Source organism: Corvus kubaryi, unplaced genomic scaffold, assembly GCF_017639235.1.
Source record: "Corvus kubaryi isolate FWS band 111438036 unplaced genomic scaffold, C.kubaryi_AGA036_p1.0 37334, whole genome shotgun sequence".
NCBI lineage: Eukaryota > Metazoa > Chordata > Aves > Passeriformes > Corvidae > Corvus > Corvus kubaryi.
Genome location: NW_024581108.1, coordinates 16,750,606 through 16,872,187, shown reverse-complemented (window position 1 = coordinate 16,872,187; position 121,582 = coordinate 16,750,606). Strand labels below are relative to the sequence as shown.

The following is a 121,582-nucleotide window of genomic DNA, read 5'->3' as shown; positions in this document are numbered from 1 at the left end:
TGGCTTTTTCTCCTCTGGTGAAGGAGTCTATCATCCAGAAATTGCTTGCAGTTGTAAACAAAGTCCTTCCCTTCACAAGTTTCTTTTGAAATGTGTATTCCCAGATCTGCCAAGGAAGGTTGTTGCTAATAGGGATGTAGGACCAGGGAGGAGTATGTGCTGCCATCTCCTGCTTTGTGGTGAATGGAGAGAGCACAGGGTGAATGGGGAAGCTGTTTATGGCAGCCCTTGCCTGCAGCAGGGCCTTCCATGCTCAGCTGGGTGGGTGGGAAGTCCTGTCTGCTGGAGGAGGTCTTTTGTAAATCCTAGAGTTGTCTCAGAATTGATCTCTGTGGCTTTGTGGCTGATTCCAACCACCAGTGTGGACAGGAACAGGAGCAGAGCCAGTGTGATACTTTTCCGTGCTGGTGGCTGAGTCACTTCCTAGGGTGTCTGTTTTACATGGGCATGAGTAAGCTGGTGAAAGGACTTTGATCTGCTGGTTTGTCCTCAGTCAGGAGTGTTGAGGAAGAAGGCTGCAGCAGCAAGCTAGGATTTAAAATGAGCCATCTGAAAAGGGACTGACATTGGGATGGAATTCAAACTGCTTTTTCCAACCTTGCCCACTTGCCTCTACAGGAGATCAGCAGGAGATCACATTATTTACTGAGCAGAATTAGAAGCAGCAATAAGATAGACTCCTCTATTGCTGGGCAGGGGTTGGCTGGCAAGTGGTTCAGGGTGGGATGGATATGATGGCCCTAGTCTTTGGTGGAGGGTGAGCTGATGTCACCAGTGGGAATGGGCAGGTTAGGAGCCATCTAGGGCTGCTTGGGTTGATCAGCTGTGGGGGAGCAAACAACTCTGGCTCCCCTGCCCTTGGAAGCAACTGCAGCTGACGGAGGGTAACAGGTGTGTATACAGGGGTGTATACCTAGAACAGCTCAGGTTTCTCACTGAAATGTATTTAGACAGCTCTGTTCTCTCTCATTATCCACGTACACAGCCCCAGCCTTCAATGATGAGGAGAGAGTTGCTGTGCAAGGCAATGCTGAGATCAGAACCTGGCTGAAATGGTGGGATCCTTCCCTAGAAGCATCATGGCACCTCTGTCTTTGGAGATGCTCAAGACTTGGTGTACAGCCCTGGGACCTGTGATCAAACTTCCAGTCTCATTCTGCTGGCTTGAGATCCAGGTCCTCCCTAACCTGAAGCAGTTGATGACTGTGGAATTATCAACTAGTTTTTCCCATATTTCCCACATTTCTCTGTTCTTTTTCCAGCAAGGCCTTTTAGCACCTGAGGTCTTATTTCCTGCCACTGAGTGCTGCCCAGGGGCTTGCTGGAACTCTGGGGAAAGGATCTAGCTGGTGACAGGGATTTTTGTTTAAAAAATACTTGTAGTAACAGGACCCTGGCCCTAGCAGAAGGGATCACCCAGGACGGTCTGGATTTAACTCCTACAAGCATACTGAGAAAAACATTTTTTTACCATATAAACCATTGTTTTACTGTCTTATTTTGTGTTATCACCATATATATGTTGGAGAATTGCACTAGTTGCTGCTGTGGTGGTATACTGGGGTGGAGAGACCTGTGAAAGCCCTTCCAGTAGGAGGAGAAGCCCATTGCAGCAGTGAGATTGTTTGGTGCATGGTCAGAGGGTCTGGAAAAACATGGCTGCTATGGAATGATGCCAGGATAATGCACAGATTGTGCTGTTAAGTTTGCTGTGCAAAGGTAAGCTGGGAGGGGGGAGCTGGGAGCTGGCCCGGATCTCCTCTGTGTGGTCCGCTCTCATCTGCAATGTTTTAAAGCCAATCACAAACTGAATTTCTGCTCAACTCTGGCCAATCTCAGGGGCCCAAAATAGGTGTTCTGTCAGTGCTGGGTCACGTTTCTTCTCTGATCTCTAAAGCTGTGGGTAGGAACTGTCTCCTATCATGTTTGACAAGGCACAAATCAAGTACCCCTGCCCTTGACTCCTGCTGCAGGTGGCCTGGGGTGAGAGACGTCCTGAGCATCAGGATCCAGCAGCTGTGCATCCTCACCCCAACAACCAGACTCAAGTCAGTGGGGATTGATTTTCAAGCCAGTGCCATCCTAAGGAAGGTGCTGGTGTCTCTGTGGTGCTGCGGAGCATCTCTGTGTGCCAGAGCTGCAGCTCTACAGGGTGGGTAGGGCTGAGCTGGGGGAAGGACATGGCTCCATGTAACCACCTGATCTCTCCTGCCTTCAACTTGCTGGATTGTCATAGAATAGTTTCGGGTGATTAATAACGCACACGTAGTCTAGCTGTTCTTGTTATTCCACTACTGCCCTGGAGTATGACAAACTCTAAGTAGTTTGACAGGTTCTGTCTGTCCCTACCTCATGTAGGATCTAAAATAAAATGAATGAATTTAACTGCTCCTGGCGTTTCTGATGATTTCTCTGGTCTGGCAGGGGCTCCTGTGTCCTTCTGTTGGATTAAATAGTGCATGTGACACCTGGGGACATGGTTTAGTGATAAACATGGCAGTGCTGGGTTAACACTTGGACTCCATGAACTTGGAGGTCTTTTCCAACCTAAATGCTTCTGTGATTCTAAACAGCAATGAAGACTGGTGGTGTGAGAGGCAGGCAGTGAAGCAGAAATTGGCCCTGTCGCCTTGCACACAAAGTAGTGGCACCGAGGTGACTCAGAGTATTAACTGGCTCAACCCTTTCCAGCAGCTCTGCAAACCAGTGGTACAGGGTGACGTGGCTGCAGAGGGCAGGCCCAGGACCATCCTGGCTGTGGTTACTGCAGGTAAGAGCAGGGCCAAAGTCTGCATTTCTTCTGCACCGTGGTTCACAGCAAGGCAGGTGCCCATTGCTGCGGTGAGGCACAGTCGCACCTGTTCAATAGATAACACTGCAGGGATGCACAGCTGTTGGATCTCTCTGCACCATGCCTTTGCAGGCAGGGATGGAACTGGACTCTGACCTGCCAGGAGCACAGGCAGGCACCAGAGGGGTGTGGAGACCTTTGAGCTCTGCCAGCCTGCTTGTTTCATGATCCCTCAACTCAGCCCTTTGTGCCCAACCTGAAAAAATTAAGGTAGTGTGGGGTGGAGCTGAGTTGCTCTCTGCCACCGCCTTGCTGTGGTATGCAACAAGCAGACATGACATGGGGTGACAAGCTGCCAGTGTTTGGGGGTGGGGGGAAGGGAATTGGGTGCTGCTGGGTGTCATGGCCTCACTCCTGCTGCCAGGATGCCTCTGCTGGCTGGGATAAAGCTGTGCAGGGAAGCTTGTTCCCCTCTCCAGCAAGTGCTTGGAGCACCTCCACCTGCTGCAGGCCTGCCCAGGGCAGGGATATGCCAGCCAGAAGCTGGCTCTCCCATACCAGGATTCCCACTCACCTCTTTCTCCTATCCATGCTGGAGATGTAGCCCTGTGCTCTAACGCCACAGGACTCCCTCCCTGCTTGTAGGAATGCAGGCAATGACAGAGATGTTGGAGGCCGGGAGGGAGCAGAGTCCTAAGCCACAGGGCAAGGGGATGCCTGTGACCCGGTCAGCTCCTGCCGGATACTGAAGTGAGCGTAACAGAGTCACATCTTGGCAAGGGGGGCCCGGAGCTGGAGAGCGGAGCAACTGCTGCCCGAGAGGGTTGAAGAAGCGCTGGGGCGTGCCCGGGGCACGGGCGGAGCGGCGCCTGCCAGGGGAGGAGGCGGCAGCCGGCGAGGGAGGGCTGCCCGAGGCGGGGCGCCCCGGAGGGAGGCGGGCGCGGCGGTCCCGCCGGCGGCGCCCCGGCCCGGCGGGCATTCCCGGGCGGGCACGGTCGGGACAGCCCGGGGCGCAGCGCAACGGTGCCCGGAGCGCGATGAGGGCAGGCGGGGAGGCGCCGCACCAGATGCTGGGCCGGCTGCGGTTCCTGCTGCAGTGCAGCGAGTGCTTCCGCCGCGCCCAGGCGCTGCCCGCCGCGCTCTGCTACGTGCCGCGGGAGGTGCAGTACAAGATCTGCAAGGACCCCTCGGCCGCCGCGGCCGCCGCCGCCCGCAGCCTGCTCAGCGTGTGGGACAGCCCGGGGCCGGCGCGGGGCGGCAAGCGGGCGGCGCGGGCCACGATCGAGGTGCGGAAGGGCGGCTGCCTGCGCGCCACCGGCGAGGAGTACTGCAACGGCGCCGGGCTCTGGGTCAAGCTCAGCAAGGTAACGCGGGACCGGCACCGGGAACCACCCGGGCGTGCCGGGTCTCGACGGCGGTGACAGGACGGGATGTGCCTTCAGGAGCAGCTGGAGGAGTACACGGGCACCCATGGCCTGGCGGAGGGCTGGGTGCTGGCGCAGAGGTTCGGAGAGGGAGGAGATAAGTTAGTCCCGGTTGACTCCGTGCAGCGGATCCAGTGTCAGCACCAAACGCTGGGGGTTGATTACAGACCTGCTGTCAGGTATGGCCCCGACCCGCTGCGCCCCGGGCAGGAACTGGGCTCTGGGCGCTGGAGACGCGTGTGACCGGTCCCCACAGGGGACATGCGACCCAGCCATCCCCAGTCCCTTGGACACGGCCAGTACAGCCCACTCACTCCCTCCAGCGCAGGTGGGACACACCCCCGCCGAGCACCGGTGGGCAGGTGGGTGCTCCCGCGTAGACTAATCCTGCTCGCTTGTGGCAGTGCCTGCACAGAATAAAGATGATGCTAGGGGGGTTCTGAGTCACTTGGATTTGGGCTGAGCGATGTCACAGAGGTAGTGCAGTGATCAGAGACCTCAAATTTTATTTTCATGATATAAGGTCGTGTGCAGGGTGGGATTCCCCTGCTCTGTCCCAACCTGTACCCGGGTGCAGGGACACTCATCCTTCCCACAGCTGTTCCCGGGTGTCACCCCAGTGCTCCACTACTGCTGACTACACTTCAGGCTAAGGCAGCAATGGACACACTGAGCACTGACACATCTTTTCCATTGTGCGACTCCGCTGGTGCTGCTCCAGCTGGGAACAAGTGGTGGACCTGACGTACTCCATGCGCCTTGGAGAGATGCCCAGACTCATAGAGCAGGATGAGGCTGCCGTGCAGAAGTTTCGGTATGAATGCATCTCCTAGAGCAGGACTGCAGCACCCCGAGGGGCTGCTGGCCAGGGCCTGGACATGCCTGAAGGGCCATGATTGGCTTCAGGGTCTGGAGTGGGGAGGATGGGTGCCATGAGATGCCTTTTACATTGGTACCTCTCAGCAAAGATCTCAAGCAAAGATGGCCTTTGCTCCACAGACCATTGGAGTGACTGTATGCTGCTACTCCCACTGGGCTGGAGTGGCCATAAATACCTGGTGTGCTGGTGATGAGATACAGCCATGCCATCTGCCTGCTGCAGGGACAGTGGCCTGGCACCATGCCGATTTGGTGGCCATGAGACACTGCAGCCAGTCTCAGCCGGGGTCCTGCACACTGCTGGTGGGCAGGTTTGGGGTGCAGCCTGGTGTCCTCATCCCATTAACACAGAGATTCCCTGCAGGTCCTTGCCCCCAGGCTGGAGCTATGAGCGCGACATGGAGCTGGGGCGCTTCCTGTATGATCACAGTGAGAAGAAGCTGCAGCACGCAGACTGCACCAAGGAACACATCAACAGCATCGAGGTCTCCTCACAGACGGTGTGTAGTGGGGCTCCTCTGCAGCCTAAAATCAGCGTAAGACACATGAGCATCACCACAGATGCAGGGAGGCGGGACCAGTGGTGGCTGTCCCCTCTGCAAGGGGCAGGGGATGGTGGTGGGGTTTTGCTGCTCTAGCAAAGCTGCCAGGAGTTGGGCGTTGGGAGCAAAACCCCATTGTGTCTCTGGAGCACTAGGGGTTCACAGCCATGCCCAGTTTGCTATGTCAGGGAGCCACCGTCCACCCACAGCCCAACAAACCAAGGGCCTGGCCTGTTCCTGACCTCCTTTGGACCCACAAAACCCATCTCAGAGGAGGCCATGGCGTGTGCAAGGATGCTCATCTCCCTCCCTCTGCTTGCTGCACTCTTGCAGGAGGATTGTGTTGCAGCCCATCTGACAGACAACCTGACATACACCTTCTGGGAGAGCAGCGGGCCCCCGGGACAGCACTGGGTGCGGCTCAACATGAAGAAAGGCGCCATTGTCAAGTGAGAGCTCGGGGTGTGCCCTCCATGCCAACAGCTGTGCCGGGGAAGGGCAGAGTGCGGGGCAAAGCACCATCTTCCTCTTCAACCCAGCTTTCCCCCAGCTGGGGCTGCAGCTGGGGGCATGGGGTTGAGGTGGGGGACGGCTGCTGCCAGAGGCACCCTAGGAAGACACAACTTTGCCCCAGGCCTGGGACAACTCTGGAGGCATCTCTAGGCCCAGGCAGCTCATGAGGGGAGGACAATGCTCTTCCTTGCTCTTCTCACCCCCAGGAGACTGTGGCTGATGCTGGATGGGCAGTCCAGCTCCTATGTACCCAGGCGGGTGGCTGTGTATGGGGGAACACTAAGCAGGCTGGAGCACCTGAGAACAGTCCTAATTAATGAGTGAGTAATGAATGAGGAGCAGCTTATGCCCAGCTTGTGCCTAACTCCTGAGCTGTCTCTGCATCCTGAGCAGATGTTAAGGATGGGGCTGGGGTTGGTCCTGAGTGACTTGCCAGTGACAGTGGCTCTCCAAGGGTTGGAACTCCCTGCGTGCAGACTACATCTGCTCCCACAAGTGTGGTGGTCCCTCACCTCCATGTGCCAGTCAAGTGCCTTCATCTCCTTTCCTGCTCCTCACCCATGCTGCGGCACCTGGTCTGCAGCATGCTTCCTTCTGCCTGGTGACTTTGGCAGTCTTTCTGCCTCCTCCTCCTCACCTCTGGGGACACACACCACTGCTGTCACCTTCCTGAGCATCTCTGCTGAGCTGTAGCCAAGAAGTCCTGGGGCGCTTCAGCTCTCCATCTTCACCCTGGCCCTGAGGCAGCTGGGGGTTTACATGGGAGTGCAAAGGTCTCCTTCACCTTCCCCCAAAACTTGCCCATTTGATGTTCTTTGGCTGAGCAGTGAGATCTGTCTCTGAAGAAGCACCCGTGAGACTGCAGAGGCGTCCTTTGCAGTGGCAGGAGCCAACTCCTCACTGCATCTGAATACTTGCAGTGGTTTTTCCCCATGGGCTCACAGGACTTTGATGGGACCTTGACAAAGGCATTGAAAATACACTTAGTAAATTGCTAATCTACCCAAATCCTTGTTTCCTTCAAAAACACACCACCCTTGCATGACCAACTCCACTTGAAGGATGTTTCTGCCCTTGTGAGATGTGCTGGGACCCCTCAAGAACAGTGACATGCTCTCAGCCATCTTGTCTTTCTGTACTGCTTTGAATTTGTGCTCTTTTCTGGCTTTTTGGATGCGGCTTCCACCTTCTCCAGAACGTCTCTGTGCCTCTGACAACCTCTTCTCTCTGCTTGGGCACCTCCTGCCACAGCCCTGGTGAGGTGGGGGGGCTTTTGCATGGGTAGCAGCACATCCTCAGCTGGGGAGCCAGAGTGGCCTGTGCCTCGCTGGCCGCCTTACGGTTGTCTGTGCCTCATGGCTCTGCCATCTCCCTCCATGCTGTGTGCAGGAACAGCTACCAGAATGTCTGCATCCTCCGCGACATGAAAATCCACATGCCGGTGCTGGAGATCCGCTTCCTGGAGTGCCGGGGTGAGCCTGTGCACCCAGCCTGGCCCTAAACCTGCAGCTCTTCCTGTCACACTGGCTGCTTTTTGGGATCCACTGGTGGGAAGATTGAGGAATGAACTTCATATGAGCTGCTGCAGGTGTTGGGTCACCTCGCCCCTGGTTGCAGCGTCCAAGCCGTGCTGGCCGCAGCACACGCAACATGACTGTTCTTTCTTGGCAGATCAAGGGTACAATGTCCGTCTGCAGGGGATTAAGATCATATCCTTCTGGGAGTGGGACCTGATCCTCAACGCTGACATGTTCCAGCCAGCCCGGCTGGTTCGCTACCCTCTCCTGGAAGGGGTGGATGCTGATGTGCTGTACCGGCGTGCGGTGCTCATTCAGAGGTATGGCACAGGGATGCCACCATCCCCACAGTGAGCTCAATCCCAAAAAGAATCATGCCCTGACCTGTAGGGGCAGCCTCAGGCTGGGGTCAGCACTGGCCCTACAGAGACCCTCTGCAGTGATCCAGCTGCAGTGCAGCAGCATGGGCTGGGCTGCTCTTCTTTGCGGCGTTTTCTTGGGGGAAAAGAAATAAAGGGAGTGGCCAGGGGGTGCTGGGTGGGTGTTGCCCTTGTGTCTGGTGTCCCTCCATGGGCTGGTGGGGACCCATGTGCAGGGAGCACAGTGGCCAGGGGTTGTGGTGAAATGCCACTCTCCTGCAGCCTCACATTGCTTCTCTCCTGTCTCCAGGTTTGTCCAGCTCCTGGAAAGTGTCCTGTGTTACCTGATCCCCCTCTCTGAGGACAGCATCGGCACCTTTGATGCACTCAGGGTGAGCATTTGCCAGGCTCCCCTGGCATGATGCCAGTAGGGGCATCTCACAAGTTCAAGTGGTTTTCTGGGGGCTGTAGTGTGTCCTCCTTGATCCAGTGGGGACAGACCAGCCCACGGCTGAGAGCTGCCATGCTTGGCATTGCCAGAGGGATGGAGGAGCATCCCCTGTGACACCGGGGCTGACCTGGGGAGAGGAAAAGACAGGACGTGGTGGCAGGATCAGGCCTCTAACCATCCCAGCTTGTCCCTTGTTAGAACATGAAGCCATTCCTGGTGCTGTCCAAGCAGAGCGAAGCCGTCATTGCCCACTGTCTCCAGTCCTCGGAGAGCTCTGCTCCTCACACCCTGCCAAAGCTCTACATCAACCGGCTCCTGGCCCGGGAGCACCGTGCCAACCCCGCACTGGACCCCAGCTGCAGGAACGCTGTCTTCACCCAGGTATGGCAGCGCCATGCCCTGTGCCAGGTATCTGTCACTTCAGCAGGTATCTTGCCCCCATCTCATCCCCTTTCCGCTCTGCTACTCTCCAGCTGTATGAAGGCCTCAGATCTTCCAAGAACAATCAGCCCCTGGACTACAGGTAGGTCTTCAGTGTCATATTTGTGGGGTGTCACTTCCCCAGAGCAGGGTGCAAGGGGATTCCAGGTGCTTCTGGTATGCTCGGAGGAGGGATGTGCATGGGGCTGTTGCTTCCTCACAGGTGGCCCCTGACCTACAGCCAGTGGTGGGAGTGCGATTTCATCACTGAGGGCATCATTGACAATGGTGAGAGCTCTCCCCTGGCGTCTCCTATGTTGGGGTGCAGCTCAGTGGGTGCCCACACTGTCCCAGCTGCTCTGGGAGAGGCAGCCCTGCTCTGCACACATGAGGTGGTCCCCATATCTCCTCTACCCTGCCAGTACTGCTGCTGTCCCAGGGAGGCGGGCAGCTTGGCCAGATCCTGTGACTCAGTGTCTGGCCCTGGTGTGTCAGGCCCTAACCAGCCTCTGCCCCCACTGCAGGTGGTGGCTTTCGGGACAGCCTGTCAGATGTGTCAGAGGAGCTGTGTCCCAGCTCGGGCGATGTCCCGGTGCCCCTGCCCTTCTTTGTGCGCACTTCTAATCAGGTTTGGCATCCCACTGTCTGCCTGTCCAGGCCAGGGGAGTCAGTCAGCAGAGCCTGGGATGTTAGCCCTATCTTAATGTTTGCAGAGCTATTGTCTGGGGAAGCTGTGCTTGTACCTGGGTGGTGGAGATCTCCTGGAAGGGTGTAAAGGGCTGGAGAGGCAGGTGGAGGGGTGATGGTGGGGAAGGCTGCAGGAGAGACCGTGCTGGGCTCGTCAAATCTCTGTGTGTCCTAAGCGTCTGTCCGACAGGCTAACAGCAGCAGTGACACCAGGGACATGTATGTCCCCAACCCCTCCTGCAAGGACTTCCCCAAGTATGAGTGGATCGGGCAGCTGATGGGAGCAGCCCTGAGGAGCAAGGAGTTTCTGGTGAGCACAGCAGAGTCTCCCTGGCCAGTGACGGGGCTTGGCAGGGGCTGCCCTGTCTTGGGCAGAGGGGCTGCCCATGGGTGAAGGAGGGGCACGGGGAGAATGCTTGTGTCCATTCCCTTTGGTAGATCCTGTCTTTGCCAGCGCTGGTGTGGAAGCAGCTGGCAGGGGAGGAGGTCAGCTGGAGCAAGGACTTTGCCACCGTGGACTCAGAGCTGGTGAGCAGGGCTGGGTGCTGGCAGGGCAGTGCTGTGCTCTCTTAATGGCTGCGCTGACTCCACTGGGGTGGCTATTGCTCATCTGGGTTGCAGGTGAAGCTGCTGGAGGTGCTGGAGAGGGTAGACAGGGAAGGCTTTGAGTTCATGTTTGGCAGAGAGCTGACCTACACGACAGTGCTGAGTGACCAGCGCATGGTGGAGCTGATCCCCAACGGCAGCAACACCGCTGTGCGCTACGAGGACCGCAAGGAGTTCATCCGCCTGGTGCAAAAGGCTCGGCTGGAGGAGAGCAAGGAGCAGGTAACACTGTTCCCCAGGGCTGACAGGCTGCAAGGGGACCCTGCTCCTGTGGCAAGCCATGCCGGTACCTGTGGGATTCATGGTTGCCAAAACGTGTCCCCCAGCTCCAGCTGGGTGTTCTTTGTGCATCCCATGCTCAGGATGTCCATGTGCCCTGGGGACCCCTTTTGGGGTCCTTTGGTCGCTGTCCCCAGAGCCTTAGGTGGCTGCCCAGGGTTGAGACCTCCTGTGGTGACACGGAGCCCATCCTGTGCCCCCACAGATCGCAGCCATACGTGCTGGGCTGCTGCGCGTGGTGCCCCAGCCTGTGCTGGACCTGCTCACCTGGCAGCAGATGGAGAAGAGGATCTGCGGGGACCCGGAGATCACAGTGGCTGAACTGCAGAAGTTCAGTAAGTCACAGGGCCAGCCAGAGCTGCTCCCTGCCCTCCACAAGGGCAGTGGATCCCCTTGATAATGCTTGTCCTGCACATGCATCCTGGTCATGGGATGCCTGAGAGACTGGGGGAGGATAAGCCAGAGGGTCCCTGGATGCTTCAGGTTTAGCAGCAAACCCCACTGGTCCTCACTCTGGTCTGTCTGATCCTTAGCTGCTATGGGCAGAGGCGAGTGGCCACTCTTCAAACTAGGACCTCTGTTTCTCCACCCACCATGGCACAGGGTACTGGTCCCATTCAGAGGTGCCAGGGTTTCTCATGGGCTCACCGAGGAGCAGAGGGTCTCCTCCTTTCCTTTGCTTTGCTGGGAGTTTCTAATTAAGCCACTGCACATTCTTTGTCACAGTCAAGTTTGATGACTTCCCCTCCAATGATACCCGTGTCCAGTACTTCTTGGAGGCACTCAACAACTTCACCAGCGGTGAGTGACCCCAAGCCTTTCCCTGCTCTTCACGTGCAGTAGGACAGGCCAGAGCACAGGGTACCCACTGCCCTGTGCCCCAGGGGTGCTCACCAGGTGCTTCCCTGGAAACTGGCTGGGGTCATCCTACCTGGCCCTTCCTGGGATCCTGAGAGCACCCCTTACCTTTGCCTCATGCTCCTGGGGTGATTCTGCAAGGCAGATCTTGCTGCAACAGCAGCAGCTGGGACAGTCTGTCCCTGAGCTCTGTCCTTCCCCTCAGAGGATCTCAGCCGCTTCCTCAAGTTTGTCACTGGCCGGAGCCGCCTCCCGGTTCAGATCAACGTTTACCCGGAAAGGTCAAAGTGAGTCTGTCCTGCCTGTGTTGGGGTCCCTGTGCCATGCTGGGATCCCCACATGATGTGAGGTCCCTGTGCTGTGTTGGGGTCTGATTCTTCTTTCTCCCAAGCTTGGATGCGTTTGACCTGATGCCACAGGCCTGCACATGCTCCTGCACCTTCTTCTTGCCCAGCTATTCCTCGTGAGTCAAGCTGGGCATAGGGATGCTCCCCACTCCCTGGGGCTGGTATTGGGGTTCCCATCAAGACTCTCCAGGCCTTCCCCTGGGGAGTGTCCAGACAGGTGTGGGGAGGGAAGCTTGAAGTTTTCTGTGTCCATCATGGCTGTGACCCAGCGTTCCCCCTGCCAGGGCCAAGGTCTGTGAGGAGCTGCTGCGCTACGCCGTGTACAACTGCATGTCCATCGACACTGACAAGAACCCCTGGGACGAATGAGACCCCCATGTGCCCCATGCCATGGGAGCCTCGGGGACACTGGATTCAATAAAACTGCAGGGCCAGATCCTGCTGTCCTGCCCCAGGTCCTGTTGGTGTCTGTGTTTCGCGAAGGCTGGGACTGGAGTGTGTGGCCAGTGCTGCTACTGGAGGGGTCAGCATGGCACTGTCTGCTGGGGGCTGTGCCCGCACAGGGTCCTGCGGGGTGGAGAGCGTGGCATGCGGGGGTGGGGGGCGCTGTGAGTCCTGTCCCCTCTCTGGACATGATGTGGGGAGCAGAGCTGCAAACTGACCCCGAAGTGCCCCCCAATACACCCCATAGAGAGCCCCCAGTGCCCCCAGTGCCCTCAGTGCCCCCCGGCCCCCGCCTGCAGCCCCTCCTGAGGCCGCCTGGGGGCGCTGTTCCGCCGAGCGCCCCCCGTGGCCGGGTAGGGATCCATGACTCGGCGCTCGGCAGCGCGGGGTCCTTCGCTCGGTGTTCCTCTCGCCGCCCTGGCCGGGTGGAGGCCGCCCCCAGCCCGCCGGGGAGGCGGATCGATTCTATCGGCGCTCGCCCGCGATCGACGCTCTCGGCTGTGCGCGCGCAGGCGCAGCGCGGCCGCGCCGCCATTGCTGCGCTGTCAGTGCCGGGAGCGGTGGCGGGGGGAGGAGTGAACTGGCCTTGTCTCACCTGTCCCGGTGAGAACCTGCCCTGTCTCTGTGTCACTCCGCAGCACGATGGAGTTCCAGGCCGTGGTGATGGCGGCCGGAGGCGGCTCCCGCATGACGGACCTGACCTCCAGCATCCCGAAGCCGCTGCTCCCAGTGGGAAACCGGCCCCTGCTCTGGTACCCGCTGAACCTGCTGGAGCGCGCCGGCTTCGAAGGTGAGGCATGGCGGGGTCTGGGCGTGCTGCCCCTGCTCACTGCGGGCTGTCCTCGGCCTCCTCCGCCGTTGCTCCCGTCCGTTTCTCCCCTTGTTCTAATGCCCTGCCGCAGGTGCCCTGTTGGATGGGGCAGGTCCTGTAGCGCATCTCCCCTCTGCGCTGGAGCTGTGCTGTTGACCCGTGTCACATCTCTTCCTGCCCTCTCGGCTCCCTGTGCCTGCACCCTCTACCCCTCTTCTCACCGAGGGCCGGGGATGTCTGAAAGGGGGTTGTAGTGAGGTGTGTGTCGGTCTCTTCGCCCAGGCAATGAGTGACAGAATGAGAGGAAATGGTCTCAAGTTGCACCAGGGGAGGTTTAGATTGGATATTGCGAAATTTTTTTCACTGAAGGGGTTTTAAAGCATTGGAACAGATTTCCCAGAGAAGTGGTGGAGTCATCATCCCTGGAAGTGTTCAAAAACCATGAGTATATGACACTTAAGGACGGGGTTTAGTGGTAAACATGGTGGTGGTGCTGGGTTGATGGTTGGAGTTGACGATCTTAAAGGTCTTTTCCAACATTAGTGGTTCTCTGATTCGAGGCTTTTCCCAACTTTGATGTCTTTCCCTGGGTTGCTAACCTTGAGTCTCTCATGTTTCTTTCTCAGAGTCATTAATGGCACCAGCGTGAGAAGTGTCAGCTCTCTGGGGATGGCTCATGGTTTGTTGTTTCAGCCTGGCCTGAAGTTCAGGGTTACTTGCTCTGTCTGAGGCATTCAGTCCATGTGGCAGCGCAGAGCCGAGTGCTGGGCTTTGGCCAGGACAGGGCAGGGGGAATGGCAGGCTCGTGTTGCTCACCTGTGGGCTTTGTTTCACAGTGGGGCTGGGGTGGTATTTAGTACCTGGTGAGCTTCTTCAGTATCTTCTGAGTTTAGGCTTTTGTTCACCTTTTGAGTGCTGGATGAAATCTTTCTGTGATGTCCCTCCAGCTGTTTATAAAGCTTCTTCCTGACACCTTTCAAGCCTCTGGTTTTTTTATGTTTGTGTTTGTCTTTTGCATTTCTGCTTCTCTGTTTTGTCTCTGTGATTATCCTGTACTTCATCCTGAGTCTGTGGCTTTTTTCCTGACTGCTTCTTTCTTCTGTGAAGATGCAAAGATCAGCTTATGTTATGTTAGCCTCTTAAAATTTCAGTGTGAAAGAACAAAACTAGGAGTAGACTTTGCCTTTATTCTGTTTCATTAGAAAATCCTAAAGAACTTTTGTTCTTTGGATTTGCTTTTTGCTTGTTGTTTGTTGAAATCTGCATTCTGAATGTCTGCCTTCTTTGCCCGTTCTCCTGTCTCTTTTTTTTTGCAATACTTTTATCCTGCAATGGAAATTTAAATAGCTAAAAGCTTCTGTGTAATCAGTATTGTGCTTCATGAGGCTCTTTATTTGGAAATAACGATTTTCACTTGATGCTCTTGGCCACTAGTAGCTGCCCGTCTACTCAGCCTTAGTGAGGCTGCATCTGGAGTGCTGTGTCCAGTTCTGGGCTCCTCAGGACAGGAGAGACATGGAGCTCCTGGAGCAGGTCCAGGGGAGGGCCACAAAAATAGTGAAGGGTCTGGAGCATCTCTCTTATGAGGAAACACTGAGGGAGCTGGGCCTGTTCAGCCTCGAGAAGAGACAACTGAGAGGGAACCTCATCAATGCCTATCAGTCTCTGAAGGGAGGGTATCAGGAGGATGGACCAGGCTCTGCTCAGTGGTGCCAAACAATGGTACAAGAGGAAACAGGCAAAAACTGATTCCCAGGAAGTTCCACCTGAACATGAGAAAAAACTTCTTCACTGTGCAGGCAACCGAGCACTGGAACAGACTGTCCAGAGAGGGTGTGGGATCTCTGTCACTGGAGATATTCCAGAGCTGTCTGGATGCAATCTTGTGCAACGTGCTCTGAGACGACCCTGTTTGAGCAGGGAGGTTGGACCAGATGACCCAGTGTGGTCCCTTCCAACCCGAACCGTGCTGTGACTCTGTGATACTGCTACAGCCAGATCTTTCTCCTTTCTCACACGTAGCTCTTCAGCTTGTCTGTCTACAGTGAAAATGTGGACATGCAGGGTTGTGTTCAGCACATGTATTCAGCTTCGGTAAGCAAACTGCCACCTTCCTGTTCCTTCCTTGCTTCACTCCCCTGACCAAGCTGTACATTCCTGCATTAAATGATCCAGTGGCATGAATTCTCTCCCTGGATGATTTTTATTAAGTGCTACATAAGAATTTAGTTCCTCATACTTGCTTATGTAAGTAAGTATGTGTTCCCATGGGCTGACTCACTGTGTCTCTTTTGCCCTAATTGCAAGTGCTCCATCTCTCCTAATATTTAGGAGACCTTTGCTCAGCTAACCAGGTTCATGCTGAACTGCATGAGCTTACAATTTGCACCTGACACCAGTTCCCTCTTCAGGAGTTAATTCTTTGCCTGATTCAAGGTGTGCTTTCAGTCCCTTTCTCAAGGTTCTTCATCCTCTTTTGAATCCACGTTGGCATCCAGTATGGGAATGGGAGAGCACCAATATCTCTGGCGCCAAACTGCCACACAATTCCCATGTTTACAGTTCCTTCCTCTTTTCTGTTAATAGATTCAAGATGAGTTTTGATCGATGCAGATTTATTCTTGATGTGTTTTCATCTTGCCTATACTATTATTATTATTTATCATTTCCCATACTTCTCTGTTAAAATTCCATGTGGAATACAATATTATAGTGTTGGGGTGTTTTGAGGGGTAGGATATTTTAATTGGAAAGTTTTATTGTTGCTTTTCGCTCCCCTTCTTGAGACTGGGGAAAAGGTTGCTTGTCATTTTGCTTCCTCAATCTTTTCTTCTGTTCTCACATTCTTCATTTTGGAAAATATGCTTTCATGCCACTGTTGATTTCCTTCAAATATGCATTTATCCTTTTTCTTTTGTAGATGGAATGAGTTTGTTGCTCATCTATTACTCCACGTTCTTGCCAAGCTGATGCTGAGAAATAGTTTAACCATTGTATTGTAATAGTGTGGTTGGCGGTGTTGTCCACAGAGAATTACACAGGATCGGGGCGGCAAAAGACAAAGCTCTGAAGTGTTGGTGACATGAACACGGGGTCTCATTGGTCTGTTTGAGGACATATGGTTTGAGGTTGCTGGTTAATGATAGAAGAAGCCTCTGTTCTGTCTTGCTAACTGATGCCACGCATGCGTGTGTCCCTTTCAGTAACAATCTCCACCCAGCAAAGCAGGGGAGATTGTTTTCATATTCATTAGGAGTTTAATTCTTTTCTTGAAAAGTTACTGTTGCCAAAAGAGCTTGGCTGAGTGGAGAGCCCAGTTATGTTACTCAAACCTTTTGACAGTTCCATCAGCCTTTCTAAATAAAAAAGTGGGTGTATCCTATTTGTGATAAATACTACTTAGATTTTTTTCTGCTGGTCTCATCTCACTTTCCTTTCTCCTAGAGGTCATTGTGATTACGAGGAAGGAAATCCAAAAGATGTTAAACTTGGACACAAAAATGAAGCTTGATTTTGTGTGCATCAGTGACAACATGGACATGGGTACAGCAGATTCACTGAGGCATATTCACCAGAAAATTAAGGTATTACTGTCTTTTATTAAACTTGACTAGAAGTTACTTGTTTATAATACTTTTTTTTTTTGTGTTGTAAGAAGTGTCCTGTGTAATGATATTGTGCATAACTGAATTTCCTGATCTTCAAAAGAGCTGGATTTTGTAAAGGTCACCTCACAGGGGAACTCACACAAAGACTCTGAGTGACTGGAATTGACAGCTGGGAAGGCTGGAGCCTATTGAGGCTGGGCTCTGGCTGTTTCTTAGGCAGTGTTAGCTTTCTGGCAAGGTAATTGAAAGGGTGTATTTGTTTTTACGATTTCTTGATACAATGTGTGATAGTTGTTGTCCACATAGTGCTTGGGGAAGTAGCCCTGAACAAACATTCTTTGTCTTAGGCAATGCAGTGATGCTCAAGAAAGTTTGTGTTCACTCTTGGCCCTGCCACAGGCATGGCTGCACTGTGGGGTCAGTGACTTGTGCTGGGCTTCAGTTTTCTGCTTTTCCTCTGCTTTTGCTGGCTTGGTCTTACAGTAAGCTCTTCAATAAACAGTGCCCAGATGTGATAAAGGGCTGCTGTTCGAATAGAACCAATAGTTTATAGAATTTTAATTTCCAGCTGCATAATTAAAACACTCCCATGTAAGGCAGAAATGCTGCTCAGAGCTCTTGCTGTGATCTGGGACAGAATTTTTTGTTATTGTCGTAGACTTAATCTTAGGATTTGTTCCCTCTCTGTTTAGGCCATTTTAGCCAAATTGCCTATTTAAATAAATGTTGCAACAGAACATCAATGAGTGCCTAAGTCCTGAGGTTTCTTTTTGAAGCTCTTCTTGAAACTAATAAACTTCAGTGTTACAGTCTACATACTCCCAAGAGAAAGACTTCAGTTGAGACAAGGTGAAACTTCCAAGGCAAACACATATGTGTAGGTGGCACAAGAAGACAGATCCTGCAAGGGATTAATGCACAGACTAGAATATTTAGAGGGTGAAGAGAGTACATAACAAAGAAAATCAAAATTAACAAAATCACTTTAACTGAACTGAATGTTTCTGTCATGTGGAGAATCCCGTTTTGTCATAACTCAGTTTGGCAGTATTTTCTGAATACGTGCATGCAGTAAGGAAGTATCTGCACTGCAGATAGGGACCCTGACCTTACAGTTTTATTGCCTGATCAGTGACAAGTCCATCTGTTGGGGTGTCCCTCTTTTTGGTAATCCAGGCAGGTCTGCTTAGGGGCCCTGGGAGACAACAAGTAGAGCGTCTGTGAGTTAGAAAATAGTGTGTCTTCACAGGCGGCAGTGTTGATCTTCTGTTTATTTTCCAGAAAAAAGGCTTAGAGAAGATGTGAGGTAGTCCTGAAAACCTCACAAGTTTTCCTAAGTCAGATACTGCGTATGAACGGCAGCAGCTGCTTCTGCCCTTTTTATTCCATGTCTGCTTGTCTGGGCACAGAGGACAAAGTGGTCTCTTATTTGAAAGAAGCCTGTACTAAGTTCTTGAGCAGATTGCTGCACTGTGTATTTTGGAGTCATTCCCCTAGTAAATTCATACCACTGGTGCACCTCTTACAGGGTATGCCCTCTCCTGTGTGATATAGGTGAGAGAACGCCACAGTAGAGGTAGCTGAAAAGCTGCTGTATGTTGGCTGTATTTGCGGTGCAGCGCAAGAGCGATCTCGTTGAAGAATGAGTTTCCCTGGTGAAAACAACTGCTTCTTGTGGCCATAGTTTGCTGGCAGGCTTTTTGCAGCCCATGCCAAAAGTCTGATGAGAAGTTTAAACTGGTTGCTGAAACTTAGTTGTCACAAATTGAGTTAATTGCCCACAGACAGAAGAGCAAGTATGCTCAGTGAAAGCGAGGTAACGCGGCACAGTATAGACAACTTGCTTGTGTACAGTGCAAGTGACAGGGAGTAAAGCCAAGATTATAAATGCACAGTAAGAAATATGTCTAAGGGTAGCAGAATTGCTGATCACAAATCCTGAGATGTTCATAAAGCACTCGAAATCATAACATTTCATGACTTGCTGCCTTGTCTAGCTTTGACTGAAGGGAGTCTCGCTGCTGCTTGCTGTGCCTGCAGTTTTGGGCCTTTCTGTTGTGCTGCACCTTGGTTAATGAAGTTTGATACTTTAGATGTCAAGATAAGACTTACAGAATTGCATTCAGTAGTAGCGTGAGAGCACGTACGTGCAAAACCTGTAAGGGCAAAGGAAATGTAGTTTCCATTGTTTTCTCTCTTTATGGTGCTGGTGTTTTTGGTGGCAGGTAAGACTGACTCTTCATTCACAGTAGCAAGCATCTGACTCTGCCAGTCTTACATTTTGCTGGTTGTTCAGAAGTTCATGAGAGCAAAGGAAATCCATTGAAGTTTTATTTGCTGTTTGCCCACTCTGCACACACAGTAAGGTTTTTGACATCCTTGCTTCAAAAGCTGATATACTAGATGCAAGTTGTTTTGTTTGGTTTTATTAAACATTCAGTTCTGGGATCTGAATAGCAAACACCATTAATTAGTTTGTCCTCACAGCTCAACAACGGAGAACTGAGGCATAATGAGGTGAAGTGATTTACCTGGGATTATTAAAGAAATTTGTACCAGTACTGGAAAGTGGACATCTGTCTCAAATCTCTTACAGTTTCATGCATAAGATAATCTTATGATGTTACATATTCTGTGTAATATTACATACTCTGTTTCCCCACCTTCAGAAAGCCAGCAGGACGAGATTAAACACAAGTTGAAGCTGTTTTAAATGAAAACAGTTGAGGAAATTTCATTAGAGCTGTAGTTCAGTTTCTGAATTTCCAGTGTTGTGGTTTATTCCATGTGTGCTAGATTATGGCTGTAAATAGGCCCTCAATCTGGAAATCTGTCAGTCTGAATATAAGTAACTGAAAAATAATTTTGCAGTTTATGAAGTAGAAACTTTGGGATTTTTTTGCCTGTGTTTATATTACCAAATAAAAAAATGACACTTATCAATGTTTTACACTAAGTGCAGCACTTAAAATTATGCTGTCAAAAAGTAAAAAAGTGGGTGTAGGACTTACTTATTTCTTAAATGTTTTGTTTAATACAGGGATATGAAAACAGTTTGTTAAAGAACATTGTGACAGCTGTTGTACAGATCCCTTAATTGCCCTCCTATGGACCATCCCAGCATTTCCCTGGAATGCAGTTTGTTTCAGGATCCTGCTATGGTCTGTCTTATGACCCATGCTTTCATGGGTAGCATTTTAATGTCCAGTCTTTGGGTTTTCAAACAATTTTAATATCACTGTCAGTTTTATTCTTTTGGCTCTTTAAATTCCCAGTTTTCTGCTCATCCTTTGAAGGACTGCTAATGAATGGCTTTCCAAAATACAAAAATGAAAGTAAAGCTCCAAAGATTTAATTATTTTCTTGTTTATATATAGGATTAGAAGTGGTAGAACATGGGCTGTACACTCACAGTTGATGGTATAGCAATGCTGTTGTTGAACTGCAGCTTTACCACCATAGGGGTGTTTAGAGGTCTCTGTTTCACCCATTACAGTCATGGGAGGCATGTTGCCTTTGCACACTTTTCTAGCAGCCTGGAGAATCTGTGTGGGGGAAGAAAAAGTTTGCTTTCTTAAGAATCAGGTTCTCTAAAAGCTAAATTTCCATTAGGGATGAAAGAGCAAACAATTTGAGTGTAAGGAAGGTTTAATCTAGCCCTGGGCATGAACAACTGAATACCTCCTCCATAGATGATGAGAAAACACTAATCTTGCTCTGGATTTTTTCTGAAATTTCTTCATACATACTGCTTCAAGATAGGGGTTTTTAAATGTCATCAGTGTTTGGCATTTTTAGTAAAACAGCCTGATTTTGCAGGTGGACACAGCAGGGACTAGGGTGTAATTTAGTAGGTTCCATGATCTTGTTTTTATTTATTTTTATTTAGCATCTTAAGCATGCTAATTGCCTGGAGCAGTGTGGAAGGGGGTCTGTGTAAGAGATATGGCTTTTCTTTAAAATCATGTATAATTGCTTTCTTCTCAATAACTATTACTAGTCCTTGTTTCTGGTTTTCATTGGTAAGCAGCACTGGATGGAGCATTCAGATGAGTTGAATCTGAGTAATAGGAAAATCAGTAAAAGTCGTGACAGTTTCAGTTGTGAGAGTTTCTCTAGCAAGAGAAGAGACTGAGTGTTGTCTGCTGCAGGCTGTGGTAGCAGATGATGCAGTTTTTTGTAGGCAGCTTGTCTTTCAGTGGTGATTTTTTTTCATTATTATGGGGAGTAGCCTTTTAAAAAGTGAACTTATTTTGATGTTCCTTGAATTTTTATGTAATTAAATCCCCTGGCTCACTTAGGGAGGCTTTTCCTCTGTAGCTGGTATTAATGGACGTGCTTTTTTTCAAGTCATATTGTAAAGTCTTCTGGTATGTCCTGTGTGGTTTTTTGCAGTCCAGATATAGGTCTTCATTTATTTGACTTCTGCTGCCATTCTTAGAGGTCTTCTCTTGCAGTTCAGTAGACCTCCTTTGGCTGATTCACAGGACCAGTATGCAAAATGTGTGCCATCACCTGTCATGTTACAGCACAGTTATACCACATAGAGTTTGGCTAGTAACACAGAACTTGTGATTTTGGGGAATAGTAACAAGAAATTTGTAATAGGAGCTAGAAGCCCAAGAGTAACTTTCAATGTCTCAGAATGTACTAGCTGAAATAGTGTGATGGTTAAGCAGCCACTCTGATAGAGGAAGGAAAGGTTAATGCAAGACTAGAATGTATCAGGTAAAGTATTTTTTTGTGTTAGACATGAGAAATTAATACTTTTGCTTAAGGCAATGAGAAGGGGTTGTTTGCCAGGAATACTGAGCAGGTGTGGAACTCAAATGTATCAAATGTGGACCAAACACTAGAAGAGAAGAGAAGATATTCAGAGTGGAGTATAATTTGGTTTAAATTTGCTGTGAGAAAACATAGACTGAAAATTACAGAAAGGTTTTAGTCAGAGCAGAATAGGATTGTGAGACAGTTTTCCAGCAGTAAACAAGATAAGAATCCCCTAATTTCCTCCCAGAATGAGAATCTGGTTTTTTGTTGTATTTTTGTTTTCTTTTAAATAAACTAAGTAGGTCAATAGCTGGAATGGCAGGAGGCAAAACTCTGACTCAGGAAACCCCTTTGAGAACTGTATTTCTGTGACCTTCTGCTTGTACCATTCATCAGGCTGCTAAAGCCCTTTTTGCAGATTATTGTTGATGGAAAAAAAATAAATGCAAGGGATGTCACTATAGTTTACAAATGAGTTCCTCTGAAATTTAGGCATCTCTAATATTTGACCATTTTGTTTCCTGTGCCAAATTTTACCGGACCCACACAGCTGCTGTCTGGCACCACCTCCCAGGCTGGGGCTCTCCAGGCAGCAGGTTGAAAAACCTGTTTAACTCATGAATCTGTGTTTCGGGTGGATTGGGTGTGCCTGGATCAAACATTTGTCTTCACTGAGACTATATTATTTTTGTCTTCTATTAAGCATTTCTCTCCCTTGTGTCACTCAGCTATACTCCAGGCAGTGATTAAAATGTGGTGTTCCAGCACAGTAACAGCAATGGAACAATTTCATATTTTCCTCTCTTGATGAGCCCTTAGCTATGTTAATGGAAGCCCTGAATAATATGGTGTGAATTAATCAGCTTGTCCTCTGCTGCTATCGCTGGTGAGTGCTTGTGAGAGAAATGTCTCGTCTCAGGTGGTCCACCTGGTTTTCTCAGTTTCAAAAAGTAGGATTACAAAGTAATACAGCTCTTAAAAAATAAAGCAAAACAAACCCTAAAAAGCTACCAAAAAGAAGAAGAAAAACCAACTTTCTTTGAACAAATAAACAAAGATTGAAACTCCAGATTCTCTTGGTATGTGCATCTTTGGGATCCGTGTTGTGGAAAGTGTGATGTCACAGTGGTGGTCCGTGTGCTGCTGAGGGTCACTGATCCGTGGAGTCTTGGCCAGCATGGCGAAGCGCTCCGCTTCCTCTGCTGAAAAATCTCCTTTCCAAACACATGATGTAAGTAAGCCTGCTGGAACGACTGGAAGATGGAATCTGAATCCTTTTGGTACGACTGAGCAGAGTTTGGTGAGCATGGAAAGAAAAGCTGAGGTCCCCATAATATAGAGTTATGCATTTTTTTGTACTGTCAGTGGAAATAAAAAACCCAAATTAAATTCATTTGTAAAAGACAAGGTCTCTATATATTAGCAAGACTGAACTAAATATTCTGTTAATCTGTTTTGAAGTAGTAAAAAGAATTTCATCATTTTCTTCCAGCACACTTGACAGCAAACATTGTTTACTTAAGTGTTTAAAATTGCAAATGAAAATGCTGTCTTGCTGGTTTTTCTGATTCTGCCTTTCACAATGTTAGTGGGGAAAGCAGATGTATCAGATGGCAGCTCACAGGGTATGTAGCATCTTTTTTCCCTCTCTGTCTCTTACTGAAAGCTGCCACCACTGAAGGCACTAGGCAAAATTTATTACAGCTTGCATGCCCAAGTCCCATTCCCAAAGCACAGCTGATTGTCTTAGTAGAAAGCAGTTACACAGGCAGGTGCTCAGGCTGTGTGGCTGTAGGGAACAATGCAGCACTGACTGACTCTGTGCTTGAAGAATGTGTTCAGGACTTTCAGCTGATCATTATTTTTCCTGGCAGGGTAGCCAATTCAGCAATTGTTGGCGTTGCTTCTTTGTTGTTTTATTTTATTTTTTTTAATGTTACTCAGCTTTAGAAGACTCTAGCTAATTAAATTATTTTGCTGTCCAGGTTTAGTATGGATAATGGCTAAAACACCAGAAGTTTGAGTAAGGCAACTAGCTGTGAAGGTTGGATCAAGAATGATTATTAGGGCATTTACTATTCTGCCCACTGTCAGCTAAAGAGGATGCCTTCCGTTATAGAGGCCGACAAAACCCTAGGTGTTTTGCAAGAAGAGTCATTGACAGACCTGAGATGCCTGTCAATTTCAATTGTTGCATCTCCCACTGCATGTCCTTATCCTTTTCATGCTCCTGGGAACTCCAGGCCTGTGCTCATTATGTTAACCAATACCTCTTGTTCCCATGTAGAAGTTAATGGTCAGTGCTTTTCCTGTATTACAGTGTGTGTTTTCATTTAGGTCCTCTGTGGTTTCTGATGAATTACACAAATTCAGCCTATTCTACTTGCAGACACAGCAAGCTCTTTGCACATGTATGTAGCCGAAGTAATTTATTTAAAAGCATCCTGGTAAAAATATTTTCCTGGTTTTGTCAGCCACTACTAGTTTTCATTTTTGGGGAGTAAATAGTAGTGTTCCATTTTGGTAAATCCTCTTTCATTTTCCCTATTTAAAGTATATACAGCTGCCCTATGTAAATAACTTACTGTCCTTTAACCATGACACTGTGACAGCTGTAATGCCCACAATTACCATGAAAAGCCCGAACCTTCTATGAGGGAGGAGCTGTTAAGATCCAAACATGGGGAAAATACACAAGGAGAAATCCCACAGGCTAGAAACAAAGTAAAAAAGGCTGCAGGTGGCAAGGAAGGAATGTTCTTCCAGAAAAATGTCCAAAAAAGGTATCATTGCAGGTGATATTCCTCCCCTGAAAGAGAAAATGGAATTGTTCAGACACAACTATGTGTTGGAGTCTCAGTACCTAGTTCCAGTTATTGGGGAATGTGGGAGGAAGGAGATGCTAAATGTCAGCCCATGGACTTACTGTGCTGGAGAGGGTTTTCCCATGTCTGGTTTTGCAGCTTGGTACAGTTGTGTAACATTGATAATAGGAATGTGGTGCTGTGAACAGTACAGGCTATCCCAGAGACTGTCGCTCCTCTCAGCACTGGTTTTCTGTCACTGTTTAATTTGGTGAAAGCCATGGTGAAGATCAGTGGACTTTAAGATGCCTGGAATTTAATTTTGCATTTTTATCATGCTATGTTAACTGGGAAACCCAAACAGGTTACCTCATTTTTCCTTGGTTCTGTGCTGAAAATGGAAAAGCAAATGTGCATTCATATTTTCTTGAAGCAAATTTATGTATTCTTCTGTAATATAAATTCAATTATCTTCTTTGGGAAGATGGTGAAAATTCTGGATGTAGGCTAATAGTGCTGGAAAAAGCAGTGGAGGTCTTGAAGTTTTCATAACATTTTTCTTACAACAGCAGTTGCTGCAGACCAAACACCACTGGAAAAATTGGAAAGGTGCTAGAGGAGAAAATGATACTGTGTTTCATTTATCAGAAAATGATAGTTTAGGAATCTACAGTTTATAACAGTGCTTTTATTTACCATGGCATGATTAGTGTTTCGAGGAAAAGAGCCCCAACATTTGAACAAGACTGAGGGGGTTTCATGCAGGTGGTTGTCACTCCTGTGCAGGCTGATGCACAGTAGCAGTGCCACTGAGCTGTCTCACGGAGCCTGTGCTTTGCAGAGTACCTTAGAATTTGGGTTTTCTTTTGAAGCAGAGTTGAAACTGGGCATTGTGTAATTACTTGTTTTGACCTTGGAAAGAGTTTTTTAAAATTTAAGATCGTGCTGATACTAGCTGCAGGATGGCAGAATGATTCCTGAGGACACATGCTGTATGTTTTGGTTTTTATTTACTGTCTGGTTTGAGACTGCAAGGAACCATTATGATCTTCTAGTCTGTATGGGAGTTTGCACTCACTGGTTGGGGCTGTTAGCCCTGAAACTTAGGGATGACTTAGTGAAAGTGTTTCTGAAATATAGCAAGACATTCTTCATCTACCAGAATGTATGAGTTGCCTGTTACATACTTTGATATTTTATTCCAGGTTATACTTATTCTCCCTCTTAAACCTCTTCGCATTTTATTCCTACACTGATCCCTGGTTCCTAGCCCCTGAATCTGATCGTTCCTGCTTTTTGTTGTGCTGCCGAGAGATCTGCAGTCAAGGTGATTGCTGGCTGTGGGCAGAGGCCTTCTTTCCCTTCAATAAGTTGAGCTGGTTGAGCTCCATTAGGACTACTTTTTATTATTATTGTGTGTATGACTGCAGCACCTGACTGCCTAAGGCTCTGCTTACATTAAGTGTTAAGCCTGGGCTTGAGCTCTGGGCTTTGGCAGCAATTCCTGCTGCGCTGCTGCTGTTGAGGTTGGAGCCTGACTGCTGTGTCCTCCCCTCTGTTCATGTGAGGCAGAGTCCAAGATCAGCTGCGCAGCAGGTCTGGTAGTGCTGCCGTCCAGGTAGTCCTGGAAACCTGCCTTCCAGGAATAGCAGTGACAAGGAGACTGCCATTTGTTTCTGGAGTTCTGCCTGTGGAGAAGGGATCTGTCCGTGCACTGCGTTGAGCCTGGAAAGAATTTTCCTTGCCATGCTTACCCTCCAAGAACTGGCAAATTTGGGGTCTGGGTTCTGGGGTGCTCTCCTGAGCTTTAGCAGGCATGGTGCACACTTCTGGATGCACTTAGATGGGAAAAACAGTCTCCTCTGTGGCATACTCAGGATCAGGACATAAACCCAGGAGATCACCCTGATCTCAGACAAATGAGAGAGCCTACCAAGATAGGATCAACTGTATCAGTCTGGTGCCCCAGCATACTGACAGGATGACAATTGTCAGTGTTCTGTCAGTGTAAGGGTAGCAAATTTCTTTTATTAAAAAAAAAAAGATAAAAAGCAGAGGCTAAAGCCACACCCTTTAGAAGACACAAATAGATACTAGAGCTGTCATCCTGTATTGATGTGAGGTAGATTTGCTAAGTGCATGACAAGTGGAAGGGATAGGCTATTAAAAGGAAGGTAAACAGCTTGTGCTTGATGTGATAGAAAATAGAACCAGTGAAGAAGAGTGATGTGGGTAGAGGAATAAACTGGGAAAATTACTTTTGGAGTACTGTATAAGTAGGACAAAATTGAATTAGTTGAAACCAGAGGAAAAGGTGGATTGCAAAGCTAATGTTCCAGACCAGAAGTTTTACAGTTTAATAAGTGTCATAATACCAATGTCCTGCTTTGAAAACATCCTTAATAAGTTTATGAACTTCGGTTCATCTCTAAACTTCTGGGTTTGGTTGCTGAGAACTGTAAATTACTCTTTTCCACCCCACATGTCAGTTTGAGCATTGGTAACAAGACTTCCTTCTGGGAGGAGACAGGATGCCTTCTAGGCTTGAATATCTTTCCTGTTCCTAGCTTATATGTATGTAAATTTAAAAAATACTGATTTTTAATGGTAGCTCGTGAGATGCAAAGATAACCTAAAATGGTGTTTTCATTGTATGATCTCATCTGATACAACACATAGGATGAGCCATATGATGGGACTGGGGTTAAGTCTCCTCCCCAGCTTCTGGCATCTTTCTTCCAGCTTTCTTTGAGAAGATAAACAGTGATGCTGACAGGTTACGTATGTGAAGGCATTCACATTGCCTTAAGATATCCTCACCTGATGAATTCAGGGCCATCCAAGAAATTAGAAGAGACTCCCTTGGCTCCCACATTAGACTTTTCAGTTTTCTTTTTTTTTTTTTTTTTAAGGAAAAAAGAAGCCTCTAAGAAGCTTTTTTCACACATGTCTTAAAAAAAATAAGTCTTCCATCCTTTAATGAGGAGAGGTTGCTGCTGGATTTCAGATTGAGGGACATTCTGTGCCTTCACTGTCCTCTCTCCACAGAAGAGTTATGAAGGTGCTGGTCTACAGCAAACTTCCTGGTGCAAGGTGAGAGCAGAGTAGGTAAATGCTTCATATATGTAGTAAAGTACTAAATCATGATTTTCTTCTGAATCTTGCCATCAAGGACATTACAAAATCAGAGTGGGAATTCCCAGCCAAAGGCGGCCATTTCAGCTGGTAGCTAACAAGATCTTACAGACCTCAAAAAATAAATGACGTTCTCTGCTCCAGTTACAGCAACAGCCGCAGAGCTTCAAAGAGGTAACAGGTGTGGAAACTGGAGGTCTCTTAATGGAGACTGAGATAAAAAGGGATTCTCTAAAGCCTTGGATGTAAGTTTCTGATCTGAAGAGCAGTGAGTAATGCAATTGCTGGGAGGTATCTTTGGCTTTGCCTGGAGAATGCTAACAAGCAATCAAAACGCTTGCCCACAGCCAAACTGTTTTTTCCTATTCCACTCTTTAGAATAATAAAAAGCATTACACACAAACTCCACTGTTAATGCAACATGTGGGTGAAGTTCCAGGCTATTGTGTATAAAAGTCTTAATTCCAGCAATAATTATAACTTGTTCCTCTCTCTCTCTCTCCCCTGTTGTTTGGTGACACTGCAGGAAGTGATGCAAAGTTCTCTGTTTGTGCATGTATTAACTTAGGTTGAGTATATCTAATCTCTTGATTTTCTTTTTCTGTCAAAGTCTCAGCTGTAATACTTTGCAATTGGAAACTTTTAGGATTTAACTTCAATGTTTTGTCTGTTTTCAGTTCTGTTAGAAGCTGGTTCTACTGCTTGTGGATGTTTTGCTTCTTTTCTGTTTATGATGAAATCTGACATTTGTTTTCCTCTTTCTCTCGAGGCTGATTTTGTTCATATTACAGTTTCCTTGCAACACATGTTTTCTCATTTTCTAGTCTGCTGTTTTTGAGGCCATCAGCAGTTTAGGCTATGAGGTCCTGCCCTTGTCTATACTTGATAGAAAAAGCATAGTGAATACCCCTAAAAATTCATAATTTGCTGCCAGCTGTCTGTGGAAACCTTGACATCTCCTGTTTGATCATAAGGGCTCCGGCAATAATTGCCTAATATAAAAGGATTTTTAGCATTGCCTTTGTATGCAGGGTGTGAGAAAGTCCAAGGCTTTTTATTTATGCTGGTATATTACACCATATAATTGCATCCATCTTTTGATCTGTGGTATGAATTAGTTCCATTGAAAACATGTTTTCTATTTTTAAATCGGTCGTCTTGATCCGAGTTCTTGAAACAATCTGCTTTTTGGTCTTGTTTTTGTGTATATTTTCCATATTGGGCTGAGCTTAATATAATTGTTGACATACTGGTTTTCAGTGTTTTTTCTTTACTGTTTTCTCTATTTTGTATAAATCTCTTCATGTTTTATGTTACACTGTTTTATTTATCCGGATAAAGTGTTTAACTTATTTCATATTTGACCGTTTCACAGTTCATAACATTTGATGGTGATGTGCTGTTAGCCAGTGTTAGAAAGGTAGAGTGGAGATTTGGGAACCTTAGTGCCATGTTTTCATACTTGGCTTGACTGAATACTGTGTGTTCAGGGATGGTTGGACTGGAAGCCCAGAGCTCCAAAAATTTATGAAGTCAGTAGGGACGCAGAAGGGTCTTCTTGAAACTTGGATCATAGGTGGGATGTTCTCTGCAGAATCCCACTTTTTTCCACTGATCAGTAGCCTAGTCTCAAGTTTTCATTTGAGTGAGTGAATTGCAAATCTGAGGTTAAAAAGGATTGCTAAGGCCCAAGTTAACTCTTCCAAGGAGCATCATATTCCCCTTGTCTTTTCTGTGGCTCTTGTGATGCTCACAAAAACGTGAGCTATGTTACCAGCAGGGCAGGGCTGCTGTCCCTGTGAGCAGCACTGCAATGTTTTCCTGTGTTCCTCAACCCAAAATCTTTTGCTGTTCTCTTATGCTTGATGACCTTTTCACCTGCTCTGTACGGCAGCTTCTGTGGTAGAGCCCTGGTCTGTTAATGAGGGCTTCTCTTTGTCATAGAAGTAGTAGAGACAAAATGGCATGTATCAAGTTCGGCAGAGCAGGAAAATGCCAGATATTCCAAGTATTTATTTCGTGCTTCATCCATTAGATGGTCCTCCTTGAGTTAAGACCCTTGGCTTGCCCTGTCCATGGTTGTAATCATTGTTGAGAGTGCATTTGTGTGTGCATTTTTTTCCTTTGTAGTCGTTCTGCTTGAGGTGTGTTCTTGCTGGGGTTTTTTAATCAGTTCATGTTGATTCTTATCGTCTGTTTGTATAATAGTTTGGGGTTGATGTAATCATTGTTACATGTATTTTATTAAGAGATGTGTGTGTATACTTAGGTGTTTGCATAATTCATGAAGTCAAGTATGTTCACATACCCCTTGTTAGCACGTGAGTGCATGTAGTAAGTACGTACTTCTCTTCTTTGTATCAGTGGTTCATTGGGAAAGGTGCACTGCATTTATTTGGCATGTATATATGTAAAAAACCCACAAGTTCTACCATTTATTTTCTTTCTTCTACACCCACCCTGAAAACGTAAAGAAAAACACACACTTCTGCTAAGGTTCTAGGATAGTTTATTTTTTCATTCAGCCATTAGTTTATTCGTTCAGGAGTTGTACACTGGAAAAAAAAGTGCATCCATTAGACAGTGAGGGCTTTATTTATGAGGGGGGTGGTGTTTCAAAGGGGAGGCTGTCAAGTCCCAAAAGAGCCTTTCATGGTGTATTCTCAGCGTGCTTCTGAGGCCACTGCTCTGCTCATCAGGAGGAGAGGCAGAAATGTGGGCTTTACAGAGCAACTGTGTGTTTCACTGGTCCCTGTGCTCACTGACGTTTATTTACATATTGGGAGAGTAAATGGGTAGAACAGATGGCAACCAGACATTTGGTGGTTCTGTTCCCGTATGCTCCTCAGGGGTCTTGCATTCAGTTTTTGCAAAAAGCTTGTCCTATAGTGAGAAGAAAAAACCCAGGAGCCTGGTCAGAACTATGAAATGCTTGTTGGGTTTTTGCACTAGTGACAGATTAAAGCATTTAGTAAAATGTGAAATAATTACAAGGTTTGTTTTACAAGTCCAGATACTTGTTCCTTAGTATAAGACTGTTGGGATGTCAGTCTCTCTCATTTTATTATTTCTTATTTTCACCACTGGAGCAAATGCATTTAGATTTGAAGCTAGCAATCTCTTTCTTCCACTAAAAAAGGGAGTTTGAAAAGTACAGGTCTATTTAGACGGGTCTTGAATACCTTTTGGTGTTTTCTGTAAATGTTGTAACTCATTTGTGCTCTTGTAAAAACAGAATATCTGAAAATTTTCCAGGATTTTCCAGGATATTTAATATGTGTTTCTTCACAGTTTACAGTTGTGAAGTGGGAGATTTACTTCCATACCAAGATGAATTTTTTTCTTATTTTCTTTGTACACCCTGGAATGTTGGAGCAGGGCTGCTCCAGAAGGCTGGGCAACTTGCTTTAGTGGTTTGGGTTGTTGGGTTTTTTCCCAATGTGTGCATGTTGGGTTTTTTTAGAGAAGTGCTAATTAAAACACTTTTCCTGGGCAAGACTGTAATATAAAATACACATTTTGAAAATATGTTAAAAGGAGTGATGCAAGTCAGGTTTTGAATGTGTAAAATTCTCAACCTGCACATTGTTCCTTCCTGTAAAGCAGCCAGGTGTTTTCTCAGTAAAGTGGGGAGAAATCACATGGAAATTGAAGAGCTTGACCTTTTGCACAGCATGCCAAATCAGCAGCTCCAACAGTTTGTGACATGATGAATTCCAGTGCCTTATTGGTAAACACGTGAAACTAGCAGTTATAGGAGAACCTGTCAAATAATGTAAATACCAGACCTCAGCTAGTCTCAACTACAGTGTGGAATCTCCTAGGGTTAGATAAAGTCTGTAAACCAAGCTTTTCTATAATAAACCTTTCTGGAATGAGAGGTCAATCCTGAAATAGTTTGCTTTAAACCAAGATAGTCTTCAAAAGTAAGAGTAGATCCTCCATCGATTAATTCAAGTTTTACTAAGTATTGTCTAATGCCCTTCTTAATCAATATTGTCTTTTAAAAAGACAAAACTAGGCAGCCATGTCACACTGCAGGGAGGCTTAGCATGGGAAGTGGTAGCAGAAAATGTGAAAATGGGAACTGTCAGGAAAGAAACACTGTCTTCTTGAGAGGCCTTTAGAAGGTTGATCATTAACAAAAAGTGGAAATTTGCTACTTTTCTGTAGGCTGTGCTGCACAAATATTATGTTAGGATTAGTTTAAATGAAGATAATTGCTGAACTCGTAGGTTTTTGGCAGCATATTCCACAACCCACATGAAATACAGAATTTTTTTCTAAATAAGAGTTTTTAACTGGATTATATTGATAGTGTGCACTGTTAATGAAGCTGCTATGTCTTGGTTAATTTGTGACAATGTTCCTGTGATCTGTGCAGCAGTTCTCTTAAAAACTTTGTAAGGGACTTTGGAATCCTTTGAGATCAAAATTAAATACAAGCCTCCTATTAAATAGGGCCTAACTTCCTCTTTTCTTTTTTTTCCTTTCTTTTTTTTTTTAAATGGAGTATTGCTGGGTTTAGGAAATGTATTTCTAAACTGAGCCCACCATCGCAGTGCAATTACTGAGCAAATCACATCCTAGATAGTCTTTGTTTTTTTTGTCCCCCGGTAAAATAACATAGTTTAAATATCTTTTCCAGCGGTTTGTAGCCAGATGCAAAGTCAGCTAAAAAGGAGTTCTTCAGAAAGATTTCTTTTCTACATCATTATATAACTAAAAGTAGCTGTTGAAAATACTGCAGAATTTCTTGTTAGTCTTGAAAACCATGGCTTCTGTGTCTTTAGGAGCAGACAAAGACAATTGAGATGGTCACATATTCTTTATGGTCCAGAGCTGGATATGCATTAACCAAATAACAGTAACAGCAGGACTCAAGAAAAGCACACTGGTAAAAATCAGGAGCTATTTTTGGCAGTTGTAAAAAAAAATTTAAAAAAAAAAATTAAGATGTGTATTTGGTTTTTGATCCTCAAATGCTAGTCTGTATGTGGTAATTTGTATCTCTGAAAGGTTTGTTGGTTTTTTTCCTTCTTTGACAGACTGATGTCTTGGTGTTGAGCTGCGATCTGATCACAGATGTTGATTTATATAAAGTTGTGGACCTCTTTCGGACACATGATGCTACTCTCTCCATGTTGATGAAGAAAACTCATGAACCAACAGAAGTGGTACCAGGTCAGAAAGGGAAAAAAAAGCCAGGTATGTAGGTAGGAATACATATTTCTTAATAAATTATAGAGAAACCACTGGTATGTATGATATGTTTAGTTATCAGTCCCAGAGCAAAAGAAATGAAAAAGGCACAGATACCCTATTTTTTCTCAGATTCCCTGGTGAGGGTGTGACTTGGTTTTTTCCAGCTCAGAATTAAGTATTAGACTCATGTAATCTTGCAGGCTGTGATCCAAAGCTCACAAGAGTTAAGGGAAAAGGTCCAGGTGACTTCAGTGAGTTTTGGATGAAACCCTGAATTTTTGTTACATATGAACATTAAAACCGTTAGGTTTTTCAAGAGCACTAAGCATCACCCAGATTATAGCTGGGAACTTTACACTGACTGTAGGGACCAGCACTAGGTGGGTAACAAACACTTCTAGAAATTCTCCCCTCTCATGGTATGTAGTGAATTACTCCTCTGAAATCACACCCAAGAGCCTTTTGCTAGTCAAAACTCCCACTGATTTCAAGGACTTGATTAGATGCTTATCTTGTCCCTCTTACCATAATCTTAGTTAGTGCCTTGTAATCTTTAATGTATCTGTTCTCACAGCACTGCTGTGAGGCAGAGCAGGGCTATTATCCCTGTTTTACTTATATGCTAAAAGTACTAAATACCACACAGTTGTTCCCACACCATACCTCTCATTTTCTTTTAATGATATCTGTTAAAATGCTGAGCCTTGATTATTTCCAGCTTAGTGGGTCCTGGTCCTTGATTAAAGTTCAGAGGCATTACCAGAATACAAGTAAGAAAGTGTAGCTTCAAACTGAGAGAGGAGTGAAATGCAAGCCAACAGTTGTCTGAAAGTGGAGGAAATAAGTTTTAAAAAGAAAACTGCTTAGGCTCTGCATGAAGATTTTTCTGGAGCAACGTGTGGGTTAGTAGGACTGAAAGCATTTAGTACTTGGACTCTCAAACAGCTCTATCCCCCTATTTTTGAAAAGGCAATCTAAGTGCTAATGGCACATAAAACATTGTCAAGAGCACTGCTACAGCACAGAGTTGAGCATTCAGGAGTTGTAAACGAATGGGTCTGTGGTTAAACATCATAGAGCTGCCCAGCATGTGAGCTCTGAGCACACAGGATGGGGGTGAGGAGGTCTGAGAGGATAAACAAGATCATTTGAAGACTCTTTGCAAATATAAACACATCAGATTGTACGCATTCTTATTTTGCTTGTTTTTTATGTCTGTGTGCTTGACTTTGTAGCATAACTCTTCCTACATGACTTGTTAAAATTTGTGTGTGGTTTTTCAGATCTGTAAAAGACCAAACTTGAAAAGACTAAAATTCCATTATGTAAAAGTGTTTCGTCACCCCTGTTGTTTTTCTGTGGGGCTCAATGCTAAGATCTCCCACGCAAAGCACCACTTGAGCTGCCATGGACAGCACTAGTGACATGTTTCCTGTGAGCTGCCTCAGATTAGACATGAACCCTACCAGGCCTGTTTCAGTCATTTGTTAAAAGCAGGGGAGTGCCAAGACAGGAATTTTAGGTTCTTCTCCAGGTTCTGGAGGAGGGAAGTACATTTTAGGGAGCACCAGACCCTCCTGGCTTTCATTCCTACTTGACTAAATGCTATATTGACTTGATTAAATGTTGACCCTATGGCTGTCAACATTGCCTTAGCTCATCCATCTTTCTTTTCCTATGCTGGCTTCTTGCTGCCACCAGACTCCATTCTTGTTCTCTTGCCTTAGTTTCCTTCCTCAAGGATCCTTGTCAAGAGCCTGGCTTTTCTCTGTCATATATTACTCTTTTCTTTCACTACCGGTTCCATCCTCTGTTCAGTTTCTGACTTCTCATCTTCATCTGGTTCGTTTATCTGCCTGTAGTCACCTGTTTTCTTGTGATTCTTGTCCCTTCTAGCATCCTTTAACAGATAGTCAGAGTTTCCCGTAGTTTTCAGGGGCTGCTTTCTCTGCCTTCCAGCCTGTCTTGCAGAATCCTTGTTTTTACATTTTTTTCTTTCCTCTCACGCCTTTGAGTTTATGACTTTTATTTCCTTGTAAAAAACAGATTGCAAAAAGACAACAGATTAAACTTTTTCCCATGGACCAGTCATTGCAGCATGGCTGTGGAGCCTCATGGCTTGTGTGCTTTGCTTGTACCACTTGACAGTACAGAAAACCTTAGGTAGCACCTGCTATTTGATCAGTTTTAGGAGCTGAGGAATTGGAACAACCTATTCTTAAGAATAAAATATGCAGAAACTTTTCCATCCAAAATAGAAGGCTAGAGAAGAATAGAGCATGTGAACCTGCAGTTTTTCAAAGATTGATTAGAGCTTTTCAAGAGGAAGGACACCAAACCATTTCCATTTATGCTAAACACTTTTTTCCTTAGCCTTAGAACCAGCTGAATGGTTTTTGCTGAAGTTTTTCAAATGTTCCTCTTAAGGCAGGCACCTGGCATTGGAAATTTCATCCCAGACAGGGATGAACTTGGTGAAGCTTATAAGCACTTAAAGACAAGATATTAACGTGGAGTATGTTAGGCAGCTTTTCATAGTAGGTGGCACTATCAGTTCCTCTAAGTTGTGACACATACAGGTTTCTGTATACTTGCACTGTACTGTTCAAGTGTTTGTATTAGAAAATTGATCTCATGACGAGCCACTAGATTTATTTGCAGCTTTATTTCTTCACTGTTTCTACAAAGCAATTCATTTTTTGAGAAGGATCAACAAGATTTTATTTTGCATATGTCATGGAATCTGATACAAAGTTGTTGCTTTTGGGGTATTATTGAACATTCAAGAACTGTGATATAAAGAACACTTCTTTATTGCAGTGTATTAAGTGTTATAAATTCATCCAGGTGGTTTCCTGCAATGCTTGACTCAGCTGCAAATTACAGGGTCAAACTCATTGGGTTTTATATTTAGGGGATCATATATTGACAATAATAATCTCATTGGCTTTTTAAATTGAGCAGTAAGAACCATAGCAATAAAAGAAACACAACATGAAAGTGCTAGTCAATGGTGGTAACCCAAATAAACAGAGTGTCAGAAATTCAGATACCCAGAATGGAGCTGTGTGCTTACAGATGACTTGCAAGGGATTGAGTGGAAAATAGTGTCTGAACCTTTCTGTGTATAAAGAAAGGCAGAAGAGATGGGGATGGTGACTCTTTCCTGCTTATTTTTCTTGTCTTGAAAGCAGCAAGCATGTCATCACTGGTATTCTCTGTGTTTGCCAGAAGACCTCTTGGTGGTCTTGAAGGCTGCATCATGTGAAATCCTCCTCATTTAATTGAAAGGGTGGGGATACTGAATCTTTAACAAATGTGTCTTTTTCTCAAGTGTCAATTAATTATGATTGATTAAAAAGCATTTTCAAAAATCTGACCGAAATTTATTTCTTTTTGACACTAAAGTGCATAACATTCTCTTGTGATGTCATGATTTCTTTAGATCGTTAAAGCCCTTAAAATTGATGGGGATCTAATTTGTAAGATAATTAATAAATTGCAATAGCAGTATCAAGTCCTTATTTATCTATCGGGAGGAGGCAAAACATCCTGCATTTCATTTTTATACTTTAAATGATTTTGTTAAATTATTGTCACTTAAACATTTTTCTCATACTTCCTTGCAGGGATTTTGTAACCTAGTTATGTGTCTACTCTTCCATTTATTTTTTCCTCGCTAAGTGATACCAGTGGGATTTGAAACAGCACTCTTGTACCTCTGGATAATTGATTTTAGTATATAAGCTTTGTCTTTTTTTGGATTACGGAAGTAATGTTATTTATTGTCAGTATTCAAGGAAAAACCTGACCTGGCATCTGCTATGAAAAATCCCACAGTGCACTCTCATGGTTTCACTGTTTGTTTCTTATCTGTCCACACAAGCAAGAGAAACTGGTTTGGTGTCAGTCATGTACTTGGTCCAGCCTTCATCAAGTTGTTTTTTTTCCCTTTTCTCTGTTGCATAGAGTTTTGCTATAGCAGTGTCATATGTTACTGTAAGAACAGCCAGGAGATGGGCAGGCAGGACCTGAACTTTGAGAGAAGTGTTGGTGCCTCGATGGAGGAAAGTCGGTCACTGTTGTATTTCCAGCCTGTCAGGTGACCCCAGTTAGGTGGCAGAGGTGAGGATTCATTAGCCCCTAATCTCAAACTTCATTGCCCTCCATAGAATGAGAATTGGCACTGCTTTCAAGACTTATTTCTGAGTTTTTACAGCAAGTAAGCTTTATTGTAATTGTACTTAATCTGTCATAGTGTTGTTAGATGTTCAGGCGTATTTTTGTACTTCTTTGCTGTGTAATTAATTTCTGAGAAGGGTTGGGGAGTTTTCTGAAGAGGGTATGCTTGATCACTTTGATCAAAGATCGCACAGGAGAACTTTCTACAATTGCATAGACTTGACTGTGTTTTAACAGTGGTTATTACTGTGGTAACTCTGAAAGAACAGGTAAAAGTAAAACAAGGGATAGGCCTAAACTGGGAAAAATAAAGTTAAAAATAGTTTGTCTGAAAAAGATCTTAGAGAATTAGCTACTTCTAGGGTATGTTGTTACTCCAAGTGTGGTTAAAGGCATAGAACTTAGGAGATCAAATATGTGCCAGTTTGGCCCAAAATAATTTTATTGGGAGAAAAAAGATTCTTTTTATTGGGAGAAAAAAATTCTACTGTGGCTTTCTTGTACAGTCTGTGTCTGTAAAGATCGGTTTATGGCTGCCACCAGAGTGGTGGCTCAACTACAGAGTGCAAATGAGAATGAGCTGCCACCACTGTATTCAGATGTTGTGGAAAACTATTCAAAAACAAATGCTTTACATTTCAGTAGGCCAAAGTCCCTGTTGATCCACAGTCACTGATTGCAGGAGATGGGGATTGCCACAATAATACGTGTGAGTGTTAGGTATTATCTTGGTCGGCAGTTTCATAAAAAGATGTTTAAACCAAGTTAACCCACCCAGAAACATCAGTGGTAGAAGTCTTAGGATGTATACTTTAATGTGTGTTTGTGATTTACATATTGGTATTTATCTAAAATAGATGAGTTGCAAAATACTTATGTCTTAACTGAAATCATAATCCTCTCCAGACCACCTAATTCTAATGTGGAGTGACTTATTATGAGGAAGAAGCAGTTGGATTTGAAGAACTCGCTGCTTGCCTTGGATTTGTTGTTGTTTTAATTCGGGTAGCAGGGTTTTTTTATTTAAAAAAAAAATTAAAAAGAGAGAAATGGAAGGCACAGCTCAAGACTGTTGCATGTCAGGACGTGTAGTTGGCATCTTCATAAAAAGGATGCAAAAACGTTTCAGGGCTGGTGTTTTGAATGCCATGATATATATAAGGTCCCCCAGCTGAAAAGAAGTTGAAAAAGTTATCAACAATATATATTAAATTCATGGATTTGCTGGGATAGCTGCATTTCATATTTTGGGGGTGGTTGGTGGTCTCATTTGTCTTTCCAGCCTGCATTAAAATGGGGTTATATAATGATTGTGTTTGATTTTCTACTTCAGTGGAGCAGCGCGACTTCATTGGAGTGGATGACACAGGAAAAAGATTGCTCTTCATGGCTAATGAAGCTGACTTGGATGAAGAACTTGTCATTAAAAGATCCATCCTTCAGAAGTAAGCTCATGAGTCCTTGTAATAAAAACCGAACTTGGGATGAGATAAAATAATTGTGTAGTAGGAGAGATGGTTAAAGACAAAGTAGGATGAGAAGGGAAGAGGAAAAACTGCTTTTGCAATATTCAGGGAGCAGTATTTATTATTTTTTACATCATTAGAACCAATTGATAGGCATGTCTGATACCTTTATTGGGAAAAATTCCAGGGAAAGAAAAGGAATGCATGAAAAGGTAACTCTTCTTGAAATGAAACCTATATTGCGATAGGTCAGATACAGTTTAGATTCAGAGACTGTGAAGTGTTAGACCTATGTCCATAAATGAAATGCTAGTCCCGTTGGTTGTCTCATGGATTTGCAGAGTATCCATGAGAGGCTCTCAGGATTTCATGACCCTCTTGCGCATTTAAGGCACAAAGCCTCAGCTGTCTTTCCAGGCCCCAAAAGATTCATTAGAGAAACCATGCTATAGCCACCATTAAACTTCACTGGCGACTTGGATGAATTTATCAAATATGCCAGACAAGCTGAGCTTCCTGCACGGTGTAATTCATATCCATTAGGAGGAGAAGGAAAGATGACTTGTTCTTTATGCTCTCCTATACAGTGATTTTAGTTTTCTCAGGCACACGTCTGACGTGTTCTGTGCAAAGCTGTGCTGGCTCCTTGAGAGGCCAACCTTTGTAGTCTGTCCCAGGCTGACAGTCAGACTTTCACCTCTGTGAGATGAGACACCTGTGGAACAGCCATTTGAGAGCTGGGAATTCATCCATGTGGACCTTTTAAGTCAAGGATGCGGACATCTGGGGTCTGCTCTCAGATAAATCTCTGCTGTGAAAATGCCTCTGGTGTGTGCTGTAGGCCACGGCTCAGTGTATCTTTACTTGAACATCCCACTACCAGATGTGACGGAGATGCTCTGTGCCCATGGAAAGATGACACCTCCTCTGCCCAAGTTTAAGGATTATCCTAGAAGGAATGAGCAAGAGTGGGCCTTATTGTTATAATGGAAGGAGCCCATCCAAGCATGTTTCCACTGGCTCTCTCCTGGGCTTATCTTGGGCATTGCAGGGACCAAGCTGCAGGCAAGCCTTCTGTGCATACACAGCAGCTGATCTGCATAGAGGAGGAAATTCATCACTGATGCATTCTGTGGGTTGTGCACATGAAGATCAATAGATATATTTTGGGCTAGGGGAGGAATATTTTATCTACGGTTAGTGACAAGCTTGTCTTTATGGCTTCCTCCTGGCACTAGAGGGTGGCTGTGGTATAATGGCTTAGAAATTGCTGTAACATATGTGACCTTAGTTGACCCCTGATTTTACAGGTTCATCTGACCAGAAGATTCTCATTCCTATAGCTAAATTAATCAGGCTTTATCCTGCAGGCTAAACTTTGCCCTCAGTAGCACCTGTTCAGTTACATTGTCTTCAGCAGATCTTGAGCATAACTGTTTGGGATTTGGTAAATGGAGTGTTGATGATATACAGATGGGATAAAAATCTGTCTCCCTGTCTTTCTTACATGCACAGCTATGAAAGCAAATGTAAAGTGTTAGCCACCCTCCAAGTAAAGCCCAAAGATGCTAGGATAGTCTAGAAGAATAAAAAGAGATCTGCTAAGTGTTAAAAATAATTAAAAAAAAAAAAAAGATGCTTTGAAGCATCAGGCAGAAGTATTGGGCCAGTACGCATCTGGGCGAGAGCCTCTGACATCTGAAACTGTTGATGTTGGTGTGCTCTCTCTGTCCTACAGCTGCCATCTTTGGGAAGCTCTGAGGGAAGCAAAATAGTATATGGAAATCATCAAATAATTTCAGTTGAGGCAAATGCAGGGTAGCAACAACTGTGGGAGGTGTAGGAAGACAAAGTGTTGGCAGCTAATGGTGTTTCAACCACTGTGTTGTCTAGACCTGCTCAACCCCTGAATTTCTCATGTGAGAAACAAAAGCGACGCTTGAAACAATCTTTGAAGTCTTTTTTTAATACATCATAGTAAAGAGAGGAGAGCAAAAAAAAAGAAAAAAAGCAAGCCCAATCTCGTTTTCTTCATGGATCACTTGATGTGACTGACATTCAGCTGCCATGTTGGCTGTTTCTTGATCTCTGAACTTTGTTTTGATGAAGTAACAGACTTTGTGGCAAGATGGTGGGAGAATTTCCAGTACACGCATTCGTTCCTCTGTAAAATACAATAGACATCTTGAGGGTGTTGCTTTTGTTTGTTTTGCTTTTAATGGTCCCTTTGAAGGGCTATAGTGGTCTCGTTACATGAACTCTAGAACTCCTCCAGTGCTTGTTTTGTTCTTCAGATCCTTTTTCTATTTTCTTTTTCCTCTCTCTTTTTAAGGAGGGGAGTGGGAGGAGGGACAGGGAGGGAGTGGTGAAAGGAATGGGGAGAGGGAAGATGAGCTTTTCTTTAAAGCTAGGAATCTTGTTACTGGTAAAAATCTAGATCCCATACAGAAATGGTTCAAAGGCCCTTTGGCTTCCCCTCCTCACAGGAGGGAAGTTGTGTTGACAAAACATGCAAAGCTGTAGAACACTAATTTAAATCCTTGAAGAAAAACCTTTTTCCTGACCTTTGCCTTCTTCCTATCATTGGATTTCATGCTCTTCACTTTCCTGCCATAAAAGAGCAGCTGGTGAGGAGGGACAGGGGAAAACACACATTCTCCTGAGTACCTTTTGAGTATTGAATATTTATTTGCTCTTGACTTGGGCATTTTGTAATAATGGAAGTGTTACAAAAGGAAACATTTTAGTGGGATTTCTAAGCTCATGGTGTAACCTGTTATTCTCTTTCTCAGTTTGGTTAGGATTTCTTTTCCAGATTTTTTGTGTTGATTTGTGTTGGTTTTGTAAGTCGTGGATAGCCATTTTGGGGCTGGGATTGCATCTCCTTGTTATACCACAGAAAGGAGTCTGGATTTTGCTCCTTTGCTTGCCAGAGCAAGTCTGGCAAAGCTTTCAACTCAGCTGGTAAAATTATCTTTTATTTTCCCTGTGCTGTTAATCACCCTGATGACAAGTCCCACAGGTAGCATCCTCCCTCAGTAAACAAGTGGAAAACAATATCAAATACATCTATCCAGGCACGTTTTGGAGTGCAATAGGCTGGGCCAAAAGACAAATTTATTGGTGGTGCCTAGAGAGACTAATTCTGCTGGGCAAAGCATTTTCAAGGAAATGGTTCCCTGTTTGGGTAATGAGAGCTTATAAAAAGCCATGAACAGCCTGTGCATGTCATTCACTTTGGCAAATAGCTGCAAGATGAGATACTAGAATGAAAGAAATACAGTTTGGGGAAGTTTCAGAGCCAGCTTAGGGCCCTTTGAAGAGAAAAAAATAAAGTTATGTGCTCATCCCTGGAGCCTGGTTTTGCCGGTGACATCTCTCTGACTTGGGTCTTGACAGGATGAAGGAGTGAGGAAATGATGAGAATTCCATAGCTGCTGCCTCTGCTTTGGGAGGGGGCGAAGGTATTTGTTTTCAAAGCACGATTACAATGGACAGGGAGCTTTTTGCTCCACCTCTGATATTTATGGTCATGCAAAGTGAAACAGTAAAAGACACCTGTTGAAGCAGGTCTAAATTTGGAGCATTTCCTTTTAAGATTTTGTGGGCTGTGTAGGGGTGAGTTCAGCCTTCGTGGGTGTTCTGTCTGCACAGATGCAGGTGCAGGGCTTCTCCTAGAGAATATGTTAATAAATCACCGTGACAATTCCAGCTACTTATTACCTCATGTGCTTCAGACAGAAAGGAATACCTCATCTATAAATATATATAGTACTAACATTAGTAACCTTGAAGTAACAATGCAGATCTGTTTTTAAGATATTTTAATAAAAAGAGGGGGTAAGATGGGGGAGTTTTTTCTTCCTTTTCTCCGAGTAAAAATGAATGGTGTAGTATAATTTCAAAAGTCAGCATTGCCAAGTGGGTAGGTAATGGGAGTTCAGAAACAGCTTTGATACGCTTGATTTCCTTTCTGTTGCCTTGGGATATTGTCCTTTTTTTTTTCCTCCTGATAATTTGTTTTAAATAAGTGGATCATATATAAACATGCTGCAACTTCCTTAATGTTTCTGTTCTCTAAATCTGTTGTTCTTGGGAAATTGGCATCTCTGAAATACTCTGCTGCTCCTATGGTGGTTCTTTTTTTCTTTTAAAATCTATTTCCTTTAGAAAAGCTGGGAATGACACGGGTATAGGGCAGATGCTCTACAGTGTGAAGCATCCTAAACTAGATCATGGGCAGATGTCCTCTTCCAGATCCAGCTGTGCTGGTGAAGGGGCCACCACCCCAAGCTTATACCCAGCTGGACATATAGTTGAGTACTCCATTAGCCACATGTGTCAAAAATAGCGTCATGATTTCTGTTAGAGTAAACAGCAGGATGACTTTGATAACCTTTTACTTTGTGCATTTGGGAATATGTCCCCACAAGCAGGGCCACTGGCAGGGAAGGGGGGAATGCAGTAATGCAACTCCATAGGAAAATCCTGAGGAGCAGTTCAGGACAGACCAGGGAGCAAAAACTCTTTGCTGGTCCCAGCTGTGTGCAGAATGAATACACATCCTAGCTTTGGTGGTAGTCTTCTCTTTGAAAAATCCGGAGTTTTCGGTATTAGCAAATTTTTCTGACTAAGTTTCCTTTGCATTCAAGTGGTATTTTGAGAAATACCGTAGAAGGTTGTTGGATATAACTTCTTTTCTCTAAAATATGACTTCTATAGAGTGATGTCTTTTCTGTTGATCCAGATCTGCTCTTTCAATTAGTCCAGGTCTGCTCTTCTCACAAATAAAAATAAAATTTTCTGACTAGCATCCAAAAAATAAGTGAGGTTCTTTCTGGCTCCTCCATCAAAAAATAGAAATTGTATGTGTTGATTTAGGTAATAATCCTTTTACAGATGCACAAGCCAGAAAAGAATCTGGTTCCCCTTCCCAGAATTGAATTGGTTTCACAGTACTAATAGGAATTTAGAAAGCTGTAAAAAGTTATTTTAGCCAGTAAAGCAAGCGGATCTGACTGAATCAAAACAGGGGAACTAAGTCTATTGAATAAAAGGGTGTGACTTTTACACACTAACTTCTCAGACTATAACCACGCTTTAAAAATGTTGGTGTAGCTTTAATCATATTTCTTTAGAAAAGAGGATTTTGCTGAACATTTCAGAAAAATATTGACCCATGAGTTGTTTTTTGAGACATGAGTTGGGAGTAGATGTTCTCAGGATGCCCTGAGTAGGTTTTGCATGCCTGTTTAGTTTCTCAGCTAACTAAGAGTAGTTGCTGTAACTAAAAGCCATTCTTTTTCTCGGAAAGTTTGCTCTTTTTATTATGCATTTAAACTTTGCTTAACTTGCTCTGCTTTTTCTGTAAATTTGTTGGGGATGAGTGTAGCCTTCAACTTCAGAAATTGAGTATTTTTAAAATGTTTTACTATTTCTAAAACCAATTTAGCCAAGTATAATGAAAACTCTTTAATTTGTTGCATGTATATGTTACACTTGTACAATAAATGTGAACATAGTATAAGAGCAGTTAGTGAGACATTGACTTCATATTTTAAAAACATAGTGCTATTACTGATTTTAATACTGTTGCTTCCACAGGATTTTATTGTTTTGCTGCTGCCTTGTTATTGTATTCATTCATTGGCGGGGGGTTGAAAGGAATGTATGGCATATCCAGGTCCTATTTATAAAAGAAAGGTCATGCTGTGTCTTGACAGCTTGTACAGGTAAGAGGTCATGAATCTCAGAATCTGGAATATTAGCAGGAACTTCTACTGAATGTAGCTATAGAAAGGCTTATTGGCAATGGCTTTCATTTTACTGCAAGATTCTTGCCAGTGTTCTAGTACACGTAAGGCTAAAAGCAGAGAGCTTGAGGCTCAGCATTTGGTTTCTAATTGGCAGTAAATGTATGTTGCATGGATTGTCATTAGTCATTTGTCTGTCTGTCTGTCTGCTGCGGTCTCAGACCAGCACTTAGCCTGTGATTCGGTTTTACTTTTCAGAGGTTTCAAAGGAGGAAGGGATGACTGTATTGCTTGGACGCCCTCAAGTCCATGTGATTTGGTAAATGCAGTACTCTGCATGAGTCATTCAGGCTGGACAACACTGAAGTTGAAGCTCATTGTTACTCTAAGCCAGGCTTAGGTCTTGAAAAGATGATAAATGGTCTGTTCATTTTAGAAAGACATCTTAATACTTCAATACAGTTGCCACTGTGTACTTTTTAGCAAGGCTGTGAGTTATATCACAGAGTTGATGAGGAAGCATAGCCATCACCAGTTCTTTTTGTGACATACTTACCCCAGTTGATCCAGATGTAACCCTGTATGGTCTAAAAGTTCCTCTGTATGGTTTGCTTAGGGCAGACACAGAACGATCAATTGCTTGCTTTCAACATGCATTTTCAGCCATAATGTGTATTCAATGTAGCTGCCTGTTGAAATGTTAGGGTTTCAGCTTGTGTCCAGTGATCCCAGAGTGACCAGTACGCGACAGAGGGACACAGACTCTTCATTGTGCAGTTGGGATGGTACAGAGAGGAAAAAAAGCCAAAGGTCAGAGGAGTTATCCCTGCTTGTGCGAGCGCTGTCAGGCTCTCCCCTACCACATGTCCGCCATGTGTTCCTCATCAGCGGGATGTGGAACTCCATGACGCAGAGCAGACTGGAATGCGGAGTTAGTTAACACCCGCCGTTGGGGAATTTATCAGCCAATGTGGAATATGGCGGGGGGGGAACAGCCTAGTTTAAAGCAAAGTAAGGGTGAAATGAGGCATATGACTGTTCCTCTTCAGTTAAAAGGTCTGATTCTGCTTGGGGATGAGGTCCCAGCTCACGAACCCAGCCAAAGTTTGTGGTTCCCTTACTGTTCTGTGTTACTGATGCATTTTTAGTCCTTTACACTGTCATGCTTAGCAGAAGGTTTTTGCAGTGGACAGGCGGGAAATACCACTGGGGTTTTTGCAGGGAACCATTCATCTAGTTTATTCTAAGAAATCCAGATTTCTGAGAGCCTTTCCTTCATCCTGGTCACCAAGATTCCAAATCACTAACTTGCAAGGACACATAAAAGTGATGGCCTCTCTGTTAAAATTAGCTACACTTGGTATCAGTTGAACTGCAGTTGCATAATATTTTTAGTGCTGATTTATTGCACTTAGTTCGTGGCTCCTGTGAACTCTAACCCGGGTGATTTACTGTGATGTTGCGCACTGCGAAGAATATTGCGAAAGTCATAATGGAAAGAGTCACAATTTGCAATTAGCTGATTGAAGGTGTATGTGGGCTCACATCCTTACTGGGTTTGCATTCTACTTTAGTTGCAGCAAATATATATCTTTGAGAATGTTTCCATTCATTCAGAATACAATGCCGAATTCCCTGTTGAATAGCTGTAGTGTGGTTCTCCCCAAACAGCATTGTGCTGGCAGTTTCTGGAATTACACAGGAAATGAAGAGCATAGCAAACTTTCCTTTCTCTTGCTAAGACATGCTCCCCAGGAGTTCTTCCAGTAGATCAAGTAAATAGCAGGGATCTATTCCTAAGGGCAGCATGTTTCTCTATGTTTCTGCTTTGAGAAATCCTAATTTTCTCTGGCTTTAAATCCTTCCTTTCTTCATCAAATTTATTGCACCATTTCTCCAGCTAGAGAGGATGAGATAGAGATTCCTTTTACAAGAAGTAAAACTGCTTTTCCACTTTTCTTTGAGATCTCTTGTAGAACTTTCCTTCCCCAGTCACCAAATACTATATACTCTGTTAAGAATGAAGAGGAGGTGGCTATTCGATCTTGACATGTGAACTGGTATCTTGCCCAGTTACTCATTTTAAGTATAACTTGCATATACCTGCATATTGGCAGCAGGAGCTGTTGGTATTTCTTGGGTTGGTCATCTTGAAATTCCTTAGCCTTCTAAAAAATGTGTGTTACATGTGTGTGTATTCATAATCAGGTTGGTGAAAGCTCAAGAGTTTAAAAAATCTGGGTCAGTCAGTACAGGAAGATTTTAAAAAGGAATAACTTAGGTCCTTCAGACAGAAAAATTTGGCTGATGGACTTTAATTAAACTCCTAGGGTTGGAAGCAAACCAGTAAGAAAGCAGGGAAATTTAAGTTAAAGCTCAACTTCTAGTTTTTTTGCATATAAATCATCCAGCAGCTGGTGATATTTGCAAGAGCACAAGAGACTGTCTTCTAGTATTCCCTTTGATTTTATTTTCCCCCCCTTTGCTTTATTAGTCCCAAGGTATAGCATTAAATATAATTTCAGAGGCCATGTGTATCCTTAACTTCTCTGTCCCATCTCTATGGTACATGTGTTCATATATGTATACATATATGTGTAACATATAGCTCTATTCACTGATGCATTGGTATAGCATTTGTAGAACTAAGTATATTTTTTTGGTTGGTTTTCTTCCCCCAAATGAGCTACATCATTTCTGAAAATACCTCTGAAATTCCCACTTCTGTAACTTTGAGCCTTAGCCAGGTAGAATAGTAATAACAGAATCATGGCCAGTGGTGCTATAAATTTCAACTAAAGTATCGGGCAAGAAGTCTGATTTCTGTTTGTACTGTTGTTAGAGATATTTATGCAGGGCTGGTCTTTCAGCAAGTGTGATTATTTTCAGAGAGGCCCTCTCTCCATTCTTGCTTTAGAATGTGCTGAGGATGTGTATGGGGAATGGCACCTGACAAACAGCAGCCAGACAGAAGGAATAAAATCCCTTGGGAATGAGACTTCTTTTTATGGCCATTTTTCAGTTCTAAGGCCACTTGAAAAATATTGTTCTTCAGGTAGATCTTGTTCCTAGATCCCTGGGTTAGCATTTGGGTGCCTGCCATTTTCCCAGACCAAGGAGCTACTGAAGCCTTAAGCTTTTCCAGTAGGAAAGTATGCAAGTACATACTTTGCAGTACCAGACGCTATTGAAAGAATAATGGACCCTTCCCACATTCAACTCCATTCTTCTTGCACACACTCCCAGACCTCTGGAGCCACTGTGCTAGCAAATGATTACATTCTGTTTTTCTTCCGTAACTCTTCCTAAACAAAATGTTAATTGAGACGTTGATTTATACAATTCAGATTCTTATGTTAAGTCAGCATACTTAAAAATAGCCTCTGGCTATTGAGGGGATAGATCAGTGAGACAAATTGATGCTTGCTGGTATGTTTTTCTGTATCTTACCCTTTGAGAAAATAGTATATATTTCAGATTTAAGGAATATGTCCTTTGCATGTTTTTATTTTAGATGTACCCCATCATAGTGTAGCTTTAGAACACAGGATTCTATGTGTTTTCTGATTTACATTATTATATGAAGGAAGCATACTGGAAAAAAGCAGACTTTAGCTTTTTTTTTTGTATGTCTTTGATACTTGTTTGAAAAAAGTGTTACAATAGTAGGAATATAATGTAGATTCCAGGCCTTCATATGTGATAGGGGTAACGTCATGCCTGGGGGTAAAAAATGACTTCTCCTGTCCTAGACAACTGTTGAATTAAAGAGTTTGCAGAAAAGTTGTCTGACCTTACTTCTTCCTAATCTGTCCTTCTCTTAGAAAAAAATAGAAATAATCTGTTTGTTTTAGAGAACCATTAAAATAAGCAACCTTTGTGTTTACATAGGAAGAGTTCTCTAGGAGATCTGATGCTGGAAGGGATAAACTTCAAATGAATTGGTGTGTTATTGCCTGTTTGCACTAAGAATACCTTGTAATTAATACACAAAGAGACCTCACCTCTCTACTTGGCTTTGTGGCCTTGAGAAATCCACTTAATGTTAGTGTCTCATACGTTCTTTGCTTTTTAAAATGAATGCAATATTACTTTACTGTCTCATAGGGGCATAACTTGTGAACATTTATGTCAGTAGTGCAAATGTAAAATGCTGCTCTGAGTACAGGGTATTAACTGTTGGCTTTCCCACACTTTGAGTAAGAGTAGTACTTGTTAAAATGACCTGCAGGATGCCGCTGATCTAACACTGTAGCATGAGCTACAGGTCACGTTTGAACTCAGATTTTCAGTTTCAGCACTTGCATTTCAGCACTACAAGCCTGTAGTATTTCTTATTGTGTAGTGTATTGTGTGTTACATTGTTATGCACTGCTACTCTTACCATTCCACTGTCTCTAATTCACTTTCAACGTACTAATTCTCCTCTTTTTTTTTGGTACAAAGGCACTGGGCATGCAGTGAAAAATTAAATATATTTTCTTTTGCATTAACAAGCCACTCCTCCTGGGTGGGCAGGAATTTGTAGATAGGTGACTCCTTGCATGCGTACGAACTGGTTTTACAAATGCCGACTTGAGTCTGGCAGGGCCGAGCGATGCCCCTGGGCTGACACCCGAGTGCTGCCAGGGCCGGGCCGGCAGCGGCACCGCTGGGCGGGCGGAGCAGCCCCGGGGCTGGTGTATCCTGCGGAAGGACCGCAAGGACTCCTTGGGAGGAGCCGGTCCTGCTGCAGAAACAGTAGTATCATCTGGGCCTTGTCAGGTCCTTATTGTTCTGAATAAAGGAGAAAAAGTGATGTTTATGTTTCTTCAATCCTTGCATTTGTTTGCTGCTCTCTGGTTCCAGTTTGGCCACCTGATGGCAGCTTTTAAATTCTGTGATGTGAACTGTGGTTTTGTTACCCATATGAACAGCTTTGGTCAGCACTTTCAGGATCCAGCAGAATACAAATATCAAACAAGAGTATCATCTTTTATAATTCTTCAAATAGTTAATTTTCACAGTAGAAAAGTAATTCCCTTTAGAAGGTGATCATTCCAAAGACTAACTGCTTTTATTTTTCCTAAATATTTTAAAAACGTGACAGCTATTTTTGCAAGCAATCTGTTGTAAAACACCTTCCAAGTTGATTTGGGCAGCTGTGTATGATCTGCTTCTTCACTTTTTTAATGACAGTTTTATCCTTAAACAGAAAGAGTGAATTTTTTCTGAATGACAGGTTATGGTAGTAAAACTAAGTGATGCTGCCCTAATAAATAGTGGCCTCATAAAGGTTATGTGCATAAAGTTATAATGAACCTGTAAATCAAGAATGCCACTAACAGCAGAAATGCCAGACTCCAGAGCTGAAATAACCTTGCAGTTCAGTAGCCTGCTGCAAAGAATCCTGTCACTTTACCTGCTCCTTTATTTCTGTGTCTTGAAATTCTAACTAATTCACCATCTTGGAGGCAGTAGATGAAAACATATGAACTTGTCTGTATGAGAAAGGTGTCTAGTACTGAGTATGAGTGATAAAAAGATCTTTGCAAATTGCAGCGCAATAATTTAAAAGTTCATTTTACTTTGACACTCTGTGCTTTGACTTCTTAATTTTCCTACATGAAAACATGTTGTGTTCACAGTGGAAGTGACTCACAAGTTCCAGTCAAGACTTCTGGAAGGCTTCAGTCTGCTACCTGCCATATGCCTGTATATCTACTGCTGATTTCACTGCTCTTCCAATGGCAATAAAAAAATTGGCCATGAGTGTTAATTCATGTCTCAGTGGAAATATCCAGAGTCTTAGGTATCTTAGGATATGACTGTTTCCTAAGTTCTAGATACTCTGACATGTGAATGTTTTTATCATTGGACAGTGCCTGAAAAGTTATTGTATGGTGAAGAGGTGAAAGCTGAACCACATTGTTCAGCATCCAAAGGCTTGAAATGAGCAGGGGTTTTGGGAAGGTGATGTGAGGCCACCACCACCAGCTGTGTGCTGTGCACACAGGAGAGTTAAGGAGAACTGCAGTGTACACAAGGGAAAGAGGTTGTGGCTTTGCAAGGGCTGATCTGACTTCTGTGTGTAAGTTTGCTTGTCAGAATTGTTGATCCCTGCTTCGTGGGTGGAGCATGCGTAGGGAGAATTAGATGAGGTTATAAAGAGCAGAAAAATTGATGAGCTTTAGAAGTATTCATTCAAGGTAGGCACTGATTTGAACTTTTACGTTACTTTTATGTTGTCTCTAAAAGTGAGTGATATCTTATTTACACTCACAGTTGAATGTTCATTCCCAAAATTCTGAGATGTTTTGGCTTTTGAATCTAGTGTAAGGAATGACAAGCAAAGTCTGTACTCACAAGGATCAAAATGCAGTGGGGGGGGAAAGTGTATGAGAGGCCATTCTTAGTAGTCCTGTTTGTTACTTTAAGCAAAAATGTCACCTTCCCTGCCACTGTTTGTGTCCTGAAGAGAAGCTGTTGTTCACAGCTCTGAGGAGCTCATGTCGTCATCCTGTTGAATAGTAAGACCCAAAATTGAGATTAACAGTTACCAAAAAGCAAGAAGCCAGTGTTCTGCTGTTACTTGATCATAGTGGGCTTATTTTCTAAGCTAAGATTTTGACCACTTAGGGGTTTTTAGGATTCTGAGTCCTGTTTATTAATGCAGTTATTTCACTGCTGAATGACAGCATGTTTTTGTGCACTGCTGTCAGTTCTAGCATTGTGTCAAAATGAGAGGTGATTCTCATTGCCAGAAGTAGAATTGTAATATGGTTTGTACTTCCAGAAATTCCTTCATGGCTTCGGTTTGTGTTTGATTTTTGGCTGGTTTGCAAAAAATATATGATCTAATCGATCCAGTCATGTTTTTAATTGAAAGCATACATAGTTTGTGTATATTAAAAAGGGATCATTTGCATGTAGGGAAGAGTCCATGAAAGTGTGTTTGAGAATTCCTACTTGCATCTGGCATAGAAAAAGTTTAAGCAATTATTTTGTGTGTGTCCACTGTGTATTTTTTTTTCTTTTTTTATCAGTTTACGTCAGAGGTCTGAACACAAATAAGGCATGCTATGTAGACTAATTAAATCAATGCCTCTGTGGAAGCAATTTAGTTTCTGGAATTGCTCTTCTAAATCTGAGATGTAAACAAAAACCTAGTTATTTTTATATCATTTCCCTTTGCCTCATGTACGTGATTCTGGAAGTTGGAGAGTTATTTGTTTATGCCTCTTTTTACAGCAGAATATTTGCGTGGCTGAATTTTTATTGAAGCAAAATTCCTCGTTTCCTTAAAGCTGAGCAAGACTACTGTACAGTGGGAACACACATTAATTTGAGTTTCTGTGAAAGGCTGTTCATGTTAAAGCTGTCAAGGCAGCAAATTGTCCTCAAGTGTTTTTTCATTAAGAGTTGTTTGCTGCTTTTGCAGAAACAGCTGCTTCAGCCACAGAAAGTAAATGGGGAGCTTTTCCAGAAAGAAGGGTGTGCGAAGAATAGTGTTTAGGTCGTGGTCTCTTACTGTCCCTCCTTCTTCTTTCTCCACCTACCTAGGGATGATACAGGTACCATTGCATTTTGTTCTGTCCCCAGAGACTCCTTTTTTTTTCTGAGATTGGCTTCAGTTTGTTGTTTCTTGGTTGTTGTAGTTTCCTCACAGACTATGAGCTCATTGTGCTGGTTTCTTTAAAATGCAGAACACAAAGATATTATCTGTCTTTAAAGTATAGAATGTAAAGGACTGTACGCTTAAAGATATGGTCCATGCTCCCATTAAGTGTGCGATTCCAGCTCTTCAGAATAAAGCTGTTTTCTAGTGAAGTCAAATGTAATAATAAAATATATTTGTGAGGAGTGCAGCTTCTGTGGTGTGAAGAACCAGACCCACTTCTTCTGTTGGAGTGCTAAAACTCCCTTTTATTTTTAATAGCAATTTATTTTGAGAGCAGAGCCCAGAAGCATGGAATTTTTAGAAGTAAACTGGTCTTTTAAGGCTTCCTGTTAATTTTTGTTGTGCTTATTGCTTCTTACCTCTCTCTGTGTTTGCTTTTTTTAAACTGTCTCTGCAAAAGCAGCCATTGTAGACTTGGGCCTTTTTTATATTCCTAACATGGTCTAGAGGGTTAGCACAGATCTTTATAGTTACAGATTGGTTCTAATACATTTTTTCTTTATAAACTAAGGGCAGGACTGTACACGAAATCTGTTATTGTATTTGTGCTTTGTACTCATGCACTTGTTGACTGTTTTACAAGCCAGTAACGTAGTAGCCACAGGCTAGGAAGCTTGCCCAGAAATCTGGCATATTTAATTAGTGCTAGTAAACAAGCAGAGTTTCAAATTTAATTTTTCCTTCTTTAATTCCTATAAACCTCAAGCCATTTAAAACTTAATTTTGACACTAGTTTCGTTTATGCAGTTGGATAATACTGAAACAGTCTACAACCACAGACAGAATGGTCCCGGTCTTTTCCAAGCAAGAAGGGAATAGAAGTTGTTTTGTTTTAACAGTATCTGAGGTTGATGTAAAATTGTAAATGATAATCTTCAGGTCATCCCCCATCTATTTTCTTTTTCTTTCTGTTAGGCTAAATGTTTCAAGATGAGGAAATTATCCTACCATGCCTTGCAAAAGACAAGGATTGGATTTGTTGTCACTCTGGTTTCTGTACAGAGAGCTCTTCCAAGAGCAAATGGTGGAACATCTGAGCTCTGGTACTTGCCATGGCCAGTTTTTTGCTGCTACGCTGCAAGGTTTAACTCACTGCTCCAGGTGGTATAAACAACAGAGGGTTCAGTTGCTGTCTTCTCACTTGCTTTTCAATACCAGCTTGTGATCTGTGCTGAAAATGCTGTCTACTGAAATGTTCTCTACTGCTGCTTTCACTATGAGGGACTGCTGAAGTCTAGATTAATGACCTTTATCCTATCTATTTAATTGCTGAAGCCACTCTGTCTCTGGACAAGTAATGTGCTGGGTGTCATAGCAATAAAATATGTGATAATTCTGGCTAAAAATTGGACTTTATAACTGTGGCTAAAAATCTTAAAAATAAATATTGAAATTGTGAAAATACACAGATGAACAGTGTTTTATTAGCTGTCCAGACAGCTTTTCCTTCAAGAATGTGTTTTGGGGTTTTTTTTGTTATTTGTTTGGGGTTTTTTGCCTACCTTTTTATAAAGGCAGCTCCCACCTTAGCATGTGCTGAAGTGAGAAACTTCACTCTAGTGTGTGTGAAGTTTCTCAGTCAGTGGTAACTGGTCCAGAGAAGGAAGGAAACCTGCTCAAAGTATCGTCTCACTGCACTGAATTCACCAGGATTCACCAGTATTCTAATTGCTGTATGATCAGTGTTCCAAAGGAGTAAAATTCTTCCGGCTCAACCTTAAGCTTTTATTCAGATGCTACTAATGGGTGAAAGGTGAGAGAGATTTTTGGAAATCCAGCTCTGTCCTTAGTGCAGTGTATGTTTTTGTTCAGCTGGGTATGATGCTATAGAGCTCCAACTTCAGCATCTTCCTGAAAGCGCTTTAGTTGTAAGTTCAGTTTCTTGTAGTAATAAGAAGCAGCAACTTCTGTTATAGCTATTAACAAGTTTGGAAATTTTAAATCATGAGTAATCTGGTCTAACCAGAAACTAATCCAGTGTGGTTGTAACCACTGTAATTACGCGTTTAAAAAATGCAAATTTGGACTTTGGGTGAATGTTAAGGTCGTCTTGTGGTAGTGATAGTTTTCTGTGTCTAGTCTTTTTTCCTTCTTTTTCCCTCTGATACTTACATTGATCATTCCATAGTATTTCTAATGGTATTTTGTAAAATGCCAGTTAGCTATTAAAAGAATTTATCATAAAGTTCTTCTGGGCTGAAAAGACGAGCGGTGTCTGTCAGTGGCTTCAGTCTGACTTCAGTTCTCCTTTGGCTTTTAATTCTGTTGTCACTCTGCAAAAAGAATGTTACACTTGCTAATTTTAAGACATTCTTTTAATGAAGTTCTTGTTTGATACTGTCAAATAATAGTTGATAAATAGTACAGGTTCTTTTAAACTAGGAAAGAGTGTAAGTATATCTGTATTTCTTGTGTGATGTTCCTATCACCTGGGGTATTTTTTGACTGCAGAACTGGGCTATACTCTAAAGTTGGTGATGTCCCAAGCTCTGATGGCTCTCACTGTCCTGAAATCTCATGGCTCAAGGTTGATGCTGCCTTAAATCCAAGCTAGCCTGTCTCTGAGGATGTATCTGAATACACAGGCTGAGTCATGACTTCAGTGTAACCAAGCCAGGAAACCCCTCTGTTTTCCTGTAGGGAAGCAGGATTCATGAAGTCTGAGTGCTGATCCCTTAGCAGAATTTCCTCTAACGTATTTTTCTTTTGTGTACCCTTTCAGCACTGCCGAGATGTGGAGCAGCCTGTATCCTGGCTCCCTCCACAGTGGCAGCAGAGCCAAATTCTGTGCCCACTTTAATTTCTGTCTGAGATAAAGCTGTTCTCATTACCTAATTAAATATTTGACACTTGCAATTGTTGGGATCTTGTCAGTATGAAGAGTGGTTACTGTGTCAAGTGCTAAAGTGTCCAGGTTCCAGTGGAATTGAGATGTGAGTAGATACGGTAGTAAAAGCTTATTGCGAATCAAAACTGAGGCAGAAGCAGTAGTTGCCAGGGGAAAATTGGAAAAACCCACAGGTCAAAGCATCAGCTAAGGAAGCTACAGACCCTCAAGGAGCAGGAACAAAGTATAATTCACTTACAGTAAATGAAGGCAATGGGCATTGCCAGGTTTATGGCAGAAGGGCTAGATTTACATGGGTTGGATTTGAGTAGATTTTGGTAATTTAAACCATAACACTTAAATTTTTCCCATCTTTGGACTCAAAGCTCATGTCTTCTTGCTTTCTAGACTGTAAGTTTTGGTGGGAGCCAGATGCTGCTTTGTCTGACAAGTAGTCTTTTCTTTCTTCTCCACTTCTCTTCTTCCTTCTAACCCTAATGACCTGCTATCAGGCTCTTGTCAGGTTGTTCTTCAGTCTGGTGAAATTTAACTGTTTTGAATGCAAATACCTTCTACAGAAGAACTCACAAACGTGCACCTTCCATCCCGAAGAGCCCATTCGCTTGTCAGGCAAAGATCCTAGCAAAGGGAAGTGAGTGATCAGCTATGGCCTGTGCATAGTGACAGGTTTAAAGAGAGATTTTTAATTTTAATAAACTGGTGGTGCAGAAGTAGGTGATTCTCATGAGGTACCTGGACAGCAATTCACAGTGGGAAACCCAAGGATATGTGTGAGAGCTTCAATTGTTCTGTTCCTGGGCTCTGTGAAATACAAGGGAAACATTTATGGTTATTTCAGCTTTGGAGGGGTTTTTTTTGCTTATGTTTTTACTTGCAATTTAAGGTTGGAGGAGGAAGAATTTCTTTTTGCCTATGTATTTTTAGTAGCCGAAAGGTATGCCCTTACCTTAAATTCCCAAATTTTGCAGATCATATATTCTAAGTAGGACCCACCTCACCTGGAAAGTGCAGAAGGTCTTTAGAGCCTTGTCAAGCAAAGCTCACGCTGCCAAGTACAGTTTTATTTGCTGTTGAGTCCAGGCCAGTGGCATGACGAAATTGTGTCAGCCTTGCTGTGTTTAAGCTATATATTGCTAGTGACCTGCAGCTTTGACCTACTATTCAGTTTCACTGTTTCCCATGCATTTACTGTAATTATTTGATTTAAAAAAATATATCGTATGTCTACTGCATAGCCCGTGGGGAACTGATGTAGGAGGGATCAGCAGGAGCTGCTGTTCTTCAGTAGCCTCTATACAATCCTCCAGCTTCAGTTGTTTTCTTGAAACTTGTTCCTCTGATGTGTTGTCATCCTTTCAGCCCTGGTGATTTTAGGGAACAATTATTTACTAAGGTGAATTTCCATGAAGTAGGAAGGAAAATGAGCTGAAAATTGGAAATGATTAGGGTTGCCAGGTGCAGACTTTTAGTTCTTTCTCCTTCTTCAGCAAAGAAAGCATTTCCCAAAGCTCAATTAAATCTCTTAAATCACAGTTTAGCCCAGCATAAGAAAAATAAGCTCAAACACCAGATCTGAACTGTGACTAAGCCATGTCCCGTTGTGTTGGAATTGAATTGGTTATAGCACACAATAATCTACTTTATTGTCATCCTGGCCTTAACTGTAGCATAAGATGATTACACTGAATGTGTATAATAATAAGGCTTACACTTTGTATATAGCCCTTTAAATATTTTGGCAGACCATAGAAAGAACCTTTACGTGCAAGGCTTGATTAATCCTTTTCCTCTGTGTATAGAACAAGTAGCTGCCAGAGCTCAAGGGTAAAACCTATTAATAATGTCTCTGGCAGTCCCCGCCCTCCTTCACAGTGTATTCTCTTCTGTTCACACCAAACTCCAGGCTTATTATCATTTTGGTCTCTCTCTTTTGCTTTCCCAGTTTCTACATAGCAATCAGGGTATTCTAGCAGAACAGTATCTAGTATAGAAGTGTCTAGTATAAAATATTTGCATGAACTCTGTTTTTCCAATGACAGGGAAAGAGAAAAGGGGTGGTAGCATTGTGGGCAGCCTGGCCCCTGTGTTATTTCCTTCAGCTGTTCACACTCACTGTGGTAGAGAAGACCCTTAGAACCAAGTTTAGGGAAGTGCTCTCACAGGCAGCTGTGTCTGGTGTGCTCCCAGGGGGATGCACGTGCAGCCAGCGACGTGGCTGTGCACTCCCCGGGGAGCACTCCTTGGACTTGGGGTGGGTGAGGAATTACTGTTGTTTTCCTTTTCATATGGGGAAGCTGAAACAGGATGAAGAAAAACATTTTTTATAGGTTCACATGATGAGATGGCTGCAGAGCCATTGGCCCCCTTGCTCTTCAGCATCAAAGTCAAAAGAGATGTTAACGTTAAAACACAGCGTTCTTGCCAAGAAAATGACTCTTTCTACAGGGAGGTCACACTGGCTTATTGTAAACCGTTACTGACCTTGAGCAAATATTAATCCTGAGTTCTGACTGCTAACCTATACTCTTTATACTAAAGAAAATTATTTAATCTTTGGCTTTCAATGAAAGTTAGTTCCTTTACCAAAAAGTTTTCAGCATGTTTTTGTCAGAAGTAGGTTCAGAGTTTGTGTTATAGTCTCATGGGTATATTAATAACATAGTGCAACAAAGAAAAATGGCATGTGGTGAAGGTTTTAAGTGAAAAATATTTATTATTCAGAAGGCTTTCGAGCAACTTAGGTCACTAGATCAATAAAACATTTTCATTTGGAAAGTACTTCCCATTCCTGGTGTAGTGTCTCTATAGCAGCAGCAGCTGTGAGGATGGATGGTGGGTAGTTACCAGAACTGCAGTGGCCTGTCCTCCCTTGCCAGATCCTCAAGGGACCAAAGCACGTCTTGCCCTCCTGTCTTTTTAAATAAGGTTGTTACAAAACTGGAGGAAGGGGGGAACAGTGAGGGGGTGCCCCTGGGCAGGGAAACGGAGGTCAGGGTCGTGCAGGGCTCATGGCACGTGTTGGGAGACACCTCATAGTAGTCTGTGCTGTCTTGAACTCTTGGGGTCCCATTGCTGAGATGTTCCTCAGCCAGAACTGAAGCAGTTCCACCCAAGAAGCAGCATCCACCGATTCCCCTCTGCCCACCCTCCTCTGCAGCGGCGATCGAGGGGCGCGGGGGGGCCCGGCCGGCGCCGCCACCGCGGCTCTGCAGCCCAGAGGTGGCAGCATTTCACCGGTGGGCAAAGGAGCCCCGGCATACAGTGGGGACATTCATTTGGCTAAGTGCTTTGGGATCTTTTTGGCCAAAAGCACTGTGTAAAAAATAAAAAAAATTAAGGTCATAAGGTGTCTGGGATTTTTGAAGAGCCAATGTAACAGTGGTCTTTTATTATTAGTGAGTTTACAGCCAAGAGCTGTCCCGTAAATGAGCAATGCGATTTAGGGATTATTTTTTTTTCCTTTAAAAGCAGGAATGCTTGAGACATTAAAGGTGGTCTGGCAGCTTTTGCTGTGAGACTTCTCTTCATGTTGATCTGTACACTGGCTTTGTATCAGCACGAGAGCACCACGTTCTTGCAGACAGGCAGGGGTCAGCACTGTGTTTGAACTGGACCACGCGCTGCTTCATCTGAGAGCACGGTTTGTGGTGTGGGGGATAGGAAGAATGTGATAGAGTGTTTGGCTATATAGACTGTGAGCTACATGCCATTAGTTAGAAAAGATGCAAGTGTGGAATGCATAGTTTGCACTTAGCGTGTTATTTATTTACTTTGGAAGGACGGGGAGGAAGATGAACTAATACCCCATCAGCCCACGATGGATGTAATTCAGGTATCAGTTTAGGAGCCAGGTTAATTGCAGGTATGATTAGATTTTTATTGTGTCATTGCTTGGATTAGTGTTAGAGTACGGACAGCCTCAGGTCCTTGAGCTTATTTAAAGACCTTCATATTTTCCATCAACAGCTGTATGAAGTTAAAGGGAAAGAGGCCATGGGATTTCTCTTTCTCAGCTAGTTTATTTGTGAGGTGGTGAGGTTAATGTGGCAATATCCCATGCTTAGTAGAGAGGCTTTTTGGCTTTAAGCATTGTGTGTGCTCCCTTCAGATTTATGATTTTGACCCCAGCCTGGCATTATCACACTGTCAGTGGGAGTATGGAGCTGGTTGGAACCTCCAGCTCTTGGTGGTAATCTCTCTTAATTAGTTTACAGTTGAAACAATTGTCCGACTTTTTGCCTTTAAACAAGGGAAGTTTGCTCTATCAGTGGTTGATTTCCCTGAGGGAGGAAATCCTGAAGAGGGTTATCAGGGAAAGAAAAGCTCTGGGCTCCACTTTCAAAGCAATGCCATGTATGAAGCATGCATCAATCCTGTTAGTACTGCTTATTATTTCACAATGGCGTGTCAGGAATTACAGGCACAGACTTTTCTAAGGACTCTTGCAGACCTTTATGCTCTCTCATCCTGAGTCAGGATTTTGTGGAATTATGTGCTAATAAAAGCTAATTTTACACATTAAATTGCATTCTTTGAAATTGCTCTTTTAATTGCTGATCTTTCCCTGACTTCTCCACAGATCTCTCCTAGCCTTCTCATTGTCGACTTTCTGCCAGGGAGCCCTCCGTGCCTCATCATTAGGACTAAAATCTGCCATCAGTTAACACACAGAGCTTGTAACTGGGAGCAGCCCCCTCCCTTGCACAGGAGCACAGACAGTAATAGACACTATAGTGGCAGCACCAAAGGGAGTTTTACCATGTATTTTAATGACTTGTGCTTGATTACATTTGCTAGATTGAACCAAAGTTCGTTTAGTAATTGGTATGATTCTTACAGGGTACACATTTGACATTCCTCCCTCATTAAGGAGCTCCAACAATGGCTGTTGCAACTTTCATCTCAAGGGTGACCCTCTCAGATACATATCCAGTCTTTTTCTTTTGATAAACCACCCAACCCGGCATTCATTAACACTTAACCATCTGCAGCCAGCCCCTCCTAGTACCTTCTCCCTTGCTTTGATGATATAATTAAAAGCCTTCTGTATTATCTCCCCCAGAGCAATAAGTCTAGGTGCATCAGCTCCTGCATTGTTTGTTATTTGATTCTCTCTGTATCAGCTGTTCCTTGGGACGGGCTCATTTTTCATATGCTGTAAAGATTAGTTGATGGAGTGGGAGATCAGAGGCATGAGACCAGAGTGTGGCTCTCGATATTAGTAACCAGATGCTCATTTGAAATGGTGATGGGATTTGCTGTTATCTGTTAGATTATTTGGTTCCTTTGCTTTTACCTGAAGATAAACTGGTTTAAGTACTAGTCAATGAAAATTAACATCATCTTTAGTGTCTTGTTATGATAGAGTACTCTTATCAGTCTGGTTTAGTGTGGCTATTCTCTCCTTGAGTCTGGTTTACAGAAATCACAGCTTTGTTTATGCATGTGCCCAAACTTGCCTGTTTGACCTTTGAAGCTGTGATTATAATATTAATCTATGGGACTATTCTGTTGCAAATCACTTAGGTGGTCTGTATTTCAGAGGATTTCATTGTGGGACCTCCCTCTTGTCCAGCATGATGTTCCATTATTGTTAGTATATTCTACGTTGAAAGCTAACTCAGACTGGTGTTTCAGTACATCTTGTTGTCTGGCTGCGTTTTGTGGGGGGTTTTTTGTGTGGGATGGAGGAGCTGAGATAGCACTGTGTTTCTATTTGTCCACTTGCACTGATTTTGTATAACTTAATAGCAAAGTTGCTTAGCTACAGAAAAACTTGGTACAATGCTTGCATGCAGATACAAACTTCAGCCCACAAATCCTCAGTGTCCTGTGGTGTAGCTAAATAGAGTTATTCCAGTTTGCAGGTGGGGAGACTGCATGTGTCAGAGCCACACAGACACTGGCGACAGAACCAGCATTTACTGAGGAGTTCCTGTTTTACACCCTTGCTTGATGCCTAGCCGCTGCAGCCTTCCCCTGCCTGGTGTTTAACAGGGGTATATGAAAGATCTTGAATAGGAAGAGAAAAAACAGGCATTCTGGCACTAAAGAAATTTTGTCTTGTTTGTCATCTTCAAGTTAAGAATTAGATTTTTTTCTCCCATTTTTGCCTCTCCTTCCCATGTTGCATCCATTTCTATATTTTTACATGTCTATTGCCTTGTTCCATTGTTTGTTAATTTTCCCAGTAAACGATTCTATTTGTTACATAAATACAAAGGAACCTTTCTCAGAGAAGATAGGAAATTTCTCCCTCTCATACATACGCAAAATATGGAAACTGTTCTCAGGATGCAGAGCAGGAGGGAATCTGGTGACTTCCAACTGCAAGATCTCATTAAAATTAGTGGATTCCCTATCCTCTTTGCATAAGGAACATTGCTGTTTGGGCTGCCTTCCACAGCAACATCTGGGCCACTGATAACATCAGTACTGGAGCATTTCTAGGTGAGCTCATGTTTAGTTATTGAAGTAATCTACTGAAAGTGCATATATCATTTTCTAGGACCACATACTTCACTGCAAAGTGTTGTGCTACTACTATAGGAGCTTTCCTTTGCAAATGGGACTTAAAGGATTTTGTTATAGTCAAAAATATGCATAGCTTGAATGGCATGCTTGAGAAATGCCACATAAGTCATGAAATGTTAAGACTTAAATACTTTAGTAGTTCAAGGCATTAATTGAGAAATGGACTGAAAAATGGCTTACTAGAACTGGACTGAAAAATGGCTTACTAGAACACCTGATGTTCTTGGTAGCTTTGGTGTTACTAAATATTTGTTGTGACAGTATTGGTTTACTATTTATATATTATATATGCATGCCCAATTTGTGAGTGATCCTTCTGCTGAGCTAACTACATAATAAAAGTATCATGATCACAAACATCTGACTTTAGCATGTTCTGGAATAAGCAAACTAAGTTGGATAGAGTACACTGATAAAATATGTTCATTCAAACTTAATTATGAAATTCTGACATCAAAGGAAGAAAAATGAATACAGAGACAATTTCAGGTGTGGAGTGAAATTTCTCTCCTTAATAGCCTCTGACTGTGAGTGCAGTTATGGATGTCTTGAACAGCTCAGCATAGTCCCTGCCTGTTGTTGTGTTTTGTCTTTTTAATCTGCAGGCTAAACACTCTTGTGGCTGTTCTGTTCTGAGAACTAGTGGCAAGTGTTCAGACAGCCAGAATGCTCTCAAATGAGGCCACAGATTTGTGGAAGGGAAAGTAATACTGGCCTAAAATATCTGGCTGGTTTGAGACAGGTTCCAAAAAGGATTTCCATTATCCAAGAACAGAGAAAACATAAAGAGAAGCAATAGAAGCAGTCAATGAGTCTTTATGATTTAAACTTTGTTCTTAAAATTTTGAAGCTACCAGAGATTCCTGAGGTTCTGAAATATTAACCTGCCACTGCTCTGAAAGCAGACTTCCCTGTTTGCCATTGTTTGTCTTAGGATGAGTGGGAGTTTTACTGATCTTTCCCACCTTACTGGGCTGGATAGCCAAATGCTTTGTAATTGAGCTGTGGCAATCATTTGTAATGTGTAGTGTAGGAAAGATGAGCAGACCCCATCTCCTTCCCCTCTTCCCCTCCAGGAAGTGTTGGAGAAAATACAGTAGTGTTGTTGTGTTTGCTAGCAGAACATGCCCAGCCTTGCATATATATTAAGGCAGGCACTTAGCCAGAAGCTTTGAATTATTGTACCCTGACATTACCCACTGTAACTTTTAGCACTCTGGGCCCATTACTTTGGCTTCCTGCCCAGTAATGTGCAATTTCCACTTACATGAGAAGATGTAGCAGGAGTAATGACTCCTTGGAAGAGGTGTTTTCTTTTGCAGCAAATCAGCCCAGGGCCAGCAGGTGTAACTTTATAGACACAGCCCTATAATGGCACCCTGAGCTCTTCTCTTCTGGCAGTCCAACAGTAGATGGAAAGGAACAGACCTTTGCACACTTGTCACTATCCCCTGACCTCATTGCAAAGACAAGCTCTTGTAAACAGCTATGCAAAAGCTCCATGATTTCCCTTTTTTATTCTTTTCCAGGCACCCCAGAATGCACATCAGAACAGGGCTGATGGATGCCCATCTCTACTGTCTGAAGAAATATGTGGTAGACTTCCTGGTAGAAAACAGGTAAGAAACCAAGCAACACACAAGGTAGTAGCAGGTGATTGCACTGACATATGCTTTACACCAGAGCTTTTAAAGGAAGATTTTCTTTTCATTAAATTAGCCAGCATAAAATAGAAATATAAAAGAATCCAGTTTTCAGAATATTTTAACTATACTAAAAGGAATGCCAAGCATTAGTCTGAGTTTCTTATTAGGATCTTTTCGAAAAAACAGAACAAAAACCAAAAAATCAACAAACCAGCATAAGTGAAAACTAACATTTTTGTCTCTTTTATGCATGCCTTCTTTTTCTAATGTATCTGTTCTTTTTGGCTGCTCATTTTACCAGGGCTTCCCCATTGTTAGGCTTGTGAATATATTTCTGACCTTTGATTTCCCCCACCACAGTCTGTTTTGGTCTTTGCAATCACCTTCTCTCTGCCCCTACACATCCACCACCACTGCAGGTGGGCTATCTCTGTAGCATCCTATGTTTTTAGCTTGTGATATTGCTCTGTCAAAACTCTGAGACCACCCACTGAGAGTAAGAAAAACATCCATTTATGGAAGTGGAGAAGGATCTTAGCTATAATATTTCATGAAACAGACAGAAAAACCCAACCCTGTTTGTCTTTAAAAAACAAACAAATGAACACTCCCCCTCACAGTAACTAGTTCAGTTTTGGAAGGATGTCCTGTTCCTAGACTTTTTATAGCCCTCTCATGTCCATTACATATACTGAATGCTCACTGAGTTCTCAAGAGCTTTTCTCCCCTTTTAAGTAAGATAAAAGATACAAGGGCTAAGTGTTGTGTTCATAGTACATTTTCTTAGCAGATAAACTGACATGTGAAAAAACATTGAGGGTGGGAGATTTATGTTAGTCTTGACCATATACAAATCTGGTGATACAGCTGGATACATGCTTCAAGGAGCTCTTCCAGAATAAGGGTCTGTGAGTGAGTTAAAAGTAAGTGGAAAATCTGTGTTAACCCCCAGGGCAATTTCTTACCATGCATAAGAATAAGGCTTATCTGATACTTTGACTAGTACATGGGGGCATTGTACAAGTTATTTTGGTTCCCACTTGTGTACAGAAACATACGTGAAAGGTGAGAAAGCTTCAGGAGCAGCAGATGCTTTAAACCTGGAATAAACCATTTATTCAGTGTATTTCAGAAAGTTGGTGAGGGTTTGGAATTCTTGTGCTTCCTGTGGTAGCATGAAGCAGTGTTTACACTTTTCTTTTGTCACAATACAGCACATACGACTATGTACATGAAATCCTAGCACGTAGTTTTGCTGGGATTAGACATTTCTGGAATATTAGACATTTCACACATTCAGTTATTTTTCTCTAGTACTTCATTTGGTTTTGAATTTAAATCTGTGGGACAAGGATGGTCTTTGTCAGATACGTCACTCAGAGAGGCCTCTGAGTTTAAACAGCAGTTACTTCAGATTTCGAGGCTTTATGCTATTTCAGTGGAAACTGGTGAGATCTTTGACTTTGTCAGTCAGGATTTTACCTTGTATTAACCTAAGCCAGTAGAGTGAAATTCTGCCCTCAGATCCCCATAGAACAAGTCTACTGACTTTTTGCGAGTACGACCCAGTGGGGTTTTTTGTTGTTTTCTATAGTGAGGTCATTCTCTGTCTTCACTATTTTTTGAAGCTGTGCTGCTTTTCTGTGACACTTCCATGACAAATAGATCATTACAGCAGCTAGGCAAAGTTTCTTAAGGCCTGATAGCAACATCTGGCTTACTAATGGTAGGTAGCTGCTTCATTCTCTTTTTTACACAAATGCTGCTTATTCAGTCAATTGAGAGAGTCAATTGCAAGTAATGTGCTTAACTGGCAAATCTGGGGAATGGGACTTTTGCCATGAGGAATAACTTCAGCTTTCAGACTTCTGGCACTGGTGGGCATTTGCAGCTTGTTTTTTTTCTCTGAGGAAGGGGAGGACAGTGCATACCCAAAGATCTCTCCATGTTTGGCAGCAGTATGCAAGACTTTTGAAAGACTCTGGGGATTTTTTTTTTGCCTCAAAAGTACTGACATCTACATAATTGTTTGGGTTTAAGGATTCTTCTTAATACTTTGGTTTTTAGTCCAGAGAGAACCTACAGTAAGATTTTGCCCTCTGCAATTCCGCACCAGGACTGGAGAAGCTCAGATGCCTTGTTTAAGTTGTGCGTGTTTAAAACTAACAGCAGGGACTGAAGTGAACAGTGAAGCTCTTGTACGGTGCCAGGAAGTACTGACACAGTGTACTTCCTCAATATTACAATATTTACATTGTGTTAATATTTTAACAGCGGGGTTTGATGGCAGGCAGAACACCTTTTTTCATTGTTTGTAGCTCAGTGAAGCATTTACATTTTTTCAAATGTTTTTTTGACATACAAAAATTGAAAAGATGTTACCCAGCAGTAAAAAATTCAGATGCTACAACTGGCTTTTGTAGAGGAAAATTATGATTACTCCCAGGTTGCAGCATTACATGAAAACTAATATGGTTATGCATATGGGACCTGTTTCTTCTTCAGTGACTCCCAGCTTAGCTGCAAAGATGTGGCAAGAATAAGCTCTGCCTGGGTGAATCTAGTTTGTTTATAGCTGTATCTGTAAGGGTAGATTGCATTCAGATTAATATATATGGTGTAGGTAAAGTGCAAAGTCACAGGCAACTAATATGAAAACAGGGAAAAGAGAACATGAAATGGCTAAACCTTGGTTCTAAGTATATAAATCTTGCTTTAGGATTTGGAACAACTTTGTTGTGTAGCAGCTTTGGAAAAAGGCTGAATATTCAGCTCCAAGATGAAGTCATGGTATCAAAGATTTTTTTCATCAGCTTTATCACTGCCTTGCTTTGTGGTACTAGACAGATCCTTTGATTTTTCTATGCACTTGTTTCCTCTTCTGGGTGGGATTGTTTGGAAAATAATCAGTATTTGTTTGGCAGCAGTGAGATTGTATGATGAGGGATGTTAGGAAAGGTCAAAATACTGTTTGGTAGCCTGTAACTCAGTTTGTAGTCCTTTAGTACATTTTTATGAACTATTTTTAAAGGCCTGAATTTATTATTATCCTGCCTGAAGTTTTATTGCACTATAGCAAATCAAATTCTTGAGTTTTAAAAGGCAGAACTTGCTAGTGCCTTTGAATAAAAGTCAGAGGAAATATTCTGTTTATTAGAACCCCCTCAAATATGTATGTCGAGACAAAAATAAAAAATACCATGCCTCTAATGTAATTTAAACCTGGGGAATTTATTTTTCAGGAATGAGACTGCTTTTTCTTTCCTCTCCTAGCAGGAAAAAATGAATTTTGGCAGTTAAATCTCTATCGATCATTCATCCACTAGTTCAGCACTGGATCCTAGTGAAATCAAGTGTGCAAGGGTTCTACCCTGTCCAAATCTACCAAGCTCAAACACTTATGGTTCCATGCTGGCTTGGGGAACAGCTGAAGAAATTCTTGCCCATAGCAGTTTCTTTCCTACAGCTGGAATTTGTTCCTTCTCTTCTTTCCACACTTCTGCTTCACCAGGCTAGGTTGATTAAAAAGTGCTCTTTAATCAGCTGCACTACACTGGCAGCCTCTGCACAGGGGTGCCAGTACAAGATTGGGAGCTCTGCCCTCGGATACCCAACACTGGTGACTTCTGTCACTGATCTGTCCACATGAGATTCACAAGAGGTCGCAGCCCATACCCTGCTACCAACTGGATTTATCCTGTCTGAGCAGGAGCTGTGACCTCAGTGTGAAGCAGCTCTTGTTTGGGCTGAATTTTCTGCTGGTGGTACCTAATCCTGGGGTTTATTTCAGCAGAGGCCTTTGGTTCTTCACCAGGTTCCTTTCTTCATCAGTGAAATTAGAGTTGCTGAGGTTGGTGTTTGGTAGAGATTGTGGAGTTGTATCACAACCTCCGCACAGGAGGGAAATCAGTTAAAAATACGAGCTCCTTGTATTTAGGTGAGAGCTTTCCTTTCCTCAGCATTTCCTCTTTCAGAGCAAAGCCAGCCTGGGGATCTCTTAGGTGCCGCACTTTGTGGCGTGGGAAGGCAGGCAAGCACAGGCTGTGCGTGCTGCTGGAGCTGCTCTGCCAGCACAGGGCAGGGATAGTTGAAGGTGAACACCTGCACCACATGATGAACTGCACAATATTGCTTTTCTTAAAGTGATCATTCCATGAGCTGAGCCAGCAGTGAGACAGAAGCAGAGGCTGTAGCTGGCTGGGGGCACGGCTCCACCCCACAGCTGGCGGGCCTCACACCCCTGGGGCCCTGGGGTGGCAGCCAGCACAGTAGCCAGTCCCTTTTTTGGCACTCTCCTGAGTGCTAGGTTGGAATCCTGCCTTGCTGCTGCATTCAGAGCAGATGGAAGAAGAGAGTCCTTATTCCCTTTCCCCCATGAAGTTCATGTGTAGCAGAGGGCAGGATGTGGGCCTGTGCCGTGTGAGCCCCGTGTGTTGCGCAGACATGCGCTGGTATTTCTTTGCTGTGTGCTGACAGTTGGCTTGCTAACAATCCCAGCAAAGCTGCTACCAGGAGAAATGTGATCAAAGGGAAGTTGCATGGTAGCTTGTGCTCTTTTTTTCCTGAGAATTTCTGAAGCTTTGGCTTGGTGAAGTAAGATACCTAATTTAAGGGAAGGCAGAGGGGAGATAAATACAGAGCAACCCCTTTCCTTGTAAAGTTTTAATATGAAAAATTCAAACTTGCTTTGGAAATTTAAATCTTGAAGATCTGTCTCTCTGTATATCCTGTGAATATGCTTAAGAACATACATAATAAGCATTTATAATATACGTATGCATGAATGGCATTGTGCCCAAAGTCAGTTGTGCAGGTACAGATGACAGCATTTGTTGTATTTGTAAGAATTCTACCATGCTTGCAGCTGAAACCTGTAGGCATATGGAGACTGCTGTTTTCACCCCTCATCAACGTAGACCAGAAGGTCCAAAGCCAGAGCAAGGCTGCCTAAAGGAAAGCAGTATGTGGTCCTAATCAATAAGGTCTCCAAAATAACTTTTCTCCAATTTCATCAGTGCAGAGCTTGTCAGCAATATACTAACCAAACCGTAGTTACAGGTTGAGCATTCAAACAGCTACGTTTAAAAATACTAACTTCGTAAATTGTAGCACTTGCCAGTTAATAAGTGCTGCAGCTGAGACTCCCTGTGCAACTTTTTACTTTTGTATTTCCCACATATTATGGTACGGCCTCAGTTATGTGACTTTGTACCTCCTTTTGGGTTTTTTTCCCCTCTGTGGCCATTGCTTCATTTATTACCTGAGATGTTTGCTGAAGGAGATACTGTTCAGTGTTGTACATAACTTCTGTAGTTCAGGTGAAGGCCACCAGCCTCATTCTCTGTTTAAACCTTGTTCTGAAAACAAGGTAAATACTTTCCTTTTGGAAAGGTAAAGGAAAATACATTCCTCTTGGCGCTCATCACTGATACTGTAATGCCCATTAACTGTCTTTTCAGCACCTCTACTAGTGAAGCAGTGGTTTTTCCCCTTCTGAAAGTGGGAAACCAGGGTACACAAGAGCTCAGGTTTGAAGCATCTTTGTCTTAAGTATGCCATTTTTCAATTCTTAACGTTTTACAGAGAGCTTATAATGTTGAAAAAATCGTTTCCGTTGATGATAGCTGTTGCAGGGTGATAATCAATGGCAACCTGCAGAAATTAGATTTATGCTCTGCATTCACCAGCATCCATAAAATCCTCTGACAGAAGGTAATTACCAAAAAAAAAAAAAATTTAAAAATCAGTTCTTCAGGCATCAGTCGTTTGCCTTACATCTTAGCAGTTCTTTTCTCCTCTTGCAGCTCTCTGCCTTGTACGTTTAACACACGTTCTAACAAATGAGGCAGTCATTCTTCTGCCTCATTACACAACAGTGATTCATCCCCAGGGCATAGTCCATCTTTGCATTGGGTGAAGAAGAGATTGACACTGGGAGAGGAAAAGTAGTCCTGTTCTTAAGGGTTGTATCATAATGCCCAAACTGTTACCATGATATTCTTTAAGTGTGTGTATATATATTTATGTATGTGACACTTCTAGAATTAATTAGTGAGTCTACTGTGACTCTTGCTAATGGAGTAGCTGTTATCAACATAGATTTATCACCTTTCAGGTCAGCCACCAGAAGGATATGGGATGCTCTAAACTTTAAAGAATATCCACCTCAGCATTTATAACCTTGGAGCATATACTCTGTTTCTCTGTGGAGCAATGCTCAAGCACTTCTATTACCTTGCAGAAAAGAGAGAATGGAGCATGCCCAAGGTAGAAGGACTTCTACCTTTTAGAAGTAAAAAAACCCAAAACAAACACTCTTCCAAGCATGTGCAAATAGTGTTTTTTTCAGACTTAGCCTGATGTAGTATGGGCACTTTTCCTGTTTACAAATGTAATGCCCAGACGAAAAGACAACCCTGTGCTGTGCCAAATTCCAAGCATGGAAGTGCAAGAGTTTTTCAGAGCAGATGAAATATTTTTAACATGGTCAAAACAAAGGGGTTTTTCCATAATTTTGTTCTTGGAAGTAGCTGAGACATTTTTGATGACGCTATCCAAAAAATAATCAGCTTCAGGGAAACACCTGGCATGTGTAATTTCAGCCAAAGCAGTTACACTTTGGCAGAGTTTACAAACAGATGAAGACAGAAACTTACAATAGGAAATTCTGGGCAATTTTCTTAAGGCACCCTAGTTGCACCACCTCTGAATGTTGGTCATCTCAGATTTGATAGAGGCAGATGCCACCGTGTATTTGCTTAGATGTTCTCTGTTCTCCACCAGTGTCGCATGCACTTTCTGGCATAAGATCTTCAGACTTCATTTCAAAAGACTGTGTAGGCATATGTGAAACAAAATTCCTCTTACACATTAGAACATTTCACATACTTTTAGGGTGTCCTTTCCCCTTTTTTTCTCCACCCCTCTTCCTCCTAAAAGCCAGGTAAAATTTTATTGTGTTTAGTAATGTGTTTTGCAAATCACCGTTTTGTCCAGAATCTAGCCCTTCTGAAGTTTGGGGTGTAGAAAAAGCCACAGTTTCCCTGGTAGAGTCGCTTGGGAAGTGGGCAGCTCTTCCTACGGCCAGAAGGATCATGTGTGGTACTGGAAAGGCAAGAACGATAAACAGCAGCACTGTGGTCACTTCAAAAGGTCTGAGTTAGCAATTCACAGTGCCTTATCCTGGGAATGCTGAGTGCTAACATCTTGCCTGCCGCCAGGGAAATCCACTTTCCCGGGGGAGCCCTCCCCTCGGGGTGCACCCCGTGAGAGTTGGAGCTGTAGCTAAGAAAACAAATCCGCTTTCTGCAGTTCTTCCAGCACTGGAGAGCTGCCTGCCAGAATTTGCCAGTAGAAACTCTTTTCTGAACTGAGAAAATTTGCAGTAAACTTTGTAGCCAAAGTCAGTATGATTTGTTTACAATGTTAAACACTGGGGTTTGGGTTGGTTTTTTGGGTTTTTTTTAACTGCTGAAATAAATAAGAGCAAATTGTGTGAGGTCATAGTGCTCTGTCTTTCCAAACTGCTTCAGCTGCAATCCCAGAGCACACTTCTTTGCTCAGTTCCCTTCTGCTGTGTCCAGAGAGCCTCTGCTGGGCCAGCACCAAGTGGGGAGAGGAAGGTTTGCTGTCTCAGTGCTGTGTTGGGAGATCTGTGGCCATGAAAAGAGCTGCAGCAGAGCTACCCTTCTCCCCCTCAATAAAGGGCAGGGTAGTGTGAGATCTTTGGAAACTGGAGGTGCGAGTGACTGGCTCTGGAGCTCCTGCTTGGATGGCTGTGTGCTATGCTGTACACAAAGGCCCCTGCAGGTTTATATTAAGGTGCTGCCCAGACTAAACCAGTGCATTTTTTCTTTTTCCCCTCTAAATGCCTTTTTATCATTCAGGCTGTCACCTGTGTTTCCTGGCAAGGGCTGCTGGCTGGGGGAGGTCTGGCAGAGCTGAACACCCAGCTTTGGTGGTCTTTGTGTGGCTGCCTGAAAGATGGCTTAAAACAGAACCTGCTCTGTGAATACCTGCGAGTTAACATGTGTCAGCCGTGTGGCTGGAAGGTTTCTCCTTTGCTGTAAAGAGAGATTTTATAATGAATACTTTCCTTGTGATTAAAACGGATAAATAAACAAATAGCTCTTACAGGAAGTATACTGTGTGAAGACAGGGCAAATAGATTGTAGCTTTCCAAACAAGGAAGAGAAAAAGGGGGAGGAAAAAAACCCACAATCAACCCAGCCCAAGTTCCTCCTTAGTGCATTTAATCTATTACAATGTGAAATGGCAATTCATCTTTCCCATTTCCTTTCCTTGTCAAACATATCCAGCTGTTGGAACCTTCCCTGCTCCCTCCTCGAAATGCCAGGATTTGAAATTTGTTGATGTCCCACTCCTCCAGGGTATCATTACTGTTATCATCTTTCCATGGTATCAATCAACCTTACTCGTGAAACCTCAGGGGGAAAAGCCCTAATGATCCAAACTAGATTTAAACACATTATGATTTTCAGCAAATGCCTTCTGTAAGAAATACAATTCCTTTTCCTGTTGGCAGACTATCTGAGAGTAGGCATGTCTTTAGATGTGCTAAATTGGAGCTGATCAACTTCATGAATAACTGCAAACCTTTCTGTGAGACCATCATACTCCATAGTGGCCACGTGCCTGAGATCCCAAAGTGTGCTTGGTCACAGCACAGTATTCTGTGCATCCAAGCTGCTCCTAGTGCAAATTTTTTCTAAGGTAAATGTTAAAATGTGTTAATTTTGTTCTCTAACTATGATTTACAGCATCATATGATGACCCTCTGGATTCTGTAAAAAAAGTTAATTTAGGGAGGTCATAAAAAACGTCATTCAGTTATAGAATCATAGAAATATTTAGACTGGGGAGGGATGTCTAGCAGAATCTAGTCCAATCTCCTGCTCAAGTAAGTCTAACTTTTATGTTTCTCGGGGGGGTTTTTTGCAGTTGAGTTTTGAAAATCTCTAAGGATGGAAACTGGGCCTTGTCCCAGGACTGCACCACTCACTGAAAAGTTGTTTTCTTTATGTCCCAACTGGAATTTCCCTTGTTGCAACTTGCATCTGTTGCCTCTTGCCCTCTCACTGTGCACCTCTTGGAAAAGTCTGGCTGTCTTCTATATCACTTCACTTGTGGTAGTGGAAAAGTGTCATCAGATTCCCTCAAAGCCTTCTCTTCTCAGGGCTGAACAAACCCAGCTCCCCCAGCTTTTCCTCCTGTGTCATGTGCTCTTGGCCCTCTTGGTGGCCTCAGCTGGGCTTGCTCTGATCTGATAATAAACATTAAAAATTGTTAACTATTTTTTTCCACTGTTTGATGCAGTTTCAGTTTCCTTGGGTAACCTTCAGCCAAGTTGACTTTTGTCTTCACACAAGATGTGAATTTGGAGCCAAGAAGAAATTTGTTTATCCATCTTTGTGTGCTTTTTTCCCCCTTTATTGTTTTTTCTTAAATCATTGCCACTTGGACAGTATCACCCTAAGCATTCTTTTTTCTGTACTCAGCACTACTTGCATGTAAGATAATCGTTTGGGTGAAGTTATTATCTTGCCTTGTTGAACATCTCACTGTGAGGATACAATCCTTATACTATGATATCATATCTATGTCTCTTGCAGTGGAAAACAGAATACCCTTGTATTCTCCATTCAGATGATCTGAATGTACAATTTTCAAGATAATGGTTTCCTTTCTACCCCTCTCTGTTTTGCTTCTAAATCGCTCTTCGTCCACAACACCTCAGTCACTGACACATCATTCTGAAATTCTGTGTCCCCTTTTACTGACAGGTTGAGTTTTGGGTAAACAGAGAAAAGAATTATTATTTTCCTAGTATTTCACATTTTCTTAAAGGTGTTTTTATTCTAGGTGTTAGCTCAGTGTTAAATTTCATTGTGCCTTAGCCAGGCAAGTGAAACATGAACAATAATATGTCTGTAACACTGTTGCTGACTTTATTATTGCATTGAATTATTGTGGTGGGAGACTTTTAAATTCCTGCATATAGATAGGACAATAAATGCTACCAGTGATGATAGGGCACACATGCATGAATAGAGTAGCTAAGTGTCTTCATTAAGTTAGTGAACCATCATTCAGTCAGTAATGGTACTCTGACTTCCATTCTGAATGTGATAAGGAGCCTAGAGCATGAGGTAAGGGTTGATCTTAGAACAATCTTGAACCAAAGAGGAGCAACTGTGAATTTCTTTACTTAAAGTGAAAAAACTAAAAAAAGGGGGAGTATAACATTTTAAATAGTCTATGGGAAATGCTGAATGCTGTCTTGTTAAGCTACTGGTTTTGAAGAAGTCGAAGAGGTGAATAGAGAGAAGGAGTGATATTTCCCCTAAATCAAAGATGCAGAGATGAAATGTAGCTCATGCAGCATTTTACACTGAACTTTTATGGATTAATACCATCTGGAAAGAACATTATAAATAAAAGCTGTCTCATGAAAAAGAGATGGGATTCATTGGCCAAAAAACTTTCAAAGTTCTTCAAGAAAGGATAAAGTGAAGACAAAAAAAAGTTTAGCCTTATCACAGACAGAAGATCATCTTGTGAACACCATGGTAAAAAGAACAGAGTTGTCCTACAGGGAGGGGTGGAGCAAGGATTAGCAATCAGTATAGAGGATAGGAATTAACTAAGGTAGAATGGTTGCTGGGGAGAAGGGTGTAGAAATGGTACTTGTATAGGTGAAAGCAGGATTGAATTACACACCAGAGCTTCCAGTTTATCTTCCAGACTTCTAAGAGAAATTAGTCAAATTGAGGTTACGTCCGTTTGATTGCAGACCACCAAACACAGTATCTGCATGGAGAAACAGCAAAGTCATGTGGGCATCTCCAGTGCCTGTAATGCAATACCAGTGGAGCGGGGTGGAAGAGGTTGCCCACGTGAAGCTACGGCCATGCCTCTATTTTCTGACAGTCACATGTTTTATAAGACAAGTCTGAAGTGATTAAATCTATTTTATCTAAATATATAATTACGCACCTAAAGTTTACATAATTCTTCAGTTTCTGGATACATGTCAGCCTTATCAAATGCATCACATATGTGTGTTTGTTTAGGCAAATTGTCAGAATTCCTCTGTTTCTTTTTCAGAAAAGGAGCCTAATTTCAAAGGCACTTAGAAAAATGTTGGTAACTCAGACACAGATGGCTGCAAAAGCGGAGGTGGGAGAGAAAGGGGAAAGATGAGTTCTGGCAAGGAACCACATTTGTTGCAGGTGCGCTTGTTTTAGAAGAATGGGATGCTGTCTGGGAGTGAATGAGATCCATTCCTCAGCAGCATGTACAACCTGCCAAACACCCTGGGTGGCCTCCGATGGCCTCAGAGACTTTTGGTCAGAAAGAAGTTCTAAAAATGTCTAAACTTGCTGGCATTCCCATGCAAAAGCTGCATTAGTCAGGAGCTGTGGGGTGTTCCTGGCTGTTTGGCAAGTGGGCAGAGTTAAGGTTACTTAGATGACCTGAGCTGAGTGTGCACATGCTTTCAAAGGATTTGAGTATGTAATTGAGGAGTTTTAATTTCTGTGGTCAATTTTTCAGAAAGCTGCCTTGTTTCCCAAAGGGCTTTTTGGCAGAAGTGGAAGTTAGATCCCTGCTCCTTTAACTGCATCCAGACTTGGTGGAACTTGAGAACAGCTTTTTATGTGGTTTGCATCCATACCATCCCTTTCATACTTTGATCTGGTTCCTCTCCGTGTTATAGTGTCTGTGACTGTCACTTGCGTGTCTTCTGCTTTCTCTCCATCATCTGGAATGGGGGGTTTTGGTGGTGATTCTGCAGTTTTGGGAAGTTATTCATAAACGTGAGCCTGCAAAGCAAAGCTGTGCAGCATTACTGGCTTGCTGTGTAATGGATTTTGAATGAGTCATGCACGTTCTTGTGAGCATTGGGAGTATGTTGCTGTCAGGCTTGAAGGTTTTAGTTAGAAAACAGTATGGAAAGACAAATGAAGCACAAATGCAGTCATGTGGAATTACCTTGTAGTAGAATATTTCTCAAAGTTTCCTTGTCTTCTCCCTAGGCTTTTAACTTCAAAAATAAGAGACACTGACAATTAATTAATATGAAGTTGTGGCAGGGTGTGAGAAATATATTTACTCTTTTTGTGGTCCAGATTTTGAGAGTGGAACAGGAGAAATAGAACATAGCAAGATTTAACAGATGTTCAATGCTGTGTGATGGGTGCTTCAGGTTATTGAATTAGGCACAATTAATTGCCTGATAGTTTATTGGCTTGCCTGGTTACTTTGGAGTTTTCCTTTATTATAATTGGTCTTGGGTACACCAGACAAAGGCAAAAGGATTATTGCAAGATGTAAGGGCAGAATTAGCCTTCTGCAGAGATGTGGCACACCCTAGAGATTTATCACTTGATTTTTTTTTTTCCTTTTGTATGCAGTCCTTCTCTGCTTTCTCCGCATTCTTAGCATGTCTCAGAAATTCCAGCATTTTTAGTAATGAATCAGTGAGAAGAAGGGGAAAAGTCCTGTAATTGCTTTTTCCATTGTGCTTGTTAAAACGGCGTTGTGGGAAATGGACCCAAACACTGTCTTTTAAGTGGTGTTGAGTCTGAGGCAGGTGGTATTAACTCAGGACTGCATTAACTCTTTTCAAATCTCTTTCCTGTTTCCTTGAGGAAACATGCCTGGTGTATATATGTGGCATGGGCTGTTTGCCTGCCTCTTGCATTGACATTTTAATTTGGTCCATGATATAAATATCATTTCCCTAATCCCCCTTGCCCTGACCCTGTTTTGTCTTTTCTTCAAAGTGAGTTGACTTTTTTTTCTTGAAGGAGGGGGGAGGAGGTGGGAATGGTGGCTGGCTGCTCTAGTTTGGAGCATTAAATGCTCAGGGAAAAAAATCTCAGAGTAACTCTTGTTTCTTTCTTTGTATTCACATGGAAATTTTTAATCTCCATCAAAGGATCAGGAGAAAATAACGTTGAGATTCAACAAGAGAGCTCCCAGCTTACATGGAATTTTTAAATGTTATTTGGCTTTATCCTTTAAACGATGAGAACCATGAACTATGTACCTACAGGGTTCAGAATTAACTTTTCTCTTTCTTCCAACACACCCTCTTTTTTTTTCTTCTTCTTCCCTCCCTTTTTCTTACATCTTTATTGTTCTGCATAAACATGCAACTCCTTTCTGGCCAAAACTCTAAGTTGCCTTAGGATTTGTTTAGTTGTATTTATGTATACATTTCTAACATTAATTATGAGCCCCAGTCTGAAATACAGCCTCATGTTCTTTTGATGTGATCTGAAGAATCTCTGTTGAAGGCCATGGAGCTAAGATCAGAACCCAAGTCCGTGTATGCTTGCATAGCTGTATAAGAGCTAACATTTGCCTGTTTTAAAAAAAAAAAAGATACAAATAGGTATAAAAGGGCTAATGATCTGCTTGTTTGTAGTGAGGAATCACAAACACTATCTGCACCTGTAGATTTAACTGATTGTGCTGACAGTGATAGCAAGGGAAACCCTCTGCAACTACCCAAGGAGGGTGGGTAACTGCAGATTTCACAGGTGGGTGCTGACAGCAACAGTAGATTTCATGGTTCATCACAGATTAATAAAACAGGGAGGATATTAAAATGCTAATACTCATTAATACTATTTTATGGTGTTTAACATGAAACATGGAAAATGAAAATGAATGACAGCCGGTAAATGGAACTGACAGTTGTGTTCAGGGTGTCCGAAGCTGGTGAGAATTAGCTGCAGGAAGCAAAAGCTGTGGATGCTCCTATTCCTGCTGTGGATAAAGCCAAACAGCACCTACAGCTACGTAGACTTGTGCAAGGTCACCTAAACTTAGATTCAAATAGACTCTTCTATTACTGTAGAATACTTTATGAGATTCTTTTCCTTACCATCGTTGGTCAGAGCCATTATTTTCCATGTCCTATGGCAGACAGAGTCTCCAGCAATACATATATCTAAGAGCAGAAATCCCAGCCCATTAAAGCATAATTGTGAAATCCTTTTTTGTCTTTTTTTAAGGGGTCAGTATTAGTTTTTATCCCCCAAAACTCTTCTTGTGTTTCAGTTGGCCACATTGTTCTTCATTTCTTGCTGAAGTTTCAATAATCTTCATCCCAGAGGCAGTTGCATTTCAGCAACAAGTAAAAGTTGGCCCTCTGTGGGCCATAATGTAATGTAATATAATATAACATACATAGATACAAACTTAGTTCTGCCATGTTGTAGACTGTTTTAAGTTTATTTATGGTTAAAAGTCTCTGAAAACGTCTGCATAGCTGTGTGTAAATATTAAGCTTTTTGACCTAGGGTGTTTTCACCTAATGTTCTTTCACAAGTAAAACTTTTTAATTTAGCATGAACCTTATCTGTGCCTTTACTGAGATGCAAAAATCCCAGAAATACTGGGAATATATAAAGTGCACAGGGACCAGGGATATAGGGGTTCTAAAGATGTCGTTATTTCTTGCTGGTAATAACAGTACTTGGTAAAATAACAGTTGTCGGACCAAGTAGACATTTTTGCACCTTAATGTTTTAGGTTTAAAATAAAATTAACCTTGAATATTTTAGGTTTATAATACCTGGGTCTGAGTCTGCAATCTGCATGGCTGACTGCGAGTGGCTGATGTGTGCTCTAAGCTTTTAGGTACATTTAATACTGAATTTTCCAGGAGGTTCTTTTGCTTTTAAAATATTTCATCTTCACTTGAATTCCCAGGTTTTTTCTTGCACTTGCACTATGAATTTCAACTGCCCAATTGTCTTCGTTTCCCCCACTTATGCACCATCTCTTGCTACATGTCCTGTAGTTGTGACCTGCTGCGTGAATGGCAGATTCCATGCCAGAGATACTACTTCTTTTTGCATGCTTAAAATGTGATCAGTATCAACCCCTTTCAAAATTGCTGCCAACTCTTGTTCTCAGGATACTGGAGCCGCATAAGGTACTTCAGGGACTAGTGTGTCCCCCTCTCTTCATTTACAAGCAGACATCTAACAACACTCTCCATCTTTGGTGGTTTCCTTGAAAACCTGCTACTTTCTGTTGAGGTGAAAACAGATAGAACTTCAAATATCAAAGTTTAGGAAAGGAAAAGTCATGAAAAAGGGCCTGTCACTTGGGCTAGATTTTATGAAAACATATTTATTTTGGCAAATGTATCTCAAAGGCAGGTTCATGTTTATGCTCCTCACCGTCTGGAGTTTGCTGTGAGGTGTCAAGAGCATGCTTACTCCACATTGGCTTAGAATTGGATTTCTGCCAAAATTCTGTGTGCCCTCCTCTCCTTCCTCTCACCCCTTTACTTTCTTTCTCCTGGTTGTAGCAGATTTTTCCTTCTGTCGATCTCAGTGCATATTTCATTTTCACTTCTCGGCACTGACAGAAACAACGAGCTTTAGAAACCAGGGGGCTCCAAGTTTTAAAACGTGAAGAGAATAAAAAAAAGATGCTTTCTTCAGCTTATAGGGTTTTACATTTATTTCTTCTTAATATAGGCACGTGAAGTTCGGAATTTGATTCTAAGGATTTTAAACACACTAGACCAGAAACCTTTCGGTTTGTCTTCTTCTGTATCTAGGTTACAGGCCAGTTGGTTCTTCCAAACTCCTGCTAATTTTTCTCTCTCTCTTGATGAAGGGTCTTCAGTCCCTCTGCATCTCTTTTGATTTAAATTCCTTTCCTAGTTCCAGCCAGATGTTTGGTTTCCCCCGCTGTTGACAGTCAGATAATAGTCTCATGCTATCAGTTCGTATATCTACATTTGCAAGATCTGTTGCAAAAAAATTCCCAAATCTTTCTCACAGAGGGCCTTACTGTGTATTTTTACTACTTTCCAAAGGCAAATTCCTTTAATGTCACATATAAATTGCTTCAACAGCAAGCAGAGGCAAACCTTCCTGGTTTTCCTTTTCCAGTAAGAAGGGTGTGTTTCTGAGCCACATCTTATGGATGACCCAGAGATTTGCTCCACCTTTGGCAAAGGAATGTGGCTAGCACTTCAGAGAATAGCAGGAAAGCTTCAGGAGTTTGGCCAAGAAAGATTAAACCATCAAAAACCAGGCAAAACTGCAAAACTTTGTCTTTTCCCCTTTCCACTGCTTTCATTTCCTACCGTGTTGTGTTGTCCTCTGCATCAGACTATTTAAGACTGCCAAATACTTGGGTATTTTATAGGTAATATATCTTATAAATGCCATAGCCAGCCTCTGAGGGAAACAGAGGATTGTCGGTTTTGGATGAAGTATAAAACCCAAGCAGGAAATCATTGCTGAATGGCACAGCTGCAGGCAAACACTGTGAGCTAGTAAACTGCCCATCTGCACAGCCACACGTGTGTGGGAGCGCGGGGCCGGCGCGGCCGCGGCAGAGCGCGCCTGTAAGTGGTTAGCAGGCAGAAATTTGGTGATTAAAGAATGAAGTGTTTTGCTTTGTTAGTTCCTGAAATACAGCTATCTGAAGGCGATTATAATCTTATTTTTAAGCAGGAGGAGAGACTAAAGACTAAGCTTTTCCTTGTCCGTAATAAAACATAAGAGCAAAATTTCAGAGGTGGACTGGGGTTGGTCATCCCACTGCAGGTCAGAGGATGTGACACAACTTGCACTGAGGACTGAAGGAAAAGTTTGTCAGGAAAAAGAAACACACTGTATTTGTTCATAGGACTGAACTGGCAATCACATCTGAATCTTCCTTTCAAAGCTAGAGACATGAAAGACTGTTTCAGTCCTTAAGTCTGCCTCACTATCTTTGACCTGAACAGGGGTCTGGGTGGGCTTTGAGCTGGTCTTAAAGTTTGAACTGTGTAAGATCCCCCTTTGCTAGAGATTTTGCCAACCAAAATAATTTTCACTGTACTCATTCTAGTACTTGCCTTTTGTAATTTAATCTATTAGTTAGTTCCTAGATTTGCTGTCTTCCATTCTAAACAACTCCTCTTTCTTTGTGGGTTATTATTTGTTGAGTTCCTCTAGCCAAGCTCACTGTGTTAGTTCTCCCAATCCTTCCTCTGAAGTTTAGCACTTCCTCTTACACATGCCAACTTTGAGTTCATTTTCCGCATGATTTTCCTAAGCACTACTTTAAATAATCCACAATTCAGTAACTAAATGGAGATTGTTAAAATAATGAAACAACAACAATAAAGCTCTTTTAAGACTGCACTCCAACTGTAAAAACTGTTGATTTGAGGTTTTTTGCCAAATACTTTATTGAAAAATAAAATTATCTTCTCATAGTCAAAATTAAATTAGCTGGGTTATAATCCCATTGTACAATAGACTTCCTACATTGGTATTTGTCTTTCGGGAGAGTTTTTTGTTGATTCATTGCAATGTATAAATCAGTGCAAGAGTAAAGATAATCTAGTGACTGGGGCCCTTGTTTAAGGCATAGGTGGCTTGGGATAAAACCCCTCATGATTTCTCCACCTCCTAGTATTGGGGTATCAGAATGGATATAACAAAAGTTGAAATCTGTAAACAGGGAAGATGGGTGTATTGCCAGCTGAAGCCTCTGGAAGCTTTCTGTTCACTTACGTGTTTTGCATAGGAGCCTCTAAAGAGCATGAAAGTCTTGGGGCCCAAACTGGTTAAAATGTGCTCATTTCTCTTGGTTAAAGGACTGAGTCTAAAATATTCTGATGTTTCACGTGAGCAGGAATATCACTGTATGCATCATAAATATTTTAATTGAAGGATCTGGTATTTCATATATCCTTCAGCATTTCCGTATTTTTATCACAAAGAAAAGGAGCTGCTTTGGTTTTCTCTCTATAGGCACTTAATTCTCTCTTTTCCTGTCAATTGATGCAATTTTTTAAGCCCCATAAAGGGATTTCAGTTTTTTCATTACAGTGTTGGTACTTTCTGCATTCCGTCTGCACACAAGTATGAATTCTAGGATGATGACATTAAATTATAGGCACCTCTGTTAAAATATAGGGAATACAGTTCTGAAAATGAAGCTTCTTCCTCATTTTGAATCTTTCTTTATATTTTAATGCATTAAGGAAGCAGGTGACTAGTGGACATTGTCTTAATGTCTTCCCATTTTGATTCATCCTCATGAAGTGTGCAAAGTGTCTGCTAATGTTATGCAAAGAAAATGAAGACATGTAAGTTCTAGCATTCACAGACTTCATGTATGCGCCTCCTTCCCCAGGACAATCACATCTCTCCGGAGTGAACTGATTCCACATCTGGTTAGGAAACAGTTTTCTTCTCCTGCATCATTGCAGCAAGGACTAGACAACAAAGAAGAGGACCAAAAGAAAAAAGAGCAAGCATCCCTAGGTCAGTACAATATCAAAAACTTGGGTTTATGCAAGTTTTAAAGTCCATATGCTACAGCTGAGCTATTGAGTAGACTACAGAACTAGCCTGAAACACTATTTTAGAGATTCAGCTTCTTTTTACTCCTGATAGCAAAGATTCTGGTAGATTTATTTTTCAAACAGTATTGTGTACTATATAAATTTTTTTGTCTTCCCTTATTTTGGTGTAAACCATAAGCAAATCAGCTAGAGGGTCTGTATTTTTTTTTTTTCTGGGAAAAAAGATTCATTTTTGAAAACGTAGTTTTAGGAGGGAGTTCCTAAAATTGCATAGGACAACAGGCTAAGCTAAGCCTTAAACACCCTGCACTGGGAACTGGACAGGATCTCAGATCCTGGAATTTATTTTTAGCATTTCCGCTGTCTCCTTGTGTGACCTTGGGCAAAACATTGCATCTGTCCTGATTCCTTGATTCACACCTGCAGAATAAAAATAAGCACTTACTCACTACATGTGATAAAATCTGGTAATGACTGCCGAGTATCTAGCCATGGAGATGAGGTGAGGCAAAGATTTCCCTTCACCAACAGTATTTTAATAGTATTCCTCTTCAGAAAGTATTTCATTAAATCCTGTCTAACTTCATGCGTGTGTGTGTTCTCCAGACATTTATAGTTTCATAAAGGAAGATAATAGCTTGCTGAAACCTGCTCCAGATAACTCTTGTTGGAATGATCATAGAGGAGATATGAATGTAACTCTCCACGAAGGAAAAGTGCGCTGCTACGTCCATATCATGAAGGAGGGGCTGTGCTACCGAGTGAATACTCTTGGGCTGTACATTGAAGCCAACAGACAGGTGAGGAAAGTACAGAAGTGCCACCTGTAGTAGCTTATGGGACATTTCAGCCTGTGGGAGTGACTCCCTGTGATACAGCTGAGGAGTATGTGGGAATTGAACCAGTGCCACGTTATCCAGGCACCCTACTGCTTGTTGGGTAGGGATGTGAGGCCAGGGAACAGTTCTGTTGCTGATTTACTATAGATTTGATTTAGGTAAGCAAACTCTCACCCTAAACACTCTTGTGTTTTTTCGGGAGGGGCAAGACCTGCAGCTAAAGAGCCAAGAAATGTGGAAAATCAGAATGGAAGTAGCTTTGATAGCTCATTTAATCAATGTCCTCCATGTCCTAAAAGCAAGATCAGTTTCGACTGGACTCTTCCTAGCAGATGTTTGTTTGTGATAATAACAAAGGTTGTTAACAATTTGCAGAAAGACTTAAACTACGCTTTCATTTAAATTGCCTAATGATTTCCATTATTAAAGAATTCTTTTATGAACAGGTTTCCCTACTGTGGTACTCCAAGTAAACACAGAGGTGAACTCTTGATCTGATGCAGAGTCTGTTGCAGCTTTCACTTTCACATGACTGAGAACTCATAAAATTAAAAAAATCACAGATGAGAATTAGGGAGATCCTGTACCACCTAACGAGCTAACTCTTAATATCTTTGTGGGGCAGGGATTTGGGTTTTTGGGGTTTTTTTACTACACTGGCTGATGCAATATACACATTCTCACTTCACTCTGCTAGTGATGAGCTTCATTGCTATCAGGAATGGACAGTTTCCTCTAGTTTTGAAAGACCAATAAGGAGTGCCGTAAGGAAAAACTCAAGATTTCTGGAAGTGGGGCTGGAAAGGTGATAAAGTTGTATTGAGAATTCTGGAAGTGGTCACTGCCTTGCCTTTGCTCTCAGACTGAGTTGATTTCTTTTTAATAACATTAATGGATTAATTCATGCAAACCAGAATTGCAGAATGGCAGCATGAGTTTATGCATTGGAGCTCTTTCTCCTTGATGCTTGTAGAGGAACACAGAAATAAAGTGATTTGCTTAGGGAGATGAGGAAGAGAGGCAGCGCTGCTTTTCAGCAGAAGGAGAAAACCTTCCCCAAAACCAGCAGGAACAAGTGTGCCCAAAGGGTTGAGGGAGAATACCACTTGCTAGGGGAAGTGTGCGTGCACGTTTGGCAGCAGCCACTTCAGTAAAAAGTTATTGAGTTAAGCCAGTCAGACTCCATGTGGGTTTTTTTGTGTTGGTTTTTGGTTTTGGTTGGGGTTTTTTTACCTAAATATTCTACATTTTGGTTAGTTCAGGAAATATGTTTGCTCCTGGGTGGTACAAAGAATTAGTGTTTTGAAGTCACGTTGGGGCTTTCAACATTGGAAAGGATTTTCTTTGAATTTTGAACTTTTTCAGGATGGTAAAATTTCTAAGGAAACTATGTGGAGGTAAAACATAAAATGGAGCTTAATGAGGAGTTGTGAGAAAGTAGTTCCTTTTTTCAGTGCCACTGCATTTTGTTTCTCTTTCTAATCCTCATAAAAGATGCACATTTAATTTGATCTGGGTGGGCGGTTACCTGTTTTGTTGGTCTCTAAGGAAGATTTTGGGTGTTTAGTTTGCTCTTATCTTGGCCTTCACAGACCAGATTCTGATCCCCTTGCTGCAAAGGTGGGACCTATAACTTTGAGGTCCCAAAGGACAGACTTGCACAGCAGTAGCAGTCCAGTCCAGTAGCTGCGGGAAGGAATGGCATCCTAACCCGTTGCCCTTCTGGTGAGGAAACACTTTGCTCACATCATTTCACTTCCAGCTGGGTTTCTGGATGCCTGCAGCCTGTGTGTGGGCAGGTGGGTTCAGGAGGGAGTTATCTTCAATAGCAGGAAATAGTTTCTTTGTAAGATGAATTAAATCCAAACACATCTTAAACCTTCCCTTGACCCAGGCACTCCCTCTGACTCCTGCCCCCAGTCTAACCTTTCTTTTCAGAGCAAAATGCTTGAGCTTGTAGCTTTCATGGGTTACCCCTCAGGCTGCACTAACACTGACTGATTCTAATAAGGGCTTTGCTCTGGCCAGTAAAATCCTTTATTTATTTCACTATACCACCTTTCCACTGAGGAGGGCAAGAGTCTTTTTTCACTTCTTTCCTGTCCTGCAGATCAACACTGGATAGTAGGAATCTTTCCAACCTATGCTGTAGGTATGCTTTGGTGTGTGTTCCTCTCTTGGATCCATGTGTCAGGTGACGTGTCAGGACAGCATCCCTTCACCCTGCCAGCATCATCCGGGTGGATTCACCTAGTTTGTGGTGTTCTGGTAAACTGGTAGTTTTCTGTAGTGCCTGCACCTTGGACTGAAGGATCTAATCTACTCTTGCTTTTTAAAAAATAAACAATTCTAGCGGGAAGGGCCAACTTCAAGATGTAAAGAGCTACAGATGTGAAAATGTCTACTGGTGACAATGGGCAAATTGAAATGATAGCTCAGAAATGTGAGCTCCTCTGATTCCAACTTCTTCAGATCTGTAGGATTTGCTTTTTGAGGTTCACTCCTTAGCCATCAGCTCTTGTTATCCCAGCTTTCTAAGGAAGTCATTTTACACAGTTGTACTGTATAGCAGTTCCTTAATAGCAGCTTTGGAAATTGCTGGCAACATTCAGCCAAGTTTAACAGCAATAGAGATCTCAGAGATTAACTTTTCTAAGAGTTTTGTAAAAATAGATGCTTGGGTAGAGAAAAGGGAGACTTAATGAGTGCTGCTTCCTCCTTTGAGGCAAACTCAGTTGTACCATCACAGTGCTGTGACTCCAGTTGACCTCCCAGATGGATAGTCAGTGTCCACGTCCTGGCTGGCCAAGCAGTATGTGCAGAGCTCCACACCAGCCCCAGCACATACTGCCTCTCATTCAGCCATACAGTTTGCTGTGATACAGACCTCTTAGCCCTCATATATCTGCATCTCCTATGTTCCTTTGAAAGCCATCTCTGTCCTATCAGGAGACATCATACATTGCATCATCCCTGCCAGTAACTGTGCAGCACCGTGTCTGTGCAGTGTTGCAAGGCTCCCACCTCCCCTGCCATCCCCATCCGTGCTGTCATCACCTCTTCTGTGGTGTGACCTTGGCCTCAGCCTGACTCCAGGAGATGCAGGATGCCTCAGGCTGCTCTTTCACCCACAAAAGGAGGAATGATGGAGTGATATCCCATCCTCCTACAATGCTGGCTCCCTTTCCTTTCAGGAGCCAGTTCAGAATTGCTCTCTATGGATTTGTTCTTGGCTATTTCATGGCCTGTGTCTCTCTCTGTTACCACCACTGCTCTGTCTGCTTATCCAACACCTGCCTTCTCCCTGTCAGGAGCCTTTTCTTGTGCAGCTTTCTACCATCTGGAATAGCCACTTGATCAACTTTAGTTTCTACTTAAACATCTGAAATACAGTTTTGTTGCCCATGCCTCAGAATACTACCTAGTGGAGTGGGCTGGACACAGTCATCTTTTTATGCAGTTTACTGGTTTATATTTGGTATTACTTGCTTCCCTCCCTTGCTTTACTAGACAGCGTAAAACACGCTGAGCTGCATTTGAAATGGCAGATGCTGGACATTGTGGTAACATACAGGATGTCACTGTGTTCAGCTGGAGCCAGCCTGCTTGCTGCTGCTGATCCACTGCTTCTCCACAGGTGGGAAGCTGAGTTGATGCAGTGCACTGTGGTAGCACTGTACCTGTCTCCTTTACAAAAGTGAAAGATGATAAATCACACATAGCTGGTGGACATTTGAAATGCAGTAACCCATTTCCCATAAGTTAAAATGTTTATGGCAAATGCAGCAGTGCAATGGAAACCAAAGCCATCTTTGAGCTGCTTATGTAACGTGTGGATACAGCACTATCATGTTAATTTGTTATGTGGGTTTTTCATTCAGGTTCCCAAGTTATTGCTTAATCTGGGTCTGGAAGAGCCACTGGTTCATGGGTCTGCACAGATCACTGATAGAGGCATGGTAAGTGTTCCCTTTTCCCATCTCTGCTCTTTCAGTAGTCTGCAAACACTTTGTTTCAAGAATTGCTTGCTAAAATTCAGTCCCATTGTTGGAAGTGAAGCCAAGTTCTGAAGTGTGGAATGATGGAATGTGGGTGATACAGCTCAGAGTCTTCTGTAGGCTCACCCACGGGTTCCTGCCTTTCAGTGTCTCTCTTCTATAGTGTTTGGTAAAAAGTCTATCATAGTCCCAAGTCAGACACTGCAGTCTCTTGTTCCATAATGGCGGTTCTTGGTAGTTGAGCAGTTTGCCTCCCAAAGGACACGAAACCCAGAAAGCATCAGAAGCTTTGCTTCTTGCTAGCACATTTTGGTTCAATACCAGCTTCAAGCCTCCCTTTGACAGGTCTCACTGGGCAAACCTGAGTGAAACCAGTGAGTACCAGCAGGCCTGTGCCTACCTTGCTTACCTTTCTACATGAAGCCTACAGAGCCAGATCCACTAATGGAGTTTTACCAAGCTAATGGACCTTGGGAAGACTGTCTAACTATCTGCTTATGGGGTGGGCCCCAAATTTCCAGGTCTTTCCTCTGCCAAGGATCCCTCAGGGTAGAGCAGGGTAAACCTTATTGATAAGTGCTTGAGACACACTTTGGAAGAGGTGTATGGAGAGCACATGTTGGAGAACTCCATGTACTTTTGCTAGTTTCTGTTCTTTTCTTCCCTAGGTTGGATCAGACAGTATGATTGGGTCATCCACACAAATTGGAGAGAAGACATCCATCAAACACTCCATCATCGGCAACATGTGTACCATAAAAGACAAAGTTAAGATAACAAACTGTATCATCATGAATTCTGTTACAATTGAGGAAGGGTAGGTTACCTTTTTGTATCTTAGTTCTAGATAGATCCTGAGTCAGTAATTTTTGTCCTGTAAAGAATCCTGAGCCAGAAGAGGGGATGCCAGAGGCTGTGTTTCTAAAGACCAAATCGCAAATAAGTCTCTATAAGCAGTCCGGAAGTGCACAAGTGAAATAACCTAACAAGAGGGCTGCAGTCTTGGAACATAAATTTCTTCTTTTTACAGTAGATCCTGTCCTCTTCAGAATGTGTAAGTTAAGTCGATGTATGAATCTGTATGAGCTTGCGTGTCATTCTTCCAAGCTTTATTTTAGTGGCTGGATCAGTGAGTATGCCTAAAATATTTGAGGCACAAAGCACATTTTAAAGCGGTACACTTGCCAGCTAGAAATGTTCTTCTCACATTTGAACATTACAGCTTCACCTAAAATGTCATTTTCTTTGGCCCTTTTTTGTCATCCTGCAGCCTTTACTTTACCATTGCCTATGCTGAGTAATAGAATAAATGAATAAACTTTTCAAAGAGAAAATCTGCCAGCTTCTAGAGGTTTCTCATGCGCTAAAGACACTGACTAAATAGTTAGCCTTGAGCTGTACATTTCCAAATGTGGGAAAAGTGGCCTGTCTGTAATTGTTGATGTCTGCATGCCCCCATCTTTCCATACATGCTGGCTTCCTGTGGATGTCAGTGGAAAGGAGACTGCTGATTGAGTCTGTGCAGACCTGTATAAATTCTCTGCTCCTTCATGGCTTGAGGTTTGCTTAGGGCCTCAGGAAAAAGGCCAAACTCTTAAAAAATGCCAAGTTGGCTCTGAAAGTTGCATATCTGAAAAACGTAAAACCCCAGAGGATGTGGGGTCTATGGAGGATACTACTGTTACATAACTAAATTACAGGTAAGTATGGTACCTTACCACAAAGTGTTTGTCTTTAATAGAAATCCACAGTAATTTCAAGCACATCATAAATCAGAATTCCATTGAGTATAGAAAATAGCTGGTTTCCAGTTCGATCACAGATGGATCCAGTATGGCTGTATCACAAGCACTGCTGTCATAAAAAGTAGAGGAACCTCTCTCATTTGATCATGAGACCCTCTGTCATTTTGATTAATGAATTGATGCCACAATCATAATGGTATTGTTTTACATATGAGGTCAGCAGCTCTACCATTAAATCACAGAGGCAGCTAAGTGTATAAATAGCACTGTTTTTATGAAGAGTCCCAAATCATCTTGTGTTTGTCTGCATTGGCATTTAGTAGTATTCTAAATCCTAAATCGAGCCCAGAGCTGTTATGTTAAGCATTTCACAAAATTCCACAAGCATCGTAAAGTTGGTGATATGTTATTTTTAAGAGGGATAAACTGACTTTTGGGGTAATGTTTTTGGGAATTCTAGAAAACAATGTGATCCCTAGTCACTCTTGGTGAAAACAATATAGCCACCAAAGAGTGAAAAACCTCACAGTCCTAGGGGTTTACCCCCTTTACCCCCTTTTACCTGCTCTATGGTTACTGCACACTGATGCACTGGAGTTGAATTTGTAATTATTTCTCTCCAACTGGAATTAAGACTATAGACCCTGGATCTTTATTGCAAAGCATACTGTAATTAATATGGTGTAGATCTGCACAGATACAGAGCTGATAAAGTATTTCTTAATGCATCATAGTAAGTCTTAAGATTAGAGGGGTATGAAGTCATGCATACACAGGTAGTGAGAAACAGAAATATTCTAGCTGCTGAGTTTTGTTGAAAGAAGCCTTGCTTGTAGTGAAGGATTTCTGTGTATTTTTTTATGTATTTTGACTCTCTTTCATTACTTTGGTTAAATCTGATGGAATTTTTTTAAAATGCTAATTATTCTTACTCATGTTGATGGATCCATTTGCAACAGGTGGATAAATTATATGTGGTTTTGCTTTAAACTGCCCACAGTGGACAACTCCTTATAAACACCTCTTCCCCCAAGTGTCTCTAAAACAGCTCAGGCTTTATCTAATCACCAACTTCAGAAAATGTCTTCATCTTTAATTAGAAAGTCAGTATGTGTTGGCTGATATGAGTCAAAATGAGCGTAATAAAATGCCTTGACAGATCTAATTCATTTTTTTTATTGCACAGCAGATGTCCTACAAGTAAGCCAGTTTTACCATCTAAGGTATTGTATATTAGAAACTTCTGAAATTGCATTGAGAAGTGGATAAAAACTGTGTCATTTAAAGAATATACATTTTAATGCTGACTCAAGCAGCTCAACCAGACTAATAGTGTACTATAATAATGCCCAAGTCAAACATGAGTGGTAACTGAAGGAAGGCCATTCCCAGGAGTGTTCATTGCAGTAACACCAACTTGAAGCAGTAGGCTTTAGAGGACATTTATTATGCAAAAGACAAAGGTGTTTAGATAACTCAGAGAAGAAAGAAAGATCAGGTAAATCTTTTCTGAAAGTTGGGATACTGGGAACAACCAAATGCAAAAATTGCTCTTCTTTCTAAGTTCATTTATCAAGAGTTACATGGCACTGCCTTGGTATTCCCCTTGCTTCTTCCATCATGTCTAGCTTCTCTGGGTTGAATCTTACTTTCTTTTTTTTTCCCCATCTCAGCTGCAAAAGTGATCAGCAGCTTCAGTTCACTATGTCAATATAGAAAAAGCAAAACAAAACGAACAACAATGCATAATAAAAAACAAACAAAATGCACCAAAAACCAAACGAAAAATGTTCATCTCTTGGTAGTTTTCCTATAATGTGATTTGAGGATCCTGTGCCGTAATTCCTGCAGTCTCAAGATCCACAAATTATAACTCCAAACCAGAAAAAAGGTTTTGAATGGGCTCACCACATTTAGTACCAGCTTCTGAAGCGGATAAATTCTTGCTGTACAGGTGGGAACACCACAAGGTGCTTAGAACAAAACCAGGTATCTCTTGTTAGGCAGTGGTTGCCTCATTATTGGAGAAACAGAAGTCATGGCCTAGGTGACAATAACTTTCCCAACTGAATGGATCAAGGAACTGGGCTTAGTTTGGACAGTCCATTGCATGCTGTTTGCAAATTAGGATCTGTCCTCCAGGAATGGCTGGTGCATTTGATACTCTGGAGTACCAGAAGCTGGGATTTTTGTTTGTCCTGGTGTGTAGGGCTTCTGTTACATTATATATGTCTCCTGTGAAGTGATTTGAGTAGATATGAATCCCCCCTCAGAAGAGATTATAGGGGATTAAAGAAGTTAGTAACAGGGCAAAATAATTGGTAGTCCTTTCTTAATGTGTTTCCCACTGTGCAGCTAATTCTTCCATCAATGAGACAATAAAATAGCAAAGATTACATATGTGCTGAATGATGGACATACTTGACCAAGCTGGGAGGGATGTAATTTATACAACAGCACAAGTGCTGAGAGATGCTGACTGCCCAGGTGACAGGCTGCAGTGGCAGAATGGTTCTTTTTCCCTCTGGACGGCTCCCCAGAGCTCAGTGACAAATGACCGCACTGAGTTACATAGTTGGAGAAAAACTACTAATTGAGCTAAAATCATAGGTCACTTGAAAACTTTGTCTATCTGGATGTTCCTGCAGTAGCTGTGTGTGTCCTTAGTCTCTGTAGTGGCTTGGGACTTCCCCTTCTCTTTGTTCTGTTTGCATCAGGGGTGGAGCAGCACAACAGGGTCTCTGGATTGCTGCATCTTTGGTGCAGGAGTCCCCTCATTTATAGCTCTCTTGCAAAGGGGCAGCCTGTAACACCCACAGACTGACTGAAGCCCCTTGCCTAAGGGGACTTTGCCATTTGCAAGTGAAAAGTAATGCTTGGTAGATTTAACGCCCTGATAAGCAGGGCTGGCAAACTGGTCACCACAGATAAGGAGAAGGCTGAGGTGCTCAACCACTTTTTTTGCCTCATTCTTCACTGTCAGAGCCTCTCTTCCCACACCTCTTAGCTTTATGGACCATAATACGGGGACATATCAGAGGGCTGGAGCACTTCTTCTGTGAAGACTGAAAGAGCTGGGGCTGGTCAGAAGAGAAGGTTCCAGGGACACCTCATTGTGGCCTCTCAGAACTTGAAGGGGATTTATAAGATTGATGGTTACAAACTTGTTATCCCAGCCTGCTGCAACAGGACAAGGGCTAACGGCTTTAAACTAAAAGAAGGTAGACTTAGATTAGATATAAGGAAGAAATTGTTTGCTGTGAGGGTTTTGAGGCATTGGCACAAGTTGACCAGAGAAGTTGGGACTGCCTCATCCCTGGAAGTGTTGAAGCCCAAGCTGGCAGGGATGCTGATCAACCTGGTGTAGCTAAAGATGTCCCTGCTCATTTAAGGGGGCATGGACTACATAGCCTTTAAAGGTCCCTTCCAACCCAAATTACTTTATGGTTTTATAGTGTTGTTTCATTTGGTAGACTTAGGCACACTCAGCTGTTTTGAAATGAGACCTAGATATGGATGGATTAATTTGGTTTCAGGTTCCTGTTCTGGCTTTTGTTTTTGCAGTCACTGGTTGGTTTGTTGGTTTTTATCAAACACTGTCTTTATTTTTACCAGTCTTGTTGTTTTACTTAGTTTGCTAGCTTCTGGCAGCAGGAGCATCTAATTGCTCTGGTCATACAGGACCTTGTGCTGAAGCGCTCTGAGCATTACAAATAATATTAACAGGAAAAACATGTTGAATCCTTTATTCCATCCCTGCAGATAAATGTTTCGAAATCTCTTGTTTGTTAGTAAAACCATCCCAGTGTATACACTTACGGGAAGGAGCCTGGCCATTTTGTTATGTGCACATTATATCCTTTTTCCTTGGTCGTGGAAAATGAATATTTCCCAAGGAAAAATTCAGGGGAAGGGACTGTTTAGTAGGGAAAAAAATCTGGTCTTTGGACTACTTAGAGGTTAGTAGAGAAGGCAAGCATGAAAAGCTCAGATAAATACTGAGTCCACCATAAGCCATGCTTTGGAAAGGTCTTGTTGACGTGGTGGTAGTCAGTACCATAAGGACTCTGTGGTAGGTTTAGTCTGAAATGAAGTATTTTGCTGCTTTTCTTTTTTCGTGGAAATACAAGAAAGCATTCTGCTTCAAATGAGGTTTTTATGGAAATCATAAATAGGCTGCTGTGATTATCAGAGAGGGCAAACAGCCCAAAATTTCCATCTAGATTTCACCTCCGCAGCAAGAAAGTACCAGATCTTCACAGAGCAACCAAGGAAGCTGAACCTGTCTCACCTATAATTTTATCAGAAAAACTGTATCCCAAACTGGGATTAGCAGTGGGAAAAGGAGAGAGTTCCTTCCAGAAAGGAGTTTGCAGCAGACAGTTGCCAGATAGCCTGATACAGTGGGCAGTTGATTCAGGAACTGTAAGTCTGGGATTGCAGGTGTGACTGAAGTTACTGAGTTTGTGCAGGGGCAGAAATCATTGAATAATAACCTCATATCTTTGTAAAGTTTACAGCATGTTGTTGGAACCACAGACAAACATACTACCCAGAAGAACTGCTGAAGTTCCCCTTGTGGCACTCTGATAAGGTCATCTTTTGGAAAGGGAAGGGGTTAAAAAGACAGGCAGATACGTTTTGGGTCAGTCTGCACATGATGGCAGCAAATTGCAGAGTGTTGCAGCATTGGGAAACTTGGAATGCAAGGGAGGTGACACCAAAGGCTTCGAGTTACAAACTGCAGGGAGGTGATGTGAATGTTGGGAACAGAGGGAAAGTTAGAAGAGTCCCACCGGAAGATGTGGTAAACCTTGGGGAGTTCTGACTCCCTGGGCAGAAAGAATAGGCTAGATTAAAAATTAGTATGAAGGACTAAAGTACCCAGATATGTGGAGAAAGAACTGGCACCAAAAATGTTTTGTCAGCCAAAACTAGCATCGTCCTTCTTCAGTCGTGTGAAGACAGTCAGTTATGCACTGGATTTTGTTAAAGGTGTTCGGGCTACCTGTGTGAAAGTAGATGGACAGATGCTGTGGTGCTGCTCTGTGAGGGGACTGGAGAGAGACCACGTGTGACTGGTTAAGGCTACTCTAGTTTACCACATGGCTTCAATTTATTGCTACTTTCTATGAGAAAATGTACAAAGGAGGAAAACAACAAGCAAGGCGAGCTGGATTGACTACTAACTGCAGATTGATTGTGAAGTTTATTGGTTGTTTCCTCAATAGTGCCAAATCAGCACCTGATGTAGAAACAGTCAGTGGCTTGAAGAAAGTTCTAATTAAAACCAGGGTGGAATTGAGTCTTTATAGGGGTTCAGTGCATAAGTAGTGTTCTTCCCCTTGGACAATGGCAGTACAAAGGAATGATCCTATTGCCAAGGCAACATATTTTACAGTACATAACCTCATGAAAAGGAATGAGGAGGCGAAGTTGTTTCCAGCACCATAGCTTGCAAAGCTGAAAATAAAGATCTACTTATGCTAAAATTCTCAAACATTTTGTATCTTGAACTGTTTTTTAAGATGGCTGTTGTCTCCTGGGCACTTTGTCTCATGCCACCAGTTGGCTCCCTGCCTCCCTAGAAAGAAGAATGAGTTTAGAATAGATATCACAGAAAGCACATGAAAAGTGAGAACTTCATTCAGAAAAAGCACATGCTCGGCTTAAATATATGGATAAAGTATATAATGGATATGGATAAAAATTAAATCCGTGAAGGAACCTGTGTACCGTAGTCCTTGCCCCTGTAAAAAGGGGTCTTGATTTCTCTTGAGTATGTAGCAATTCTGTCCTTTCTGTCACACCTCTGGGTTTTAAACTGTGAACGTTTTTGGTCAGGAACCAAAATTTTCATTCTACTATTTAATTCACTGCACATGCTATGTAAGATACTGAATAGAGATAACCTCTGGCCAGCAGAGTTTGCTTTCAGGAAGATAAATTGAGGAGGAAAGTGCAAAGTAGGAAACTAGTAAGTAGGAAACGGTGGAGCTACTTGCGGAACTGGTTTTCAATTACTTACAACTGAAGTCAAATTCTACTGTATCTAATGTATTGAGGAAGTTTCTCATATAATACCTGTTATCTTGTGAGTGTCTGAAACATTATTACTAACAGCTCCTCAAAAAAATTTTTCTTCTGGCTAGCTTCCTGGTACATCAATCTGTCTTAAATAAATCACCTGTTCTTTAATCTCAGATGCAGATGTTTCCCTGATAGTGCAGGGAGCTCATCCCAGTTTTCCAAACATCTTGTACATCAAATGTTGAACTTAAAGCACAGATGAGCTCTGAAAAGTGGCATTTTAAAATATCTCCTCTCATTCTGCTGATCTGCTTCTTCAGGTGGACAGGGTTATGTCTGACTTCAGAGCTATAAATAAGCTTCTGCCTCCTGCTAACCACATGGGTCTAATCGAAGAGTATGGAGATTTTTCACAAGCAGCTAATTGCTGTTGATTTTGGTGGGAATCTGGGTGTGAATGTCTCTGATGCTCTTTAAAATCTTCCCCCATCTGGGTATGGAAACGGAAGAAATTACTACATTGTGCGTCTTAAGTTCCTAGAGAGACAAGAGTTTAACAAGTTCAGCTTGGATCTAAGAAGCCAGGTTCAGTTTGTGAGGGTAACATTTACAAAAGCCTTTTCCACGTCAACCTAGCTCCCATGATATGGAAACTGACTTAACCAATAATGTCTTATGAAGGACCACAGCTCTCAACCCAGAACTGTGCTTCAAAAACCCCAGAGAAAGTGTCCTTTTACTGTGTCTGTTACCTCGCTCAGTCTGACTGTGGGAGCTGGTGGGAAAGTGAAGCAAACCCAGAGGTGGTAGTGAACATATAATTTTCCTGCTTTGTTTCCTTCACATAGACACGAGTAGCTTTTCCTGGCCATCAGTGGAGTGTTTGTAAAATCATGTGGGACCTGGCCCTCCCACTCTGCAAAAGAGAATCCAGAGGGAGGTCAGCTTTCCTGTGTGTGGGGTTTCCTGGTGTAAACTCCTTGCAGCATACTTTTGCTGAAGTGTGCAACCCCGAGCTTGCAGCTACATAAAAGGCCACCAATTTGTTTGTTGCAAGATCAGCTGGATGTAACTGAAGTTTCAGAGGTGAGGCATGACCTTCCTGGCGACCTCCCCCCGCACCCTAAGTTTCACTGAATAAAACACATTAAGGTAGGTTTGAGGCAATCCTTTAAGGTCAGTTGAACTTTCACTGGAAAATACGAGTGCTGGCAAGTATATGCAATATGTAATGCAAAATGTGTAGGGTGTGGGGAAGAAGTGTAAAGGAGCCATACCACAGTGATGAGCTTGGCTAGTAAAGAGACATGAAACAAGTTCCTTAGTGAAAACACCCTCAGAGACGGGCGAAGAATTTAGAGAGGTTGGTAGAATGATTTTGTTACCCCCAAGGGGAAAAACAGGAGATCAAAGCCCAAATTCACTTACGAATGCTTGCTTTGAAATGTATCTATAAATTATAGCATGTACTGCTGGCATCTATTGTAGTCTTCGGTATTTACTTGAGTGTATAACGTGAGATTCACAGTGCCTGGAGTTGTTCTGTTGGTGTGTGAAAGCATCTTGGTGGAAGAATGTTATTGGTGTGTAAAGCATGTTGATGAAGGCAACATTTTAGGTTCCCACGTTCCCTAGTAGTGGTTTTGCCTTTCTCCTGTTTTTTCATGGTCTTTGTGCCTCACCCCTGTGATCATGAGTCCCAGCCACCAGCTCACTAGCTAGCAGGGGATTCCTTGAGGGGTTGCTCATAGGTTTTAGAACTCTCCCTGACTCCTTGCCACCTCTTAGTGTTGTTAAGGTGCCTGTGGTGGCTGTTATCTTCTTGGTCAGGGCAGAAGGAGGTGTTGCTCCCAGGGGAATCCACATCTGTTACCCCTCAGTCAGCAAAGTAGCTGCCGAGGCATGTCACCCTTTGCTTTTAACTTGTGCGTCAGTCTCTCTGTTTCGTAGCTCTTCTGGAGGAGCAGGCGACCCGACTTCTTGGCACGGCAGAGCAGTACCAACAGGCTGTCCCAAGCTTTGTGCTCCAGGCTTTATTTCTTGTGAGTCTACAGTTTTAAGCGTTGCATTATAGACACCTCATTTGCTTTGCTGCCCAACAGAGATTATGTCGGGGTTTTGGCACAATTGGATTAAAGTACCAGGCCTGGATAACTTCTATTGGCATTTCAGGAGATTTGCTGTAAGGCAAACCTGTGACATTCATACCTTCCTAAGCTTGCACAACTAGGGCGAGAGCTGCAGTTGAGGTCTTGACCTCAGTTACTTAAGCCCCTTTCTCCCAGGAGCGTTCATCACTTTAATCACAGAGTCCTAAATAATCAGTGGGTAGCCTGTAATTAGGGGGTTGTGTCTTGGACTCCTGCTGCCTGCTCCCGGTGTGCTGAGCACTGCGTATTTTGATTTCCCGTTCCCCCAAAGGATGTTTGATCTCAGATTTACACTTTAGAAAATTAAGAAGGGTACGGCACCTCAGTCCCCTGGCAATCTTCCTGCTTTCAGTGGTAGGTGCCTTGCTTTGCCTGAGTATCACAGTGCTGCAGCGATTGACACACTTGATTTAAGAGTTTGATTTATAGACCGATACTTGGGCTGAAAGTCAGCAGTTCCAGGGCTGCATAAATCAGCCTGTCTCTGGGATTAATACTTCCTTATTTATAATTTCGACAGGAGATGGAATTCTTTCCCAATTCTTTACATTTCTTTCAGATGTAATCGACCACCCTGTCCTTTGGTTTAAAGCTATGTGACTTTGCCACAAATAAAGGGAGGGGAAAGTAAGCTGAGTCCAGGAATTGCTGTGCTATAAAAGCTCCATATTGTGTGCTCTTGGACTTTGCTTTCTCCCAGCTTCCTTCAAGCCCACACAAGAGATGGACTTGAGGTTTTTTTGGCTTTCTTCCCCTCCCCCCTCCCTCCATACATACGCTGACCTTTTAGAAAAATAAATAAAAGATAAAGAAGGACCTGGAATGTTGCAGAATGTGTGTACATTTTGCTCTCTGTTGTTTTCTGCTGGGATTAGTTGTTTACAATGGGGGAGAGAGGGAGGGCAGAGGAAGGGAGGTCTGTGGCCTTAACTGAAATTAGTGGCATTTCAGAGTGATCTTGTTAGGTGGTCTGCAGTTTAAAGAACTAAATCCTTGTAATCCCCCCATGCCTCCTTGGCCACTACTCCTTTTGCTCTTGTTCTCTCACTTTCAAAAAAACCCACCCCAAAGTCAGGCTCTGTCTCTCAGATACAGGCGCGTAGCGGACACACAGACATAGGCGCACACTCTCTCTCACATGTTCCCATTTGCACGTTGTACCTGTAGAACAAATTAATGCTTTAGCTACATCTGTTCCCACTACAGGACTGGGCTTGTAAAATGCTCTCTCTAGAATGCAGACGCACACTGAATATCTTTATTTATTTTCTGAAAAACACACAGCTGCCAGACTTTCAGTTTGTGATTACACTTAAAACAAATTCAAATTGAAATTTCAGCCGTAAATCAAATGCCCCAAATTAGTTCCTCTTGTGGGTTTGAACATGCTCTTTGGATTTTAAGGTCAGGAGATATCCATTTTCACCGTGCTGAAAAGTTTAAAAATATACTACATTTTCAGGGGAAAAAATAAATATGGTTTGCATTATAAAGCAGTACATCAATGTGTGTGTATGCACACACACAGCAGAGTTGATGAAGCTGGATGCTGTCAGAGCACCTTTGAGGGCTAATAGCACCTAATTGTTATGGAAGGCAGGAACTGTGGTGGCAGTTTAGCCAAGTAGACTACAGCAGTGCCCTGAGATGTGATATTTACCCTTTAAGAGAATAAAAACGTATTCCTTACTCTTCATCTTGAAAAAATAGTAAAAATTAAACACACAAAATACTTCTCTTGGCAGGATTTATAGCTTTTTTCTTTTCTTTTTTCTTTTTTTTTTTTTTTTTTTTTTAGAAAAAAGGCATTTACAAGTGGTTTCAAAATGGCTGTGTTACATCTGTCAGCGGGTGAAGGGAACACCCACAAATTGTGTTTTTATCTCTTGAAGTTTTGTTCCACTTGAGCAATAAAAGCCGGATTTGCTGCTGGTTTGTGTGATTGGGGTAATCTGAGCGTTGAGTATGGCTTTAAAACTTCTGCAGTTGTTGGGTTTATAAGTTTTAAGAAACTCCTGGGGTGGTAGAGTTCTTGGGTTTTGTTTTACCCTGGCACCAGGGAAGGGTTGATTTGCAAGCACCTGGCACAGACAAGTTCATCTGGGTTCCCTGGCCTGTCCCTCCCAAAAAATGGTTTGGCAGGAACCCCCATTATCTTTGATGTTAATGTCATCAGCAGTTTCTTGGTTACAATGCTATTCTTTCTCGGGGAGTTGAAAGCCTATCCTCAAGTAGGCTCTGAACACACATGCAGTATTTTCCAGCCTGAACTCCAGACCGACAGCTTAAATCCCCTCTCTTTTGGGGAATATCCTCCTGCATGAGGGTAATACTGAGAGGTGTAGAGCACTCACAGCTGCTCTCATGCTCAGGAGAAGTGATAGATGGTGGGAACCTAAAAGTTTGCAGTGGAAAGCTTTCATCTGACTGGCTCAAAGCAACGGAGGAGGAGGTATTCTGGAGTGCACGTTTTGGATGGGAGCCATTTCAGTGGGAAATGAGCAACTTCTCCCATTCCCTTCACTAGTCCTATTGAAAGCCAAGTCAGGATGCAGCGGTGGGCAGTCCCACTTCCACTGATCCCTTCCCTAGCCCGGCATAAATGCCAGGTTGCTCTTGCTCTCAGCAACTGCTGTTGCACAGGATGATGGCCTGAGCTGCTGTGCGGGCACATGAGGCTATTGGAAAGGAAGCAGATTGTGACAGTGTGAGAGCAAAGACAGGCAGGGGTCTGCTGTGTATCTTTGCCGCTTTTTATCTTATTAACATGTTAGTAAAAACCCTGCCAAGGCAACCTGAGCTGGTTGCTTGTAGAATAATTGCTCATATTGCCTCCTTATAGGTCAGCAGAGGGGGAGTTTAAGTGAGTTAAAAGAATAATTGTTCAGAGGGGACAGTCTGTTCAAGGGGGGTCGTAACTGCGAACCACTGCAACTGAGGTCCAGTTTTATTGCTTTTACTCCTGCAGAATTAATGGTGGTTTTGTGGGGCAGATGGTTTCTGCTCTGACTCACACAAGCAACAGAATTGTAATATATTTAATGATAAATTCTTTGTACTAAATAATAGTGATGTGTAAGCAGGAAAATACTATTAATTAATTTTGGAATCAGTGGTCTGGAGTGAGGATCGATGTTTCTCACTTCTGAGGACCTCAGCTGACTAGTGCTCCATTCAATACAGAACTGAGGCTAGGGCTTTGACCTGATACCAAAACCCCTCTGTTAGTTCAGACTCCAGGCTAACAGTTCCGTCCACAAGCCACACAAGAAGGTGTGCTTCACTAATGTAGAGAGTAGTGGTGATGCTTGTAACCAAGGTGGGGAATGGCTACAGGTCATTAAACTGTGCAACTCACTGTGCAGAAAGTCACTGAAGCCAAAAACTTCTAGTTTTGACAGAGATCAGTTGTTGGACTGACAATATTCACAGTTATTGTAAATAATGTTGGCAGAAGTACTGGGAAGCAGATATGAGATGCTAGGGTTGACAGTAGGATTATTATTGGGGTAATCTAGGGGGAGCAGATTACCTGCATCTCTCCAGGGTTATAGATCTCATATCTTCTTCCCAATCAGCTGGTTTCAATGTGTGTTAGTATTTTTAGGTACATCTTAGCTATGTTTTCTGTCCTTCAGTGACTCCTATCTACCTTTGCACATGTGAAAATAAGGAAAGAAATAATTTGATTCATAGCTATTTTTTTCTCTGTAGCTTTGAAAGAAATTACATTTAATGCTATTTAACACTACTCATCGTGCTGAGGGAACAGCATTTCAGGACACATCACAGATACTAGTAAAGGTTGACAAGTTCGACCTTATTGGAAGAAGGGGCTCAAAACAATGCAGTAACTCAGAATCTGTCAACAGAGAAGTTACAAACCCAGCAGTTTGAACTCCTTTCCTCTCTGGACAGTTGGATCAGCGGATTTGAAAGCTGGTTATTACAGATTCAAATACATTTTGGAATAAGGCAGCTTTTGCTAAAGTTCCATCCTGTGTAGCATTTCAGACTTAGTGGTGTCAAAGGCAACATGAGCATGAAGATACCCAAGGCAGGTAGAGTAGGTCTAGTGTGGGTTTCACTGGTTTAGTACTGCGGAATAATCATGTTTGGGTGCTTGAATATAACGTGAACAAAGCCAACCAGCTGAGCTATTGATCTGCCCCATCTCTCTACCTTTTCTTAGTGCCTGGCAAGCTGGAATGTATAAAACTGCTCAGCAAAATTTTCAGGGAAAGGACTGGGCTGCTGATCCTGTTTTTAGCTGGGGAGCTGAGCAGAGAAGCCACCCCCTCAGTTACCCAGACTGTCTGTGGAAAATACAAGACTTGATCCAGGTCCCAAGTCTTTATTTATTCAGTTAAGTATTTATTCTGTTGAGGAAATGTAGAGGAAAGCTGTTCTAACAGGAGGTAAAACTGCAAATGCTTTTTTGCAAACCCATTCTGACACCTGGCATTTAAGTTTTTCCAGCAACTGGCTGTGAGGATCAAGAGAAGAATGGAGTTTTTGAGAAAAGAGCTGAACTGAACCTACTTACAGGATCATGTCACAGAGTCATTAGATATTCCAGTGGATACCTTTGTTTTGTACCTGTCATTTAAATTATTTTCTTGCTTTGCTTGTGTTTGTGTTGTAGGTGCTGTCTTCAGGGCAGTGTTATTTGTCATAATGCTGTGATAGAGAAGGGTGCAGACATCAAGGACTGTTTGATTGGAAGTGATCAGAGGCTGGAATCCAAAGGTAAGTTCAAAAGCTGTATTTACTGTGCTTTTGTAGTAATTTTCAAAACTTTTTCCTTGAGATTTTACTCCTGCTTCTTCATGAAGTGCCAGTAAACTGTGGCAGTTCTACAGTGGGGTGTCCTATAATATCAGGGTTTGTTTTTCATGGAAAGCTTCTTGGCATAAGTTCAGGGACTTGCTCCTCTGAAGTTGGCAGCAAAGCTCTGTTGTTCTTATAAAGAGTAAGATTGGGTGCTGAGACAGTCTTTTCCCAGAGACCACAATTAGATCAGCCTGAGGTTGTCCTCAGCAGAAGGAGCCATTATTTTGACTAGTAATCTTTGTCAGTGACAGGGGCAAAGCAGGCAAACTATTGATCACCCAAACATCCTTCTCTGTAGATGCTCCCAACCCACAGTATGCTCCCATTCACTTTGCTCTAAGCAAAAGCTTGAGGTGGAGCATCATATTGGGAGCTGCTCTGCTCAGTATGAAATACAAGGGCAGCTACATTCAGATCTGCTTTACTGCCATGAAGTGCTATTTTGGGGCTTCAGAAAGGATACAACTACGTGGCCCTCATTTATACAAAGTTCAGCCATCCAGTGGGAGTGCGCGTGGTGAGGGCTCGGTGGTAACCGCATGAGTGGAACTGTTGATTTCCTGCCCTAAGAGATAATGGGCAGGAAATGGCTGTTTCAGTGACTGCATCCCAAGCAGAGGCTTTTTAATGAATATTTATGGTTGGGGTTTGGCAGGTCCCTGCTCCAGTGTGTAGACTGAGGACAAAAGTGAGTTCCTTTGCAGGCTCCATGTGAAGTTATTTAGTCAGATCAGGATTTATTTGCTTGCTTTGTCTTTGTGGGTGGATTCCCAGTTGTAAGTGTCTTGATACGGAGCAGAGTTTGAACTTAATGTAGTAGAGTGTAACCTATTGTCAGCTTTGCATATGACAAATTTTCCTTTGAGTTGAAACTAAAAGTAGAAAGGACTTATGAAAACAAAGTATTGATCTTGCAGTTTCAAGTCTCTGATACTGTAGGTAACACAGTGAGTTCTCTGTGGTCTTGGTCTCTGTGTGACTGTGTCTACTCATAGCTTTGCCCATCACATCAGTCTGAATCGGTGTCCCTTGTGGGGTTCATTGCCCCCTATCACAGAATCATTTAGGTTGGAAAAGTCCTTTTCATATCAAGTCCAACCATAAACGTAATGCTGCCAAGTCTGCCATTAAACCATGTCTCCAAGTGCCACATCTACACATCTGCATGAGTCACCAGGAGAGATGAATCAGGTCATGTTTGGTTGTTAACCTGCAGTGTGAACTATGAGGACATGGACTGTAGATTTAGCTAATATTTTAGGAAACAGGAATGTATTTGATTTCTTTAGTAGATGATACCAAACAAAAATATCACCCTTTGACCTTGCTCACAACTGCTTCAGAAGCATCTTCCAGGGTGCAGAACCCAGTATGGTTGATCATAGTATGAAAACTGGTCTTTCTTCTTGGTTGTCCTTGTCATCCTTGCCTGAATATTTTTCAGGGTCTGTAGATGTGTTTGCAGTGAGAGTAACAGAGCTGTACCAGTGGTTCATTTGCCTTTCTTGAGAGTCTACTGCTCCCCTCCCCACAGCTTAAACCCACTCCTTGGGTTAACTAGAGGCTGGGGGCCCTCTAGTTAAACTGTTTAGAAATGTATGATTGACGTTAGCAGAGACATATTCATATGATTATAAATACACCATTATGCTGAGCAAGAAAAAATAATAAAGCTTCAGTTCATTTTCCTGCCTCAGTTTCCTAACCATTCTAGAATTTCTTTGGGCTGGGGGTCAGGTTTGCCTCGGTGGTCTGGGATCTGTCTGTGAAGTTCATGACTTATTTCCTGCACTGTTGAGTCTTTCCAGCCCAGCATGTCTCTTCTGACCTTGACTGGTCCCGTAGTAAACTGGGTCTTCTCTTTTTCGCTGTGAAAGCATGCCATGACTTTCTTTCCCCTGCCCAAGACTTCCTGTATCTTGTGCCAAGCTTTTGGTGTGGCCCTGTAAGTCTGTTTCCATATTGCCCCTTTCATCAAGACTTTGGCTGTGTTTTTCTGTTTGGTAACTTTTCCTTCTTCAAACTCAAGCTTCCTTGGCCAGGTTAAGAAAAAACCTAGTTCTCTTGGGTAGGAGCCACCTTTTCTTGCAAGCTGATCACCCTTCAGCAGACATAAGCAGTAGCTTATGCTGGCTGCTGACCCTAGTCTGGGAGTTACATACTCCAGTTTCTGGGAGTAGAAACCTCCTCAGCAAAACTGCATACACCTTCCCAGGAACATTTAAAAAATAAAAATACAGCAATCCCTTATTCCAGAGCATCAGCCAGGATTCATCAAAGGTAGAAATATCCCTGAATCATCCTACACAGCCCCAAGCAGATCTAACAGTTGACTTTGCTGCAGAACTGGCTGTGTGCTCCCTGCTCTACCATATGAGTCCTGGCCACGCTGCCCAGGCAGCTCAGGGTACAAGAACTCTTTGAGCCAGTGGTGCACTGACCTCCTTTCATGAAATGAATTCCAGTCCCATGCAAGGGGGATGGCAGGAGAACAGTTACCACAAATGACAGGCAAACTTAACTTAAACCAGCTCTCATCCTTCTCCTTCTGCAGAATAATATGGACATATTTAGGGTGGTCCAAATGGTACAGCTGGGAGTAATGGGGTTGAATTAAACACAATTTAGGTTGGCTATCTGGAGCATTTTCTTAACGATGTGGTCTGGTAGGCTGTGGTATAATCTCCCTGGGGACGTGGTGGGAGACCTCATCACTTAATAATGGGCTTGGCAAATGTCTGGACACCTAAATGGAGGGAATACTCCAACACTGGTTACTGGGATAGATCAGAGGCAACCTGGTACTTTCAAACTGAAAAGAAAATTGGAGACACAGGAGTGCAGGTGACTGTCAGCAATGTTGTCCCAGTCCTGCACTGACTTCAGCCCTGTCACAGCACTGGCCAGAGACGGTATTTTTAAATGTCTCTGTTGAAGTCAAGGTATGGTGTTTTATTTAACTGCTGGATTTGCAAGCCATGCCTCCTGAGAGCCCTACTATTCTCCTACTGCTTTTATTACCATGCCTTGGAAGCATCCACTTTCCTTCCCCTTTGATATATTAAGGAATTTGCTAGCAGAGAATTAACAGATGGGCTTTGTGAAAGCTACCTCACCAGGTAGCAGTTTGAAAAACATGTTGGTACCTAAGAAAAAGGCAGTAATTATTAGAGGGGTAGGAAATGGCAGACAGCATTCTGAAAGAACATAATTGCACAGAGCATTCAATCACTGTTTTGAAGACAGTTATTAGGATTATACTGCAGCCTTTTTGATAAACCTGCTTTTAAAGAGGAGCTCAAAAGCAGCATGTGCTCAGTGAAGTAGGACTAGAGAGAGGGAGTGCTGGTGATGGGGCAGTCAAGGAGTCAGATGAGCCTGAAGTCACTAAGTACAGCTCCAAAAGGAGTCTCTCAGCCAGATTCAGCAGGGAGAACATTATACATCTGGCATAAGTTAGCCAGGAACAGGCATATATGGTAAAGCAGCCTAACCCTTCTTCAAGGTAAAGCGGCCTAACCTTTCTTCAAAGCACCGGGAACAGAGACAGTAAACACTCATACAATGTATAGAACTAGCAAAACTGATACAAAATTCACCACCTTATCCCTTGCTTTCATCTCTGTTGTCGTTGGGGCAGGGATGTTTTATTTGCGTATTTATTTCCAGCATCAGCCATGGGGCTCCAACTAGATCTATGTCCTACCTGATCTTGACTCCTGCTTCACAGCTCTCCACTATGGCTCTGTCCCTGCACCAGGCTCATCCCAATTCTTGCCTTCTCTTTAGTTTTCCTCCTAGTCTTTCTCCCAAAGAGACTTTTGTTTTTCTCTCTTACTCGGTTATTCCCAGACACCCACCTGACACCTCTTCTGATCTGACCATAGCTGCTATTTCCAGTCCCCTTGCCCAACAGTCCCATGCTCCGTTTTTCATCTGGCAGTCATTCCCTGACTGCTTTCATTTGGACTGCATCCCTTTCTGTCATGCCAAGGCAGGCACATACTGGGCACAGGAGGGGAGTGCTCCACTGGTCCATACAGCTTGGAGGAAGCCCTGCCTTCCTCCTGCACTTCCATGGTCAAGAGTGCTCACTGCAGATAGTCTCTGGAGTTTTTAGCTGCCCTCCTGAGAACACGTGCAAACTTGAGATTTTTTTCAAAGGCTTATCACATAGCAAAAACTGTGTGGTTTCTCACAAGAAGAGAAAAAGGCACATATCCAGTAAGGACTGGCTCCCATTTCCAATCATTTTCCAAGTCCTGTTCCAAGCTTGGAGTCCTAGGACTTCTCAATGAAACAGAGTTAGATTGTTTTATTTTAATGAGGGCCAAAGAACACATTTTTCTCTAATGTCATCCTCTGAAGGCAGGTATGTTTTATGAAACCTCCACATGTGAATGGGTCCCTGCTTGTGAGGAGGCTTCACATGAGCCAAGATTTAGCAGGATAGGGACAGAAAGGAATCGAGAGACTTTCTGGTGCTCTCACTGCATTCAAGTAGGGGCGAGCATCTGCTCTTGCAAGATGCTGAGTACCTCCTGGTGCAGTCTTCAGGAACTGAAAACACTTAGCACGACACAGGGTCGGGATCAGAAGGCATGCTGCTGTGCAGATGGGAGTTATGAAAGCTCATGAAGAACAGACACAGACTAAACAGTGCACACATGTATATTGTGCACAGGGGTGCAAAATGAGCTGGAGGTGATGTAGGAATGGTGTGAATTAATAGCAAAACTGAGAGATCTATAAGATTTCTCCCTAAAGTAGTTTAACTACTGAGTGTCCATGACAAAGATATTGTTGGCAGTTAAAACAGGCATCTCTTAAATAGTTGACATTTTTGTTTCAGAGACTGTGCAGTGACTACATTGCTAGCTAATCCTAATAAGCCTCCTTTCCAAGTTGTATAAAAATGGTTTATGAGTTCTGGCCTTAGCAGTGGCGTAAAACTTCCCTAGAATATCCATCCAGCGATGCTTTGTCTTCCTGTCTGCCATTGGGGACTGTCACACTTGTGCACACTGTCATTCCCAGCCAGGCAAGTTAAGGCTTCCTGAGTGAGCAGGTTAAATGTGCTGCCACATTCGCAGCATGCTGATTGTGAAGTCTACCCATAAGGCAGCAGTTCATAACCTTGTGGAAATATTTTTACATGCTCCACGCAGAGAAAATAACCACTTCTGCTCTGCTAGAGCTCAGCCACATGAAAGAGCCAGGAAGAACACCCCAATGGATGCTGAGAAAGGAAAAGGATCTGTGTCCAGTGCTGCAGGCAAATATGGCACCTCTGCCATCATATCAGGGAGTTAAGATGTGGACAGTCAGACTTGTTTTGAGATCCCTGCTTGCACTTGCTATGAGGTAGTGATAGCCCATGGGAGCACCCTAATGGATATAGTCCAATCCCTTCTCACACACTTTGCTAGGACTCCCTCCCAACACAAGGACTTCAAGCATGTCCCCCTCCCCAAGGAGCTTGCTATATTAGGCACATCCCGAGCTCTGGGTCTCCTTTTCCCTTTGCTAACCTTTCTTCTAAGATCCTGACTGATCACTTTCCCATACATCTCTCCTGTTCCTTCACTCCCTCAATCTATCTGCTCCAAGCCACCGTAAAGTCATCTCTCATTGGACACTGAATTCACTGTTACCTTTACACTCTCAAGACACATCTAATTCTCAGAAGGGTTTGAAAGCAAAGGGATTAATTCTGCTTGAACTGTGAAAAAATCCTCAGCTGAACCATGGGGCCACCAGCACTGAGAACTGGTGATTGTTGGACATAAGGCAGAAGTAAGATCTCTACTGCCTGCCTGTTCTGTGGGCTGAAGGCCCCAGCTGTGGACCAGAGCTGATCTGCCTGAAGCTACCACCAGCCCCCTGGATGAGCCGTACATCCCACCCTGGGAGCAGCTGGAGCACTCAGCTCATGGGGAGCATCGTTGCTGGCGACCCATGGGCTCAGCTGATGGCTGCACAGCAGGGCTGACCTGGCACCTCGGAGAAATTGTGAGATGCTCCTGGCCTTAGGGGCCACAGTGTGGTCGCCCTGGTCTCCAGCAATCATGTAAGTAAAGCTTGGCTGAGGAGAGAACAGGCCTTAACTGGAAAGTCCCACTGCTCTGTAAACACAAACAAATCAGCCCCCATCACCTGCTTCCCTTCTTTATCTGTACATGTAATTTAAAACACCCTCCAGCCTCCCAAAGTCAAGCTTCAGCTGCTTCCCATCCCCTTAAGCCCCTTTAGTTCCTCTCCCCCCGCTAACCTGGCTGCTTTTCCAGAGCCAACCATCACTGCAGAGACAAGTTGCTCTTCTCTCCCACTCTCTGATCCTTTCTGTCCTGGGTGAATGTGGTGGGAACCACCCACAGCGTGTTTTCGTGCATGCGTTTCTGCAGCCACCCCTCCCCCACGCCTAGTTTTTTAAGTTAAACTATCTCTTGCTTTAAAGAGAGCAAATACACAGCAGTGGCTTTCATCACTGCTGTATAATAGAGCAGTAATTCTGTGCCAGGGACTGTTTTCTATTTTATTTTAAAGGGTTTATAAAACAGTGTATGTAATTGAGTGAGTAAACTGAACGTTTTCTGGAGCCCCTGAGGGCTGAAACTTCGTGGTGGTCCTGGGCCTAGGCCCTAACCCTTTTTTTTCTCTCTTTTTTTTTTTTCCTCCCTTTCCCCTCCTTCCCCTCCTCCTTTACAACCCAGCGTTGCCACCAGCAGCAGCAGCAGCAATCTGTCTGGGGCTAATTGAGCAAACAACAAGGAGATGCTTTCACATGGCTTTTAAAGGAATGCTCCGGCATCCCCTTTCTGTGAGCGGCTTGGCAGGAACCTGCCAGGAAGGCTGGAGAGCGCTGGGTCCCCGGCCCCCAGCCTGCTGGTGGGGTTTGTGCTGGGCTGCGCAGTCATTTCCGCCCCTCTGTTTATTTGCATTACAATTTGTTTTTAGCCAAGCACCAAAAGCTGCTCTGCTCTCTAGCTCGCCTTGTGCGTATGTTTTTAAGGGGCTAGTGTACAGTATGTGTAAACAAATGTCTTCCCAAGCAGGAACACATATATAACGAGTGACAGGTTTTTGATTTACACTCAGTAAAGTCTCCGTGGACACTCGGTTCAAGCACCCAGGCTGACTTCAGGCTGGGCTGCGTCAGCAAGTTGAAGCAAAGTGCTAATCAGGAGGTTGAATGTGTTGATCAGCTCTGGATTTGCTTAGCACCAGATGCTCCCAATCTGAGAAGATCTAGTTGAACATGATTTAAGGTTGAAGAGTCCAACTCTTAAGGCTTTCTCAAAGTCCTTTCTCTAATCCCTCTTCTTTCTCTGTGGGCTGAATGCATCTGTAACCCTGCCAGTGTCAGATAAAAGGCAGCCTGGTAAGAAATCCCTAATGGGGAGTTGGGGAAGGAGAAAGGGAGCTGAACAGCAAAGCATGTGAGGTACTTCTCCCTCCTCCCCCAGAGTTTCAGGCAGAGTTTCTGCAGGAACTGAGCTTGCTGGTACCAGCCAGAGCCACTGGCAACTGGCAGCCACGTCTGATAATGAAACGCTATCCACAGCTCAACTCTCTGGCACACACACTGGCGTCTGAATTCCCTTCGCTCCACAAGGAGGGCTTTGGGAATGGAAGAGGGAAGCAGGGTGAATCCTTATCTGCCTATCGCGTCCCCTCAGGGTGCGGAATGGGGCTTTGTTTCTAGCAAAACCATTCCCTTTATCGCCTGAAAACTTCCTCGCGGATTTTAGACAGGCAGATTCATGTGTTTTCTTTAAGCCTTTACAAGAAGAAATGAATTTGGTGATTTCATGTGAGTCTGAGGTAGCAGTGACATACCATGTGTGCCCGCTTTGGGGAATCTGGGCCACAGGGATCAAGGAGGAGATGAAACAGGCAGAGGGATGAGAGATGAGGGAATGTAGGCTCCAATTTCCCATGTGGCTTTGGCTGCTTAAGCTCCCTAAACTCACTGCTGCCTTGGTTTCCCCATCTGTAAAACAGGAATGTTCTTACTCACCAGTTCTCAAAAAGCATTTTGAACTCATCAGGTGTAAAATACAAGATACCATAAGGCTGCTGCAAGCACGTCAGTGCAAAATACAAATAGTTGGTACCACCTCTGCAGCAAGGTATGTGATAGGACCCATCCCAGCTCTGCACATTTAGGACCGTGGAGGATGCTGTCTGAAATGAAGCAAGAAGTTCCTTATTAAAAAATATTGCTATAGATAACCTATATATAGAACCATAAATTGACATGGCTCTCTATAAGCCTAGATGAAGGCATGTTTAATCTGCAGAGGCATAATGTAATTACTCTCACTGGATGGTAGCCAGGGTCTTATTCACATCATAGAAATCAACGTGATAGGTAAGTCTGCTTGGAGGAGGTTCAGGAATGGAGTCACAGGAGTTGCTACAGGGCCTGTTTGAGATATATTGGGAAAGTTGTTGGGGTGAGGAATGTTATAGCAAGAAATGCTGCAGGTTGGATTTGAGGTACTTGGCAAAGCTGTGTGGGGTCCAGGACGGGAGGAGAGAGGCGCTGAAGGCTGGACTTGGGGCTATTGGCAAGAGCTGTGCTGAAGAAGTTGTGTGGTGCTACCTACATCATGCTTGCACCTGGCACTTGTACAGTCAGCCCCTCATTTTCCTGAGCACTGCATCCACCTCTGCTCATCCTGCCCAAAGTGCTGGAGATTGAGCTCCAGGATGTTAGTGTGAGGCTCCAGGATTAATTATCAGTTGATGATAAATACCTTGAGCAAAGAGCTAAATGTCTCAATCTGATGCTGCAGGTGAGAAGCAGCCCCTTGATCTCCTTATTTTAACCTTCACGAAGGGTCTCTGAAAGGAAGTGGTGTGGCTCACCCATTCTTAAAGTCCCTCAGGCTGAGGAGACTGCATATGATCCATATGATTATGGGGTTGAGGTTGTACTGAAAAATTATCTTGCCACAGTCCAAAACTCCTTGAAGTTTATAGAGCAGAATTTTATCAATTTTACTTTACTGGAGCAATGGTTTGCATGGTACAAAGGTTGCATCTTGAATTTTAAACCAAGAGAAGCATCATGTTGGCCTGGCCACTTTGGGGATTGCCAGGGATTTCTTCATTTAGCCAAAGGTGGCATATTTGTTGTTTTGCAACAGTCTTGTAAGATCCACTCCCCTGAGGGGAGGAGTTTTAGGTGAGTAAATAAAACACATCATTTTCATCATCCTTGGCTATCCACCCCCACTGCTGTGTAAGGTGTGAGAGACACCAGAGCCTCCACTGGTGTATCCCAGCACCTCACAGGCCTTGACACTTTATCCCAGGCTCCAGAGCCAATTATTATTCCTAATTGCAGGAGGTAAGATGAAGAGCCTAGGGGCACAGGACACACCACGTGAGCTCCACCTGAATAGGTGTCCAGCTCCTGGAGTGCAGTTTAGATTCACCACCTCCCCCACAGTACCCTGAGGACACCCACTTTGAGCACACCAGCTTTGTGTCATGCTCTTAGGCCACACGCTTGGGTTTTTTAGGCACTGGGCTTTCAGTTGCGTGTTTTTATTATTTTGGCTTTAGATCCCTTATTTGCAGTCCTTCCCTGACAAGCTGCTTTTGCATTTTAAAGGGGAGGCTCTTTCAGTACAGTGCATTAACAGTACTGGGGCAGGGACTGGCACATTAATGTGTCCACTGGGGCTGTGCAAAGCTCCTGGGAACAGGCAAAGGAGTGACCTTGCAGAAATTGCCCCTCCCAACAAATTTGCTCCACAGGAGGGTCAGGTTTAAATTTAAAAAAAAAAAAAAGGTCAAAAAACAAAACACAAAAAAGCTCTTGTTTTTAAGCTGCCAGGGCTGAGTTGAGATTGCTGAGAGGATCTCACACTGCTTTGGTGATGGCCCCCTGATGCTTAGCAGCCCCTCTCATCCCCAGCCTCCAAGCAGTTTGGGGCAGACAGTGCTCTTTAGGGCCAGGGTGGATTAATGATCTTTAATTTTATGTCCTATCTCCATTTAGGATGTTGATGGTTCCTTGCCTTGACCTAGGTGTACACCTGTCAGTAGCAGCTGTGACTTCCGTAGGGCCTCTCTTGTTTATTAGTGACACATACATGTGAAAACTCTCATTAGTGAAATCTCCTGATGTTTAGTCAGTTGTTTAGGCTTTCACCATGTGTGTGGGATACTGTCGGAGAGATGCTGGAGTCCAGCAAATCTCTGTTGGAGTTCCCCAGAATCTGCTTTTCTCATTTGTTTTAAAGTTGCAGATTTGAAAAATGCAAGGTCTGAAGCTCTGCTGCAAAACTCAATTGCTCTTCTTTTCCTCCCTCTATCTTTTCAGCCAAACATGTTAATGAAGTCATTGTGGGCACCGAACAGCTGATGGAGATATAACCCGAGTAGGTTTTAAAGATGATTTTATGGAAGCCAGCAGCAGAACCAGATGTTCAAGCATCGTAAGATCATCCGTACAGATCAGTACTGGCATGGTTTACCCTGTCATTGCTCCTTTCCTGTTCGGCTTTATATTTATGTCTTAATAAAGAAGTATTTGCAGAGCAGAGTGTCCGTCAGCCCCTCCCCCCTCATTGGGATGCGCGCGGGTTTGTACCGGGTTATATCTGTTCCTGCGCGCCCGGCCAACGCACTGTACTTTTCCAGCAGAAGGGAGAGTGGGGACCACACAGACTGTGCCCACTCCAAAGAATGACTTAGCCGCCCTCCCTGCACTGTAAACCACATCCCCGCAGTCCTGCACCACCGTCCCTGAGCCTGGGAGAAACTGCTCGGGATGCTGCTTGCGCATCTCATCAACGCAGCAGGCGGACGGCGAGAACAGCAGCGGTGCCGGCTGCTCTTTGCAGCCTGGCAGCTTTGCCAGCCTCCTCCTCCTCCTTGCTGTGACTCGTGATGCTGCCCCACAGCACAGAAGTGTTTAATCTGTGCCTCTTCTCCTCTGTAATGCAGTCGAGGAGTTTGGCACCCATTTCCATCAGGGCTGAGTTTGGTCTGATACTTTGAAATCTTGCCCGAGAGCAAGTATGTGAGGGCTGGTGGAGCATGAAGGAGGCGTGGGTTGTAAGCAGTGGGTACTCCCTGCCTTATTTTGATGGTTCTTCCTGTCAGTCCACTGTTCCCAATCCCAGACAAGAGGTCCCTCCCCACACTTGGATGATCTGTGGATGACTGTACCTATGTCTCTGAGATGAGTTGCGTGTGTTAATGTGAAACGCACAGCCTTGTGGTCAGGGCCTGTGCCAGGATTGTAAAGCACCTGGATGGGATTGAAACACAAGCTGTGCTTTAATGTTTATAAATTGGACACAAGTTCCTACCTAAAAGCTGTTTATTAGAATGTAGTAGGATTGAACAGGGCATTTATCTGCCCCTGGCAGTTTGACATCCAGAGGTGCTTACAGCAACTGGCAGGGATGGTATTTCATTAACTGGAGTGATAAATGTTAAATGTGTGCTTCATGGGCATCAGTGACCCCTGAGGAGAGTTACCATTTCCTAGTTAATTTGACAGGAGAGAGATTATAATCCAGACATTCTCTGAGTTTCATAAACAAAATCCTTCCTCTAAAGGACCGGGTTGGAATGGAAACTATGGGTAAGGATGAGCTTCAAGGCCTGTGACAAGCTGCAGAGAAGAAATGTGCTGCAATCCAGCTCCAGCTTCGTGCTGGAGGTTTTGCCTCGTGTATGTGCGCAAACATGTTCCTAAGGTACGAAGCCTTTTTCATCCAAGGATCGCAGAGGCTTTACAAAGGTTAATTAAAGAGAGTTCTTGTCTCTGTGTGCGGCAAGGGAGAGAGGCTCCATTTTGGGTGTGTAGAAACAGAAGCAGAGTGGAGTGTAATTACCTGGCTTTGCATTTTACCAGAAGGCTGGCAAAGCCAAGAGAGGTTTGCAGGGACTTTGACTCACAGTCCTTTTGCTTAAACACAAAGCCTTCTCCCCCTCTCTTTTTAGGATACATCTTAACTTCTGAAAAGTGCGCATCGCCTTGTTTAGCAGCTACAGCTTTACCTCCTTGTGCCTTAATTATATGCTAAAGTCTCCGTCCTTTTGTTTAGCTAATTTAAGAAGAGGGTGAGGGGCTCTTTACTGTGTCGGTTAGAATTTAGCATTAATTTAGTGTTCTCTGACACTTGAAAACCTGGCTAGGATTTGAGGCATTTTCTTTTCCTTTTTGCCTTTTACGACCTGCAGGTGTTTGGTGTGAGATAAAAGTAGATCCCAAAGTGAGATTTCACAGCACAAATTATCAAAGTGAAGATTCACTCTTGATGTAGTCTACGTGTGTGGCGGTAATTATGAAAAATAGTTCGGGATAATAGGGCCTTCAGGAATCCCAAGGCAGGCACTGGGAGGTTAACCCTTCCTCATCTAACCTGGCCTCCACGCTGCTGTCATCATCAGGTGAGCATGTGATGGGTTGGGTCAGGCAACTTCACAAACCGAGTGATACTACAGTCATTGAGAAAATTGGAGAGGTGACTGAGGACATGAAGTTCTGTTCCCAGGACGTGACTGTTTGGTCCCAGGTCACAGAGACCTTCTGGAAAGTGTTACTGGTACAGGCTGCTCGCCAGCTTTGAGGAATGGGGCACCTCTCAGACACAAATAAGTTGCTCTGTCACACCCAGGCAGCTGAGCATTACAGCCTGTGCCCATCATGGTGTTACTGGCATCAAAGTGGTGCTTTATAGGCAACACTTTCCTGAAAGAGATGGACATTCTCCAGCTCTGTAGTTACTGGCTCTTTCTGGACAGACTTGTCCTGAACACTTCCTTGGCAGATGTACTTCCAGGGTTGCTTTGAAAAGGTTCTTGCAGTGGCTTGTCATGTGCTGAATCTGTGTGGGGTAAAACAGAGGTTTGCCATGATGGCCAGCAGGACCTCTGGTTAATGGTTTTCCCTGAGCAGTGTCTTGCCAGCTGCTCCCAAAAGGTTTTTCCTGTGACCAGGGCAGCAGGGTTGGTGTGGGTGCAGAGCAGTGTGTGCACACCTGGCCACATTTCTTCCTGTGGGTCCTGCCCCCCGGCACACCACAACCAGGGCACCTGAAGCTCTGCCCCCTCATCCTATCTCCCATGAGAGCTGGGTGCGACCGGTAGCAGCTCTGCAGCCAGGTCCTTGGCAGGATTTTTGCAGCCAAGCCCATTTGTATGACACAGAATTGGGAAGAGCATTTGTTGGGCAGTTGCAGACACCCAGAGCTGTGGCTTGCCTCCCTCAGCGGTTCACATTTGCTTTTGTAGGTGACTGTTGGGATCTCTCAGGAAGCAGCAGCTCATCTGATCTCTTCTGCAGTCAAACCAAAGCGGATGGCTCCCATCTTCCTGGCAGCCCTGGAGCAGAGCCACGTGAGGCGAAGACAAACAGTCAGCCATTCCCAGGGATGGTGGGCTTCCCACCCCCATGGTGTTCAAATGGACACAAAACCTTTCCACCCAGCTCTGATCTTGATTTTAGGACAATTTTTTGGCTTGTGGGCAGCAAGGGGAGAGCAGAGCCTGAGCAGTCATATGGTCTCAGATACATAGGTCTGACTCCCCCATCACCTATCCAGCTGACACTGTGTGTGCAGCCCTAGCAATAGGACTCTCCTGAACCTCTTAGGGTTGGGATCACGAGGACTCTGCAGTCTTTTACTGCCTTCAGTCTCCAAGGCTAATTGTGCAGAGCCATGCTTCTTCTCCTTGCTGGTTTCTGCACCCCACTGTCCTTCCTCTGGCTGCCTGGAAGGAGTGTTTTTCACCATGCCCCTGCCCATCCTTTGGACTTTTCTGGTCCAGAGACAAGAATTTTCCTAATAAAACCGCACAGGTCTGGAGAACACCATTGCTTTCCGGAGATGCCTTACTGCCTTCACGCTGGCCCGAGTCCCCAGTGAGGGCCAGTAGTGGCTGCTGTGGTCCCTGGCCAATGTCTTGCAAGGGGCAGAGTGAGATCAAGCCACATGTGGGGCTCACAGAGGAGCCGCCTGTGCCGGCAGCAGTGGTGTGACAGACGCACATTGCACAGTGTGTGGTGTAATCCAGCCCCAGGACACTGCAGTGCTGCCCTCCCAACACACACAGCCACTCCTGTGCCCTTTGGTCACCTGTTTTAAAACTGATTATTGCAGCGGGCAACTGGGGCTGGGGCCTTCGGCATTGCAGGCTGCTCACTGTGCCCCAACCCAGCCCATCCCAGTGCCGTGGGGGAGAGCAGAGCACAGGGCCCTTCTCACTGGCAACCTGGCAACCTGCAGAGTTAATTTGGGGATGTGGAGATTCTCACCAGCACCCAGCACCCCTAGGACCTCTGCAGCAGCCTGCCCACCGAGGCTTGCTCCCTCTCAGCCAGGAGGCTGATTTCTGGATCCTGTCGTTTTCACTCCATCTCCCAGGAGCCAAGGTCCACAGCCGCGCCTGTGCCTCCCAGACGGGCCGGCAGACGGGAACTTCCTTCCAGGTCCTATAGACAGACATTTTATATACGTTAAAATACGTGTGTATATAAATATGGAAGGCAAGAGCTTGGGAGAGCTTGAGTCTAAATAAACTTGTATGTTTTAGGCTTTTAAAATGCTAATGTTGAATTTCAGGGGATGGGGGACGACAAGGGGATTGTTGGACTGAGGACCAAGACAGCTGATGAGCTTGGATCAGTGCCTTTACAATTCAAGGAAAAATGGGATAGTTTGGGAAGGAAAAAGGGATTTTCTTGTTTTTGTTTTTAGTAGAAAATAAAAGAAGCTGCCTTCTTATTTGCCTCCCTCCCCCAGCGCCAGAGCAGCGAGCGACTGGTGTTGTATGCATAAGCTATTCCTTTGTGCAACATCTAAATGGTTAATTGTGTTTGAGGAAGATGTACGGGCGAATGGAGGGACCACCCAGCAAGAGACAGACAAGAAAGAGCGATCTCTGAAATGTTTAACCAGAGAGAGAGCAAAGTTGTTTAAAAATATTTAATTTACAACATTCCACACTGCTGATTATAAATCGGCCGTCCAAAAACACTGCTGCGTGCGGGGAGGGATCCAGGCAGCATGAAACAAATTCTTGTGATTGTTTTTCCTATCTTCCTCCCTCCTTTCCTTGGGGAGTTTAACCCTGTGGCAGGATGCGGGTTGCCCCAGGCAGGGAAGGCAGCACTGTTCCCCAGAACTGCGGTCTCCAGTACGAACACCTGCGCCTGGGGCCGGGGTGCAGCCGCCTGCTGGCGCTGGGAGAGGAGCAACCAACCGGCAATGCTGGCAGCGGTGATGGGCGTGTTTGAGATGGTCAGTGGGTAATGGCCCCCCAGCCCCTTCCCTCTGATCTCCACCCCAGCACTAGGGTTCCCCAAAGCATCCAGCTGTCCTCCCAGGCAAGGAAAGCCATGAATCCCCTGGTGATGGGTTGAGAGATTGAGGAGGCAAACCTGGCCAGTTTGTGCCGCCCATGAGAGGTTGCTCACCATGGTGATGGTGATGCCTGCTCTTTGGGTTGGCAACTCAGCCGTGTCACCCAGCTATTTCCAGTGGCGCCAGGAAGGACCCAGGCCCTCACAGGGTCACTGAGCAACAGTGACATCTTCCCCTGCTTGGGCCTTTCTGCAAAGGGAGCGGTTGGTGCCAGATGCTGGGAAGAAGGGATTTGGCCGTGCTCTGCTTGCAGCCACCGCTGATCCACAGCTGGCTATGACGCACCTGGCCGCCCCAGCCATGCTCCCTCTGTGCAAGGGGCTGGGACTGCTCTGTGAGGAGTCCAGTCTGCACTGGATGGTGGCCAGACCATCCACCCCATCACCTGGGGATCGCCCCTCGATGGTCTCACCGTTATGTCCTTTCCAGTCTTCATAGCCCCTATTCTTCCTGTAGCAAGAGAGTTCTGGGAGAGGAGGCTCCTGGGAATGTCCCTGGAAGACTGGGCAGATGAAGGATGCACATGGTGGGGGTCTGCCCCTTGTTCTCCAGCCCTGTCATCATCCACCCTCATGGAGGTCGCCCGTGGGGTTGGAGAGCCACCGTACCTGGAGGGTGCTGCGGTAGGGAGGAGAGGCACAGCCCCTGGCTGGTGACCCCACTCCGTGGAAAGGATCTGAATGGGGCTGAGGGACGGGAGGGATGCAAGAGGAACCAGGATCCAAAAGTAGTGGCTGCTCTCACTATAGATCCCTCCTTGGCATCCTCTTGTAGATCCCAGCTTGGAGAGCAAAAGCCAGGGTGCTTTCACACCCCTGTTGCCCCAGGATCCCCGGCCATGCAGCTCCGGAGCCCAGTCAGTGGAGAGGGCAGGGGTCTTGCCTGTTCCTGGTCTCCTGGCAAGAAGGGGACACGGGGAGGACTGCAGGGCACTTTGCTGGGGATTGCCACACATTTCCTAACCCCTCATCAGCCAGGAAGCCTCGCTGGCCACCTGGACGCTTCCTCGCGTGCAGCGAGGGCCTGTGACAGCCCGAGGAATCGGGGTGGGTTTGGCTGCTTGCCCCGGTGGCGAGCTCGGCTCTCAGTGGCTGCACCGCTCCGGGCCCTGCCAGCCCCAGCCGGTGCCGGGAGCGAGAGCGGAGACAAAAGAGCTTGTGTCCGCCTGCCAGCAGCCGGCCCCGCCGAGCGGCCGCCCGCCCAATTAAACCGTGCCCACTTCCCATGCGGCAGGGGCGCCCGGCGGGCTCGCTGGCCCCCTCCCACCACCCACCGGCCCCAGGGGACCACCACCCTGTGGGGCCTCCCCTGCGTCCCTGCAGGCGCCAGCGCTTCCGTAGCCCTCGTCCAGCATGAATGCGCTCCCTTGGTCCCCCAGAGAGGGCACCTCCACCGGCTCGTGCTGTGGATGGCTCGCTCCATCCCCAAAACACCTCCTGTTCCCCCAGCTTTTCTCGCACCGCCCCGCCAGCGCAAGCAATGGAGTACTGAGCATCCCTCCCTGCTCCTGCTGCCCCCAAGGCTTGGATCAGGATGAGACCTGGCAGCAGCAAACTCTGCCGCGGCGGGAGCATCCCCACACCCCGTCCCGACCCACGGGGCCGGTGTCACATCCACTTAGTTGGCTCCGAAAATCCCTTGCCCTGACACCTTGTTAAATACCCACCAGGGGTCACAGTTCCTGGGATTCTTTTTCCTGCTTTCCCTTTACCCCGCTGAGACGTTTCGGTTGGCAGGAGCTCTCCCGCCGCTATTAGGTATCTTTCGGGGAACAAGAAACCTAGATCACTTACAAATTAATTTGGAGTTAAACCTACAGAAAATGAGAAACATGCTGCTTTGCAGGAGAGAGTGCTTGGCCAGCGATCAAGAAAAATACATCCAAACCGCCCGATGCGGCGGCTCGGCCGCGGCCGAGGATGGGGGCTGCGCACTCAAGGTAGCCGGCAGCTGTATTCGGGTGCACCTTAATAGAGCTGAGGCCTTTCCTCCCAGTTAAAAGGGAAGAAAAGGGAGTACCAAATTCCCACCATGTGGGGGAACGTGGGGAAGGCTGGCATGGGGTGCAGCACTGCAGCACGAGGGGGTCTGCCTGCTCCAGCAGCTTTGCCAGTGGGATGGGGACCAGGCACCCCATGGCATATAGACACCTTTGCACCAGCGTTTCCCCATCACTGCATCCCTGGGGCCACAGCAGCTTGTGCCAGGGCTGGTTCCCGAGAGGGGGGAGGATGCCATGTCCCCTCATCCCACGGCGCCTTGTGCCAGCCCTCTGGCCAGCAAGGTGCCGTTGGACGAGGGAATGTGGAGTGATGCAAAGGATCCTGAGCCCTTTGGCAGGCAGGTGGGAGCAGCCCCCTGTGCCAGGCACACCCGGAGGGTCACGGGTGCGCGTTTGGCCGCCACCGCGCATTGTGTCTGCGGCGCGAGCGGCTGTGCCGGGAGGGGGCCATGCGAGGGAGGCCGGGGCGGCGGAAGAGCAGTGATAAGATAAAAGGTCTGCTTTCCCATGCCGAGGAGCCCGGGGGGGGAACGCGGGGCGAGCGACGAGGCCACCCAGGTTTCAAGCACTCGGCCTCGGCGCCTGACCCCGGCACATTCAGAGAGCACTTCCTAAATTTGTCTCCTGTGTTCCTGACTCACAAGCAATTTCCTCACCCATAAAACGGCGTCGGCATGAAAGGACTGGCCGGGACACCAATTACTTGTCACCGTTTTACCACCCCGCTGCTCACCAGTTGCAGCCCCCGGCAGTGCCTGGCCAAGATCTGCCCCCTCCTCATGGAGCCCCTCTGCCCAGGGGGACATGGCAGCCAGGGTCCCCTGTGCCGGAAGGTGCAGTACAGCAGAGAGATCCCCAATGCTCGGCACCTGACGATGCCCCCAGGCAGAACCATACAGTGTCTCCAGTGCTCCCTGAAGGTATCACCCAGCCCAGCCTGCAATCAGGGGGACATAAGCCATCCCCAGGCCTCTCAGCCCTGTGCTGATGTCATCCCTGTGCTGGCATTGGTATTAAAGACGCTTCTACGTGTCTGCATGGGAGGAAGCAAGACTCCATCATCACAACTGTGGTAGCACCATGCTCAGTTCTGAGCACAGCCAATGGCCCTGACACAAAGCCCATGGATCCACGCTGGCACAGGGCATTGCCATTAGAGTGCCTCTGTGCCCTGCCTTGTCCCTGCTCCCTGTGCCTCTGTGCCACCTCATCTGTCTGTCCCTGGTCACCAGTGCCATGCCCAGTGCTGTCACATCCCCAGCTGCTCCCACACTCAGGGGATGTGGAGGGGAACAGACTGGTGCAGAAGGGCACAGAGTTGTGGAGGTGTCGGAAGGGTCTGAGCACAGCCGGGACTCCTGGGAAGCCCCCATCTGCCTCCCGGGAGTGGGGAGATGCTGTGCGGCTGTGGCTGCAGCCCGACCTTCCCCAGCAGCACTTACCCACTGTCCCTGCGAAAAATCACTCCAGCTCTGTGCCGGCAGTGAGAGAGGTTTGCCCAGGGCCTGGCGAGCACCACGGCGGCTGCTAAACGGGTTTTGTGGTGGGATTTAGGGACTTTTCTGCTGGGTAATTGATTTGCCCAGGCAGTAAAAGATCAAGGCAGGGGCTCAGACGGTGGCTCCCGGCATCTGCCCACTGAGCAGGCCAGGGCACGGGTGGCTTGGGGCATGGCCGAGGCCAGCAATCCCCAATGCCACGATGCACAGTATGGGGTGCCATGGCCCCACAGCGATGGCGCGGGTACTACGGTTCCACCCAGGAGCTCCCTTGCAGCACACCCACGCTCCTGCATCCTCGCACCCCCCTCCCCAACCCCACCACAAAACAGCCCCCAAAGTAGACAAAAGGGGCTGTTTGGGGACCTGCCACCTGCTAGTCCCCATCCTACAATACCGCAGTAAAGAGGCACCAAACAAAGGCCTTAAAATCCTAAAGGGGCCCATTCATTAGGGTGACAAAGGGGGAAAGAACTACATTATCATAATTAATCCCGGTGCTGGCGGTGGGTGGCAGGGCTCTCTGTCTTCCAAGGTGGTGTGGGGACGGCCGGTGTCACCACGTCCACACGCTATTGTGCGCCGTGGCCCTGCAGGGCTTAGGCGGGTTTTAAGCTCTGTAAACACCACAAGACCCCCGCCACAGCTACCAGGGATGCCGTCCTTCCCCCCAGCCCCTCCCCAGCCCTGGCTGTTTGTCTTCTTACTGCAGACCCCCCCAGAATCCCAGGGCTGGGATGGGTCCACTGTGCCCCCTCGGTGCACCTGCCCCTAAGACCGCTGGGGAGTGGGGAAGCGCCCGGAGCCCCAGGTCCTGCTGGTGGTGCTGGGATGGGGGCTTCCATGTAATATTTCCCATGGAGAGTTACTCCAGGTGTGATGTGGCAGCGACTGCTCAGGCTTTCCCTGGCCTGGAAGATGGGGCTTTAACCCTTCCCTGCTATCTTACCCCTGTGTGGGTGGACAAAGTGGACTCTGACCTGTGGTCCATCTGTTGGTTGTTCCCTGCTCTTTGGGAGGCACAGGGAAACTGAGGCACGGTGTGGCATGCAGAGGTGCATGGGGGGTTTAAGGGATGTTAACACCCTATCTCCAATCCCCTCCGGTGGATGCTCTCTCCCTTCTCCATCCCTTGAGACACATCATCTCTTGGGACACACAGGTACTGGCTAAGGAAGCAATGGGGCCAGGGACACACAGACATTGCCTGTCCATCTGTGGGGCCCTCCCTGCACCCCCAGCTCTCCGGCCACCTCGATGGGGTCCCAGTGCTGGGTGCTGTGCAGCCCTGAGGACCCTGCGAGCCTGCGCCTGGCTCTGGGCCGTGGCCAGCGGGCAGTGCCGGTGGTTGGGAGAGCACCATCTGGTTTCCAACTAACTAACGCCCGGCGCTGGCTCCCGGCAGACGAGTTGCTGCTGCGGCGACGGCTGTTTACAGCGTGTTGAGGCTCTGGCATGTCCCTGCCAAGTCCCCTCTGCTTCTGCCCCCGGCCACGGGGCTCTGGGACTGCATGGTGGCCGTGCAAAGCCCAGTTCCACGCCCCAGCCTCTGCCCAGTCTCTGCTTGCCCGGAGGATGCTGCTGCCCGCCGAGGCTGTTGTCCTGGGCTGCCCTTCCTGAGGAGTGCTCGCTGTGGCGGGGCTCCTGCCACGGGGTTTTCACATCTCCTTTGCTCAGCGGGGTGGGACACGCAGTGTGGGGACAGGGTGGACTCCCTGGACACTCCGTTCTCTCTGTGGGTGCTCTGTGGGTGCGGTGCCCTGCGCTTCACAGCTCCCACCGCATCCTGCCAGCTCACCCCGGCATCTCCCTGTGGCGGGGGCGAGGGGCGAGGGTGGGCAGAGCCCCAGGTGGCCCCTGCGCGGGGCTCCCCCCTCGCACCCGCAGCTCCCACAGCCACCAGTGCCACAGAGACACTGCGCAGGGTGGGGGCTGTGCGGAGCCATTTGCCTTTAATTGAATTTATTTGTTACAACCCCAAACAATGTAAAGCAGGCTTCTCCCAGGCTCCAGCTGCCTGCCTGCCCATTAAAATACCATCTAGAACAGCAAATCCCCCCTCCCGCCTTGATATAAAACAGCCGGTCAGCAAGAAGCGGCAAGAGAAGTCTCCCTGCGTGCAAGCCGAGCCCCTGTCCCCATCCTGCTCCCCCAAGGCCGGTGGCCTGCAGGGCTCCCAGTCCCCTTT

General features: G+C 44.4%; 3 protein-coding genes across 3 annotated transcripts in view; all 3 read left to right on the top strand.

Moving 5' to 3' along the window:
- Positions 1–3,736: 3,736 nt before the first annotated feature.
- On the top strand, positions 3,737–12,129 carry LOC121665785 (E3 ubiquitin-protein ligase HECTD3-like). Its single transcript, XM_042030551.1, has 21 exons — positions 3,737–4,155; positions 4,234–4,394; positions 4,937–5,029; positions 5,459–5,594; positions 5,970–6,085; positions 6,356–6,469; positions 7,539–7,621; positions 7,821–7,986; positions 8,336–8,417; positions 8,675–8,857; positions 8,950–8,999; positions 9,120–9,184; positions 9,421–9,524; positions 9,774–9,893; positions 10,022–10,111; positions 10,205–10,411; positions 10,674–10,803; positions 11,195–11,269; positions 11,532–11,613; positions 11,718–11,789; positions 11,958–12,129. The coding sequence occupies exons 1-21, from the start codon at positions 3,829–3,831 to the stop codon at positions 12,040–12,042; spliced, it is 2,541 nt and encodes an 846-aa protein (XP_041886485.1). The 5' UTR covers positions 3,737–3,828; the 3' UTR covers positions 12,043–12,129.
- Positions 12,130–12,624: 495 nt separating this feature from the next.
- EIF2B3 (eukaryotic translation initiation factor 2B subunit gamma) lies at positions 12,625–111,054 on the top strand. Its single transcript, XM_042030553.1, has 11 exons — positions 12,625–12,907; positions 16,373–16,512; positions 32,294–32,453; positions 37,966–38,077; positions 62,423–62,512; positions 80,729–80,859; positions 81,507–81,700; positions 85,621–85,698; positions 86,406–86,554; positions 100,308–100,411; positions 110,835–111,054. Exons 1-11 carry the CDS (start codon positions 12,760–12,762, stop codon positions 110,885–110,887), a joined length of 1,359 nt encoding a protein of 452 aa, XP_041886487.1. The 5' UTR covers positions 12,625–12,759; the 3' UTR covers positions 110,888–111,054.
- Positions 111,055–118,569: 7,515 nt separating this feature from the next.
- The window catches only part of PTCH2 (patched 2), a 26,759-nt gene continuing 23,746 nt past the window's right edge, over positions 118,570–121,582 (top strand). The window contains exon 1 of the mRNA XM_042031055.1: positions 118,570–118,815. Coding sequence (XP_041886989.1) covers positions 118,570–118,815 — 246 coding nt within the window. The remainder of the gene's footprint in view (positions 118,816–121,582) is intronic.

Bases quoted from the DNA above. Each gene is read 5' to 3' on its own strand.
- LOC121665785 (XM_042030551.1), top strand. From the start codon at position 3,829: ATGAGGGCAGGCGGGGAGGCGCCGCACCAGATGCTGGGCCGGCTGCGG. The intron at 10,112-10,204 runs GTGAGCAGGGCT...TCTGGGTTGCAG, and splicing joins CCACCGTGGACTCAGAGCTG to GTGAAGCTGCTGGAGGTGCT. The intron at 10,412-10,673 runs GTAACACTGTTC...GTGCCCCCACAG, and splicing joins TGGAGGAGAGCAAGGAGCAG to ATCGCAGCCATACGTGCTGG.
- EIF2B3 (XM_042030553.1), top strand. From the start codon at position 12,760: ATGGAGTTCCAGGCCGTGGTGATGGCGGCCGGAGGCGGCTCCCGCATG. The intron at 81,701-85,620 runs GTGAGGAAAGTA...TTTTTCATTCAG, and splicing joins ACATTGAAGCCAACAGACAG to GTTCCCAAGTTATTGCTTAA. The intron at 100,412-110,834 runs GTAAGTTCAAAA...CTATCTTTTCAG, and splicing joins TCAGAGGCTGGAATCCAAAG to CCAAACATGTTAATGAAGTC.